Consider the following 144,179-nt stretch of genomic DNA (forward strand, 5'->3'; position numbering starts at 1 on the left):
AGGTGGGGGCCCGCAAGGATTCTAAAAATTAATACTGGTCACTCCAGGCTTGTATTAAACTCCCAAGGTCACAGCTTCTCTCTGACCTTGGATGGGTAGATACTGCCACCATCCAAGTGCAAAAAACCCCTTTTGAGAACCCTGAAAGGCACACTTAGGAATTCCTTCCTGTAGGGTACCCTCAAGCCCTTTCCCCATTCCCCACCCCCCCACCCCCCCTGGAAGAGCTGAGAAAGAAAAACAAAGGAAATCAGCTGTTGCCACCAGCTAATTAAACAACACATGCACAAACCTCTTAGGATACAAACAAACGAACAAAAAACAACAATCCTGTGCTTAAAAAAGGTAAATTTTATTAAAAACAAAAAGAAAGAACTAGAAACTAGAAACATCTAGAACTTAGGCTTTGCTAGATTTTAAAAACCCACTTACAAAAAATTAAACATCAAGAATAACCTTCTTAATGTCCAGCTTCATGGCTACAAGCAAAACCAAAGCATTTGGGGGTTAGCACAGATGAGTCCACAAGCCAATAAAAATAAAAGAAATAACCCTGTGACGGGTTGGATCATAGAAACCCCCTGGGGGCTGCCAACTGATGTGCCAAGACTACTTCTGCCCCAGCTTTCCCTGCCAGCTTGGGACTCCAGAGCCCTGCCTGGCTGTGCCAGACACGCTTGCTGGCCACAAACACAGACCCAGGTCTGAACCACGTCCCACGAACAGCAAACTTAATTTGAAAGCAGCTTAAGAAGTGTTCCTGTCTTTAACACTCAGATGCCCAACTCCCAATGGGGTCCAAACCCTAAATAAATCCGTTTTACCCTGTATACAGTTTATACAGGGTAAACTAATAAATTGTTCGCCCTCTATAACACTGATAGAGAGATATGCACAGTTGTTTGCCCCCCCAGGTATTAATACATACATTAAATAATAAGTAAAAAGTGATTTTATTAAATACAGAGAGTAGGATTTAAGTGGTTCCAAGTAGTAACAGACAGAACAAAATGAATTACCAAGTAAAATAAAACACGCAAGTCTAAAGCCTAATACAATAATAAAATCTCACCCTCAGAGATGTTTCAATAAGCTTCTTTCACAGACTGGACGCCTTCCTAGAATGGGCACAATCCTTTCCCCTGATACAGCCCTTGTTCCAGCTTAGGTGGTAGCTAGGGGATTTCTCATAACTGCATCCCCCTTTGTTCTGTTCCACCCACTTATATGGCTTTGGCACAAGGCGGGAATCTTTTTATCTCTCTGGGTCCCCCCCCTTCTAAATGGAAAAGCACCAGGTTTAAGATGGATTCCAGTACCAGGTGACATTGTCACATGTCCTGTGATACCCCAAGCCTTCATTCCTCCCAGCCTGACTCACAGGAAGGCCTGCCTGCAAACAGAGCCATCTACAGTCAATTGTCCTGGTTCATGGGAGCCATCAAGGTTCCAAACCACCATTAATGGACCACACTTTGCATAATTACAATAGGCACTCAGAGTTATATTTCATATTTCTAGTTTCAGATACAAGAGTGATACATTTATACAAATAGGATGAACACACCAAGTAGATTATAAGCTTTGTAATGATACCTTCCAAGAGACCTTTTGCATGAAGCATATTTTACTTACATTATATTCACACTCATAAGCATATTTTCATAAAATCATATAGAGTGCAACATCACAAACCCTAATTGTGTCTTCCTAGATATTCCCTGATTTACTTACATATTTGGGGTTTCAGATAAGTAGTCTCTAGGTATGATCTGATGGTTTTTCATACCTGGCATAAAGCTTTCTACAGCATAGTTTAGTCTTGTTCCTGCTCTGCATCTCCTCTCTCTGGAGAACAACAACGGACACACAAAGGGGAGTCTTGTTTCAATTTTAAAAAGTTCTAGCCGTCCCATTGGCTCTTTTGGCCAGGCACCCTCTCCCTTTTATCTAAGGGCTTTTTTTAACCCTTTACAGGTAAAGAAAGTATAGAACAGCTACCAAGAGGGATTTTATAGCTAACTGGCTGGATGGATGTCCATAAAAGGAAGCTAACCCCCCCCCCCTTCATATATCACACTCCCCCTTATAACTTTACCTCCCTTTTCTCTTTTCATTTGACACCACTTGCCAACCAGCCTGTCCACTCCTCCCATGTAAAAGTAACACACTCACTCTAAATATCAAGTTAAACATTAGAACATTACTCTAATTGCCCCAATCCCTTCCCCCATCTTCTCCTTCTCCTTCTCCCCCACCAATCCCTCAAGCCTCCAAAATGAACTGCAAGGGAGGAGGGGGAAATCCTTTCCCTTTTTACAATGTGGAGAATTATCTAGGACCCAGATGGATCCAGCCAACCTGCCTTCTCTTCCAGTATGGTGATCTCTAGGGGGATGTTGACAGTGACCCACCCCGTGTGAAGCTGGGGCACTCGTCCTTTTTGAAAAGTACCAATATCTGGGGGTGGGAGGAATACACTAAGCTTCATAAGCAAAGGGGACACACTGCTTTGTTTCTCATGCTCTCATTACTTTCCTCTCTCTCATCTTGGATGAACATCTCCTTTGAATCTTTTTCTAGACTTTACTGTTCCTGATTTTTGGTGATCTCTCTTTCTAAGTTTGACTAACTGCTAATCCTTATCTTGGCTTGCAGGTATGTCTGTCCTCCAGGGAGCCTGGACAGCCTTCCAGAAGGTTTACTCATTTGAGGGTCCTAATTCCTTCTCTTTTTTCTATCATATGCCTATCCCTTGTGGGGAGCTTAAAGGGTGTCATACTCCTGTATCACCTATGGGCTGGTCACAGAGCTTGCTTCTGCATCCCAGCTCTGTTCATCACAAGGTCCATTAAGGCCCTGCCCCGTATGGCCTAAGTTCATTTAAAATAAGGTATTTTTACACATAGCACCACCGAGTGGCTGAACAGTATAATATCGTTTAGCATTCCACTACAAAGGGGGAAAATCCATCTGTATTTTATTTTAATTACTTCTAACCAACTCCTAGCCAACCAGGCCAAAAACACTTTTCTGTGTTACAGAGCTCCAACTTAAATATAAGTTATTCTCTGACACAGTGTTTGGTCATTTTCTTGCTTGTGTCCTAAAATACAGACATACATATTAGAGCAGTTAGATAATCAGGCTTAAAAGATATTTTAAAAATCTGTAACATCTCTATATAGTTTCAAGGACTCTTTTTCATTAGCCTTGGTAGCTGGAAATTCTATTGTGGGTTAAAATCTACAAACTGTAAAATGTGGCAACTATTTAACCGTTAAAATCAAGACATCAGTTGCAGGATTCTAAAATTCTGTTCTCAGTGTTTACAATCATCCTCAATGGGATGGGATACCTGCTGTTGTACATTCCTACAGAGAATACTCCTGAGGGCATTCTGTGCCAAAAATATAAAAATTGTGCGCCAAAAAAAAAAAATTCTGCACACAATATTTTAAAACTCTCCAAAATTTTGCAAATTTTATTTGTCAAATAAATGTGGAGGCTCCAGCATGGCATTGGGGAGTGCAGGCCACTGCCTGCACAGGGGTGGGAGATCACTGTGCAGCTCCCACCCCTGGACACGGACTCAGCAGTGAGACTGTACCGAACCCTGATACAATGCAAGGATGGGGACTGCCCCAGAAACATCCCAGGACCCTGCTTCTCCATGCCAGATGCACCAGGTAGGCTCAGCAAGACAAGATCCAAGTGTGGAGGGGCTTAGTGTGGGGGAATCCAGGTGTGGGTTGAGAGGGTTCTTTGTGTAATCAGGGTGCAGGCAGCTCAGTGGGGGATCTGGGTGCAGAGGGGATCTGGATGTGTAGGGGCTTGTTGGGAGGGTGTTCTGGTGCAATGGTAATAGGACTCTGCAGGGGGGTTCAGGTGAAGGTGGTTGGGGCTCATCGGGGGGGTTGGGTGTGGAGGACTCAGTGAGGGGTCCAAATGCTGGGGGAGTGGGGATCAGTGGGGTGGGGATCGGGGGTGTGTGTGGCTTGTTGTGGTGGTCCAGGTGCAGGGGGAGTGGGGCTTATCAGGGGGGTTCTGTGTGCGGGGGGGTGAGGCTCGGCAGGTGGGTATGGATATGAAGGGGTCTTCATGCACAGAGGTTGGGCGGATGGGGGAGCAGCTCCCTGTATAGGGATCCTTCCCCCTACAGCTGAGGAGAAATGGGTGCAGGAAATGGGGGGGGGGAGAGGTAGAAGCAGTTTGCAGAGTTTCCTGCAGCCGGGGAAGAAATCTGGGGGTGGGTCTGACCTGCCTTGGATGCCATGCAGAGGAAGAGGAAGTCCCATCATCCCCAGCCCAGACTAGCAGCTGAGCCCAGCACAGGGTAGGAGCCACCAGTCGGGACTTCCCCAGTTCCGCCTCCTGCCCCATAGTGATTTACGTCTCTGTCAGCTGCCCTGGGCACCCAAAACGTACTGCTGGGGAGGGTCGCATGACTGCTCCTGTGACTTCCCTTTGTTTCCCCACCAGAAAGTAATTTTTCTGCAGGGAAACAAATAAATCTGCAGGGGAAATACATTCTGTGCATGCACAGTGGCGCAGAATTCCCCCAGGAGTAAGAAAATATACTTAGAAAAAATTCCATTTATAAAATATTACATACCATATTTTCAGATCAACCGTGCGCATCAAGAGGACTGACAACAGTGGGTTGTGTAGAGCAACAGCATTTTACTAGGTGTGTCAAGTGCAAAAGTAATAAGATGCCTAAGCACAGCCTGTTGTAGAGGATATCACAGCCATCCTGAGATCTCCAGGTGGTTAAAATAAACATGTTTTCATTGTCTGAAATTTTTTGAGCGTGTGTTACCTATCAGCTGTGTTCTCGAGGAACCAGGGCACAGTATTCAGCTTGTCTGACTCACAAAAGACCTCCCCCTCCCCCCCAGCCTCTGCTTGAACCAAAACTGATCAGAAGAAAGACTTACAAAAAGCAATGAAAAGGCAGTGGGAGACACACCTAGACCCCTGGGACAAGGGTGACAGGATTAAGGAAACTCCCCTAGCCTCATTTGCATCAGAGATGGGACAGGGAGGCATTTCCATTAACATACAGAATGGAGAACAGAGATTCCAAGGCAAGAACTGCATGGAACTCTGGGACCAGAAAAGCAGGGAAGCACTGCATGATGGGGGATCTCTGCTCCAGATGCTAATGAACCCATGCCTGCACACAGCCAGCTCAGTAGTTATCAGACCAATTCTAATAATAAATCTTTTATTGGTATCCAAAATAGTGAAACTCCCTAATTGAATAGTGAGCTCCCTCCAAGGAACATGGCCATAGCCAGGAATGATCAGTTCCTATTGTCTAGCATGAACAAAACAACTTTGGTATACTCAGTTTATCCACAAACAAATCTAGTGTTCTCCCTTGAACCATTGTTCTTTCCCTACAAAACCCCCTACCCATGCTCAAGTAAGTGTTCTGATGCTTGGATCCAAAATCTGCATCAGTTCCATTGGGACTTCATCTTCTCCTGACTGATCGTGCTGGGGGCTCTGCCTCTCTCCAGCATTCTGGACCCTCAGCTACCACCACCACCTGGGAACCCCGATTGATTCAAGCTTCACGGAGTAGTGAGAATCCATCTCTCTCTCTCTCTCTAGGTATAGCCTTCTGACCCTGACTTGTGTGATCAGTTATGGTTTTCTAAACCTGACTTTTATAATAAACTTTAAGTTAGATTTAATATTATAACTGTTTTGTTTGTTTGGCTCCTCTATGGTTAGTACCTGGCAATAAATAACTTCCATGGTTAAATTGGTTGCCTCTCTCTCTCTCCCTCTTCCCCTCCTCCCCCCGAGGGTGTTTTTTGACTCCCCCATTCACTCTGCAGCAACTCTCCTCGTACCTAAGCTAAAGATCCCTGCAGCACCCAAAAATCCTGTGGGGTTTGCTCATCACATGGGTTACTAACAGAACAATTGTAATGTGAAAGTGGGGATAGGGACATGCTGAACCTGGGACATACGAGGGTGACAGGTTGGAAGTGCTGTTTGACCCAGCCTGCTGAGTCCAGGGACATATAAGGGGCCAGCTTGGAAGTACTGATTAACCCGGTCCTCTCAGACGCACTCTGTTAATGTGTGTGTGTGTGTTCATCTGATTCTGGGGCTGGAAGAACCCAGCCCTGGGGAACCTGCAAGATAGCTCCATTGAGAGGGAACTTGTAGAAGGGAGAAGTAGAGCTTCATATGAGAGCACAAGCAGTACACTGATAGAATTAAAGACCCCCCCACACCGAAGAGTAACCCTAATAAATGAGCATACCCCAAAGTAACGGGCAAATCTGGTAATGTGTGTGTGTGTGTCTGATAGGGTTGCCAACTTTCTAATTGCACAAAATCAAACACCCTTGCCCCTCCTCCTACCCCACCTCTTCTTGGAGGTCCCTCCCCTTCCCACCCCTTCTGAGGCCCCACCCCCACTTCATAGAATCATAGAATCATAGAATATCAGAGTTGGAAGGGACCTCAAGAGATCATCTAGTCCAACCCCCTGCTCAAAGCAGGACCAATTCCCAGCTAAATCATCCCAGCCAGGGCTTTGTCAAGCCGGGCCTTAAAAACCTCCAAGGAAGGAGACTCCACCACCTCTCTAGGTAACGCATTCCAGTGTTTCACCACCCTCCTAGTGAAATAGTTTTTCCTGATATCCAACCTGGACCTCCCCCACTGCAACTTGAGACCATTACTCCTTGTTCTGTCATCTGCCACCACTGAGAACAGCCGAGCTCCATCCTCTTTGGAACCCCCCTTCAGGTAGTTGAAGGCTGCTATCAAATCCCCCCTCATTCTTCTCTTCTGGAGACTAAACAATCCCAGTTCCCTCAGCCTCTCCTCATAAGTCATGTGCTCCAGACCCCTAATCATTTTTGTTGCCCTCCGCTGGACTCTTTCCAATTTTTCCACATCCTTCTTGTAGTGTGGGGCCCAAAACTGGACACAGTATTCCAGATGAGGCCTCACCAATGTCGAATAAAGGGGAACGATCACGTCCCTCGATCTGCTGGCAATGCCCCTACTTATACAGCCCAAAATGCCGTTAGCCTTCTTGGCAACAAGAGCACACTGTTGACTCATATCCAGCTTCTTGTCCACTGTGACCCCTAGGTCCTTTTCTGCAGAACTGCTACCTAGCCATTCGGTCCCTAGTCTGTAGCAGTGCATGGGATTCTTCCGTCCTAAGTGCAGGTCTCTGCACTTGTCCTTGTTGAACCTCATCAGGTTTTTTTCGGCCCAATCCTCTAATTTGTGTAGGTCCCTCTGTATCCGATCCCTACCCTCTAGTGTATCTACCACACTTCCTAGTTTAGTGTCATCTGCAAACTTGCTGAGAGTGCAGTCCACACCATCCTCCAGATCATTAATAAAGATATTAAACAAAACCGGCCCTAGGACCGACCCTTGGGGCACTCCGCTTGAAACCGGCTGCCAACTAGACATGGAGCCATTGATCACTACCCGTTGAGCCCGACGATCTAGCCAGCTTTCTATCCACCTTACAGTCCAGTCATCCAGCCCATACTTCTTTAACTTGGCGGCAAGAATACTGCGGGAGACCGTATCAAAAGCTTTGCTAAAGTCAAGGAATAACACATCCACTGCTTTCCCCTCATCCACAGAGCCAGTTATCTCATCATAGAAGGCAATTAGGTTAGTCAGGCACGACTTCCCCTTCGTGAATCCATGCTGACTGTTCCTGATCACTTTCCTCTCCTCTAAATGTTTCATAATTGATTCCTTGAGGACCTGCTCCATGATTTTTCCAGGGACTGAGGTGAGGCTGACTGGCCTGTAGTTCCCTGGATCCTCCTTCTTCCCTTTTTTAAAGATGGGCACTACATTAGCCTTTTTCCAGTCATCGGGGACCTCCCCCGATCGCCATGAGTTTTCACTTACTCCAGTCCACTTCCCTCCGTTGCTCACTCTCCCTCATCTCACTCACTTTAACTGGGTGGGGCAGAGGCTTGGAGTGTGGGAGAGGGTGAAGGCTCCAGATGGGGGTGCAGGCTCTAGGATGGCGATGGGGATGAGGGGTTTGGGGAGCAGGAGGGGCTCCAGGTGGAGCTAAGGTGTTGGGAGTGTGGGAGCAGGCTCAGGGCTGGGGAAGGGGGCTGGAGTGCAGGAAGGGTATGGGGTGTGGGTCCCCAATGCAGAGCCTGCATCCCAAGCCAGAGTCCTCACTCCCCCCGCACCCCAACCCTCTGCCTCAGCCCAGAGCCCCCTCCCATACCCTGAACCCCTCATTTCTTGTCCCACTCCAGAACCTGCACCCCCAGCCCAGAGCCCTTAACCCCCTCCCACACCCCAACCCCCGCCTCAGTCCAGAGCTCCCTCAGCTCCACCCCTCAGCCAAAGCCCCCTCCTGCTCCCCAAATTCCTTATCCATGGCCCCACCCCAGAGCCCACACCCTTAGCTGGAGCCCTCACACCATCTTGCATCCCAATCCACTGCCTCAGTCCAGAGCCCCCTCCTGCACACTGAACCTCTCATTTATGTCCCCACCCTGGAGCCCTCACCCCCAGATGGAGCCCTCACCCACTCCCACACCGTAACCCCCTGAGCCAGCCTGGTGAAAATGAGCGAGTGAGTGAGGGTGGGGAGAGTGAACGACAGAGGGAGGGGGATGGAGTTAGTGGGGATGGGGCCTTGGGGAAGGGGCAGGGCTTCAGAGGAGGGGTGGGCAGAGGGCAGGGCAAGGGTGTTCTGTTTTGTGCAAGTAGAAAGTTGGCAACCCTAGTGTACATGCTCCCCCTATTTAATTCTACTGTAACTTGCTGAAGCAGATAAAAGGCTACAGATTGCAGTCTGCTTGTTAGTGGCTGTGTCTACAAAAGATACAATATCGCAAATGGCAAACATTTGATAATGGGTTATTAAACTGCCATCCCCTGGGCTTTGGATTTCTAAACAGCCTTTCAAGCAGAGCAGGAAGGGATTTGTCATTTAGACTTCTTAGAGGTCCGGGTTTGAAAGGATTTGAATTAACACTGGGAAAGAATCCAGCTTAAATTTCTTTCTAAGTAAATTTAACCCCCTCATAAAATGTTAGGAGACTAAATGGTGGGAAAACCTTCTGCTGTTTTGGGTTGCAAATCATACCACAGGGAAGACGGGGGAGGGTTTGTTTGTACTACAGAGTGGAGGGAAGCATCATGGTGAATAACAAGTGGTGATGGGAAGGGATGGTGAAAAATCTTGTCATTCTTCTCCCAGGGTGTAGCTACACTGCAGCTGTAATAACCAGGATAAGTGTAAGGATGCAGGGATGAGAACCTAGGCCTGCAGATCCTGGGACAGATTATAGTCCCACATCACCACCAGGAGCCCATGCAAAGCCACAGCCTGTACTCCTGGGAGAATTCTGCACTACTGCACACAGGCATAATTAATAAGCACCACAGATTTTAATGTGCAACCCCCCCCCCCCAAACTTCTGCTGAAATGTTGCAGTTCTCCCTTTTGCCCAACAGATGGTGCTATGGCACAAGAACAGCAGTAGCTCCAGGAGGAAAATAACATCTATAGTTCTGCCTTTTTCCCACAAGAGGGCACTGTGGCAATAGACCAAAGCTGCAGCACCTGTCAGGCCAGGTCAGGCGACAGGGGCTATGGGGAGACAGATAGCGTGAGGTACTGGGGGTGGGGGGAGTCAGACAGCATCTCATAAGGGCTAGTCCGGGAGGACAGACTGGGGCAGGGGCTGAATGGGAGTGGAGGCACAGAGCAACAGGTGGGAGAGAGGTGCCGGGCACATGGTGAGGGGGGATGGGGTGCAGAGCTATATATGGACAGGGTGGGGCTGGGTGGGGGCACAGAGACACATGGGCATGGGGGAGCGGGGAGAGAGCCACATAGGGGTAGGGGGTGCAGGGCCACATGGGGATGAGGGGAGTGGGTGTGTGAGTGGGGCTGGAGGGACACATGTGGACAGGTGGTGCAAGGACACATGGGGGTGCAGGAACACAATGGGACAGGGGAAGATGTGCCTGACTGAATGGGAGAGGCTAGGGGTCAGCCAGGGTCTGCATGGGGGAAGCTCCCTAACAGGCCTTTCCTATCCCCCTCCAAAGCCCTGTTCCATACTTTTCCCACCCATACCCAACAACCTTCCAAGTTCACACCCAGGCTCCTTCCCAGCAATTTACTTCCCTTTCCCTCAGCTCCTCCGTTACCCCGGACTCCCCCAAGCCTTTTCACTGCTTCTGAGGAGTGCGGGAAATACGGTTCTGTATTGTAGTTTAAATGAATTATTATTCAGAGTTCTGTATTAATATGCCTAGTAAGGAATCTATTGGTCAAAAAACATTTTCTGAATCTTTTTTGTTTTCTGTATTGTTACAGACATACTTACTGACAGGTATTTTGAAATAAATGACCAATATAATTGAAAATGGTGACATTATATTATGTTATTTTGACAAATAAAATATGCTGAATTTTGCAGAATTTTAAAATATTGTGTGCAGAATTTTATTTTATTTTATTTTGTTGCAGAATTTTTAATTTTTTGGCACAGAATTCACCCAGGAGTAAGCCAGGGAGCATGGTGGATTGTAGATCCAGAGTGACAGTACCCTGTGGCCCTTTCATTGGCCAGGAGCCCTATTTAACCCTGGAGGGTGCCCCAGGAAGCTGACTGGACAACCATGTAGACATTGGGCCTGCTTTGACTCCAGACCTCACCTTGTTGCCTCCTCTCCATCCTCTGATCTCAGCCTGACCCTGACCCTTACCTCCTGACTGCAGCCTGGGGCTATCTCTGGTCTCTGACCTTGGCCTGACTTCAATCCCGACTCTTATTTATTGAACCTGGCTCTGAAAATTCCTCTGACCACTGTCCCTGCCATGTGGGGATCCCAGTCCAGCTGTAACTGCTTGGTCACACTACCTGTGCCGTGGTCTCTTACATTATGTAAATATACATGTGCTACCTCTGATTGAGCTAACATACTAAAAATAGCAATGTGGCCATAGCCTGGCAGAGACTAACTGCCTGAGGATGTACCGAGGATTATGCTTTCTCTGCCCCAATGTGTATTTAATTATTCATACAAAGTGGACCAAGCTTCATCAGGAGAGACTCTCACATCAGAATACCCCATAGTTAGGGCTATGATTTTGTCATGGACAAAAAACATAGCCCTATGTAGTCCAGAGACCTCTGTGAGTTGAACCCTTGGTGCCTGGGAGTTGCAGGATCCCCCCGCCGCCTGTAGAGGCTGGGAACTGCGAGGTCCTTGGGAGCTCCCCAGGTGCCCCGCAGCTTGTAGCCACCGTGGGTGGCGGGGGAACCCCGGGAGCTCCGAGCCAGGGCCCCCTGGTGTGGTGTGGGGACCCTTCAGCTCCCCATTTTGTCATGCATATTTTTAGTAAAAGTCAGGGATAGGTCATAGGCTTCTGTGAATTTTTCTTTATTGCACGTGACCTGTCCATGACTTTTACTAAAAATATGAGTGCAAAATCTTACCCTTACCCATAGTTCAGAGGCTTGGGCACACCCCTGAGAGGTGGGAAGCCTAAGTTACAATCCCTTCCCCTTACCAGGCAGAGGGGGGAATTGAACTGGCATCCCCTTCACACAGTGTGAGTTCCCTAACCACTGGGCTAAAGGTTATAAGGGAGACCTCCTTCCCCTGCCCATTTTGTGCTGAGTTAGGCATACTCAGAGCACACCTACCAGGCTGGGCCCTGCAGGCAGCACATGTGACTAGACACAGAAACTTAGGTGCCAAGGGAACTTAAATCATGAGTTCAGCACCTACAGGGTTAGGCAGTAGCTGAATCGGGGGTTTGTGGATTGTGGTAGTGCCTAAAACTGGGCTTTAGGTGCCTGGTTCCTTTGTGGATCGAGGCCTTGGTTCTCCAGCTGTACCATAGGGAGAATAGCACTTCCCATCTTCACAAGGTTGTTAGGAGATGAAATTCAATAATTTAAGTGAGTTGCCCAAATACTGTAAGAATAGGGCCATATAAGTACTTAGAAAGAAACAATGAATAAACACAACCCCCTTTCCTCTTCACTCCATCCCAGAAGCTTGAGAGGGGAATACAAATTCAGAGCCATTGCAGTGGGTTAGCTATTTTATTTACATGTGCATTTAAAATGTCACTGTCCAGAAGGTAGGGTACATAGCTGAAGTAAAAGAGAGGAAAAATAAACAATGTTAATGAACACTTGGAGTGGGGGAAGTTTGGGTTACGATTGATTGTCATTATATTCATTATTACTGAACATTGATATTACAGTAGCACCGAGAGGCCTGAGACAGCATGGGGCCTCATTGCACAAAGTGCTGCACAAGCACACAGCAAATGACGAGAGGAAATTTCCCAAAGCATCTAAGAAGCCAGATTGTTGAAGGCATTTAGGCCCCTAAAGATGCAGATAGAAGCCTAATGGGAGTGTCAAAAGCACTTATCTGCATCTGAAGGCACCAAATACCTTGGAAAATGTGACCGGGATTTCCAGTGGATCTTTGGCTCCCAAAGCCAACATGACTTTTGAAAATGGGATTCAGGCTTCTAGATCACTAAGGGCTGGTCCACACTAACCTCCCAGTTCGAACTAAGATACGCAACTTCAGCTACGTGAATAATGTAGCTGAAGTCGAAGTACCTTAGTTCGAACTTAAAGGTACTTATCAAAGGTACACACACGGCAGGCAGGCTCCCCCGTCGACTCCGCCTACTCCTCTCGCGGAGCAGGAGTACCTGTGTTGACAGCGAGCACTTCCGGAATCAATCCGGGATCGATTTATCTCATCTAGACAAGACGCAATAAATCGATCCCAGAAGATCGATTGCTTACCGCCGAACCCAGAAGTAAGTATAGACGTACCCTTAGAGGCTTTGGAAACTTTTACCCTAAAGGACAAAACATACTTACCATTGGTGATGACATGATATTTACACCCCCACCTTCCTACACATTTAATTAGGTCCTGGGGAAACTTGGGAGAAGAGGTGGTTTCTGAGAGGTTCTCTCCTACAAAGTGGTCTGCAGATAGAAAATGGCTGAGAGTCACTGACTAAGAGGAGGTACATATTGTGCAGTTTATTTTAGTCAAAGGAGTATCAGGGCTGGAAAGAACACCTCGTTCTGCTAGTTCCAGTCATTCAGTCTTGTTTTGCTGCATATGACCACTGCCTTCTGTGCCTTGAATAAGGTCCTTATAAGTGGTGGGGCAGTATGTTTTGTACAGATTTTCCACTAATGTGTTACTTCCTGCGATCACAGGCTTGTGTTCCTTGTTCATGAAGTTCCACAGGTGCAAAGCATAGGAGTCGTTGAAGTCAAGGCTTGTATCCCAGACCTCATAGTACTGCCTCCATGCTGGGTAAGGGATAGGGTAGAAACGCTGAGGATGTAAGAAGGAAATGTTCTGACAGCTTTGATCCTCCACATTATGGAAATTGGTCAGGTTGCACAAGGCTCGCAGCCTTCTCGTCATTAAGATGGGTCCTTGGTTTCCCCAAATGCGTCCATTGTAGTTTTGAACAAAATCATTCATGCAATCCCAAATGAACCAGTGATGGTGAGGAAAGCCAAAAACCCCATTGCTGGAGAACTGGGAAGCCTGGGCCGCCAGGAAGTTTGCCACTGGAATAGGCCTGATGGAGATGACATCTGTGTCCATATAGATCCCACCGTATTTCCAGATGAGTGCAAGTCTGCTGGCGTCAGAGCTGATATGAACCCAGTGCTTTTCCTGGGCTGCATTTACCTGCATTGTTGGAAAGGGATCACAGAGATGCAATGGACTCCACTTTAAAATTTCTAAACACCTGATCCTATTAGCTATATATTCTATAAAACTCTCAGCAGTGTCTATCCTCACTTTAATCCCTTTAAAAATTAATGGCCATTTTTCTTTTCTACCTATGAAACTTTGCTGGAAAAAGGCAAGAGCAGATGTAGGCTTTGTTCAATGTGATTCTACAAGTGTTTCCAAGGTGCAGTAAACTCCAAAGAAACATGCAATATTTATGAAATAATGAGAATATGAATCATTAACCGTTATTTCCACAAAACAACCCTGCATCTCAATTTACACGCTCACTGTCTGATACAAAGCCCAGGGGAATCAATTGAAAGATTCTCATTGATTTCAGTGGGCTTTGGAACTGGCCCCTCCTGGCAATCTCTAAAGAGGATAAAAATTGAGAGAGAAGTTCAGGCCTTGGGTTAGGGTGACCAGACAGCAAGTGTGAAAAATCGGGACAGAGGGTGGGGGGTAATAGGAGCCTATATAAGAAAAAGCCCCAAATATCAGGACTGTCCCTATAAAATCGGGACATCTGGTCACCCTACCTTGGGTTATGCTGGTGCATGGAGAGCTGGAGTACCAGTATAGCAGCCAGCTCCCTGTTTATTCTCCAGACTCTCCACTTTCATTTAAAAATAAATAAAATAAAAAAGTCCTTAGCTGTAATGGTTGCCAGTAGACCCATGAACACATGAAACAAGTGCAGACTAATGCAGTGATGCCTGCTTGAGTTTTCAGACAGGACTCAAGGGACTCGGAACAAGAACTCAAAGGGGTGTGAACTCCCTGAACAACAGTTCTGAGAGGCGTGGGTGGAGCCTGGAAGAGCATCACTGTCTCCCACCCACCTCCAAAAAATTGACTTCTGAATGACCCTCTCACTTCTAAAGCTTGCCCCTAGACATTTTCATTGCTATCAGTCTGGCACTTTTAACAAGCACTGAAATCATTTTCCCAAATAGTAAATGCTCACCTTAAATTCATGTTGACTAAATTTTTTCAAATACAACTTCTTTATAAAAAATGGCCTTTTTAAAAAAGATGGTGATTAACCATTTTGATAAAATATGGTTATCAAAATTATTACTGACATTTTCCATTTGCCATAAATCCTGTCATCAGGAAATGGAAAATGTCCATAACAATTTCAATAAATATTTTGACTAATGCATGGTGAACTGTCATGAACCAGGGATCCATACTGAGTGAAACAAAATGACAAGAGCTTCAAAACTTCAATAAAATGTGCAAAAATGTTCTTTTCATTTTCCACAACCTCTACTTTAAATCTTGTTCAAAAACACTTTTCCCTTAATATTTCCTCTCACCTTATGATACCATGGGAGCAGAGGTGTCTCCTGGAATAAGGTGTCCATCTGTAAAGGAAAAATGAAGACATTCTTCATAGCAGATAAAAGTGAGAAGGCTGCGTAAGTGGAATTTGAATCCAGCCATGTGCTATTGTTCAGCCCTTTCATGAAGAAAACAACAGGTCTGTCATGGTAGATCCTGGCAGCAGATTCCACAGAACATGAAACCAGCGGAGGAGGCTCAAGGCGATCTGTGGTCTCCACAAAGATGATGCTTCTGCTCTGGCTCATAACATCTTCTTGCGTCAGGAATCGCTTAGCAATAGGCATGCAAGAGAAGACACAGCCAGACTGCAGGGAGAGTTCATACAAAATGGCAAAGACAAAGACAAAAAAAAAACAGAGCACTATTTGGATCTCCTTCAACATTCTTGCTTTTCCTTAAAAATAAACAAAGTCAATGTTAGTGCTTCATTGTTTATCCCTGGGAGAAAAATGTGACAGGATGATACAAAATTAATCAAGATAGTTAAGTCCAAAGCTGACTGTGAAGAGTTACAAAGGGATCTCACAGAACTGGGTGACTGGGCAACAAAATGGCAGATGAAATTCAATGTTGATAAATGTAAAGTAATACACACTGGAAAACATAATCCCAATTATACATACAAAATGATGGGGTCTAAATTAGCTGTTACCACTCAAGAAAGAGATCTTGGAGTCATTGTGCATAGTTCCATGAAAACATCCACTCAATATGCAGCAGCAGTCATAAAGGCTAACACAATGTTAGGAACCAATAAGAAAGGGATAGATAATAAAACAGAAAATATCATAATGATGCTATATAAATCTATGATATGCCCACACCTTAAATACAGCATGCAATTCTGTTTGCCCCATCTAAAAATGATATTTTAGAATTGGGAAAAGTACAGAGAAGGACAATAAAAGTGATTAGGGGTATGGAACAGCTATCAAATGAGAGATTAAAAAAACAGGGATTGTTCATTTTAGAAATGAGATTATTAAGGGAGGATATGATAGAGGTCTATAAAATTATGAACGATGTAGAGAAAGTGAATAAGGAAGAGTTATTTTCCCCTCACACAATACAAGAATCAAGGGTCACCCAATGAAATTAATAGGCAGCAGGTTTAAAACAAACAAAAGGAAGCACTTTTTCACACAACACACAGTCAACCTGTAGAACTCATTGCCAGAGGACATTGTGAAGGCCAAAAGTATAACTGGGTTCAAAAAAGAATTATATAAATTCATGCAGGATACGTCCCCCAATGACTATTAGCCAAGATTGTGAAGAACGTAACCCCATGCTCCGGGTGTATCTAAAACTCTGACTGCCAGAAGTTGGGAGTGGACTCAATAATTGCCCTATTTTGTTAATCCCCTTTGAAGAATCTGGCACCACAGACTGTCAGAAGACAGGCTACTGGGCTACATATGGCCATTCTTACATTCTTAAGCTACACCAAAACTCTACTGTGAGGTTCCTGGATACTCTGGCATGTTGGTGGAAATTCAGCCTCCCCTGGATTGTTTATTTGGATGTTAAATTTACTTTGCTCTACGTTGTTCCCACCTATTCAATTTTCAGTAAGCCACTGACTGCTGTAACAGCATCAGAGAAATTGTTCAGGGGAAGCTGGAGGGTTTGGCAGTGATTACACTGTAGCAAGAGATAGTTCTGGAGGAAAAAAAGGCAGGACTTGGTTGCAGCCTCAATGTGAAGGCAGAAGGAGAAGGAGTCAAATATATTTATATGTATGTGCATGCACACTGTGTTTATGTTGGTGCATGGATGCGTGTGTGTGATTTGGAATCTCAGGGTCACATACAAACTTTCCATTGATTTTTTTTCTTTCCTTTCTAAATCTTCATTCCCACTTAGCTAATAATTCATCCCAAGGGGCTGATGTTGGAGGAGCTCGACCCTCCAGTTCCGTTGTGAAAGACGGTGCCTAGCCTGCCAATGCCTAATTTGTTTGGGGGTTCAGGGAATGTGAGGGGGAGTGCGTACAGCTGACTCAGCGATCAACCAGCCTCAACTTTTCAAACAGACCATAGTGCACTGTAGACCGCTGCACCTCCAGCAGCCTGTACTTGTCACGTAAATACAATTTGCCAGTGAGACCTAGAGAACAATGAACCAAAGTGTGAAAAGGACATGAGAAATAATAAATAGAGGTAGGTATGTTGACCTATACAAATATACCAAATACAAACTCTCTCTGTGTGTGTCTCTCTCACACATTCCCCTTCTGTAATATTTCTAGTTCTTGTAAAATGCATAAATTAAAATCTGATGTCTCAATTCTTTCTGAGGACGCCAACAAAAGTGTGGTTGCAATAAATTTCAAAATACTCCAGAAGGCAAATTGTGGAAACAGAATAAGCCGACATGCCAACAGATATCAGTTCTGTGTGTGACGACGTGAAGAAAAAAAATGAATCTTTGTTGTCTTATTCCGAAGAATTGTTTTCCGTGGTTAGTGTTCCAAAGCCACTAGGCGGTGAGTTATGTATTCAATTCACATTTGACCTGGAGGCAACTGTTATCAAAATGTTCACTTCTCTTCTCAAGTTAAGAAGGCTGCAGAACCAAGCATTAAAAATACATGCCAGACATTAAATAGATTACCCTGTGAAGTGGTTTCTTTTTCTTGTGCATCAGACAAGATGCTGACTTGCAGGCCCTCCTTGACAAGATATTTCTTTTCTCTTGGTTGTTTCAATATTTCAAACACAATAGGGAAAAGGGGATGAGGCTGTGAGAAAGAGTAGCAAGAATGCCAACCTGTTACAGCCCTGGTGCAATAATTACCTCAACTCAGTCTGTGAAATACTTGTTAAAGAAAGGTACAATCTAATCGCCAGTAAATAATACCACTTTGTGTAGACAACTTCCACAAGTGGAGGGGCAAGTCAGTTGGCCCACTCATTACATCTAACATTTGCCATCTTACCAACATTTGTGACAATTATACTTCTGCAATGTCTTGGAAGTGTCATGGATCATGAGATGCTATGGGAAGCTCTCCCATTAACAGGCCAATGACAACCTTTCTCATCAGACAAAGGCAGTGTTTGAGGGGACCCTGGAACCTGAGTGAAAACATTTCACTCAGACTCTGGCTAGGTATTACAGAGGTGATGCTGGTAGGAAGAGGGAAGAAGTTTGAGGAACTGTGAGGAACTACAACCTCACTTTCTATTTGGAGCACTGATTCCTTATAGACAAAGGTTGCAAGGTCATCTTGGGGTTCTTTTGGTGACTTCACTGGTCCTAGTAAGAATGTTGTTTTCTGTCTTTGTCCAGCCAGCAGTTTACCCCCTTTTTTCTTAGATGCAAAATGAGCCATGGTGATGCACATCATCTTTACCTCCAGGCTAAACCAGTACACCAGGCCACCCCTGCACTGGCTGTGAAGGGACGGTATATAGCAGGGTTCGGCAACCTTTCAGAAGTGGTGTGCTGAGTCTTCATTTATTCACTCTAATTTAAGGTTCCGTGTGCCAGTAATACATTTTAACGTTTTTAGAAGGTCTCTTTCTATACGTCTATAATATATAACTAAACTATTGTTGTATGTAAAGTAAATAAGGTTTTTAAAATGTTTAAGAAGTTTCATTTAAAATTAAATTAAAATGCAGAGCCCCCCAGACCGGTGGCCAGGCCTTGGGCAGTGTGAGTGCCACTGAAAATCAGCTCGTGTGCCGCCTTTGGCACGCGTGCTATAGGTTGCCTATTCCTGGTATATAGTGTCTGTATTGTTTGCATTTCAGTGTTTGGGGCATTCTTAGGCCTGGTCTACACCGATTTTGTACTGGAATAACTCTGTCCGTCATGGGTGTAATTTTATACTAAACTAGTAATCCAGGTACAACGCTTAGTGTGGACGTAGTTATAAAGGTGCCTTGGTCACCTTCCTTTATGGATATTAACGCTACCAGTATAAGCCCCTTTATACCAATTTAGCTATATCCACACTGGGGTGGGGAGAAGGGGCACCGCTTTAACTCAGCTGGTATAGTTAGAAAATACCAGTTGATCCATCTCTTTTGCTTTTATTTTACCTTCTTCATCTGGCGCCACTCCCCTTTTCCTGGTTTACCTTTCCAATCACAGGCACCATCACTGAGTCTCCGTTCTTACATTGTCTTCAGAATGTGACTCCTCTTTTCCTTCTTCGTCCAGCCAACCCTTTAGGTCTGTTTCTCTCACACCCTGAAGTGTCCCCTCTACCTCCTCCCCTGCATTTGCTGCTTCTCCTTTCTTCCTGTTTTCTCCTCAGATTCTGACCCCAGCTGGGACAGGGCCCTCTCAGCAGCACTCTGGACACAGACATTGCTGCAGGCTGAAGAAGCTGCAAGCCCAGCAGGAGGTAATTATACACTTTCTGTCAGGGGATTGTGAGCACCTGGGTGGTGCTAATGGGGTAACTGGGAGGATACAAATGGAAGGAAGGGGAAGCTGAGAGGGGGATCCTGGCCTGAGAAGTGACGGTGGCATGGAAGCGTCCCCTTGCTGCAAGCCTGCATTATACTGTTACTTTATAAGAAGAGAATCACTACACACCTTGATGACAGATAACAACCCGGGCTGGGGAGTGTTTGTGGCCATGAGGCCACACAAATTGGCCAGGCAGCTGAGTACATGGGGTAATGGTGAAGACACCCTGTGACACCAGCTCAATAGCATAGTTGTCTTTTCTAACATATCCAGTCATTCCCTCTCTCTCTGTCCCACTCTCTGACTCACACTCCGCCATGCACACCCTCCACTCCCACATCAGGCTTGGAGAGTTGACCAGATGCCTACTAGCCACGGGACTCACCCTACTAACCAAAGAACGCTGTGGAAGGTGAAAGGGCCCCAACTGTCCTGAGTAATCTTCCTGGTGAGCAGCTGCTGAGGAAATGGGGAGGGTGCTGTGTAGTACTGGGGTGCTATCTCTAGAACCTGCTCTGAATCTCTGCTTTTCTTCATTGGGGCCAGGAAGCTCTGTGACTCTCTTCTCAAGGAATTGCCACTGAATTCTGCTTTGGGGCAGATTTTTTGCTACCTCTGTGGAAGAGACCAGGGACCTGGCCCATATGTCCTGAAGGCTCCCCGAGTTCCATGCAGATCTCAGGGATCTCTCAGTGGCAAGGGGCCATTGCGTTCCTGCATCTTTTTGGGATGCCATCTGTGACTCCACTCCAGGTCTTTGTCAGTGCTGCCAATGACTCCCCCAGTCAGCGCCTATCCCTAGAACCCTGCTGCGAAGGGGTTCCCCAACACAAGGGGATCAGCATGCAAGTTAATACAGCTGGATGTGGGGGGACATGCATCTCACAGCTCCATCCTTTCTGCCCCATTGCTGCCTCATCCCCAATCACAGATCCCCAGAGCCATGGCGAGCCCTCCATGGGTCCTGGGAAGGGAGGAATTGCTGTTGGGTGGGAGAGAACCATGCACATTGAGTCCCCTGTGCACATGGTTCATCTGAGCATGATATGCCACTAGTATATTTTGTTTTCATAACTGTTTTGATTGTATTTGCTTTAAAAAAAATTCAAACTCTCCACAGAATGTGACGGGATGGGGCGGTCGAATATATTCAGAATAATTCCCCAGAGATTCCCGACAAGCTTAGTTATAACATATAAGTCTAGAATGGAATGGGTAGGTCAACGCATAATGCCTTGGCTATCATATATATGCTCGTGGGGGTTCCCTCCCTTGTTTGACCATTTCAAAATATTGTTGGATATTTTTAAATCAGCTGAAACTTTTAATCTACACAATTTTTTTAGTTCAGATTTGGTTTGAGGTTTGAACTAAGGAGCAGTTACTGTAAATTCCTCTTTTATCTGAACTGATTTGCACACATCATAAATATAAATCCATATAATTTGCAAGAAAAGATAAATAATATCCATATCTAGCTATCTGTCATTGCCATACATTCCATCACCATGCATGCTCATCTATCTGTCCAGGGCTCATCACCATGGTATCTGAGCACCTCCTAGTAAAATAATTGGCTCTCTGAATCTCCTCTCCTTCCCTGACAACAAGAAACAGGCTTAGGCTTTTGTTTTGTTTTTATGAATGAATCTATGAAAACACAAGTTCTCTTACGGGACTGTCTGGATAAAGGGGTGGGTTTTACATTTGGCTCTGCATGCAGTAAGGCTGGTGTTTTTTCTTAATTCTTCTGACAGTGGATTCCCAGAGACACTGTTATTTGTAGTAGACATGGTACCATCTGAACTGCATAGGTCGGTTATCTCTTTTCTGAATTTGCTATAGTCAATTATCGATTAAATTACAGATTATATTAAAAGTAGAGTTAGAGCCCACACATGCACTTCAAAGCCAGCTGCATCTCAGATTTAAACCCAGGCTCACAGTAAATTTCTGTCTGATGGAAAACCTCTAGATTATATAATATTTAATATATAGCATAGTTATATATCTATGAAACTAAAACAAATCATGTGAATTATGTCAACTCTTATGATACAATTTCCATCTCATTTTCTGATTTTACTTTTGACATATTTATAAATAAATCAAAACTCACCTTCTTTGATCAGAAAAGCCAGACAGAGCTTGCAGTCTGCTGGAAACCAATGCTGAATTATTTTGAATTAGGATGCTTTCGAAAGCAGGCACTAGAATTAGCAGGAAGGTCAGAGAAGTCCATGACCTAGTGCCTAAGAATACAGACTACCTATGCAGTACATTCATGCCAGGTGGAACTTTCAGAGCAGTATCTTTTGCCTTGCTTTTGAGCCGTGCTGGCGTTTGCACTCTATTTGCATTGAGATAAGAGGAGGAAACACAAAGAGCTACATTTGCAACTGTGTAGGACTATGAGCACAAGAAAGGATGCTGCACAAAAACATGTGCATTTGCAGTGCAACGATGAGTACTTTCCAATGAAAAAATGCAGGCACTGCTACTTTGAAGGTGAACAGTTGCACTGCTAACAAAATGGAGGAGCATATGTGCACAGTGGAAAATTGCACCTGCGACTAGGACAGATGCTTTGCGCTGCTGGTTGAAGTGGGCACAAAATTATAGCTTATGTTCACCTATTTGGGGCACAGTTTTACCTGTGGGCACATGGAAATTAGGTGTGAATGTAATTTCTTCAGCACATTTAACTGTTCCTCCTTGGACCTGAAATGGGAATCAGGGATGTGTTGTCACTTGTGATTTGTACAATGTCCTGGAAGGAGAGCTGCTACTTTCTCTGGAGAGGAGAGGTACATTTGGGTGGTATGGTGTGCAATGCTATGAATTGCTTTCGAGGAAGGATTTGAACCAGGAGTCTCTGAGGGAGTGACAGTGTCTCCTGCATATTCAGCCACTACACCTGGTAGTCAACCACTACACAAATGCCTGGTTTCAAAGGTCTCTTATGAAGCTAGACCTCTTCAGAAGACGAGACACATGACATGCTCCTGGATTCTGGACCACTATGGCTATGTGGAGGTGTCTGGTGATGATAGAACAGAACTCCTTTGTGTTGCCATAGGCCACCTCATGCCCCAGAGGAGGCTGCCATTGGAGGGGTGTGAACTACAGCACCCAGGATTGGGGGCTTGGATTAAGCCAGGAAGCTTTCTCCTGACTCGCCTGTCACAGGATATTGCAATGATTAATCCCCATTACAAGGGCACTCAGACAGGCCACATCAACTTCCAATGGCTAACAAGTTCCCACATGCTCTCTGACCGAAGCCTGTAGTCTGCCAGCCCGGCCTACTGACCCATAACCCTTCAGATATAGCCTGGCTCCTGTGAGTGAGACTCACCTTGTAACTCCCACCAGGGGTTCTGGGTACCCTGTGCCCATGTGCACCTTTGTAAGAATCGCTTCTATATCCTACTGAGGAAGCTAACCCAGGGTATTTAAATGCTGACTGGGAGTTGGATCAGCTCCTGCCCTGTTCATGGAGACTGTGCCCCCTTCATTCCCTTTCTCCATCCTCTTTGAGGCTGAGTTTGGCCATAATGTGAGGTGGGAGTGTGCTGCTGGTTTGTCTCTGGCTGCTGAGTGTCAACTGGCTGGTGCAATGAGGCCATGCCCAGCAGCTGGTGTTGGCTGCTCTGTGGTTCAGGCATTACAGAAGCAATTTCTGGTGCAAATATTTGTACCAAGTGAATCTCACAGGCAGCTCTACAGTGAAGCTGTGCATAGCATCCCTACTGGGGCTCACCCATTCTTTTCTTCATTCCTTTCTGACCATTGGATTGGCCAGTTCCCAGCCCACTAGAAGAGGTTACACATTGCACACAGGTATTCAGATATACAGTAGCAACCAAGTAAAGCCAGAAATTACTACCATTGAAATACAAATGCATTCCGCTCGCCCCACTCCTCCATACCTATGTTGCACCCCACCTTGCAATGCCCCTGGAAACCCAACATTGTGGCCTAGCTCCTGTTGTGTTTGCTTTCTGAAACATGTGGTTCCTGTTTCAAATGGCTCATGGAGGATGTAGCATTGTTCATGCTGCCAGAACAGAACAGTGCAAACACTTGCCATGATATGTTATCTAGATATTGTGCTCTTAATGGATAAATAATGGCATGTGGATTACGCCAAGAGGATTTAATTTACACTGACTATAGCTTTGCTTACACTGCAAATGAGTATATACGTGCCCAGAAACACCTCAGCGCACCCCAGAGCGCAGTAAAAATGGCAACATGGGAATCTGCCTAAAAAACTGGTTTGGTCCTAGGTTGGCCAGACCTGAGGATTGGGCCCACAATTTCCAGTTCATTCTGCAACAAAATACAATGGTCTGAATGCAGCTCCTGAAACCAGTGGAGTTACACCAGAGAGGAACGTGGCTAATGTCTGTCTTTTCTCAATGAACATCAGTACTGTCTGCTGAGCTTACAGCATACATTTGTAGAATAATATGGGGGCATGTATAGGAACAGATGATATATCATATTAAACATTCTATTCTAGCTTTTATCTAGCACAGTGTTGGCCTAACATGACAGCTTCTTCCTACCCAGTGATTCACTAAACATCTGAATGTGTAGGTGACCCCCCAAGGCCCCAGGAGTTTGACATTTGAATTTCTTGTGCACTTCACTACTGCGGAATGGACAGTGTAAAATTAGAGCTCTGGGTGTTGCAGATCACAAACTATCTGAGGGCAATAGTCATTTCAAATGCCTGGAGGTTGTAGAGTGACAAGGCTTTGCTGTGAATACACTTGCACTAGTCAATAGCTTTTGCAAAGCCCGGGGATTACTTGGGTAACATGCCAGAACTGTGCAGCTTCATATAAGGCCAGAGGTAATAGTCCAGTAACTGCCACGGTGGTTGGTGATAGGCCTCTGTCACTGTGTGATTTGAGAAGCAGGTATAGAGGACAAAGAGAGTGACTAGGGTGGCAGCCAGAAGGATGGCCAGCAGCACACCAGTGAGCTGCCACAACAGAACCAGAATCCACTTGGGGCTCAGCCTGCAGGATAAAGAGACACAAACACAGGGCACGTTACACAAACACACTGACACACTGCATGTTACACAGACACACTACATATTACGCAAATACACTGACAGACTGCATGTGACACAAACAAATTTGTTGGCAGGAATGTTCATGAAAACTTTTAAACAATAGCAGGGTTATTTGCCTTAAGGATTTTACCCAACACCCACTGAAGTCTGCGGGAGACTGTCACTAATTTCAGTGGAGCTGGACTGGCCGCTAATTGAATTTTGAACTCCTCAATGTGGATATTTGCACCAGAAACCTGATTTTAGGGTTACGCTCATCCAGTCAGCAGCATATACTTCTGAATCATGAATAGATTTGAGATCATCAGAAGCTGCTTATGGGCAACTGGCAAAGAGACAAAAGCAAACTGTTGAAAGAATTATTCACTATGAACGTATCAGAGGGGTAGCCGTGTTAGTCTGAATCTGTAAAAAGCAACAGAGGGTCCTGTGGCACCTTTGAGACTAACAGAAGTACTGGGAGCATAAGCTTTCGTGGGTAAGAACCTCACTTCTTCAGATGCAAGTCACTATGAACGGTTTGCTCAGCCCTACCCTTCTGTTAAACTGCCTGCTCAGACTCAGTGAAGAGAAACCTGTATAAATGGACCTGGAAAAACTGTCCTCACAGCTCTTCCTACTGGAATGGTCCACATCCTCCTCCAGGCTCAGAATGGAAATAAGACAGCATCTACAATTACCGAGGGAAAATATCACTCTCCCAGTGATTTCAGTGGGACAGGATAAAACCCTCTAGCTGAGGTAACAGCGGTCTGCTCTCTGAGTCTCTGGATTTCGCAAGACATTCCCGTGCTCTCAACACCACATCTTATTGTAAGTCCATGTCTCTCAGGCTCATAGGCGGCACGTGAACTGCAGGCTGGGGGAGACTAGCTCCCAGCCCCACCGCTTCTGCCCAAGGCCCCGCCCCTTCTGCACATCCCCCCCACTGGAGCTCGAAGTCCCTCCACACTGCAGCCCTGGCCTCCGCCCCAGGCTAACCCCCCACCAGCTCCGGAGTGCCATGAGGGCAGGCAGCGCAGCCCCAGCCCGAGCCAGGGCCACCGGATAGGAGGACTGGAGTCACACTGCCTCATGCAGAGGAGGCAGGAAGCAGGAGGGGGACCTGGGGGTGAAGCGTGGGCGAGGCCATGCCTGGCTGTTGGGGAGGCACAGCCTTCCCTAGGCTATGGTACCCGCTCCCATGCTCAGGCTTGCAACTCAGCAACTCCTCCCCATCTCACTGCCTCGTTCTCCTCCCTCACTGCTTTCCCTTGTGTGTCTCACACTCTTCTCTTTCATTTCACTCTCATTCATCCTCTTTATCCCTGTTCATTTCACACGGATTGGTAAGGCTGATTATTACTGCTACCTTATGGTTAAAATTATACTTTCCCCTTTTAAAAAATGGTTTACATCCTAATTTTCCCTACGATTATTATTTTATTTAGTGTCTATATTATGAAGCACCTGGGGCCCTAGTCACGCACCAGGATCCCATTGTGCTAGGTTCTGTACAACCCAGAATGAAAAGACAGTCCTTGCCCCCAACGCACTTACAATGCAATCTCCCATAGTTTGAACTTAATGGACGATTTAAAGCTGCAATTTTCAAAGCTGTGGAAGGGATCTGGATGCACAAATTAAACTTAATAGGAATCCAGCATCTAAATTCCTTTAGATAGCCTCGAAAGTCTTAGGCCAAGCTATTCCCCTTTAATGGGCCCTATCCATTAAAAGCAAAGTTCTTTTGTATAGACTTGGGCCCAGATTTTCAAAGGTATTTAGGTGCCTAAAGATACCAATGGGTGTCTGATGGGATTTTCAAAAGTACCCAGGCACCAACTAGGCACCTACCTGCATCCTTACGTATCTAAATACCCTTCAAAAGCTGGCCCTTGCACCATTCTGTTCTTTCTTTAAATGTGCATATTCTTGTATGGTCATAAAAATATTTTAAAAATGCAGCTGTTTCATAAATGTAAACAGGGATCTTCACTAACCTACCACCAAAAATGTGCTTCATTTGGTTCTTTTCTTTTCCTCGTATTTTGTCTTCCTGCAGATAAAGAAAATTTTAAGAGACTTAAAACACTTTCAATTGCAAATAAGCAAGCAAGAGATGGTTTAAAGGGACTCTCAGGCTAACAATGATAGATTCTTTAAAATATTCTTAAAACCAAAAGGATTCTACTTACGTTTTCACAAGTGATGCCCTTTGATTACTTTTGTATGTTGCTCGAAAAAGAATAGATTTGTCTTTTTCACTTGTGTGCCTGGCCACTGGGCTCTGTGGTGCCCTTCAGGTAAACACTGTAAGTCATTGTGGACAGTTCTCTGAAAACATCCACTCAATGTGCACCAGAAGTAAAAAATCTAACAGAATGTTAGGCAACATCAGGAAAAAGCTAGATATTAAAACAGAAAATATCATAATGCCACTATCTGTCTACATCAATGGTACTCCCACACCTTGAATACCATGTGCAGTTCCGTATCAGTACCTATCAGAAATAAGATATATTAGAATTGGAAAAGGTACAGAAAAGGGCAACAAAAATTATAAGGGTATAGAACAGCTACCATATGCGGAGAGATTAACAAGACTCCGACTGTTCAGTTCAGAAAAGAGACAACTAAGGGGGGCTCTATAAAATCATGGCTGGTATGGAGAAAGTGAATAGAGATGTGCTATGTACCCCTTTGGGTAACACAAGAACTAGGGGTCACCCAATTATATTAATAGGCAGCAGGTTTAAAACAAACAAAATAATGTACTTCTTCACACAACACACAATTAACTTGTGGAACTCATTGCCAGGGGATGTTGTATAAGAGATACAAAAAAGAATTATGTAAGTTTATGGAGGTTAGGTCCACCAATGACTATTAGGCGAGATGGTCAAGGATCCCACTCCATGTTCTGGGTGTCCCTACGCCTCTGACTGCCAGATGCTGGGACTGGATGACAGAGACTGGATCATTCAAAATTGTCCTGTTCTGTTTATTCCCTCTGAAGCATCTGGCACTGGCCACTGCCAGACATAGCATATTGGGCTAGATGGGCCATTGGCAGGGCTGGCTCCAGGCACCAGCGAAGGAAGCAGGTGCTTGGGATGGCCAATAGAAAGGGGCAGCAGTCCGTCCGTTGTTGGGGCAGCATGTCCGGGTCTGCGGCGGTACTTCGGCGGCGGGTCCTTCACTCCGTCTTCCTCTTTGGCGGCATTTCGGCAGCCGCTCAATTGGGTTTTCCTTTTTTTTTTTTTCTTCGCCGCTTGGGGTGGCAAAAAAGCTGGAGCCGGGCCTGACCATTGGTTTGAGCCAGTATGGCCATTCTTAATGTTTTTATGTTTTATCCCTGAGTCTTTTTCATCACTATTATAGCAGCCCATAAAACCTAAGATAACGGCCACATTGTGCTAGGAGCTGTACACATATATAGTAAGACATAGTCTCTGCCCCAAAGAGCTTATAGTCTAACAGATAGGGAATGATGTTATGATACCCATTTTACAGATGGGGAACTGAAGCCCAGAGAGACTCAGTGATGCAATGTCACATGAGTCTGTAGCAAACTGATATGGCACCTCTCCATCCTAATCAGAAGAAGCCTAAGCACTTCTCTAGGCTCATCTGGTATTAAATAGGTGCACCTGCAGAGCCTGCTCCGCTTGGAGGAAGCAAGCTTAAAAGGGAGAAGTTGTAATAGGAAGGGGCAGCAACCAGGAGGAAAACTGCTGCACCCCAGGATTTCCTGACTCTTGCAACTGAGTCACCAGGAGGAAGACAGCTTGTAAACCTACGCCACCCATAAGGATTCACCAGACTAGTTACAAGCTGAGCACTGCTGATAGGGGTTGAAGATAAACTCTGAGTCAAAGTTTAGCCATATCTAACCACCATATACAAGCCACATCTCTGTACATTCTTTTAAAGGAAAACATAGAGACTGAACACTATCTTTAATTGGAAGAACCCCCTGCTTGTGACTCCAGACAGACTGAAGTGATGTTCCAAAGTGGGAAAGGACTTTGGGAGGGGAAGAGAGACTCTGAAAATGCCCACATGAGACCTGGTAAAGACTCAGCCTATCACAAAGAACAAGGAACTGAACCCAGAAGTTCCAAGTCCCAGTTCGGTGCCCTAAACACAAAGTCATCTTTCCATTTGACTGCACATACAGCTATTGACTCAGATACAGGTAAATAGCCTTATGATACAGTCTCCTGAGAGGTGGGTGTGCTGTGAAAGCCACTCACAGTGACAGGCATGGCTGAAAAGAACTGGTTGTAAGTCCCCATGAATGCCTTTGGAGTTGAGGATCACAGCTAGAGCTGGTTGGAATGTCTTTGTTGCAACTTTTTTGACCAATAATACCATTTTTGTCAAAATCAAAACATTCTGAAAAATGTGTCAATTTTGATGAACATTCCCATGGAAAAATATATTGCAAAATGAAGAATGAAAGTTAATGTCAGAAAATTTTCATTTCAGGGAATTCCAAAATTTAGTTTCATATTTTATTATTTTTACATTATTTCAAAACATGTCAGTAGAGGTGGTAGTGTGTAATATAGTGTCAATTTGTTTCATACAACACAAAAAGGAATACAAATAAAAAGAAGATAAAATATTTCAGTCAGTACTAAGTAGCAGCTTCCCTTAATGATTTATAAAATAAAAATAATATATTTCAACTACTAAATTATGTCATATTATGGCTTTCTGTAGTGGAAGTGAAATGTTATGAAAGATTGAAGAAAATATAAAAATCAAAATAATATTTTAGAATTCTGAAATGAAATGTTTCCAATAATGATTTTTTTTTGGAAATTCTGATTCACGGGGAATTTAGAAAATATATGTTTTCATTCCAATTTGGAATGAAAGCAAATTTTGAAATGTCAAAATTTCCTACAGATGTTAAATTTGGAATGTTGACCTGTTTGACAGCTGCCCCGAAAACAGGCATGTCTAGCTCCAGTATGGACATGGAAGGAGCATCCTGATATATAAACATGAATAAACCACATAAACATGAATTTGTCACCTCCATGGTATGTCCTCTAGGTTGCAGTGGGAATAAGTAGGGAATAATGTAATGTAAACTGTTTAAAAAGTATTTTAAGTGAGGTCTCCGCATGCACCTACAGCAGTGGTTTTCAATCTGTGGTCTGCAGACCTCTGGGGTCCGCAGACTATGTCTCAGATTTCCAAAGGGGTCCACACCTCCATTTGAAACTTTTTGGGGGTCAGCAAATCAAAAAAGGTTGAAAACCACTGACCTACAGTATACATTAGTAATGCAGTAACACAATAATGCATCCATTCCTAACGTAAAATCAAGAAACTAAAGAAAGGGTGGATTCAGTTACAGTTCCTCTTCTACAGGTTAAGATAAAAGTATTTACCAACTCAGCTTTGACTATTTCAAACATCAGGCTCTTTGGGTTGATGTTCAGGATGTTACAAGGTGTCCTTGGGAGAGTTCTGTAAAAATAAAAGGAACTTGATTTGTTTGAGGATTTCTATAATTATAATATTCACTTGTCCAATTTGTTCTCTATGAACATATGGATCTGAAGAGCATCATATTCTTCTAAAGATGATACATTTCAACCACTTTATGAGCACTGGAAAATGGAAGAAAGGACCATTAGAAGGGACCAGATGTTAAAAACTTTCTAGCAAGATGGGTACCAAGCTCACCATGCAATGGAGTGCCATAGCAAAGGCTGCAGATGGAATCTCTTTCTATGCTAGCGGTGGGCAAACTTTTTGGCCTGAGAGCCACATCTGGGTATGGAAATTGTATGGCAGGCCATGAACACTTATGAAATTGGGGGTTGGGGTGTGGGAGGGGGTGAGGGCTCTGGCTGGGGGAGCGGGCTCTGGGGTAGGGCCAGAAATGAGGAGTTCAGGATGTGGGAGGGGGCTCCGGGCTGGGGCAGAGGGCTAGAGTGTGTGGGGGGGAGGGGGAGGGCTCTGGCTGGGGGTGCAGACTCTGGAATGGAGCTGAGGATGAAGGGTTGAGAGTGCAGGAGGGTGATCCAGGCTGGGACTAAGGGATTCGGAGGTCAGGAGGGGAATCAGGCCTGGGGCGTGGGAGGGGATCAGGTGTGTAGGGTCTGGGCGGCACTTACCTCAACCAGCTCCTGGAAGCAGTGGCATGTCCCCTTCTCCACTCCTATGTGGAGGCGCGGCCAAGTGGCTCTGTGCACTGCCCTGTCTGCAGGTGTCGCCCCTGCAGCACCCATTGGCTGTGATTCCCTGCCAATGGGAGTTGCAGGGGCGGTGCATGGGGGAGGGGCAGTGTGCTGAGCTCCTTGGCTGCCCCTAAATGTAGGAGCCAGAGTGGGGACATGCTGCTGCTTCCAGGAGCCGCATGGAGCCATGGACAAGCCCTGGACCCTGCTTCCTGGCAGGTGCTCAAGAGACAGATCATAGAATCATAGAATCATAGAATCATAGATTATAGGACTGGAAGGGACCTCGAGAGGTCATCGAGTCCAGTCCCCTGCCCGCATGGCAGGACCAAATACTGTCTAGACCATCCCTGATAGACATTTATCTAACCTACTCTTAAATATCTCCAGAGACGGAGATTCCACAACCTCCCTAGGCAATTTATTCCAGTGTTTAACCACCCTGACAGTTAGGAACTTTTTCCTAATGTCCAACCTAGACCTCCCTTGCTGCAGTTTAAACCCATTGTTTCTGGTTCTATCCTTAGAGGCTAAGGTGAACAAGTTCTCTCCCTCCTCCTCATGACACCCTTTTAGATACCTGTAAACTGCTATCATGTCCCCTCTCAGTCTTCTCTTCTCCAAACTAAACAAACCCAGTTCTTTCAGCCTTCCTTCATAGGTCATGTTCTCAAGACCTTTAATCATTCTTGTTGCTCTTCTTTGGACCCTTTCCAATTTCTCCACATCTTTTTTAAAATGCGGTGCCCAGAACTGGACACAATACTCCAGCTGAGGCCTAACCAGAGCAGAGTAGAGCGGAAGAATGACTTCTCGTGTCTTGCTCACAACACACCTGTTAATGCATCCCAGAATCATGTTTGCTTTTTTTGCAACAGCATCACACTGTTGACTCATATTTAGCTTGTGGTCCACTATAACCCCTAGATCCCTTTCTGCCGTACTCCTTCCTAGACAGTCTTTTCCCATTCTGTATGTGTGAAATTGATTTTTCCTTCCTAAGTGGAGCACTTTGCATTTGTCTTTGTTAAACTTCATCCTGTTTAACTCAGACCATTTCTCCAATTTGTCCAGATCATTTTGAATTATGACCCTGTCCTCCAAAGTAGTTGCAATCCCTCCCAGTTTGGTATCATCCGCAAACTTAATAAGCGTACTTTCTATGCCAATATCTAAGTCGTTGATGAAGATATTGAACAGAGCCGGTCCCAAAACAGACCCCTGCGGAACCCCACTCGTTACGCCTTTCCAGCAGGATTGGGAACCATTAATAACAACTCTCTGAGTACGGTTATCCAGCCAGTTATGCACCCACCTTATAGTAGCCCCATCTAATTTGTATTTGCCTAGTTTATCGATAAGAATATCATGCGAGACCGTATCAAATGCCTTACTAAAGTCTAGGTATACCACATCGACCGCTTCACCCTTATCCACAAGGCTCGTTATTCTGTCAAAGAAAGCTATCAGATTGGTTTGACATGATTTGTTCTTCACAAATCCATGCTGGCTGTTCCCTATCACCTTACCACCTTCCAAGTGTTTGCAGATGATTTCCTTAATTACTTGCTCCATTATCTTCCCTGGCACAGAAGTTAAACTAACTGGTCTGTAGTTACCTGGGTTGTTTTTATTTCCCTTTTTATAGATGGGCACTATATTTGCCCTTTTCCAGTCTTCTGGAATCTCTCCCGTCTCCCATGACTTTCCAAAGATAATAGCTAGAGGCTCAGATACCTCCTCTATTAGCTCCTTGAGTAATCTAGGATGCATTTCATCAGGCCCGGGTGACTTGCAGGCATCTAACTTTTCTAAGTGATTTTTAACTTGTTCTTTTTTTATTTTATCCGCTAAACCTACCCCCTTCCCATTAGCATTCACTATGTTAGGCATTGCTTCAGACTTCTCGGTGAAGACCGAAACAAAGAAGTCATTAAGCATCTCTGCCATTTCCAAGTTTCCTGTTACTGTTTCTTCTTCAGATTAAAATGTCTGAAAGGCCAGATGCAGCCCCTGGGCTGTAGTTTGCCCATCTCTGTTCTATGCCCTTTTTCCCATCCCTTTCTTACATTCTAAGGAAACTCTTCCCTATCTGACTAGAAATTCATATGTTTGGTCTCAAGCTGTAGGTGAAATTATTCGCAAAGTTTGCAGAATACCATACCTGAAAAAGGCGTTATCCCTTTCATTTTGCGCACTCACACTCATGAGTGGCTTGTTTGTAGAATTTCAATGTTGCTATGGGATAATCAATCAGAAGGACTAGAGCCCTCTATATCCAAAGCCCACTACATCCATAGCCTACTGCAGACAATGGAAAGACTCTTGCTGAGTGTACAGTGTACAGTGTTCTTTTCCTTTCTCAAAACCAGAAGGAAGTCCTGATTGCAAATGAAGGATTTTCATTTTTAAGATGAATACGTAAATCCAAAGTGATGAGCTGAAGTCTCCAGTTCACAGGATGAAAAAGTTCCTGGGTGTGTCACCAGTCTAAAATTATAGACAATCTTTGCTTCTGTAGTCACTCCCACATGCATATGCCCCAGCTTACGGGCGTATACAAAGGTGAGTGACTCATCATCCTTTTTATACAATCCACGAAGGTTTTATTGTAGAATAAAGCAATCCATATAGTTTCACAAAGAGTCAGTCTACAAATTCCCATGAGTCTCTGGATTTTTTTGCATGTTTTGCCATTACTCATTGTTATAGTAGTTGGGACAGTCCTGTCAGCAAGAAGTCTTAAAGAAGCAACTGCATTCTCTTCTTGCATTGTTGTACTCAACACATCATCACCAACAGAGTCCACTGGTCCTGTGTCAGGTAAAGCCAAATCCTTTGTGGTCACAGCAGATTGAATCCTATCTAATACACTGCCATGACCACAGCTACTTCCATAGTTCATCATACAAGTGAGTTTACAGGTAAATTCTTCAGTGCCCCAAGAAGGCAGGTTAATCTGTTATCACAGGCTAGAGTTGTTGGCATTTTCTCCTAACTAAAGTTCTCTTTCTGTTTTGAGCTCATATAATTTCGGGGACATTTTAACCATGCAGGGCCAAGAGGAGTACCTGGTCCAGCACATTCTGGACTATTGCTGAGTCTGGGGAAGACTCTGATATCTGATTGACTGAGAGGGATACAGCCCAGAGGAACATTAGTGGAAACTTGTGGAATATGTCCAGGTCCCAGACCTCCCATATGCCTTCCACTGGGCCTATCCTGAGAAACCCAGCCTGAGGTCTTCTGGGCGGTGACCCCAAAAGGAGAGGGGTGCTGTCAGGGACCAGACCAGCTAGGACCAGCTGCTGGCCTGCTCCCTGATTAATTTTGCTACTAGGCCCAGCTGCACAGCCTTGGGACTGACGGAGTGGCCACAGTGCCTGGTCAGCTTCTGGTTTAGCAGCCCTGCCTACAAGCCTGGCCACCACAGCAGATCAGCGGCTGTTCAATGCACAGCATGCCAGCAGCTGTGCTTGCCCTTGTTCCAGTCTCTGCTCCCCTCTTTCTTCAGACTTCTAGCTTCAATCTCTGGCTCTGCCTCTGGCTTATGACTCTGGTTTACCTTCCAGCTCTGGCATTTGGCTTCTGGGCACCTCTGGTACTAACCCTCAGCTCATTTCCTAGACTCTGCCCACCCTGGGCCCAGCTCTAACTGGTAAGCCACACTCTCACTTCCACCACTAGACCTGACTGCCCATGACCCGGTCAGCTACAGCAACAGGGCTCTGGCTTGTATGTGGAAACTTGAAGTTCCCCACTGCAGAATCTCACTGGCCAAAATACAAGCAGAGAAGACCCTGCATTCGCTGCCTCTAGAATTGCTGAGAGCTTCATCCAAATCTGAACGACCTCAATCAAAAAAATAAAATGAGCTCACAGAAGTGAGTGCTCTTATCTGCTACAGAATGGAGTGAGGCTTTGCCAGCTTGAGCAGGTCACTGCCTGGGAAGTCATGGATGTTACAGAAGAAGCAAAGAGCCTCTCCTTTATGTCTAGCACAGCCATGGAAAAAGATTTCAAACACTCTTCATTATTGTAACTGATCAGTTTCAGCTCAGGAATTTAACCACATAGTGTTCTGTGTACAGTAATCCTTGTCTGAGCCTCTGAAAGCTATCTGGATTCATCAGCCTCTGAGGATGGGCCAGTAAAATGGGTCTCCTATCCCAATGGGAGACATGCACACAAACATCAAACTGCAGGAGGCAGCAGTCAAACAAATGTATCATCTTCCTCTTCTCACAGATGAGAGTATCCTCTCTGGATTATCAGACACTTCCAATATCACCCAGGAGTTCCTGCAGGGTTGTAGGGAATACATTGTGAGAAGCTAATCCAGAAAGTAAGAGTGAAGGTTCCTGTGTTCTGCTTAGCAGAGGAAATTCACCAATAAATAAGTAAATAAATAAACAACACACGATGCATCCGGAATGGAGAAAAATGTGGTACCTGCCATTTCTTCTAGGTGTTCATAACTGGTTGGCATATGATGACATATAATGCCTTATAATGCTGGCATCTGATTCCTTTGGATCCTAGCACAAGCATAGATATCTCACTGTTTTTCTCCTATCACTATGCAGGGTGGGATTTTCAAAAGCTCCCAGCCTTGATCTAACCTTGCTCCCATTGGAGTTTTGCCCCTGACTTCAGAGTATAGCCCAGGGGTGGCCAATCTGTGGCTCTGGAGCCACATGTGGCTCTTCAGAAGTTAATATGCGGCTCCTTGTATAGGCACCGACTCTGGGGCTGGAGCTACTGGTGAAAACTTTCCAATGTGCCGGGGGGTGCTCACTGCTCAACCCCTGGCTCTGACACAGGCTCTACCCCCACTCAACCCTTTCCCGCCCCCTCCCCTGAGCCTGCCGTGCCCACGATCCTCCCCCTGACCCCCAGAGCCTCCTGCATGCCACAAGACAGGTGATCGGGAGGTGTGGGGAGGGACGGGGAGGTGCTGATCGGCGAGGCTGCCGGTGGGTGGGAGGCTCTGGGAATGGCAGGGGGAGCTTATGGGGGGCTGCTGACATATTATGTGGCTCTTTGGCAATGTACATTGGTAAATTCTGGCTCCTTCTCAGGCTCAGGTTGGCCACCCCTGGTATAGCCAATGCTGAGTACCTTTGAAACTTGCATCCTGAGTGCATTTCTGTTGGGTACGGTGCCCATTCCCATGTGCTCATTTGACAGGTTTCTTAGCTCTGTCATTTTCATCCATATATATGCTGTTCTGATTGTAGTCTGCTCTCAGAGACATGCTTACTTTCCTGAAGACATTTATGACAGATTATACTTCTTTCTTTACAGTTATTTTATCTATTATGAATATCTCTCCTCTTGTAAACACCACCATGTGTTTTGCCACTAAAGCTGTGATCTTTTCTGTCAAGTGTCCTGGTATAAGAATGTGTTTCAGTCCTAACGGCTTGATTCCAGTTCTAAGAAAAGGTATTCTGTCCCTTAGGACAGTCACAAAGGCATATTTTCTTTCCATTCCTTATGCTTCAAACTGAGATTGGGTCTGTTGTGGCTATTGTACAGCACACTGGTGTTGTCTTTTTCACTAATTGAGGTTACTTTTGCTTTGATGCACCACAGCTATGAAGGGTGCTGATTTTAACACGTGTCCCCTTTATATGCAATTTGTGGGCCACTGGAGATATGTGTTTTTATCCCCACTGTTTAGATGGAGAACTGAGCCCCAAAGAGATTAAGTAAACTGCCCAACATTATATTGCAAATAAAGGGCAGTATTGGGAATAGAATAATAGAAATGTAGGGCTGGAAGGGGCTTTGAGAAATCATCAAGTCCAGACCCCTGCACTGTGACACGACCAAATAAATCTAGATGATCCCTCACAGGTATTTGTTCAACCTGTTCTTAAAAACCTGCAATGATGGGGATTCCATAACCTCCCTTGGAAGCCTATTTCAGAGCTTAACTACCCTTAGAGTTAGAAAGTTATTCGTAATGTCTAACCTAAATCTCCCTTTGCTGCAAATTAAGTCCTTTACTTCTTGTCCTACCTTCTGTGGCCATGGAGAACAGTTGATCATAGTCCTCTTTATAACAGTCCTTCACATATTTGAAGACTGCTATCAGGTCCCCCTTCAGTCTTTGTTTCTCAAGACTAAACATGCCCACATTGGTTTTTTTTAACCTTTCCTCTTAGTTCAAAGCTTTGATCTTTCTGTTGCTCTCCTCTTCATTCGCTCCAATTTGACCACATCTTTTCTAAAGCATGGTCCCCAGAATTGGACACATACTTCTCTATCACCCCCAGATCCCTTTTGGCAGTACTACCACCTAGCTAGTTACTCCCCATTTTGCAGATGTGCACTTGATTTTTCCTTTTTAAGTGAAGTACTTTATACTTATTTTCATTAAGTTTCATTTTGTTGAATTTAGACCTGTTTTCCGATTAATCAAGGCCCTTCTGACTTCTAATCCTGTCCTCCAAAGTATTTGCAACCCCTCCCAGCTTGGTGTCATCTGCACATTTTATAAGCATACTCTCCACTCCATTATCCAAGTCATTAATGAAAATATTGAATAGTACCAGAACTGACCCCTGTGGGACTCCACTAGATACGCCCTGCCAGTTTGACTACAAACCATTGATACCTACTCTTTGAATACAGTCTTTCAACAGTTGTGAACTCACCTGATAGTACATATAGACCTACTTTGCTTAAGAGAATGTCAAGTCTCCTCTCTCTCTCAGCTGCTCTGCTTTAACCCCTAGGCAATGATACCTCCTGCTGCTGTTTTGCCCTGTTATAAGGTTTTGGTGCCCTTCCTTGCACTGACTATTTCATTTGGCAGGTTTTTTTTTTCATGTCTTGCTGAGCAGTAACCTCACACAGAGCATCTCGGCTACCATCTTTACATCTGTAAGATTATCTGTCCAGACACTTGGCAGATCTATATAGTTTTCTCTGACTCTGAATTTCTAAGCAAATGCTCAGACTGCACCTTCACAGCCCACGACCAACCTATCTTTAGTTGGGGATTTTCTAAATTATTTTTTAAAAATTTTTACAGGGTATAAAGTCACACAAGACAATCAAAGAGACAGAGCAAATTAGGGGTTGCCTGCAATAGGAGGTTGAACTCAATGACCCAAGAGATCCCTTCCAGTCCTGTGTCCTAAGTTGCTATATCTTTCCTGTGTCTCCCTGTTATAGGAAAAAAAGATGGATAGAAAGACAAAGGTCTAGAAGAGAACAAGAGAGTGTCATGTATCTACCACAGAGACTTCAGCACAGAAGCAAAAGTGAGTGGAGGACAAAAGAAAATGAAAAGAACAGAGAGGAAGCGGTTAGAAGATTATAACGATCCAGCCAGTGTATTGCTTATCAGCCAGGCTTGTATGTTAAGTACAGTTTTTCAACGTTACACAAAGAAAGGGAATGATTAGTTTTCAGCTAAGAAATGTAAAGACCTCAGTCATGATATTTTTTAAGTTCTTGCTGTTGTTTATATGTGAGTTCTCTCACAGGCTGCCATTTCTGATAAATCTTGACAGCAGTCTTGGAAAATGAACCGGATTTCCGCCTTGGCAAGATAAGTCATTTGGCTATGAGTATAGCCAGACACAGCTAGGAAATACTGACTCAGTGTTTCTTGTGACGTCCTGCTGCAGTTGGAAGAGAAAGTATTGAATATTACTTCCCACATACACTCACAGCCTCTCTTTTTTATTTTAGTGGTTTCAGGGTCAAGTAGATACGTTTCTTGTAAGGCTGAATAACATGACATCCCTGGATGGTCTGGCAGCAGGGGGACTTGAACCTAAGAGCATGTCTACACTACAAAATTAGGTTGATTTTAGAGAAGTCAATCTTTAGAAAGAGATTTTATACAGTCAGTCGTGTATGTCCCCACTAAGCGCATTAGGTTGGCAAAGTGCGTCCTCAATACCGTGGCTAGCATCGACTCACAGAGTGGTGTACTGTGGGTAGCTATCCCACAGTCTCCACTGCCCATTGGAATTCTGGGTTAAGCTCCCAATGCCTGATGTGGCAAAAACATTGTCGCGGGTGGTTTTAGGTACATGTCGTCTGTCTCCTCTCCCCCCCCTTGAAAGCAACTGCAAACAATCATTTTCCTGTGTTATCTGTGCAGATGCCATAGCACGGCAAGCATGGAGCCCGCTCAGCTGCACACTGCTTTTGTGAGCACTGTAAACCTCTCGAGCATTATCCTGAAGTATGTGCAGTGCCCAGCTAGGAGCCACCAGCATGAGGAAGATTGTGAGGAGGACATGGACACAGACATTCTTGAAAGCATGGGATGTGGCAATTGGGATATCATGGCAGCATTGGGGCATGTTGATACAGTGGAATGCCAATTCTGGGCCCGGAAAACAAGCACAGACTGTTGGGACCACATAGTGTTGCAGGTATGGGATGATTCCCAGTGGCTGCGAAACTTTTGCATGCATAAGGCCATTTTCATGGAACTTTGTGAGTTGCTTTCCCCTGCCCTGAAGCGCAGGAATACCAAGATGAGACCTGCCCTGACAGTTGAGAAGCGAGTGGCAATAGACCTGACTGCTACCAGTCAGTTGGGAATCAATTTGGAGGCTGGTCGGAAAGTTGCAGGAAGGGACTTTCTTCCCAGACCAGAAAATTACCGTTGGGGACATTTAAATTCCAATAGTTACCCTTGGGGACCCAGCCTACCTCTTGGTCCCATGGCTCACGAAGCCATACACAGGCAGCTTGGACAGCAGTAAGGAGCAGTTCAACTATAGGCTGAGCAAGTGCAGAATGGTGGTAGAATGTGCCTTAGGACATTTAAAAGCTCGCTAGCGCAGTTTGCTGAGTAGGTTAGACCTCAGTGAAAGCAATATCCCCATTGTTATTGCTACTTGCTGTGTGCTCCATAATATCTGTGAGAGTAAGGGGGAGATGTTTATGGCGGGGTGGGAGGTTGAGGCAGATCGCCTGGCGACCAATTTTGAGCAGCCAGACACCAGGGCAATTAGAAGAGCACACCGAGGAACGCTGCACATCAGAGAGGCTTTGAAAAACAGTTTCATGACTGACCAGGCTACGGTGTGACAGTTGTGTGTGTTTGTCCTTGATGCAAACCCACCCCCTTTGGCGAATGTACTTCCCTGAAAGCCAATCCCCCTCCCACCTTCGACCGCAGCTGGCACAGGAAATAAAGTCCCTATTGTTCTGAATCCATTCATTCCTTTTTATTAAAAAAAAAAACGTGAGATCACTGACTAGTAAAAGGAAGCTGGGTGTACAAAGGGTTTGATAACAGTGTGGGGTGGGGGAGGAGGGAAGGACAAGGCCACATTTCTTATTGTAGCCACACTACAAATCAAAGCTGTTTGAATGACAGCCTTCTGTTGCTTGGGCCATCCCCTGGAGTTGAGTGGCTGGGTGCCCAGAGCCTCCCCCCATGCGTTCTTGGGCATCTGGGTGAGGAGGATATGGAACTTGGCGAGGAGGGCAGGCGGTTACACAATGGATGCAGTGGGGTCTGTACTCTAGTTGCTTTTCCTGCAGCTCCACCAAATGCCTCATCATGTCCGTTTGCTCCCGCATTAGCCTCAGCATCTCCTCCTGTGTGTTCCGATCATACTCACTTATGCTTTTCTGGCCTCTGCCACCGAATGCCTCCATGCATTCAGTTGTGCCCTATCAGTGCAGGAGGATTGCATGAGCTCTGAAAACATGTCATCGTGAGTTTTTTTTTTCACCTCCTAATCTGCGATAACCTCAGGGACAGAGTTGATGCGGGGAGCATAGAAGCATTTGCAGTTGCAGGGGGGGAAGAGGGAGAGTAGACTTTTAAGAAGATAAATTTCTGAGAACAGAAGGGAGACTCTTTCACAGTGAATCAAGCAATTTACAGCAGACAGCACATGTGTTTTAGGTACAAGGTTGCATTTTGCCTTTTATATTGGGCGCCTGCCAGTATGGTGACACATCACACATGGCTGGGCAACAGAATTCGGTTTGCAGGCAGCCATGGTAAGCCAAAGAGTATATGGGGTTGGCTTCTTCTGTGTTCATAACATGGGGGAATGGTTTCAAACTGCAGCGCCCTCCTTTCCCATTGCAACCAATGCCAGTTGTGTTTGCCATTTAAAAGGAGGGGCTGTGGTTTTGCGGTGGATGTGCAGCAAACCTTCCCCCCCCTCCCCATGTGGCTATTCTCTGGGATGATCCCTTTTAGCCAGGGCTGGCTCCAGGCACCAGCGGAGGAAGTACGTGCCTGGGGCGGCACATGCTAAGGGGTGGCATTCCATCCATTCTTGGGGCGGCACAATCCGGGTGGCTTTTTTTTTTTTGCTTCGGCAGTTTGCTTGGGCGGCAAAAATGGTAGAGCCGGCCCTGCTTTTAGCAAAGCACAAACAGCCAACCATGCCCAGGGTCTAATGTGTCAGGGATCAGCAAACAGAGGAGATTACTGTTCCCTTACAAAACTTCCCCTATTTCAACCAGGTGACCATGAATGATATCACTTTCCTGAGGCTGACACAGAAAGATAAAGACTGAATGTTGCATGAATGCAACCAAAACCCAGGACCATTTACTGCCATGCTTTGTGCTGCAGTGATTCCAGACCACTTGCTAAATGGCTTGGTGTGGGAAAGTGTCTTACCAAGGAGAACAAAATAAGGCAGCACTCCCCAGAAACCTTCTGCAAAGGCTTTCAGAGTACCTCCAGGAGAGCTTCATGGAGATGTCCTGGAGGATTCCCGCTCCATCCCCAGATACATTAACAGACTTTTCCATTAGCTGTACTGGCCATGAATGAATCCCAATTGCTCAGGGCAAATCAAACATTAAACACTATTGCTTTTAACCCCTGTAGTGTCGTTACAAATGTACACTTACCAGAGGTGCCTTCTCCACCTTCAGGGTACAGGAACAATAGGCCCTGGGAGGATATTGGCTCCAAGGTGAGAAAAAGGTCCTGGCGGCTGGGGAGAATGGATTCTCCACTTGCCTGCTGTGCATTCTCCTCCTCCTCTTCCTCATCCACAAAATCCTCATCTGTGTTGCATGAGGCTACCACCTTGCAGGAGTCCATGGAGAGTTTTGGGATACTGGTAGGGTCCCCCCCTAGAATGGCATTCAGTGGATCATAGAAGTGGTATGTATGGGGCTCGGACCCAGCACAACCATTTGCCTCCTTTGTCTTTTGGTAGGCTTACCTGAGCTCCTTAATTTTCATGCAGCATTGCTGTGCATCCCTGGTGTAGCCTCTGTCCACCATGCCCTGTGCGATTTTGGCAAATATATTAGCATTTCTTCTGCTGGATCAGAGTTCTGCAGGCACAGATTCTTCTCCCCATCCTGTGTCTCCTGTTCACTCCATGCTGGAGCTCGTATGCAATTCTGCATGGTCACCTGTGCTGCTGACCTTGCCATGCTGACCAAACAGGAAATGAAATTCAAAAGTTCCTGGTGCTTTTCCTGTGTACCTGGCCAGTGCATCGGAGTTGAAAGTGCTGTCCAGAGCGGTCACATTGGAACTCTGAGAGGCCAATACCATCAAATTGCACAGCGCTGCGTCTACACTACCCCAAATTAGTCACAGGAAGGTCAATTTTAGTGCTTCTCCCTTCATCGGGGAGGAGTACAGCAGTTGATTTTAAGAGTCCTTTATGTCAGTGGAACCGGGTTGGTTGTGTAGACGCATTCATTATAAAATCGAGCTAATGCGGCTAAATTCAACCTAACCTTGTAGTGTAGACCAGGCCTAAGATCTAAAAGCATGAGTCTTTATGGAACCCAGATTGCTTAGCTCAAAGACTGCCATGGACTCATAAACCTCTATACATGGTCTAACCACTAGAGGGGGAGAGTGAGCCACACGGTGTTCACATGGGTTGGAAAAGTAATGTCTGAACTCAGACTTTTTCTAATGAGACAGAATATTTGTACATATAGTGGGACTATTTAGGCCTTGTACGTTCCAAGGCACTAGTACAAATGGGTTAGTCATGACTGGTGGAGGGATTTGTCCATGCTGCAGGACATTTCTCTGCAGGTGTAATAAGCAGAGGTAACAAGCAGACCTTCTGTGACCCTGCCCAATTCAGCCATCAAAACAGAAAGCTAGGTGAATGGGGTTAATGAAGCTTAGGCCCCATGTGATTACAAGTGCCATCAAACTAAAAAGATAACAAGACATGTAAGGGGAAGAGGAGACAAAGGCATGCTACCATGGTACAGTCCTAGGCCTGCAAAAGTCACCATGGTGGGTAGCCTGGGGAGAAGAGAGAAAGAGCTCAGGAGAACCCAAGTACAAGTTGAGGAGGTTCTCCTAAGGTTATCAAAGAATTGGCTGAGTTGAGAAATTTGGCTGATGGAAATGAGCCTCACGTTCCTTTGACAACACCAGCCATTTATCGTAATGAACTGCAGGGCTACCTGTGCTGATATCTAAAAGTCTCTGGTTCCCCAAGTGATATGGTCTTTTTAATAGTGCAGTAGGGTTGTAGTCTCACCTGCCAGTGTGAGAGTCCAGGCAACAATCCTGGATAGGACACAACTGAATAGGAGTTTGACAGTCTTATCCTAGCTCCCATTAGAGCACATCACAAAACCATCCTGCAGTTAAGAAGTCCATCTGAGAGAGGCCCAGTATCCGTACAGGAAGCATAACTCAGATTACAACTCTGGTGAACTGAAAGAGCTATGGTAGGCGCTTGTACAAGAACTACCATGTTACGCTTGACTCAGATCAGTCTCTTAACCAGTCACTTTCTGGAGCCTTTGCAGTACTGAGTACTTATAATTTAAATTCCTTACACTGATTTACTCTCAACTTTTCATACAAAACTACTTTTCCCCATGTAATGCTCATCACTAAGGGCTGGTCTACACTGGGGGGGGGGGATCAATCTAAGATACGCAACTTCAGCTATGTGAATAGCGTAGCTGAAGTCGAAGTATCTTAGATCGATTTACCTTGGGTCCTCACAGCGCGGGATCGACGGCCGCGGCTCCCCCATCGACTCCGCTGCCACTGCTCGCTCCGGTGGAGTTCCAGAGTCGACAGGGAGCGCGTTCGGGATCGATATACAGCGTCTTAACAAGACGCGATATATTGATCCCTGATAAATCGATCGCTACCCACCGATACGGCGGGTAGTCTGGACGTACAGTAAGACATTGGCCATAAAAAGCTTTGGTTTGCACCCAGCAGACTTACCGAGCCTTCTCCTCAGCAACTGAGAGCTGGTCCTGAAGAGACTTCTCTTTATTCTGAAGAACCTTAGAAACAGCAAACCCATTAAATCACCCTTGCTTCGGTTTCTGTTTCATGTGTTTTATATCTCAACAGTTTGATTTTGTTCCATAAGATGCTGAGGGTATTTTCTCTACAGATCTGCTTCAAGAACAAGTTGGTTGCATTGGCTGCCAAAGCGAGGGTAAGCAAATGAATCAGACAAAAGACTAAATTCAGCGAACCCACATAGCTACAGTTTGGGTTTGACAACAAGTCACGGATGTTCAGTAAATGACAGTGTGGTACCCGGAACTCTGCAGAGAAAAGCGAAATCCCCAGAATGTTCTCTGGATCAGTTCAGAGCAATCCAGGGGCCAGGGTAGTTCCTTGTGAAACTAAAACAGCATCTCAGTGGCTTGCCCACCAACTCCGTGCCATGCTCAGCCCCTGCCTTCCAGCCCTGCCCATCCAAGAGCAGTGTTATTCCCCACCCCAGAGAGGGGACCCTGGAAGCGGGAAGGCTGGGCAGATCACTGGGGGGAATCATCCATTCCAGGTGCAGGAGCCAGCCCCACAGCAGCAGTGAAGAGTAGCAGCACTGGTTGCCCCACCGCCCACTCAGGTTTGGCCCCACGACCCTCCATTATGATTGGAGGGTGGCATGTCCAAAACTGAGTGAGTGGTGTTGTGACCTGGTCCCCGGGGATCACTCCAACACTCAGAGAGGCCCTGCTGCCCCTCCTTCCTGAGTGGTGCTGTGACCCCCAGCACCAGGTTGCAATGCCACCCCAGTTTTGGTCCCATGGCACCTACATCATGATGGGCCGGTGGGGCAAACCTGAGTGGGCATTGGGGTGGAGAGCGCTGCTTCTCCTTGCTGATGTGAATGGAAAGCACTGTATGTAAGGTGCATCACTGCGGGCACCACCGTTCTACACACTCAGGACTCGACTGTGCACATGACTGTGATGAGGTGCCTACCCCACACTCACCCTGCAGGGTTTTATGCAGGTCAGATAGGCCAATTAACCAATTAGGCAGATGATTAAGGAGGTTCACCTGGGCAGGAATAGATGAGGCCTACAAAGTCCAGGAGCTGAAAGCAGAAGCTGCTGGGAAAAGGCAGACACTCTCAGGAGAAAGGGAAGAGCGAGTGGGGACTGCAGGCTGTAGTCACTCCCTGGGAAGAGGGTGGAGGCTCTGGGAGCTAATAGACCCAGGAAGATAAGGGGAACCAGTAGTAGGAAGCAGCCCAGGGCTAGAGCAGCAAGGCCAGAAAAAGAGCTGAGGGCCGCTGGGCTGGAACCTAGAGAAGAGGGTGGGCCCAGGTTCCCCTATCAGCCACTTGGCAAGTGGCACTGAGGCAGTGAATGGGAAGACTGCCTAAGACTACTGAGGACCTAAATCCCCCCCAGAAGGAGGGAACATGGACAGTGACCCGGCTGGAGGGCCGAGCCATGAAGAGGATGCTGCGGTTCCTGAGGCTGCGAGAGGGACTGCAGGTGGACAGCAGAGACGGAGTGACACTATGAACTGTGGATGGGGGAGCATTGGCCTCGAGCTAATCCCCAGAGTACCAGGAGGATGCGCCAGTCTGGCAGTGAGTGATGCACCGTGTGACAATGGCCATGGTAAAGTTTATCGGTTCAGCCATTATGGTGCTATTCTGTCACTCCCACTCTTCCCTCCACACCTCCCAAAATCGCAACAGTTGTTTACAGTGGGAAAAGGTGTGTTGTTACTGTCCTAGAACTGCAGAAGCTTCTGAAGAGACCCTATCCCCACTTTCCAAAGTCCCTTTGGATGGACAGCAAGGCTCAAAAATTTCAGCCCAAAGACAAGTGTTGGGGAGAGCTATGATTATGTCTTTAATATGATTAAAGGCCCCATCTGACATGGCAGCCTAGTCATGCTAGGTACGGTTCAGACATGCAGCAAGAGACAACTCTTACCCCACTGAACTTAACAATATCAATAGACAGGAGGACAATAGACAAAGGAAGCACTGCACCCTCACCGTACAGACGGAGAACCAAGGGACACAGTGACAGAGCAAAAAAACAAACCCAGGTTTCTGGAGTGCTAATCCAGTGCCTTAATTACAAAATCCTTCTTCTGTGTTACAGGTTGAATTATGTAAGACATGCTACCTTTAGGCACTTTATCATGTGGAAGTTTTACCTGGATTACTGCCTCATATTCTTTTATGGATTCCTCCAATTCTCGGGTTTGGTGTTTTATCTAAAAAAAGACAAATTCAGGTATAATTTCATGTGACCCATAGGCTACATTACTCCAATGCCCTTTGTCTCAGGTTACCATTGAACAGTGCTACAGATAGCAAACTGCACCCAGTGTGACAGCAGGAATTCAAGTTCTTTACCCAGGAACGCTGGTGAGAACCAATTTTCCCTTTACGTTGCCTGTATGGCAGCATGTGCTCTTTAAGGTTACTATTGTGCAATGAGCTTTGTCTTCATGCAGTTCATTGCAGGATTGGGGCTCCAGGGTTTATTTTTACTACATAAGTGTCTGCTCCAAAGCCAACTGAATGGATATTGCACTGACTTCAATGGGCTTTGGAACAGGCCCTAAAGTTCTAAATTATGTAGACGAGAGGGTTGTGCCTAACCTTGTATATAAAGAAATATGGGTGAATTTATTGTTTGTGAAAGGTGCTAGTTTGATAGCCCTGAAGACTGTAGCCTTCTGTGTATTCACACACACAAAGGAATTCAAAATACTTGGCATTATTAAATGCTAATGATAAGTGCAATAATTGCTACTTACTCACTCATCGTTGCTTAGAATTACTTTTTTTGCAAAATGAATCAGTGATCTTTAATTACAGGTGAATAGTAAAGTAATGACTTGTTACTTGTGCTTACTAAGAATGACTGAAAAGCAGTAAATATTGCTTGGGAATTATTAAATCACTTCTCAGTAATGCAAATATCTATACAGAACGAAAAATTATTTAAGCCCATATTGTTCCCTCCACAACAGAGGGTGATTCAAACTGGGCAGAACTCCTCTAGTGGGAATTTCTACTCTCCCAACCTTCAAGGAAAAACCAACATGTCAACTAGCCAACAGCTGGTGCTGTAGGGACTCAAATGTGAAAAAAGTCTCTGTGCAAACTTTTGATTAAATGTTTTTATATTCACGTTTCTAATGCTTGGTTTCATTCCCATCTCTCCAGTTATGCTTTGCAGAGCACCCCAAACATTCCTCTGCTTCGTTGGTGTCACATCCTTCAGATACACGTGGACTATTATTATACCTTCTCCCCCAGTCCTTGTTGAGTCTAGCTATGTATATGTAAGCAGTCCATTCCCTCAAGCCCCAAAATAGTTGTACTTGCTAGTCTCTGAATTCCTTTCAGTTAATCAAAAGCTTTCTGGTTGTGCTGTGAGATATGCCCCCTCCATACCATTTAGAAAGGAGCCTTCCAGTTCTGTGAAGTGATGCCTTTGAGTTTGCAGCCCAAAGTTGCACTGGGTTTTTATGCTAGATGACAAACAATGCTGTTGATTATTTTCTCTAGGTCTCATTCAGCTTTACCCACTTTCCAAAAATATCCTTCATATTGCGTACGAGCTGTAGTAGCTTGTATTGAAGGCCCAGCTAAGACCCTGATCTACCTGCATATACACCATGGATCATATTCAGCTAGTGATATTGAGTTATCTATGCACTAACATGGCTTGCTAGCCTAAATAAATAATGCCTAGATAAATGAGTTTACTGTACCTTTCTGAAAATCTCATCTTCGACACCAAAAGCCAGTTTGCATTCCTGTAGCTTTTTCTAATAGGAGACAAACATGCCATAAATATGTTCTGATAATACAACTTCCTGGCCAACAGTCCCTCCCCTGACCCCCAAAAACATACACTTCCATACACCACTGTGGTTTCTTCTAGCCAAGGAAGGGAAGTCTTAAGCCCTCTCTTGAATCCGTGGCACTGGTATGAGTACAGTGTTGCTACCTGCATGCTAGCTGATCTAGACACAGCTTTAGGTATCTTTATACTTTTCCCACAATGTTCATATCCAGGCTGGTTCAGAAAAAAACTACCCAAAGCATCTCCAAAAGAATATTCACATGGCTGAGTCCTCTCTTCAGCCTTGGCATCAATTGCAATATTCTTGAGTAACAGAATAAGGGTAAAAAAAAAGTCTTAAATGATTATAGTGAGTGGTTTCACATGCTTCCTTGATTTACATCTAACAAAGACATATAGGGCCACATCCTGAACTTGTGCGGCATCAGAGCTCAGTTGAAATCAATGGAGCTATGACAATTTTTACAGCAATGGAGGAGTTGGGGCACAAGCTGAGATTTATAGAGGTCCTAGGGGAATGAGGTTCTCAATTCCCTCTGGATTTCAGGCGGAATTGGGCACCTAACTCACTTGATCTGACAAAAATGACATTTACAGGCATCAAGTGCCTGACCCCAAACCACACTGAGGTCAACAGAAAGATTCCTACTGATTTCGCTGGGTTGTGGGTCAGGCCCCCAATTGCTTTACATGAACTGGATCCTTTTGTGTTTCAAGCATTCCTCGTCACTGGTTGCAGCTCTACTCACCCCTAGTTTGTGGACATCAGCCCAAAGCTGCATGTGGCTGCGCTGGCTGGCTCTTCTCGACACGGTCAATGATGAGTTCTGAAATCAGATGGTGCCATTGTACTTCAATTGCTGTAGGGCCAAATATCTTGCATGCAAGGAAAGTCATTACTCTTCCAACAAATGTTGCTGTTATGGGCCTGATCCTCATCTAAGCATAACTCCATGGAAGTCACTGGTGTATAAGGGGTGTGAGATCACTTGATTCTCCTCCCACTTACACTGGTCTGAATCAGGAGTAATTTCACTGATTTCACCAGAGTGGTAACAGGTGCTGATAAGAAGCAAATCAGGTCCATTATCTCTGCTGGCGCCAGGCCAGGTGGGACCCTGGAGTAATTCAGACCATCCCACCATGGAATTTTTCTCCAATTTCTCAGTTATCAAAAGGGAAAGCGGAGATCCATAGATGCTTTGCTTGCAGTGTAAATGACCTGCACCTGACACTCAGACTGGTATGTAATTGTCAATATGCATGATCTACAATATGTGGTAATGCCCTGTGGTCTCCATTGCTATTTGTAGGTACTGTCTGTAGGTGAAGCCAAATTACTTCTACTGTTGTGATCTATTCCAGGGAGCTGAGGTGGAACGCAAAACACATGTCTCTGCAGATGCACATACTATGGACATAGGCTTGGGGGTAAAAATTTCAAAAGCACCTAAGTGACTTAGAAGCCAAAGTCTCTTTTTAAATGTCTCTTTTTATTTGAATTGACTTTCAAGTGCTTAAGTGGCTTTTAAAAATGGTACTTTTAAAAAAGTAGCTTTTGAAAATTTTCCCCTTTTAATTAAAAGGATGCAATAATTAATTGCAATAAACAGATGAATGTAAAAGACATGTAAATTTTTATTGGGCAAGAGAAAAACTGATGCCAGGTTTACACTAAAAAATTAAGTCAATCCAGCTCCATTGCTCAAGAGCGTGAAAAACCCACACCTGTAAGCGATGTAGTTCAGGCGACTTAGCCCCTTAACCTGACCCAGCTACCTCCGCTCAGGGAGGTGGATTAACTACAGTGATGGGAGAACCGTCCCACTGATGTAGCAAGTGTCTACACTGACGCACCACAGCCGTGCTGCTGCCATGTTTCTAGTGACAACATATCCTAAGAATGACTGTACTACCCAGTGGTTAGGGCACTCCCCTCAGACACAAGTCCCTGTCCCAATGAATAATTATTTCTAAAGAGCAGAACAACTTCAATTAAGAGAATTATTTTTTAAAAGTCTGTCCCGAATACCTCATGGCCCAGTGGTTTGGACACTCTCCTAAGACATGGGTTCAAACCCTGGCTTTACATCAGGCATGCATGTGTGAACCGGGGTCTCCCAAATCCTGGATGAGCGCACTAACCACTGGGCTAAAGGGGGGAAACAGTCTGAGTTTTTCATGGGAAAGGATTTAGGCACCTCACTGCAGCACAGGGCAGCACCTCACTGAGCTCTGATGCCGCACAAGTTCATGGCTGTGAACCCCACGCAGAGATAGGCGCCTCCCTTCAAACTGGGCTTAAGCATCTAAGTCCTCTGAAAAGGCGTGGTTTAGGCTCCAACCCTCCCCTTGGCACTTCATAATGGCTGTCTTAGGGGGCTCCCCACTCTGCGTGTGAGCCTTGGTGTATCCTATTCTCAGGTGCCTCGCTCCTCCCAGGCATTGGACAGAGAGCCTGGGCACCTAGCTCGGGGCTGTGGATTCCACCAGGTGACAGAGTGCCTAAAAATTAGGTGCTACAATGCTGAGTCTAAGTCCTTTAGTATCTAAACCCACAAGACAAAGAGTGGAAGAAAGGAGGGATTATTACCCCATTTTATAACTAGGGTCTTGAGGGCAAGAAAGATCAGGTGACTATTTCAAAGTCACATTGGGAGTCTATAAAAGAGCTAGAATTGACCCAGGTTGCCAGGTCTCTGCCTTAATCAAAAGACCATCCTTCCTCCTTTAGGAGGAGAGGATGGGTAACCAAAAACTATTAGCATGTTTGCTATCAAAGTCCATCCTAGTGAAGAGAGCAGGCATTGGTAATACTCAGGATATAGGCATGTCATAGTGAACAATAGCACACCCTGCTCTGGAGGACCATGTCCTCTAGGGCAGAGGCTGAAAGGTAGCAATAATTCCCAGCAGGCTTTACATATGCAAGATCTTGCAAAAGCTAAGCCAGATTCTGCAGGATTCATCAGACCAAGCTTCCCCTGAGGTCAAAATTCACTTTGATGTCAACACAGAAAGGAATGATTCAGGACAGCAGGATTTGATCTAATATGGTGCCCGATTCCCCCCTGCCTTGCACTTCGTGCCATCCTTGACACTTGTGCAATGTAGATGTAAAATGCATCTGTTCTGATCTGATGGTGTTTTAAACCCACTCAGAGGTGTCAATGACGGCCCAAGGTGTAAGGCATGATGGAATCAACCTTGGGGACTGAAAGGAGAGCAGCAAACTGGGTATTCCGAATTATGAAGGGCATCAGGAACACCGTTCTAATCCTCCTTTTTAATCAATCCCTGACTTCATCAAATAAAAGGACAGCAAGTGTCTAGTTCAGATTCCATTGACACCAGGGGAGAATATTCACAGCAGGGAAGGCCAGGTGGTTTGGTAGCTAGGGTGCTGGAATGGGAGTCAAGAAAACTAGGTTTGATTCCCACATAGGCTGCAGATGTGCTGTGTTACCTTGGGGAAGTCACAGAATCTCTGAGCATTAGTAAGCTGGTGTGGTGAAGGTGAAATCCATTAATGCTTGTGAGGGTCTCAGATACCATGGTGATGCAGGCCATATAAGTAGCTACACAGATCCCTAGCTTTATATTGGGATATCTCCATTGACTTCAGTGGAGTTACACTGTGCAAATCCAAAGTAAGAGAGACCGGACTCGGTCCTGAACACTGAAACACTGTGGCTGGATCTTAAAAAAGACTTAATAACTGTGTGATCAGCAGCCACATTTGTGGCTATACAAGCTAATAGAATAAAGCTAATCAGCCTGCACCCCTTGGAGAGTGTGTGTGTGTGTGGGTAGCTCCCTGTATCTGGGGAATGGAAGGCGGTATTGAATGAATAGTATAAGGCAGAGGGGGCTGCTAACCCATTTTATTTGCAAACACAGCTCAGCACATTGCTGTGCATGATTTCCTCCAAACCTCTTAGGTGCGTTACTGGATTGTGTTACATCTCATGGTTTTATACATACATGCTGACAAGTTGTTTATCTTTTGTGCTAGAGTGAAAAGGAAACAGTCCCAAGGGGCATATCCACTTTTTCTACATACCTCCTCCGAGAGCATGAGAAGCCTCAAATTTAAATCTTCATTGTCCTTTTCCTGTGGGAGGAACAAATATTCCTTGATTGAAATGCAAAGGGCTTGCCGCTGGCTCTGTGGACTGGATATGGTGGCTGTGCAAACTGACATTTCAAATATCAATGGCGATGGGGTACATAAACCCCACATTGGTTTACAGGAGCCTGAGCCCAATTAACCCACCTGCTTGCACCATGAGGGAGGGCCAGGCTGAAGGTGAAGCCTAGATGAGGAAAAGATGGGTGGCGCCATAAAAAGAGGAAGCCCAGAGCAGAAGGGGGTTGCAGGGAGAGAGGGAAGAACTCTGTAGTTCCTCTCTTGGCACTAGAAAGGGGAGAGGCTTGGGGGGCAAGGAGGATGCCCGGGCAGAGTTAGCTGATCCTTGGGATCCTCACCTGAGTAGAGAATTCTGGCAGGAGGCCAGGAGAGACACACAGCAGCCTCTGGGGTGCAGTAGGCTCTGGTGGTGAACCCTGATAAAAAGGCAGGATCTAGATTTCCAGGGAGGGAGCCCTGGGAGGTGTTCAGTGGAGGAAAAGAACAAGGGAAACTTATGAGGATGACAGGTCAAGCCCAAGGAGGGCAGAAGTTAGGTTAAGTTGTACTTTTGGGAGTATCCAGGGAGCAGCCCTGTGAGTTCTGGCCCTGAAAGAAAGCTGAACCTAGGACATCTCTGGGAGAGACCTGCTGATGGGCTAAGGTAGGAAGATGTCCAGGGAGGCTGCAGTAAGAAGTCTGTTAGAGCAGCTCATGGCTGCTGGTACCCTGGGCTAGATCCCAGTGTTGTGGGAAGGTCTGGGTTCCCCTACCTGCCAGAGGGGAAGGTGGGATGAGGCCCCTGATGTAAGAGGAGGTGGATGATTAAAAGCCTGAGAGAAAGGTGTAAGGGCTGCAGGGCTGAAGACCATTTGTAGGGACATTGGATTCTTATTTGTGGTTCTGTTACCCCAGGTGGAACTAAAGCATAACTTGGTCAGAGGGCTGAGTTGCAAGAAGAGGAGGGACCACCGCAGGACTGGAGCAGCTGTCTGCGGAGGGTGCTAGAGAAGAGCTGCTATGCTATGCCGTGCCACAAGGGGGCATGCTAGTGGTGAGTCAACCCTTCTATAGAGTGTGTTACTTTGTTAGTTGTACAATACAGGAGTTGCTTTGAGCTGCATCTGCCTAAGGTGGGGTTCCTTGCACCTTCCTCTGAAGCATCTGGTGCTAGACACTATTGGGCCTATTGTTACCCTGCTTGCCAATGTTGAACTAACCAGTTAGTTTGTTGCTTTCTGTTGGATTCCTCCGAGTTTCCAAACTAACACATATAGATACAACTTGTGGGATGGGACAAAAAAACATCATCACTCTGACATAAAAGTAAGGACGGGGATCACACCTCTCTGGTCTGGGACAGGAGAATCAGAAACTTTGTATAGAGATTTTAATAGCAAAGTACACACTTTCTGAGATAAATCCATTTTTTCTTCTCCTTTAGAAACACTGCATTTGAATTTTGCACTGAAATCCACCTGATTATTTTACTTGCTTTCATTCTCATTTTCCAGGACATCTCATACCCATATGTTCTAACAAAATTAATCTCAGAGACTTTATTTTTAAAACTACAGCAATAATAATAAATAATAATAATAATAATAATCTGTTTTATTATTGGGATATATTCTTCTGTTAGGTACCACTTATTATTGTTGCTGTTAATAATAGCATAGTGTCCTAAAAGAGTAATCTACACAATAATAAAACTGTAGTTGTTGTTAATCTTATTGAAATAAGAAATGTGGAATAATTCCATTATTAGGTACAATGTAACACTACCAGCTTCCTGAGGTAAAGTTCCTTTTGTGAGGCTGACACACGCTCCTCCTCCAGAGTTTTCTTGGCTGTTTGGATCTCTGCTTCTAAAAGCGTTTTCATGGTTTCTGCCTGTTTTATCCTGTATGCATCAGAGGGGAAAAAGAAACTCAAGACAATAAAATTATAATCCAAAGATTGCTAATGTAGCAGTTTATTACAGATTCTCAAAGGCTGAGCTAGATTGTGAAACCCTAGCTGACACTTATTTATTCATTTCAGTTTATCATTGATGCTTCTGACTCTTTCAGCATACTTTAAAGGTGGGGTTTTCAGAAGTACCCAGGTGATTTAGGAGTACTAGTGCCATTGACTTTCAGGCTCAAATGTAAGTCTATGAAGCAGCACTATGAAGCAGCAATTCCCAAATGGTGGGTCATGACCCCCAAAGGGGGTGGCACCATCAGCAGATGGGGTCGTGCATGGAGGACCCCATTTTGCTCCACACAGCATGACCTTGCATGTGTGCTGCATGAGAGGTCATGATGTATGGAGGATGCCATTTTGCCTACAAAATGGCATCCTTTCTGCTGTCTGGGGTCCCCGTAGGAAATAGTTCATTAAAATGGGGTTGAGCCAGCAAAAAGTTTGGGAACTCCTGCTATACAGCATTGGGCATATACAATGAACAAGAGGGAGAAAAAGGAACCAACCAATCATGGGCAGGGATGTCATATACTATGGTGAAAGACAGGCAGTTGCCCCCCAAAAAACTTTTCATGGGTCTATCTGCTCTATTATACCTTCCACTTTTTGCACTCTCCCTCTCACCCAGACTTTCACCGTAGTCATTAGGAAACAATAATTGTCTAGCTTTTCTTTTTTGTGAGGCTATTTGGGATGGAGAATGTTCTGTTTGCTGACACAGCTTTGCCCGCTCCTGGAATTTTGGTGAAATTCTGCCCGGAATAATGGACTGTCAAGATGATGTATTGCTCACCTAAATTGAAGTCATGAACATGTATGCACACGGAAGGAGAACAACTGTAATAGATGGCTTGGTGTGAACGTATCTCCCTCTAGCAACTGGTCTCTAACTGTACAATCTGTGACTATTGCACAGATAATGGATGGAGATGTTTGTGTGGTGCATGAAATGAAAGGAGGGTGGTGAAGCACTGGAATGGGTTACCTAGGGAGGTGGTGGAATCTCCATTCTTAGAGGTTTTTAAGGTCAGGCTTGACAAAGCCCTGGCTGGGATCATTTAGTTGGGGTTGGTCCTGCTTTGAGCAGGGGCTTGGACTAGATGACCTCCTGAGGTCTCTTCCAACCCTAATCTTCTATGATTCTATGAAAGAAAATGCCCTAGTTCTGAGGTATGCTATCTTGTGCATTCAAAGGCTTTCCACATCACAATCCAGGATCTGCCAACAGCCTTTGGTAACAAAATCCGTGTTGCATGGATAGCTGCAGTGGTCCAAGTGCTGAATTTGCAACAGGGCCCACAGAGTTATGGGGCCAACTAGATGGAGTGGCACTCCAGCACTTCACCTGGTGCACAGACTCACAATGCCACTCACTAAAATTTGGCTCCACCGCACCACTGTTGGGTGGCGGGGTAGCTGGGCCAAATTTGAGTGGTATTGAGACCAGGCACACAGGGGTTGCAATGCTGCTCAGGTTGGCCCACTCACCTCTCCATCATGACATGGGCAGCCAGGCCAAAACTGAGTGGCACTGCGGGCCCATGCACCAGGTCATAATGCCACTCATCACTCAAATTCAGACTGTGCTGGGCGAGTGCAAGGTGGGCACTGACAGCGAATGAAGCCTTTGGGAAGCCAGGATCGGTAGGAACCACCCCAGCCCAGCTAGGAGCGGAGCACTGAGCTGGATGGGGAGGGAAGGGGGCGGGTGCCAGTGAGTGGCCAGGAGAGGCCTGAGGGTGCTGGGTGAAGGGCTGTGAGTGAGTTGTTGGGGGTCTATGGGTGAGTAGGGAGTGTTGGGGGGCAATGGTGTGAAGAGTTCAATGCAGTGGGGAAAGTTGTGTGGGATGTGGGGGTGTGGGGTGAGTTGGGGGACCAGGGGGCTTTGGGGGGCTATGATGTTGGGGTTAAGCAAAATTTCTGATTTGGGAATTGGGAAGGGGGCCCCAATCTATTATTGCCCCAGGATCCTCTAGGGTCTTTTTATGTGCTGACACTGGGTGAAGATGCAGAATCACGTGAACCCAGGTCTCCTGTTCTGCTAGGGAGCCTGCAGCCAGGCTGCTCTGCCTGTAAGCCAGAGGGCAGGGGCTGAGGCCAGGGGACCCTAGGAATGTGAAGGGGGCAGTATCCTTAGAGCCACATCTGGTGTCCAGTGCTGACCCCGCTGGTTCAGGAAGGTGGCAATGGGATTGTTCTGCCTCCACAGTGGTGAATCAAGTCCTAATGTCATTTTGGCAACTTGTCAATAACCTGTAAATAACAAGGGTTAGGAAGAAACTTTCCCATTGCTGCCCATGGCAGGGGTTCTGCCTCCTTTCTCTGAAGCGCTTGGTACTGGCCACGAGAAGGAGCCCTGGTCCGATGCAGCGTGGTAAGTAAGTCACTGGCAGAGGCTCATCCATGGCACAGAACAATACTGATGGATGATGGCAGGGGCAGGGGAAACTGAAGCCCAACCACTGCATCATTTCATTTTCCCCTTCCCTGTGATTTCAAGTAATCACTTAGAGGCTTAACTCTGAAATCTGTGCCCTACCAGAGCTGATCTCCTGCATGCTACGCATGCAACCCCTGGGTGCTGTGGTGTGTTGCTCGGAATTGATGGGCTGATGGCCCGGAATTCTAGTTGTGCAGATCAGTGAAATATGTAGTTAGAGAAATGTGCGTTACCAAGAAATACTCTGCAAATGAATACAAGGACATGAAAGGCAGGGGGCAAAGATGGGCCAGTTGACCTAGACAGCTTCTACTTACTATCTTCCCAAATCTTTCCCCTTATCTTAGCTCATTAGGGAAAGTGCAGATCTGGTCTTGCTCAAGAGTGTTTGAGTTGTTGGCATCCTTGGACATGTCATCAATGGATGGGATGTTCATCTAAAACCCCAGGCTGTTTGCCTTTACCTGCTGAGCTTGGCTTCCATGCTGCTCATGGCTTTTTCTACATCTCCAATGCTAGTTTTGATATTGTTCCCTTCCTTACACAGACTTTGAAGTTGCTTTTTCAGCAGCTTGTTTATGTGTTGGGACTGGAAGACTGAGTCACCTGCTGCTGCTATCCAGATGTCCCTAGCACAGATACAAAAAAAATTCTCAGCGTCAGAAAACTCTACCCCATTCAGATACCATGCTGATGAGGGTAGAGTAAATGCCTAGACCAGAAATTTTCAAACTTCATTGCACCGCGACCCTCTTCTGACAAGAAAAATTACTACATGACCCCAGGAGGAGGGACCGAAGCCTGAGCCCATCCGAGCCCTGTCAAAGCCCAGGCCTCAACACCCCCGGTCGGGGGACCAAAGCCAAAGCCAAAGAGCTTCAGCCCTGGGTGTGGGGTTTGTAACCTGAGCCCCATCACCCAGCGCTGAAGCCCTCAGGCTTCGGCTTCAGCCCTGGGCGATGGGACTCGAACTTTGACCCTGGGTGGTGGGGTTCAGGCTTTGGCTTAGGCCCAGCAAGTATTATGCCAGCCCGGGTGACCCCATTTTGGGGCCCTGACCCACAGTTTGAGAACTGCTGGCCTAGAGATATAGGGAGATGCATTTGATTACATTCCAGGGGTGTGATTTTTCCAAAGCACCTAAGCAACATAGGCGCATAAGCCCCTTTGATATGTGCTCCTAAACCACATGGGTGCTTTTGAAAATCCCACTCTGGTACTTTAGAAGGAAATCAGTGTGACCTCTGAGATTCAGGGACCTGGGCACCAGATATGTGATGGTCTAACCAGCCCGCAAATGATCAGTGCAAATGACAATGTAGAATCTCTGTGTGTTCATGAAGCTGCCCTCAGTACCTGAGGGAACCCTGAGGGGAAAACCTGGGCAGCTGAAGGCACTCAGGGAGATGGGACTGGTGCTGAGATAGTGTTTGTGTGAATGAGTCATTGAGCGAGGGAGGTGTTAGTGGCTGATTTGCTCTCCTGGAGGTGCTGACCCCAGGAATCTCACCCCACCCCACTTTCAGAGTTCTGGGAAGAGACTAGAGTTAAGGGGTGAGAAATGAAACTCAGGGGAGCATGGGAAGGGGATGAGGGGAAAATACTGATAGCCTTGGGCGAGAGGGAGGGGAGGAAAAATGTTGGGGCCCTAAGATGAGGGATGGAAAGAGACTGGCCACCTGTGGGGGTGGGGTGAAAAGAAAGACTATGGGTTAAGGGAGAGAAATGTGGTGGCCAGAGAAGCAGAGTAAGAGGCGGGAGGAGGAGGAAGATACAGAACAAAGGATACAAAGACAGTGTGTAGAGAGGTGCCACGGCATGGGAGAGATGAGGGAGGAGGAGGAGGAGAGGAGAGTGACCACCAGCTGAAGAAAAACAGCTCATTGCCAGAGAGTCAGAGTCTCTTATTCGTTCAGGCTCCTAATTTTAAAGGCATTCATTTCTACTCTTCACACAGCACCAGTGGTGTGTTAGGGCCTCTAAAGACCTGTATGAAGAAACAGGGCAACAGCTGCTGGGAAACCCTTCCCCTGGCAGTGGGGCTGGCTGTGGAGACTCCATGATACCTACTGCAATAGCTGGGAAACCCCTAAAATGATGTAACAACAGCGTATTAGGCAACAGGAGGCTTCTTTTCCCCAACAGGTGGTTGCTAGGACACCCTAAGGTTCCCTACCAATCACATGGGACTTTATGGAGTGTCTGGGTTCCCAGCTGAGTGGAGCTGGCAGAGGGAGGAGTCGTCTCCCCGTTTGCCCTAGGAGGTACTTCCCTATGGAAGAGCAGGCACATCCTTCTCCCTACCTATTGAGGGGTGTGGTACCTGTGTGCTGGTGGAGAGTCACCATGATCACAGGGTGACCTCAGTAGACTGGTGCAGAAGACATCCGAAGTAAGGTGGAGGGATCTCAGAGTCTGCAGTGTAGGGGGGCTATCATTGGAGCTCCTGTGGAGACAGCAAGGGGGTAGGGGGGAGCTGTGATCATCCAGTCCAGGTTACTGGCCTTCATCTGAATCTTGGCTGAGGTTGGCACACACACACTAGAACCCAAACTCCCCCTGATTGTGGGGGGCTTCTGTGAATTTGTAGCTAATCTCAATAAATCCATCACTGAGGCACCATAGGCAAAGCATAGATTGTATTTTCCCACAGAATATCTTTTAAATAATACTGAGGTTCTATGGCTGTGTGGTCATGGGCAGTGAATGCACACTGTGCTAGATAACTGTAACTGTAGCCATTTATACCACTCCAATGGCCAAAGCAAGGCCGCACTGTTCTGTTAGTGTGTTTGACCCTGACTTGGAGCCAAGAGACGTGGAGTCTCTATAAGCGTTCAATCTTTGGTCTCCCTTTTGAGACTGCTGCCAGATTTGGAAAATTCACGTTAGTTACGGTTCTGTGGACAACTGTCCCTTGAGACCGAGTGTGAGAACTCCAAGGCCTCAGACAGCAACACATTTTATGCACTACCTCTCCAGGTGGAGTTTGAGCTGATGATCTTCATTTGAAAGGTGTTCTGAACCCCCAAACTATCCCATAATCCATACTTTTTGTAAAGGCTTGTGTCCGCTGAGTTGCTAGGAGAAGTAAGTGCAGTCTGAAATATGGCTGCTTAGGCACTTCAGAGACAATAGACAAGAAAATTTTAAAGTGCCACAGAAGATGCTGCATATGCTCAACAGAAATGTGGAATATGACTTCTTGGCTAGCTACCTGTGATTATGTTATATCCAAGATATAGATGGCTAGTTAACAATGTTCAGTTATAAATTTGACTGTGTGCATACTGAACTATGTCCAGATTGATACTTCGCTTCTCTACAGTTCAGATCTAATCTATTGTAGAAGGGGGATGCCACTAAAAATATGAATCAAAGGCTCTTAAACACTATGGAGACCATCAGTTAATGCAATGATAAGCATGGGATACAAACCTCTAAATAGAATAATATTTATATATCACAAGTGAAAAAAGGCAAGGTATTTAATTTAACTAATAGGATTGAGGTATGCAAATGAACAGATAACAGGGAGGAGAAGATATGAGAGATGTAGATCATTAGTGATTTACCTACACTATCCCAGTTTCATTGGGTGTGATGAAAAACTCCCACCCGTGGACAATGTGCAGCAGAGGAGATAAAGGACAGGGGTGAATGAGAGGATGGGGAAAACAGGGTTAGAAGGCAGGATAGAATCAACCATGAGCTCACTGTGACAGCCAGATTTGTACAACAGTACCAAAAGGGCTTGTTTGGAGGTTAACAAAGTTCAGCTTTAGCACAATAACCCAAAGGAGTGTCACATACCAGCAATAATCTCTTTCCTCACTGGCAGCTGGAGAGGCTCCAGAAATCTGCAGGCAACAATAATTTACTTTTAATATTTTTAAACTAGAAATAAACCTATGTCTGCAATGGCCTTGATAAAGTCTCATTCTCACATGGTGTATGTGAAATAAGGTAGCATGGACCAGGGGCTAGGCAATTAGCCTGGGGCTTTGGAAACTAGGGTCCTATTCTTGACTCTACCACTGTCCTGCTGTGACCTTAAGCAAATTACTCCATCACCTTGTGTCTCTGTTTTCTTGCCCTGTCTGGGTGGTTGGTTTAGACTTTAAGCCCTTCAGGATGGTCTCTGTGTATCTGGTGCCTATCACAACAGAGCTCTGAACTTGGTTGGGGCCTGTATTTGCTACTGGAATATAAATAATAGGAACAGTGCATGTACTTCCCAGACCTAAGCCAAATAAATCAGATGATGACCCTCTTTCCGTCCTGCTGTTCCCATCTGTACCTACATTTCACTCCTGCTATCCTCGTCTTCCTTTTATGTTTTTATGCACTTCTGGTCCCTATTGTATTTTCTTTCCTTCCTTTCTTGACCCCTAGCCACAGTTGATGTCTTCTTCCATATTCTTTCCCACATCTATCCAGTCATTCACCCATTCACTTCCTGTACAAGCACCACCTCCTGTGTAGGACTTTCTCCTTCGCCGACTCTCTGCCATGCCCACCTTGCCCTTACACTCCGTTGGCTGCCTTTCTCCTTTTTAACCTCCTGGAAGTGCCAGCACTTCTCCATCCCTCATTATTTCATCCTACTGTATGGATTCCACACGGGGCCAGCCATGCCTCTCCCTGAGCCTACTCTGCTATGACCTTCTGCTCCACTTCCTCTCATGCTTTCCCACCATGTGAGTTAGATGTTGCCAAGAACACTTTGCCCATACAGAATGCCTGTCCCAGTGATGCACATAGAAGCTGAACAAAGCATGTAGGATGCACAAGAGTCCAGGAGGAAATCTAGAGGGGAAGATATGCTGAGATGTATCCTACTGGATGAAAAATGACGAGATTCCACCATGTCACAATATTCATACCCACAGTCCATTTTGGACTTATTTTTTACTAACCTGGAAGCATTATGCAAGACATGGACAGGCTTACCATACTGCAGTGCCACAAGGAAGTCAGTAATTTCCAGTGTTACCTTGTTTTCAGTCATGTCATTATCTGCCAGCAATAATTCAGAAACAGGATTTGCCACATTTTCCCAGTGTCTCAGCTTAGTGTCTGAGTAATCGCAATAGCTAAAATGTGTCTGATACTTAATCATGTATGTCTCTGCTTGCTAACTGTGAGCCTGTGAGGTCACAGAGGGCTTGACAACTCTCCAGTGAACAGCCCTCTGGGCTGGCATATGAGAGTTTACAACAGGTCTGTTCCAAAGAGTAAGAATTATTTTCCTTATATTCGTAGTGCAGTAGTGTGAGGAGCACCAATCATGGATCAGGACCCCGTGGTCTTGGGTGCTATACACACATGAATTAATTAATAATAAAAAGATGGCCCCTGCTTTAAGAAGCTTATACTCCGGTGTAACCTACACCTACGCTGTGTGGTGCTCTGTCCCCTTTTAGTGATGGCTGGCCCACACAGAGATTGATGAGCCTACTGTTGTCTTGAGCAGCAGAGGTTCCTCTTTCAGCTCACCTGTAGACACATGCTTTTTATGACAGAGGGCCATTGGTGCCATCTGGCAAAGGGGGCACCGTTTTGTAACAGCAACTCCTAATGGGCCTGACAAACTCATTACACCTAGCACACTGCTTGCATAGTACTTATCCACAAAGAATATCAGGTGAGATCTTAAATGAAAGCTGGTGTCACACTGGTTATGAATACGGTCGTAGGACATGTGTACCACTATTATAGATGAGTTATGTATTTATACAAGAAATATGTTCCTAAAGTGTCTGTTAAGGCAGAGTTGACTATCAGGTTTCTGACAGATAAAGGATGTTTATTCACCTCTCCCTGTTCGTCCCCATCTAAAATAAGTATTTGTCAGGTTACACAATGGGAGTCATTTACATATGAAGTCAACAGGAGGAACAAGCAACCATCAGAGTTCTAGTGTCTCTGAGGACAGACAATGAACTTGGGGAATGTAAGTAGAATGGAAGGAGACAGGCCTGTATCCTGCATCTAGAAAGTAATTGGGCAATGTGATTACATTCATGAAAACAGGGTCTCAACCAGGTCTGGTTAAAATGCTGCAAAGAACATTTGGGATGAGATAAACGTACCATGTTAACCTTCTGTCTAAGTAAGTCCCTAGGAATTGTGTTAGGATTTTGTTTTATAGGTAACCTGTTCCTATTGTCCTGATTCACTCTTTCTTAAATATTGATCTTTGACAATAAACTTGATTATTTTTCATTATAACTTAATACCACAGCACTGAGATATGGGTAAGTGCTGATCCTCAGTTGGACCAAATAGGCTGGTGTGGACACTGACCGCTGGGGACAGAAGACCTGGGAATGCTGTGACGGTTCAGTGGCTAAGGAGCTGAATGGTACAGGGGAATGCTTTGAATTGGCTCAGGATCTGGGGTGCACCTATTGTTAACCTGAAAGGCAAAGTAAGAGCTGGTGTAGCCCAGAGGAGATTGTTTGGGTGGCTAACAGGCTGGAATATGTCAGGAAGCTGACAACCAGCTAAGTACCAGCAAGTCTCTCTCTTAGCAGAAGCAGGATGGTAAGAAGGTGACTCACAGTCCTGAGCATTCCCCCAATTTTGTTACTCTTTTATACCCAAAAGCCATGGGTTTGATCCCTGATACCAACATCCCCCAACAGGAGTGTTGCAACCCATTAACATATTACCAGAGACAACAGACAATATTGGGACAAGGGATCAGTGAAAATGAGTGTGTTTAGTACAGTAAATAGTAATCGTCACACACCACCTGCCTGGTGCATTGTAGGCAGTGTGGCAAGTGAATTGTAAGGAGGGATTTGAAGGAGCAGAATCTAGTGGCGTCATAGATTTTTATAAGGAGTATAGATGGCTCCCTGTGAATGCTCCAGGGGATCCAGACTGCCTCTAACGAGACAGGGAGAGGAAAGGATTGACAGTGTATGGGGATTCATGAGATTGCAGCCTACTCCCTAGTTCAGCTGCAAACTCCTGAGAGACACATCAGATCAGGGATTATATGCCTCATTCCCCCCATCCTTTTGGGCAGGTTCCAAAACTCCTCTAAGCAGTGGTGCTAGGTGGATAATGGTCCATGAGTGTTTTATGAAACAAAAAAGTCAAATTCACTCTGTGCATGTGTGGGTGTATTATTTAGTTTTTCATCAACCAATACTATCCAAGTGGCTGGAGATCAGGAGGCCTGGGTTCTAATTCTGGGTTGGCCATAAATGTGTGTGACCTTGTTCATGTACTGCTCTGTGCCTTGGTTTCTTTTCTCACCTTCTCCCTTGTCAATTTAGATTGTGAGTCTTCAGGCCAGGCACTCTCTCTCACTGTGTTTTGTGATAAACTCAGGACAGACAGCTGCAAGGGCAGAGTAGAAAACAGTCCCAGAAGGGTAAAAGGCCCTCCTTCCTATCAACTGAGGAGGGGTGACTACAGGTCAATCAGGTTCAGCTGAGAAGGGGTTACCAGAGATCAATTAGGATCAGCTGAGAGAGAGTTACCTGAGGTCAATTAGGATCAGCTGATTCCAACTAAGGGCTCCCTGAGACCTTTTTAAACCCTCCCCTGGGGGGGGGGGGGAAGTCAAGCTACTAGTAGGTGAGGAGCAGCAAGACAGTGAGCCAGGGCCGACAAAAAGAAGACGGCCTTTTCAACACCAGAGGGACTGTATCAGTACACTGTCCTCCCTTTTGGTTTACATGGGGCTCCCGCAACTTTCCAATGACTCATGGACAAACTGTTGCATCCACATGGCAAGTATGTGTCTGGCTATCTCAACAACATCATAGAATCATAGATTATAGGACTGGAAGGGACCTCGAGAGGTCATCGAGTCCAGTCCCCTGCCCGCATGGCAGGACCAAATACTGTCTAGACCATCCCTGATAGACATTTATCTAACCTACTCTTAAATATCTCCAGAGACGGAGATTCCACAACCTCCCTAGGCAATTTGTTCCAGTGTTTAACCACCCTGACAGTTAGGAACTTTTTCCTAATGTCCAACCTAGACCTCCCTTGCTGCAGTTTAAACCCATTGTTTCTGGTTCTATCCTTAGAGGCTAAGGTGAACAAGTTCTCTCCCTCCTCCTTATGACACCCTTTTAGATACCTGAAAACTGCTATCATGTCCCCTCTCAGTCTTCTCTTTTCCAAACTAAACAAACCCAATTCTTTCAGCCTTCCTTCATAGGTCATGTTCTCAAGACCTTTAATCATTCTTGTTGCTCTTCTTTGGACCCTTTCCAATTTCTCCACATCTTTTTTAAAATGCGGCGCCCAGAACTGGACACAATACTCCAGCTGAGGCCTAACCAGAGCAGAGTAGAGCGGAAGAATGACTTCTCGTGTCTTGCTCACAACACACCTTTTAATACATCCCAGAATCATGTTTGCTTTTTTTGCAACAGCATCACACTGTTGACTCATATTTAGCTTGTGGTCCACTATAACCCCTAGATCCCTTTCTGCCGTACTCCTTCCTAGACAGTCTTTTCCCATTCTGTATGTGTGAAATTGATTTTTCCTTCCTAAGTGGAGCACTTTGCATTTGTCTTTGTTAAACTTCATCCTGTTTAACTCAGACCATTTCTCCAATTTGTCCAGATCATTTTGAATTATGACCCTGTCCTCCAAAGTAGTTGCAATCCCTCCCAGTTTGGTATCATCCGCAAACTTAATAAGCGTACTTTCTATGCCAATATCTAAGTCGTTGATGAAGATATTGAACAGAGCCGGTCCCAAAACAGACCCCTGCGGAACCCCACTCGTTACGCCTTTCCAGCAGGATTGGGAACCATTAACAACAACTCTCTGACTACGGTTATCCAGCCAGTTATGCACCCACCTTATAGTAGCCCCATCTAATTTGTATTTGCCTAGTTTATCGATAAGAATATCATGCGAGACCGTATCAAATGCCTTACTAAAGTCTAGGTATACCACATCCACCGCTTCACCCTTATCCACAAGGCTCGTTATTCTATCAAAGAAAGCTATCAGATTGGTTTGACATGATTTGTTCTTCACAAATCCATGCTGGCTGTTCCCTATCACCTTACCACCTTCCAAGTGTTTGCAGATGATTTCCTTAATTACTTGCTCCATTATCTTCCCTGGCACAGAAGTTAAACTAACTGGTCTGTAGTTACCTGGGTTGTTTTTATTTCCCTTTTTATAGATGGGCACTATATTTGCCCTTTTCCAGTCTTCTGGAATCTCTCCCGTCTCCCATGACTTTCCAAAGATAATAGCTAGAGGCTCAGATACCTCCTCTATTAGCTCCTTGAGTATTCTAGGATGCATTTCATCAGGCCCGGGTGACTTGCAGGCATCTAACTTTTCTAAGTGATTTTTAACTTGTTCTTTTTTTATTTTATCCGCTAAACCTACCCCCTTCCCATTAGCATTCACCATGTTAGGCATTGCTTCAGACTTCTCGGTGAAGACCGAAACAAAGAAGTCATTAAGCATCTCTGCCATTTCCAAGTTTCCTGTTACTGTTTCTCCCTCTTCACTAAGCAGTGGGCCTACCCTGTCTTTGGTCTTCCTCTTGCTTCTAATGTATTGATAAAAAGTCTTCTTGTTTCCTTTTATTCCCGTAGCTAGTTTGAGCTCATTTTGTGCCTTTGCCTTTCTAATCTTGCCCCTGCATTCCTGTGTTGTTTGCCTATATTCATCCTTTGTAATCTGTCCTAGTTTCCATTTTTTATGACTCCTTTTTATTTTTTAGATCGTGCAAGATCTCGTGGTTAAGCCAAGGTGGTCTTTTGCCACATTTTCTATCTTTCCTAACCAGCGGAATAGCTTGCTTTTGGGCCCTTAATAGTGTCCCTTTGAAAAACTGCCAACTCTCCTCAGTTGTTTTTCCCCTCAGTCTTGATTCCCATGGGACCTTACCTATCAGCTCTCTGAGCTTCCCAAAATCTGCCTTCCTGAAATCCATTGTCTCTATTTTGCTGTTCTCCCTTCTACCCTTCCTTAGAATTGCAAACTCTATGATTTCATGATCACTTTCACCCAGGCTGCCTTCTACTTTCACATTCTCAACGAGTTCCTCCCTATTTGTTAAAATCAAGTCTAGAACAGCTTCCCCCCTAGTAGCTTTTTCAACCTTCTGAAATAAAAAGTTGTCTCCAATGCAGTCCAAGAATTTGTTGGATAGTCTGTGCCCCGCTGTGTTATTTTCCCAACATATATCCGGATAGTTGAAGTCCCCCATCACCACCAAATCTTGGGCTTTGGATGATTTTGTTAGTTGCTTGAAAAAAGCCTCATCCACCTCTTCCACCTGGTTAGGTGGCCTGTAGTAGACTCCTAGCATGACATCTCCCTTGTTTTTTGCCCCTTTAAGCCTAACCCAGAGACTCTCAACACTTCCGTCTCCTATGTCCATCTCTACCTCAGTCCAAGTGTGTACATTTTTAATATATAAGGCAACACCTCCTCCCTTTTTCCCCTGTCTATCCTTCCTGAGCAAGCTGTACCCATCCACACCAACATTCCAATCATGTGTATTATCCCACCAAGTTTCAGTGATGCCAACAATGTCATAGTTGTATTTATTTATTAGCACTTCCAGTTCTTCCTGCTTATTCCCCATACTTCTCGCATTTGTATATAGGCATCTAAGATACTGGTTTGATCTTTCCTCCCAGTTTTGTCCTGACTCTCCTTTCTCTCTGCCAGTATAGCCCACACTCCCTCTTGTTTCCGACCCATCTCCCCGGTCTCCATGTTCCCCACTTACCTGTGGGCTTTGCTCACCTGTCCCCGTCGAACCTAGTTTAAAGCTCTCCTCACTAGGTTAGCCAGTCTGTGTCCGAATAGGGTCTTTCCTCTCCTCGAAAGGTGAACGCCATCTCTGCCTAGCAGTCCTTCCTCAAATAGCATCCCGTGGTCTAGGAAGCCAAAGCCCTCCTGGCGACACCATCTTCGCAGCCAGGCATTCACCTCCATGATGCATCTGTCTCTGCCCGGGCCCCTACCTTTGACAGGAAGAATTGAAGAGAATACCACCTGCGCTCCAAACTCCTTCACCCGTACTCCCAGAGCCCTGTAGTCACTCTTGATCCGCTCAGTGTCACACCGCGCAGTATCATTTGTGCCCACATGGATGAGTAGCATGGGGTAGTAGTCAGAGGGCTGGATAATCCTCGACAGTGCCTCCGTAACGTCTCGGATACGGGCCCCCGGCAGGCAGCATACCTCCCTGTGGTGACGACACAGGAAAGGAAACAGAACGCTAGGTTTGTTGGTAGCTAGAGAGCTTTAAAAGCTTCTTGCAAAAAGCCTTTTAGGAAAACTTTTTTGGGGTTTTTATTTCTCTCCTTACTTTGTTTACAACACTTCTTAGTGGTTACATTCTTGCGCATAGAAAAGCCAGGCAGTATACATGCACATAAGATAACGAACCCATCTCTTGAGCGCGTGAACACCAGCTGCGAGGGTACAATCAAATCAGCCAAATAAGTTTCCCAAACACAAACGCTGGATTGAAGGTCACTCCTGCCTCGTAGCCATGGGAGCAGTTTGCCGCGCCTGTGGGCTAGCGATTCGGGAGCTATGCATCCCTACACCTCCTGAGATGAAATGTCAGGGCGACAGATGGGCGCCTCCGTCCCCCTCAGCAGAGAGTCTCCGACCACCACTACCCTACGTTTCCTATTCGCAGTGGTGGCAGCAGACTCTCCAGCTTTAGGGGTACGAGGCTTCTCCTCCTTTACTGTAGGGAGTGATTCCTTCTTTCCTGTATCGAGAAGAGCATAACGGTTACCTATAACCACGGCAGGAGGGTTCGGAGCAAGGGTGGAGCACTGCCTGCTGCCAGAAGTAACCAGCTGCCAGTGTCCACCCTGAGCCATCTCCTCCTCCACCAGTGGTGTATCAGCAGTCCTGTGTACTGGGACAGCTACCTCAGCTGTCTCCACATGGACACTGTCGAGGAATTGCTCGTGGATACGGATGCTCCTCAACCTAGCCACCTCCTCCTGTAGCTCTCCCACCTGCTGCCTGAGAGATTCCACCAGCAGGCACCTCTCACATTGGATGGTCCCCCCAGCCTGGATATCAGTAAGTGGAAATTGCAAGTTACAGTCTTTGCAAAACCATACCAGGATCTGGGTAGAGGCATCCATGCTTAGGCACTCTGTCTGGCTACAGGCACAGGTGGAGGAGACAGTAGCAGTGCTGGCACAGGTGTTGCAGGTCTTCCTAACCATTGTAAGCCTCCCTCTGTCAAACTCCCGTCTGCAGCCCCCTGTCAGCTGAAAGGGTTGTTTAAGCAAAAGTTATGAATGTAGTTGCTTTATAGGTATTAAGGGGAATCAAGAGAAAACAGATGGAACTGGCAAGGGACCCTCGCCCCCTTCCTGCTCCCCTTCCAAACTCCCTTGTGAAACTCCCTGTTAGCAGCCCCTGGTCGCTTGTGCGCTGCTTTATAAAGCCCTGGCCTGTATGAATGCCCTGCCCACTGATGAAGGCTCAGCCACTTACCAGAGGCTTCTAGCTTTCAAACCTTCCAACTGCCAGCCACAGCACACGGTCCTTCAAACAACCAAAACAAACAAACAGACTGACAAACACAAGCTCAGCACACAGCAAGTAACCCTCAAACACAAACAAACACACACTACAGACAGTCACTTACCCCAAAAAATCATTATACATAGCCCAGACTGGAAGACGCACTTGGAGAAGGTGGAAGCAGTCCTGGACACCCTGAGGAAGGCGGGGCTGACTGCAAATCCCTCCAAATGCGCGATTGGGCTAGCAGAAGCCAAATACCTCAGGTATATAGTGGGGAGGGGTATGGTGAAGCCCCAACTGAACAAGTTAGAGGCAATACAGAATTGGACCCGGCCAGTCTGGAAGAAACAGGTCAGAGCATTCCTGGGACTAGTTGGATACTATAGGCAGTTCATCACCCACTTTGCTACCAGGGCATACCCGTTAACAGACCTAACAAAAGCCCGTGGCCCAGACATAGTAAGATGGATCAGCGCAGCCGAGGAGACTTTTGCACATCTGCAGACCGCCCTCTGCACTGACCCAGTGCTGGTAGCAGAGATGATGGTCAAAAGTTTCCACTAAGTTTAAGTGCCCAATTAACAATACCTAGGACCAGATTTTTTAAGAGTACTTTGTATTTATATGTTCAAAGCACAACTCCCATGGGCTTCAGCTACTGCTGTTAGTGCTCAGCTCTTCTGCAAATCAGATCATTGGGTCTCAAGTCAGGCACCCAGAAAATGAGGGGGAAAAGTTTGATGTAAGTGACCTGCCTAGCATCCCACAGGAAATCTGTGGCAGAGGCAGGGATAGAATCCAGTTCTCCAGAGCAGCATTCAACTGCCTGAACCATGAGACCCTCCTTTCTCTTCCTGCAAACCCCTGCCTCGTTCACTACTCGCCTTCTATCTTTTGCAATAAACGAAGTAGAGTTCCTACAGTACAGACAACAATCTAATTCACTACACAACCCTGATTCATTGCCTGAGCACATCCATTCAGTGCCCTGAATGAGGCAGCATCTCTGGAAAAAAGTGAAGGGGCCATGTAATTAAAGACTGTATCGTACTGCATACGCACAAGAAGGCAAAACTAAGATTGCACAGGCAACCTTGTTTAGCATGTCCTTTCTTTGTGTGATTGATTTTGCAAGCTTAATTTTCCTTTAATATCTCTTTTTTTCCCCCATGTGGGTAATGTCCTAGGACTTTTAAAAAGCTAACTGAAAAAACAGAACTTCTATCATGTGGAACTGTATTGGCCCCCACGTGGGTCATTAGCAGGGTTTGGAATCACCACAAAGACCTTTGCTAACAAAGTAACCAACCGCAATAGTAGGTTGTTGTCATCTGTATGAGCCAGAACTGGAGGGAGATGAGGCACACACATTTTGCCATGGTTTTCACAGGTATCTGTTATCAGGAAAGAGGTGAGACTCAGGAATCCTGGGTTCCATTCCAGTTTCTGAGGAGACTGTGCTGTAGTGGTGTGACGGAGTATACAGGCCCCGCACTGGAGATGAAGGGGTTAAAGCAGCACTCTTGGCAGTGGAAGCCACACCCCCTCACCCCTGCTGGGCGTGCTCCAACTGCTGCTGTAGTATAAAAGGGATGGGAAGCCCAGCTCAATCAGGGCTGACTGCTGAGGAGGAAGGACATATCTTGCAGGCTGCAGCTGAGGAGCAGCCAGAATCCCAGACTGCAAGAGCTGGAGGTGCCAAGCCCCAGACTGACACCTAAGTGTTGGGGACACTTCAGGGAGGTTGCAGTCGCTGGAAGCAGCATAGCCTGCGGATATCAGAGACACCAAAGACCCCAGACCATGATGACAGGAATCTCAGTAGAAAGTAGCCCGGGGGGGACTATCCATTGTCCCCATGGGAGTTGGCCTGTTTTGGTTGGACTCCACCCCCACCACTGACACAGTGGCAAACCCACTCACCACTATCAGGGCCCTGGGCTGGGATGCAGTGCAGGGAGGTGGGCCTGCGTCCCCCTACACTCTGCCATCCTACCTCTGGGCTGGTAGTTCCCCCTGCTGAGAACAAGATGCATGTCCCCCAAAGATAGGACAGAAGACTGTTTGCTGTCTGTCCCACCAGAGAGCTGATCTCCTAGATGCATTATTACTCTGCCTGAACCGCAAACCAGGGACCCCACCCTAGACTGTTTGGGTGGTGGCCCACCAAACCCCTATTGGCTCCGGTCTCATGTTGTGCAGCTGTGTGGCTAAGGGCAGCCTAGTGACATGAGCGTGGGGCTCGAGTGCCCTTCCTTTCACCCCAAAGGGTGTCGGGGTATACAGGCCCTGCAACAAATGGTCATAGACCCTGCTGTCTCTTATCCACCTCACTGTCCCAGCCTGTCTTTGTCTCAGTTCACCACCTAGTTCCTCATCCATGTCCCAGTCCTGTTCTCAGTTCTATGTCCCTGGCTCCCCATTTACCATCCCTCCAAGCTCAGCTCCTCACCCTGCTGCATTCCAGTCAAGCTGTTTCTCTTCCTCCTCACTGCCTGGGCCCCATTGGTAGGAGCACTGAGAGCACAGGAGAGACCATCCCCTGCTCTCTGGGCATGTAACCAGCCCGATAGCAGCCGTTTGCTACCCAAACAGAGCAATTTGGTGACAGAATCTTTGGTGAATTTAGCTGCCAAACTCTTGCAAGCCTTTACTGCCATGAGCAAACTGAGATTTTCAAAGGGCCATAGATTGGGCAGTTTTACAGATGGAGCAAAAGGCACATTTCTGACATCCAGCTGACCCCTCCTCTTCCTCCTCTTCCAAATTTGAAGTGTCTGCTCCAAAATGTGAAGGCACTATTGCTTCTCAACACAAATGGTTGTGAGCATGTGTATTGTGGGCAAAGCAACATATTGTCCCTTAATCTCATCTCGAGAAATGGCTGACTTGTTTCTATTGAAATTTTCCAGAACTATTCAGCCTGATGTGTGCACACAGCATAGAAAATTTCAGCCCAAACAGTTGTATTCTGGCAAAGTTATAGCAACTGAAAACAGGGATTTATAACAGAAAGTGTCAGGAAACTTGCACTGTAGGCAGTGCCACCAGCACCGCCTGTCACAATAATAATAACAGCACCAGCTATAGTAGCAGACCCCCACTGTACTGCCCGTCACGGCAATCACGTCTCCGCTTCACCAGCTCCATGGGTAAGTAATCAGGCAAGCATCACAACACTCAGCTTACCCAGGGCTAAATAGAGAGCCACTTTTTTAAAGCCATATGAGCACCTTACTGTTTTTGCAAGGGTGTTTTTTGCGGGCATGATGTCTGCAAATGTATGTTGGCCACTAATCTGAAAATGCTAACCTCATTTAACTGGTAAATAAAACCTGGATTGGGTCCCAGCTCTCAGGGCAACAGCTGAGCACATGAATTCACCATGACTCCTCTGGTGAAATGAGATCTGTTCTCTTCACAGTGACAGCAGCTTTTCATTTGATCCCCACACACTGTGGGGAAATCTACCCAAATGTGTCATTACCTCATTTTTAAATCCGTGTTCAGAGTTAGCCAGTCTGCATTAGCTGTCCTGAAACTCTACTCCACCTCCTCACGCTGAGCTTCTGGTTTCAAAAGTAGCTCATGTTCCCTGTCTTCAGTCATTGATGGTTGCTGGGGTGAAGTCAGTCAGATTTCAAGCCAATTTAGGGCATTAAGAGTTAAGGCCCAGGGCAGGCCAGACCTCTTTGTGGGGGATTATACCCCCTTGGAGAAGGGCCAGACAACCTAGAAGGGACCATTAGCTCATCTAGTTTGGCCTCGTGTATATCACAGACCATGAAATTTCACCCAGGGACCCCTGTACTGAGCCTAATAATATTTGTCTGGCTAAAGCATCTTCCAGAAAGGCCTCCAGTCTGGATCAGAAGACACCAAGAGATGGAGAGAATGGTCACTTACCCTCCTGTGACTCAGGCTCTTTGAGATGTTGTAATCAGTGTGGATTCCATCGCAGGGCCACATCTGCCCCAGGCAGAGGAACTCGAAACCCCCTTGGGCAACATGTCCATTACCCTCCCGCAGTTCCCTCACAGATCAAAGCCTGTGGCTGCTGAGGACTCCAAAAAGCATGAACAGATGGTGGCTCATAGGAGCCACACAAACTGCAACATCTCAAAGAGCCACAGTTACGGAAGGGTAAATAACCGTTCTCTCCGCTGTGAGCATGTATGAATATGGATCCCATTGTAGGGGACTAGCAAGCAGTGTCCTCACAGGATGGTGGGAATGAGGAACGTCAGCTGAATCAGTCAAATAGAGACTGGAGTACTGCGCTCCCAAATGTTACATCTGATCTAGCAGTTAAGCACGGTGTATTTTAAGAACCTGCTGGACTAGAACCTAGGAAGTTCTAGGCCAAAGATGCATCTGCATCACCATTGGAAGCTTAGTCTAGGGCTCTGCAGGAAGACACTACAGGACGTATCGCCTAGCAGGCTATGAGTGGCAGCCCCCTACAGTCCACTGATTGGCTCATGCTGGTATATAAATCAGGATGCTAGCATAGGGAGCTGTCTGAGCAATGATTTGTAGACTGTCTTCTTGCTTCTGCTCTTCACATTGCTTTGGTGTGGACCATAGACTCTGGCTTCTGACTCTGGTTTGTCTCGAGTCCACTGCTTGCCTGCTGTCTGTAACCTGATGCCTGACCCTGACTCCCTGGTATCCTGACATGGCTAGACCCTGATCCTGCTACTCATCTCTTGACCACAACTCTGTAATTGGTGCACTCAGGCTGCCCACAGCCTGGCCCTGACAGTGTATAATGTTTGACAAGCGTTAAGTGGGTTACTACATGTAGCTGCCTTGCAGATTTCTGATGTTGGTACGTTTCAGAAGCAGGGTGAGACTGTCGCTTGAGCTCTGCTGGAGTGAGTCAGATGTTAATATGTCAAGATATGTTGTGTTATTCATTTTGGTAGCCTTTGTGATGAAATAGTCTGACCTTTAGAATGGCCAATTATAGCCACAAATCTGAAAGATTTAGTCCTGTTAATTCTCTATTGAAGAGCTCTGGATACATCCAGAGAAAAGCTTGAAAACACAATCTGAGTACACTTTAAAGGCTCAAAAACCCAAAGGCAAACAAAGAACACCCAAAACATAGTAATTTTTTTAAACCTCATGATTTTTAAGCCTATCCCTTGATATTTTTTGTAGTCTGACTAATGATTTTTTAATGTTTGGAGTGGGTAATCCTGAACGCAATTCATGCAAACATGCAATTCATTATATATTGCTCACAATGTAGCATTGCTCAGTGGAGGGATTCATTTGTATCACTGGGTGGCACTATTGCTCTATGAATGAAAAGTTCTAGCTCAGTATACATATGCCTCTTATATTACGACATATATATGAAATTCTGGTTAGGTTCAGTCCAGTACTTGTTCCAAGAGAGAAACTCCCGTGTTCAATCTGTGTTCCAGAGCCAAGTGTAGAAGAAAACATTTTGAAGTTGGCTTGTTTATGCGTTGGACAATCAGCTCCTGTTTTAATTTAAAGGGAAAATTTGGAGGTGACACAGCAAATGACAAATGATTCTTAACATATGTGTTGAAGCCTGAGACTTAACTGGCTTCACTGGTATGCTCCCTGAGGAGCTAGGAGATCAAATAACAGTTCCCATTTTAAAAAATCCAGCTGAAATAAATTGTTCAGGATAAGTTTGTGTGAGAGAGAGTGTTTTGTGCATATAAAGAAATGAATGTATAGGCCTGCCAAATATATTTAGCTTATATTGCACCAAAATGTCAGATCTGTGTGACTGAAAGGGGCCCTTGATGCTAATAAGTGCTAACACATTTTTTAAGCATTGAGGAAAAGCAGAAAATGTATTTGAGCCAAGCATTAAGACCCTGACTATAAGCATGTGAATAGCCATATTAACTTCAGTGAAAGTATTCCTGTGCTTAAAGCTAGGCAGGTGTTTGCTGAGTCAAGGACTAAAATGAGTTTCAGACCTCACCTTGATACTTGAATCAGCTAGACTTTCCTCTTGATTCTCCCTCTGCCCTTGCATCCCTTCCTTCCTTAATGGAAAATTAAGAGAAATTAAGGATTTTTCTTTAGGGGCTGGTAAAGAATTAATGGAATATGAATGTTAGAGTAGTGGGGATTTTACTGGGCTTAAAATGTTTCAGATCAATATTTTATTAGTGATAAAGGAACTTTAAAAAGCATCCGAAGAAGTGGGCTGTAGTCCACGAAAGCTTATGCTCTAATAAATTTGTTAGTCTCTAAGGTGCCACAAGTACTCCTGTTCTTCTTTTTAAAAAGCTCAGAAGTTAAGGGTGGGGATGAGCTTTTGGCTGAGATTTTCAAACCCAATGCACAATGTAGAGTTGAGTGTCCTTATGTGGTGTGAGCCAGATTCCCCCTGGTGCTCTGGGCTGCTTTGCACTGCTCTGGTGATGCAAAGCACCCCTAAACCTATCCTAATTGGCCGGTTAACCCATGTTTAAAGCAACCAGATGTTCCTGCAGGAGCAGGACTTTTGTATGTTTTTTAAAAAGTATTTTAATGTAACCCCTCTACCATGTGATGATGGCAGCAATGAAGGCTGGGTTTGATTTGATATCTAGGAGTTCTTCTTAACAATACACAACAGAATTGGTTTAACCCCCATTCGCTAATTTGGGAAAACCTAACACCACCTCTGGGCATGTCCCAGAGGTAATATTTCCCCAGGCACAAACACTGAGGCTGTGTACAACAAAGGAGAACTTTTATTAAATGGGAAAGGGAATCTTGTATTAGTTTGGGAAAACATGATTCAAAAGCATGTAACTGCAGCAGTTCCCAAACTGTGGGTCGGGACCCCAAAGTGGGTCATTACCCCATTTTAATGGGGTTTCCAGGGTCAGCATTAGACTTGCTGGGATCCAGGGCTGAATCTGAAGCCCGAGCTCCACCTCCACCCAGGGCAATGGGGCACGGGCTGCAACCCCCTCTCCTGCCACCCGGGATGATGGGGCTTGGGCTGTGGCTCCCCTAACCCCCCTCCCAGGGTGGCGGGGCTTGCACTCTGACCCCACCCCCAGGGGTCATGTAGTAAATTTATTGGCAGAAGGGGGGTTGTGATGCAATGCAGTTTGAGAACCCCTGACGTAAGCAAACACCAACCCCACAGTATATTGGGCAGTGTCCTTTGCCTCCATTCCCTACCTTGCCATGAGAAAATCTGACAAATGAATGGCCCTTTAATATTCATTTATCCTCTCCGTCCACGGCACCCCCTCACAATAGTTTCTCCATGGTCAGCAAAGTCCCAGAGTTCAGAGGTTTGTCCATATAGGTTCACCTCCCCCTGCCCTCTGCCACTGTTATCAGTGTTGCTTCCACTATGCTGCATCCTGAGGTGCGACCATTTAGCCCAGCTCTTAGTGATGTGACTGAGTAGTGTGGAACGTCTCTGCCACTGCCTCTTCATTGTCTTCCACTGCAACACTGCTCCCAAACCAGGTTGTTAGAGAACTTATTCCTTCATTCTCCCACTCCCCTGGTCTTTCTCGCATGAACAGAGAGCAACAATACCCGAAGTCCGAAGGTGCAAACAATTTGATGTTTATTGGGGTGAACTTCCAGCAAGCTTAAATCCAAGTTCCTTTTTTCTTATTTTCAAATCCCAACTTACTTCCTATTTGCCCCTAATTTATATAGTAATATTCTCAGCTATACCTTAACCAATCATTTTACTGAAATTTACCTACCCAATTCTAACATATTGTAACATGATTAGCTAACCAATTATATCCCACCACCTTAATTAGTTTACACCCAGCAAAATTAATTATACAGCAGACAGAAACAATTAGAGAACCAGACAGATTAACAATAGAAAAGTGGGGGCCATAAAGATAAAACATACAGAAATGAGGGTTTCACAACCACAACTATTGAGAAGTGATTTCCTGTCAGACAGGATGCTATCAAACTAAGTTTTCTTTAACCATCTTTATCTGGTGGTGATGGGCACTATCAGGACAGGACTGTATTCCTAACAGCCCAATACCACCTTATTTCAATGTGACTAGTTTGGAATGTGAGGATGTGACCATACACTTCCAGGGCTGGTGCAAAGATATTTTGCGCCCTAGGCAAAACTTCCACCTGGCGCCCCCCCGGGGCTCCTGCAGTGGATGCATGCGGGCGGCAGCCCCCGTGCGCCTCCCGACTCCCCCCTGCACGCTTGGGCTCTGCGGCTCCCGGGAGCGTGAGCCGCCACTGCCGCGCGCTGCCCCTCCCAGAGTAGGCTCAGGGCCCTGCGTCCCAGTAGCTCACATGCCTGGGAGCCACAGAGCCTGAGCACGGCAAAGGGGAAGCCAGGGAGCACACAGGGGCCGCCAACCACATGCAACTGCTACAGCCTGCAGGAGCCCCCCGGGGGGGGGGCGTGCCGGGCTGCAGCCTGGGCAGAAGGTGCGGCTGCTCCCCCCCTGCGGTGCCATCGCCTTTGCAGGGCTGCTGCCCCCCTGTGCCGCGCCAGCTCCTCCATGGCTGAGGCTCGCCACCCCCGCAAGCCGATGCTCTGGGTCTCCGGGGCCTCCGGAAGGCAGCTCCTCCCTTACAAGCCACGGCACCACTTTTTTAGGGTTACTATATTTCAACAATCAAAAAAAAGAGGATGGGGGGGAAAAGCCCCACCCATATCCATTCCCTCCCACTTCCCAGCCCCCTCAGAATGCCCAACCCCCCCCTGCTCCTTGTCCCCTGGCTGCCCCCTCCTGAAACCCCCCCACCTTATCTGACCCCCTAGGACACTACCCCCTACCTGTCCCCTGGCTGACCCAACCCTTATCCACACCCCCGCCCCCAGACAGATCCCCGGGACTCCCACGCTCCATCCAACCACTCCCCACCCCCTGAAAGACCCCCCCAGAACTGCCGACCCATCCAACCCTCCCCCTGCTCCCTGTCCCCTGACTGCTCAGATCCCTTTCCACACCCCCACCCCCTGACAGCCCCCCCTGAACTCCCAACCCATCCAACCCTCCCTCCACCACCCACAGACCTCCCAATCCATCCAACCCTCCCCCAGCTCCCTGTCCCCTGACTGCTCAGATCCCTTTCCAAACCCCCGCCCCCTGACAGCCCCCCCCCCCAGGACTCCCCTTACCACCATGCCGCTCCAGCCGCTGGCTCCACGTGCAGCCAAAATAAACAGGCTGCGGAGCCCACAGCCCCTCCCCCAGCGTGCTGGCGACACGACGCTGAGGCAAGGGGAGGGGGGAGTGGGGGAAGGACTCTGCCTGCTGGAGGCCATTGGGAGCTGCTGAATCAGGCCCAGGCACCCAATCAGCCACGCCACATTCTGTGTGAGGGGAGGGAGGAAAAATCTCAGACGCTCCCAACCCCTGGGCATCCTAGGCGACTGCCTAGTTCCCCTAAGTGGTTGCACCGGCCCTGTATGCTTCCCAGCTTATGGCTGCCTCTGCTGCTTAGCCAAAGGCCTTAGCCTAAGAACCAGGCCTCAGACTATCCTAGTAAGAGAAGGCGCATACGCAGGCGGACTGTGATTTTGCTTCTTTGTTTTATACCTCTATAACTAGCTAAATGATAAACATATACCTAAATTCTTAAAGTATAGGCCTTTACAGACAGGCCTGAATATCTATATCCTATTACTCCACCCACTTTTTTTTTTCTTTGGGGATCCTCCTGCCCAGGTAACCCTGGAAAAGCATAGGACATATGGCGACACATTTCCTGATAGGGCCAGGCATCAAGGAGGAAGGTGTCAATATTCCATCTGTGCCACTGCCTCTTATGTAGTACTGTGCCCCGCACCTTCTCCCATATGGGCATACTACACCTCTTCTAATTAGTGTTCCAGACTTCCCATTATAGTGGGCCCGAGAAGGTTGGGTCCAGGTTGTCTAGTACACTGGGAGGGGGAGGGGGAGGGCTTACTACATTACTTATAGGTTATAATTAGTGGCTGTTCTTTAGGGGGTTGTGCCCCCCTTGATCATTTCCATATGCAATGTAACGCAAATACAGTTAACAATACACCAGCTACTATGATAATCCACAGCAACACCGAGAGTTCTGATCACTTCAGTATGGTCTAACATCCTGGCCACCACCAAAAACACCGCTTCTCCTCCTTTGATAGGGTTACATTTTGTCAGCACCATCCTGTAGTGTGTATTGTAAGTGTGTCCAATTGTTGGCTCTTGCAGCAAGTTGCTCTTGTAATCTTTGTGTACTCTTGTCCATATTGTGTGTCCATTGAATATCCACAGTGAAATTTGATATTGACCAAACCAATTCAACTACTTGGTACGGCATGGGGTAGTAGGTGCTGGTTCGATTGTTTACAATGATTAAGTCCACTGATACATTGGTGCACCATAGTCCAGGTTTCAGTGTATAGAAGTTCATAATTTGGTCATATACCGGAAGGATTTTGCCTCCTAGTGCTACAGTAACTCCTGGCTTAACATTGTAGTTATGTTCCTGAAAAATACGACTTTAAGCGAAATGATGTTAAGCGAATCCAATTTCCCCATAAGAATTCATGTAAATGCGGGGGGGGGGGAGGGGGGGTGTAAGTGCCAGGGAAATTTTTTTCACCAGACAAAAAACTATATTATATATATATATATATACACACACAGTATACATTTTAAACAAACAATTTAGTACTGTACACAGGAATGATGATTATGAAGCTTGGTTGAGGTGGTGAAGTTAGAGGGTGGAAGAAGGTGGGATATTTCCCAGGGAATGCCTTACTGCTAAATGATGAACTAGCATTCGGCTGAGCCCTCAAGGGTTAACACATTGTTAATGTAGCCTCGCACTCTACAAGGCAACATGAATGGAGGGAGGGGAGACAGCATGGCAGACAGAGACAGAGCCACACACCGTGTGTGTGTGGAAGAGAGAAAGATGTACATTGCCCCTTAGAGTATGTTGACACCACTTCTAAGTACATTGCCTTTTTAAGTGGATCAGGAAGTTGAGACAGCATCTGCGGACAGCAAGCTCTCTCCCTCCTGAGCCCTGTTGTGTCCCCACCCTGCTCTATATGAAGAAGGGATAAGCGGGAGGCAGGAATAGGGGGGGAGAGGGACACACTGACATTAGCCCCTCACTTCCCCCCTCCCCTGCACAGCAAGCAGGAGGCTCTTGGGAGCAGCTTCAAGGGAGAGGGCAGGAGCAGCACATGGCAGTGGGGGGAGGGACAGCTGAACTGCTGTCAATTGGTAGCCTGCTGGGCAGCTGCTGCACAGGGAACTTAGGGGAGCAGGGAGCTGAGAGCGGGGCTGCCTGTCCACCCTGGTTCCAAGCCCCCACCAGCTAGCTGCAACTGGTTGCTCTTCCTGCAAGCAGTGGACAAAGCAGGCGGCTGCCAAACAATGTTATAAGGGAGCATTGCGCAACTTTAAATGAGCATGTTCTCTAATTGATCAGCAACGAAACAACATTAACCGGGACAACTTTAAGTGAGGAGTTACTGTATATTGCAGGATTGCATACATTCCCAACAGAACACACTGTACCCTATACATTACCCCTAAATGCCCCCCCTTTGCAATAGGATCCTTCTCCTCCATAGTCATAGGAGAGGGGCACATCCATATGTGTGAAGACAATCCAATTTACCACATTCCACACACCCCGCCCACACACACACCTATTTCCTAGTGGCTCTCAATGCGCTTACCCTTCCCTAGTTACTCCCATAAGGTTCAAGGGGACCACCTTATTTGCATTTCCTTCCCATGGTATCATAGTAACAATTACACAAGACAAATGAATGGCCCTTTATCCTCTCCTTCCACTGCACCCCCTCACAATGTTTTTTCTTTGGTCAGCAAAGTCCCAGAATTCAGAGGTTTGTCCACATAGGTTCACCTCCTCCCACGCCCTCCCACCTCTCCTGCTGCCACTGTTATCGGGGTTGTTTCCTGAGGTGTGACCATTTTGCCCAGCTCTTAGTGATGTGACTGAGTAGTGCGGAACCTCTCTGCTACTGCCTCTTCATTGTCTTCCACTGCAACACTGCCCCCAAACCAGGTCTAAGTCTCAGCTCCCAGTGCTGCTCATCAGTCTCTTCAGCTCTACTAGTCACTGAACAAAAACAAGGTCTTTTAATTGAGTCTAATCAGCTCTGTCTTTAAACAATGGAGAGAAGAGGATCAAATGTTGTCTTGGGACTCTTTACATCACAGACACATCATCAAGTCAGGTCAGGTTGGGTTGGGTCAGAATCTCCCTCTCCCTCTTCTTCTTCTCCTGGTCCCCGCCCTGCCCCTTCATGGCGATTTGGCATCCCTACCCCCTGCTTAGAAAGTGAGGCTCAATTCAGAGTGATCCCCTCAATCAGGGCATGCTAAGTGCAGTTCTGCTGTTGTTTACTCGTACTATAAGGATAACACCGTTTTATTGCCCCTGCGTTCAAATGTGGAAGTGATTTGTAACCCAAAACCAGCCAAAACTGATCATGTTGCAAAGCAGCTCTGTCTGCTGAGCACCTCAGCAGAGTAGGTGTGTCCATGGAAATACAGTCTGCTCCTGAACTCTTTCCCCCCAGTTTAGCACTAGATGTCAGGGGAGAGCTCATTTAGATCCTGCTCACATTAATTATAGCTCAGTTAAAGCAGTTAACAGAGCCATCTTAGGGCCCCATGAAGAATTTTAATAAGATACTTTTGTACCTGCGATGCAATTGAGACTCTGCCAGAAGTAGAGCTGATTGAGAATTTTTCAGTAAAATGTTGTTTTTTTTGTCAGGAAATGCTGATTAGTTGAAGTCGAAAGCGTTCATGAGAGACAATCGGTTTTGCCAAATTTCCCATATCGAATATTAAGTTTTGAAATTGTTGCAGATTCACATTTTGACATTTTCTAAATTGAGGTTGGTATTTCCACAAAGAATGTGACCAATGTAACAAGCAAGGCTCGGCTGTCGCAGCAATGCTGTTTGTGCAAATCCTCTCAGGGTTGTGATTGTACTTCTAGCCAGCTGTGTTTTTAATGCCCGTGTGAGCATTCAGCATGACAGAAGGGAGTAAGGAATATGCGATTGCCTCTATACTAGTGTTAACACATCAAGTGCAATTATTTCTCCCCTCACTTTCATAGACTCCCAATAATTACTGGAGGTTTATAAATCACTGGATTGTAATTGGGGGAGAGGCTTGAGTGGGAGGTTAGTTGTGTGTGGGGTTTTTTTTCTGTTTTTCCCCCCCAAATTCTTAAATTCTGCACCAGGTCCTTAGCTGTTGTAAATTGATGTGGCACCATTGACTTTAATGCAGCTATGCCAATTTATACCAGCTGAGAGTCTGTCATAGCGCTCCTGGTACTTCCCCCTGTGCAGTATTTCTGGGATCAGGCCCAAAGTTTGGCTACTTGGTTTTTCTTGAGCTGTAAAAAAACCTCTAGGGAAACAATGGTGCAGAAGGCTCTAGCTTGCAATATGCAAAATCCATCAGACCCACCCAGAAAGTGAATGGATATGAAAAATGCCATGGATCCTGAAGGTGGTAGCATTTCCATTGCTCACAAAGAGCAAATATGCAGTTAGTAGCAGAGAGGAATCAGAAATGAAGAGTGGTGACACAAAACTGTGTGAAAAGGAGAGACATGCGGCTGTGTTAGAGCATCATACTAAGGAGAGTAATGCTATATGTGGGAGTGGGAGTGTAGATGGGGTTAAGATGAATGGTACAGGCCAAACGAGAAGTGTTCTCTCCACACCTGTGCCCCAAGCGCACCTACACATGAGGGGACTGATTGCTACAGCAGCAGTTCCTGGATGCAAGCAGAGCATCCAGTTAGTGCTGTATGGCACAATAGGGTATGGCCAGGTCAGCTTGGGAATATGTCCCAGGCCCCATGCCTCCTGTACACTGACAATGGGGAGAGCATGGGGAACCCACTGGTTATTGTATGCTGCGTGTCCCCTTTGGTGCCCGCTCTGTAGAGCGAGCGAGTCTGTTACAGCTCTCCTCCTGAGAGCCTGTCTCTTTAGCTCAACCTGCAGAGACTTACGTGTTTAACTTCAGAGGTCCTGGTTCAATCCTTGGTGTCAGCCAAGATGGGGTGTGTCATGTGACTTCCTCACTCTAGCAGCTCTTCTCCCCCATCATGTTTGATTAAACTGTATTTTCAAGGTCTGGATCTCAGAGCTGAATGACAGGTTCAGGGTTTATAGTGAATCATAAAATGACTGAGTCAACAATGTGATGAAGTTGCAAGAAAGGCTAATATCATTCTAGGGTGTATTAAGAGGGTGCCATATGTAAGACACCGGAGGGAATAGCCCTGCTCTACTCAGCACTGGTTAGGCCTTGGCTAGTGTACTGTCTCCAGTTTTCAGTGCTGGACTTTAGGAAAGATGTGGATAATTTGGAGAGAATCCAGAAGAGAGCAACACAAATGATAAAAGATTTAGACCTGTCCTCTGAGGAAAGGTTAAAAATAACTAGCCACGTTTAGTCTTGAGAAAAGAAGACTGAGGGGCAACCTGGTAACAGTTTTCAAATATGTTAAGGTCTGTTATAAGGAGGTCAGTGATCAATGGTTCTCCATATTCACTGAATTTAGGCCAAGAAGTAATAGGCTTCATCTGCAGCAAGGGAGATTCAGGTTAGAAATGAGGAAAAACTTCCTAGCTAAAAGGGTGCTCTAGAATAGGCTTCCAAGGGAGGTTGTGGAATGCCCATCATTGGAGGCGTTTAAGAACAGTTTAGACAAACATCTGTCAGGGAGAGTCTAGTCTTACTTGGTCCTGCCACAGCACTGGAGGCTGGACTGTGTGACCGCTTCAGATCCCTTCCAGCCTGACATTTCTGTGATTCCATGATTGTACATATGTGCAGCCCCTTCTATTGAGAGTTTCATGCATGTACAATTACAGCCATGTGTGTTTTTGTAGGATCAAACCCTTAAATTGTAAATTCTTTGGGGCAGGGACCATGTTTTCTAAAGCACCTAGCTCACTTAGAGCACTGTGTGAGCGATAAATCACAAACAACCATAAAGAAACCCTAGCCCAGTGGTTCCCAATATCTTCCATACCAGGATTCCATGTTACACAGAATAAAGTTTCAGGACTCCCCTCTCATCTAGTCATAAAGAGAAGGAAGGAAGTCTTGACCCCTCGGTTGAGAACCCCTGTGCTAGTACACTTATATTGAGCTGGAAAGGAGCTTAAATTAATTAAAGCCACGGTTCTTTAGAGTTGTCTTGTTAACAGGATCAAGGGACAGAGGAAATGAGTGACTCAGACTCAGAGGGACGTGGGCTACTGTCAAGTTCTAGTAGTGCATGAGGAAATATTGTAGAGTATTGACTAACTTGCAACTGAGCACCACTGCCATGAGTGGCTGATAGTTTTCCCTCCCAACCCTCTGACCTTCATGATCCATTCAAAACAGCAATGTTAATAAAGGGAGCCGTATGTCCCATCCCCTGATCCAGTTCTTCAGTGTCAAGAGACTCAAATAAGTATAAGTGAAGGGTTCTTCTTTTGGGGCTGGTAAAGAGCGGTTGGAGAGGGAACATTACAGGACCAGGGATTGTGGCACATTTAAAAGATCTCAGATCAATATTATATTAGTGCCAGGGGAACATTGAAACACAGGAGTGAGTGCGTGATGAGCTTTGGAAGAGCTCAGATTTTCAAAGCTGTCTGTGATTTGCATGCCTAGCTCCTATTCAAATGAATGGAAATTGGGCATCTGAATACCACAGGCAGATTAGAACATAGTCTAAATAATTATCCAACAATTTGGGATTTGGTAGATTCTAGGGGCCAAAAGCAAAAGCCCAACAACTCAGAGTGGTGGTCCAGAAGCGCAGAGATGCTCTACAGGCGGCTCAAACCTCCTGTACAACTTCTGCATCCATACAGATCCCTAGGGATCCCTGAGCTTTGGGGATGTGTCCCATGGTCTATTCCATAGGGGAACCCCAGTTTGCCTTTGCCTATGGATTTTCTTGCCACATCTGTGACGCACTGACATTCAGTGCCCTCGGATTGCATGGACAATGTGCAGAATTATTGTTCACCTGGTTTCCACGCTGCCGCTGGATGTAGCCATGGCTGTGAGAAATGCCCTCTTTGCTTACAGTTGGTAAAAAGACTGCGCCCCACCCTGCTGGATTCAGATTTCATCATGGGTGACCTTGATAATTCTGTATACTAAGGTCTGAAACCACTGACCTTTGAAAAAACTTAGCTAGGAAGATTAGGGCTAATGAACTTCTTTAAATTTGCTAGGCCTGGCCTGCTACATTGCAAGAATGAAATAACAATTCACTGCAACATACACATATTGCTTACTGGCCAGGGTTACTTTAGCTTTTTCGGTCCCATGAGAAAAGCTGGGTTTCCCTGAAAACAGCCTTCACTCTGGCCACTTCACAAACAAATTTGTCCAGCCGGCTGACTGCCCCCTTCCTAACCAAAGGTGATTTGCCAGCTACCCAGCTAGCGCTTACAAAAGGATCCCATTGTGTCTGAGTCCCCATTTCAGGGCATGCCAAAATGGGTATTTCCTCAGAAACCTCTGTTCCAAACACTCTCCTGTTAATTCCATTCTCTATTCACTTGTTATTGCCATTAATACTTAACACATCTATCTTTCACTGGTGTGATATCCCAAGGGCTTTTTGTGCATCTTGTAGGACAGTATTTCTCTGTCAAGAGAGCGAGCCAGCAAATGTCCTTATATTCTCATTTTAGCCTAGAAATCCCCTGATAAAAAACTGCTTTGTTACTTTCAATCAATACTATCCATTAAGATCCATGTCTAACAGCTTTGAGTCCAAGTGAATAAATGAATGAGTGGCCTTCTGCTCTCTTAATCCTTTGGAAATGGTAAATGCACTGCTAAAAAGGGTTATTTGAGATCTCCGCTCTGTCTAGCTTAGGCACAGGGGTGGCTCATGCACATCGTGTATAAAAACAAAATTGCATGTAATTTTCATCAAGAGAGACAGAGAGCAAAGAGAAACATACCCTCCTTTGGAGAGATTAATAGCTGTGGGCCAGACCCAGAACTGGTGTAAGTCAGCTCCATTCATGTCCATGGAGTTGCACTGATTTCCACAGCTGAGGATCTGGCCCACTGATTACGCCTCATCTCCATTGAACAGGTTTCACACAGTATCATGTCTTGTTCTGCAGGTAATCTGAGGTGTAAAAGCCCAGGGCTAGCTCCTTTGCTGGTGGAAATCAGCATAGCTCAATGGACTCCAATGGAGATGGTCAATGGTGCAAGGCTGATTTACAGCTGCTGAGATTCCGAGTCCCAGTGCAGAAATGCAGCCCTCTCCAGATCACTAGCACAGCAGGAAACCAAAGAATAATTGTACTCTACAGCCCCACCAGATGTCCTATGGGGAGCGCCTGGCGTGACCTGTATTACACACACAGATATCCAGGCAATGTGGAACATGGGAGCAAAGTGATGCTATGCAAAATAAAGGGATGTGGTAGTACCAGAGCTCTCCCTCCCCTCTTTCGCTTCCTTTTTTTCACCCCCAGTCACAACATTTTACATCTTTTTGCAACCAAGAGCAGCACCGTGTGGATATGTCATAGCCGTGTGCACAACAAATTCAAGCACTGGGTCGAGGCAGTGGATGGTCCATAGCACATGATTCATTCTAATTCATGTTTGGTAAGCAGTGACTGTGTTCTCAGAGCTATGTCATATATAAATGAAGACATGATCCAGAGCAGTATAAAGCAGCTAGGGCAGGGCCTCATGACTGAATGTTTTATGTTCTGAGAAAGTAATTCAGTTGAAATCTTGGCCATAATATGGAATGACACAGAAATACAGCTTATTAACACGGTACATGAGACAGATTCACTCAGACGAAGCATATTCCCCACTCTTAGAAAGTCTCCTGGATTTGGAGCTGGTCAGAAACTTGATTTTCTGTTTTGCAGAAAATTCTGAAATTTGATAGGTGAGAAAATCATTCAGAATAGGAACAAAAAGCTGAAATTTTTGAGTATTCCAAAAATGTTGATTTGAGACCATCAAAATCTTTAGCTTCAATAATGTCAGATCATTTCATTTAGAAAGTGTTGAAATGTTTCATTTACATAAAGTAAAAATGTCTTGTTTGGATGGTGAGATATTTCATTATATTATATATATTATGTAACTAATAAAAGTCTAATATAACCCCCAAAATGAATTAAGCTAAACATTTTGACATTATCAAAAAGAAAAGAAAAAGTCAAAAGTTTGGGCTTTTTCCCTTGAAAATTTTATTGAAATCAATTCATTCCTGCAAAACAATTTGATTTCAACAAAATTTCATTTTTCAACAACAATCTGTTTTTTCAAAAAAAATTTCAGCTAGCTCTGCCTGCTGTTATTAGAGTCATCTGTCTGAGATAGGGTACTAATAAGTAAACTAATATCCAAATCCTAATGAAGAAAGAGGGCCAGAGAATTAAATTCGGCACTAAGTCTCAAATGCTTGATCTGGAACTTTTCTCCAGTTTTGACCGTTGTCCTGTATTAAATAAACAGCAGCATTAGCACGATGATTCTAAAACATGATGACTCTTGCATATCCCTCTACATTTATCCACAGACCCTTTCAGTGCATCTTATAAGGCTGAGGTTCAAACATTTAGAAACAAAAGATCTGACTTCGTTGCGCTGCTTCATTCCAACTGCTTGTGGGGAAGGAAGCAACCTCACTGGTGTCCCTGCTTTGCAGTAAAAGCCCCTGCTCCTTGGCCATGTGAGAGCTGGTTTTGGGGAATGTGAGTAGTACTCATCACACAGCATTTGTTTCAGGAGACAGAGTGTCACAACGCTGCTCAAACACAAGAGCTTTGAATGCTGAAGCAAGGCACAGTCTGTCAGAGCTGTGAAACTGTGGTAGTACCTAGGAGTCCTAGTCACAGGCCAGAACCCTACTGTGCTAGGTGCTGTACAAACACAGAACAAAAAGACAGTACCTGCCCAAAGCAGTTTAACAGAGAACTCAAGAGAAGTCTCTAGCAATGGTGCTGACACAGGAAATGAAGCCAGTCCAGATTATGTCCAAATTACAGAAAGCATTTAACAGTAAACAAGATTTTTTCCCCATTCCCTAGATGGGCAATATTCCATAACCCAGGAATGGGTCCAATACTCACCTAATTCCTGAATTATTATTAGATGTCATTATTGCTTATTATTTATTTACATCACACTGAGAAGACAGAAGTACTTAGCTCTGTAGAATGGGGGGAAATATGCATAAAAATTAATGGGCACATATTATTGTGGTGCTTCAGTGCTGCTATAGTTAAGGATGCATCAAGACATCTGTTTAAAGGTTGATCTTCCTAAATCCACTAAAATTGACATGCTTAGTTGGATTTTTTTGAAATTTGGTGTACCTCAGGAGAGTGAAGGATAGTGTTAGTGACCCAAACCTGGAGTCATTTGAGCCAGGGGTTCCAGAGATGTAAACCCCCTCAAGATAGCCATTAAAATAAGGTTCTAGGTGGTTTTTGGTTGTTGTTATGCCCAGAGCTAAAGATTAAACTATTATTATGAGTTAAAATGGTCTCAATCTGTTTAGCGAAGGTAGTGCATGACACCCACTAAATCTTTGGGGGACCCCATTTGAGAATGGTATTTAAGAAAATGTACGTTTTTACACTGTGTATGCAGCAATACAGAAAAACAACATTCCCACCATTTTATATGCTTTAAAGCTTGACACTTGTAAGTGCTCTAAAATCCGAATGGTTAATCGGATTGCTTTGAAGTTTGGTTGGCCTTGTGGGGACATAGCACAGCACCAGTGTTCTAAATTTGGGGTCATTTGATGAAGGGGTCTCTGAGTTACAGCTCTCCCAAAGAAATGAGTTTCCTTCTGCTGCCTGGCACTGTTAAACGAGAGGTACTAATGATTGGATGAATCACAGACCTCTTGATTGCTGTGAACTCACCCTTCAGTGAGTTGTCTAAGGATAAATTAATCACAACCCCTCACCTGAGAAACACAAAAGGAGTTTTGAACAGAGTGGCTGGAGGTTACATCTATTTGTGAGTTACGGATGTAATCAAAGTATTTGGGGTGGGGGTGGGGAATTAACCACGTGAATGCTTCCTGGGAGGTGAGGGGTAATGGGGATGGGTGATTGGGGGGGGAGGGAAGCTGCAGGATCAGGTGAATGAGGCATGGCACTCCCACAGCTCTGACAGTGCACCCCAACCCCCTGTCCTCCCCAGCTGTACCAGAGCACCCCAATTTTCCCACACTCCACAGCTCTGACAGTGCACCCCCCATCCTCCAAAGTCTTTGGGGAAAAACTAGACATATGAATGCTTCCTGGAAGGGGATGGATAATTAGGGGGTTGAGGAGTGGGGGAATGGAGGGAGGGGTTGGGGCTGCAGTGAGGGGAGGGACTTACGGGGCAAGGGATATATGGGTTTGGGTCTAGGGTTGCCAACTTTCTAATCGCACAAAACGAACACTCTTGCCCTGCCTTGAGGCCCTGCCCTGCCTCCAAGGCCCCACCCCCATTCACTCCATCTCCCCTCCCTCTGTCGCGTGCTCTCCCAGACCCTCACTTGCTCATTTTCTCGTCCACTATAATCCCTGGATCCTTTTCTGCAGAACTGCCACTTAGCTAGTCAGTCCCCAGCCTGTAGCGGTGCATGGGATTCTTCCGTCCTAAGTTCAGGATTCTGCACTTGTCCTTGTTGAACCTCATCAAATTTCTTTTGGCCCCATCCTCCAATTTGTCTAGGTCACTCTGGACCCTATCCCTACCCTCCAGCATATCTACCTCTTCCCCCAGCTTAGTGACATCCACAAACTTGCTGAGGGTGCAATCCATCCCATCATCCAGATCATTAATGAAGATGTTGAACAAAACCGCCCCCAGGACCGACCCCTGGGGCACTCCATGTGAGCTGGGTTTAGCGGGGAAGCGAGGCATTGCCCTTTTGGGAAGGTCTGAAGCCCCCCTCCCTGGCGCCCATATCTCTGGGGAAGACCTGCCCTTTTGCATGGGGAGCTGAAAGCTGACATACTTAATGCAAAACACCGGCTCTAGGGCACTCAGGAAAGGGTATGGGAACACCCAGTGAGATGGATGGAGCAGTTCACCCATCTCAGAGCTGTTGTTTCTGGCTGTATTCATCTCTTTGGTGTGTTCTCATTCAGCTGTGACCAACACATTGGGATGAATGGGCCAGGCATCTTTCAGAGCTTCCTGTGCTGCAGAGGATGTGGAGCCCTTTCCCTCCATCCTCCCTCTATCCTTCCTGTTTAAAGGACCATGCTCCTGTGTGCTCTAAAATCTGCATGTTTGCATGGATTTGCTTGCAAATAGCTATGCCTCGTGAGAGTATAGAGTAAGCTTAGAGACCCCTATCTAGGATCATTTGAGAAAGGAGTTCCGGAGATACAAGTCCTGAGAGGGGAAAAAAGCTGTTTTTCAAAAAGTTTCTAGGTGGGCTTTTGTGTGTGTGTGTGTGTGTGTAGAGCTGTGCATGGTGAGTAGCTTTATGCACATGAGGACCTTCGTCCCCAAAGTTCTCTCACTGAACTCTCAAATTTACTCATCTAGATTATGTGTTTGCAGGATCAGCGCTTTAGTTGGGAGTCAAGTATTCTCAGCATCTCTCCACAAGCATTCAGCACATGGCAGGGTCAGGTCCCAGGTATTTAAGACTATGCACACGATTACTTTACCCTTGCTAACTTCAAGTCTTACACAAACTTACACAAAGTTTAAGACAGCATCATAAAAGATCATGAGAGGCACACAATCATGAAGCAGCAGGGCTTAGAGAATCGAGCTTAGACTCAGAAAATATGGGTTCTATTTCTGGTTCTTCCTCCAACCTGACATATGTTACCTTTGGCAACGGACACAGGGCCATTTAAATCCCACTAGGTACCTATGTGCATCTTTAGACACCTAAACACCTTTACAGACCTGGCCTTTAATCTCTCATTGACTCTGTTTCCCCTTCCCCCATTTTCTATTTAGATTGTAAACTCTCTGGGGCAGGAACCATGCAAGTGCACAGCAATTGGTTTCAGTTGGGGTCTGTGATGGGCTACATACCCCATCTTGGTTCAAAAAGGGTTAATGTGGGCCTGAAAGGCCAATTAACCCACCTAGCTGCACCGGAGGGTGGGCCAGCTCCAGTTGAAGATGAATCTCAGCTGGGTGGCTGCTACGAAGGCAGAAAGTCTGGAGCAGAAAGAAGCTGCAGAAAGATACTCTGTACTAGTACTTCTTCTCTTGGTAGTAGAGAATGAAGGGCCCTGTGAGGAATGGGAAGGCTCCTGCGGGGTGGGGAGGGATGATACCTGCAGGACACAGGATTTATTGAAGCAAACTCCTGTGACTGATCCTGACACAGGGGCAGGAACCAGGTCTAATCTGGGGAGGAGCCCTGTTGATGTTTGATGCAAAGAGGCTGGGGAGAGGCCTGAAGGAAGACTAGTGGTAGGAAGAAGTCCAGGAAGGCAGCAGCTATGCATCTGATGGAGCAGATCTTGGCTGCTTGTCCTAGGGTCCCTGGACTGGAACTGGGTGTAGCAGGAGGGCCTGGGTTCCGGTACCAGCCACTGGGAAGGCAGCATCAACTCCCTGAGAGGGGATAAGAACAGTTGAAAGTCCTGAGAGAAGGGGGTGTAAGTCTAATGCCAACAGACCCCGGTCATCGGCAGGGAGGAACGAACCAGGGACCTCAGGAGCTTAGTGCATGAGCCTCTACCGCATAAGCTAAAAGGCAACTGGCTGTTAGCTAAGGCTGTAAAACAGACTCATTTTAGCTCTCTGTCTCAGTGGTCCTGGTGCTACTAGATGGGACAGAACACTACACCCAATAGGTGTGTGGGTTACATAAGGACCACAGGGCCCCCCCAGAGTTAAGGGACAAAGATCAGGTGTAAGGATTGGGACTATTATTTATATGGACTGTTTGTTACCCAAGAAGGGGTGGGACTAAAACATGACTCGGCTGGAGGGCCAAGCCTGAGAAGAAGCAGTCCACCACACAGCCAGAGTGACTGTCGCCAGGGCCACAAGAGGAAGAGCGCCTGCTATGGCACATCCAGCCAAGCGGGGCATGCCAGCGGGGAATCCACCCTTCTACAGGGCCTCAATTAATAATGTGTTGTTCAGTCCGATCTTTAAAGTCCAGTACACAAAAACATATACTCTTCCAAGGAATAAATCTATAGTGTTTATTTAACAGCACTTCGTTGTTTCACTAAACATTTTAGTTAGATACCATACACTGAAAATATAACAGCAGAGTAAGCTTCTTGAATAGATCTATTTTCTTTCTGATGCACTGGAAGCTGATTTCTCTAACTTGGTAAGTGGCTTGAATAGCTGAAAGGGCTCTGCCGCATTTTCTGAGCATTGAAGGTGAAAGAGAGAGGTACTCTTGTTTATTGGCACTCAAATACCTTTTTAAGCTTGCGGCCGCTGCTGTATTTCTGTCCAACACACAGTAATATGAAGTGGCTATACCTTCCTATTTGTCATCCTGGAGAACTTTCAACTGCTTTAACAATAACTGACTGTTCTACCTGAATGCGATCTGTGTTTGGTATTGATTCGAAACTGTGCAGTTAAGCACTAGCCTGATCAATACTTTATTATTCCTGCAGTAAATTCCTCCTTTGTGAATCTTACCCACATGGTATATATTAAAAAGTTTACCAGAACTTCATGCCATATTGATAAGGGTCAAATCAGGAGGCATCAATGGGGAAAAAAAAGATCCTGCACTGCTTTCCATCGCTACTAGCAATGTACTGTGCCAGTGGCATGCAGATGTGGAGTGTTGTAGTCCAATGGTGCTTAGATCACTTAGCTTGCTTCTTGTGCTGCTGTCTGCTATGGTCCCTGTTTGTTTGGGGTTATTAACTAAACAAATGTGGGTGTGGAACTTGGAAGTACTAAAACCATCTGGATCTTTTAAAACCTAATTAGAATTAGACATGAAATTCTGACAAGAGACCTGTGTGTGCATTAGAAGTAGGAAACAGGCTGAGAGTATGGATTTGTAACCTCCTAGTTCAGTTACATGTTGTTCCTGTAGTGGGATTCCCCTGGCTGGAATCTCACCTCCTTGTGGAGTCCCAGTAAAGTTCTCTCTCACTTAGTCCGGAGGTCTCTTAGCTCAAGTTGATCTCAGCTGGAGCAATATGATGTGAGGAGGAGAGAGAGGCAGCTCTTACACAGCGAGGGCCCAAGTCATTTGCAGGAGGGCTTTATAGGTCACAACCAGCGTTCTGTATTGGTCTAGGAAACAGACCAAAGAGCACATGTGCAATGTACTTGCTGTGAGAACTACACGGAGAGCTGCATTCTGTATTAGCCAGTTTCCAGGCAGTCATCAGGTGTGTAGCCCCTCTGAGAGCACATTGCAGTAATCCACTCTGGAGGCTACTGAGGGCTGCCTAACAGTAGTCAGCTTTGTACCTCGGTGCACACAGAAGAATGCCTGTGCACTAAGACCTAGCTCTGTAAGATTAGCAATACCCATGTACTGTACGTAACAATGAAACTGGAGTGTTTTGTTTTCTGTGCACTCATCTTTGTTTCTAAGCATCCCCTTTGTATACACCATGCAGCAGCCGTTTTGTTCTCAACATTCAGTGCAGGGTAGAGAAGGAACTTTGTGTGCTCTCTCGGGGGAACTTTGCTTTGGTGCTTTCTTGTTTTGTTGTTATTTAATACTTGTATTGCAGTAGCGTCTAGAGGCCAGACAGGCCAGGGCCTCACTGTGCTAGGCGTTGTACAAATATATAGTAAACTGCTGTCTCTGCCCAAAACAGTCTTAAGAGAGGAGACAAAACAGATGGGTGAGACAAACCAGCAGGTTGGGATGAGCGTTGGGGGACATGGGGTAATAAAAATATGAATATGCAATTCCTAATCAGCCGGGAGCTGTGAGCACACTTCACTGCCTATTCTCTTAATCTAGAATATCAACCATTCTGGCTACAAGTATCTGTTTGCTGTTCGAGTGCATGAAACAACCCCTCCTCCCCAGTCACATCTGGGCGAGTGAACCTTGGACCTTCCATACTAAATTCACAGGCTGTTGCCAGTTGAGCTAAAGGGGTCATGTTGTTAGCAGTAGTAGGCTCTTATCCTCCAGGCAAACAAGCCACAGAGGTGTGTGGTGGGAGGGGGGATGGGTCTGAGAATGACACAACACACACAGCTAAGCATCTGAGGTCTACATGCATCAAATCTTTTACAGGGCACTGTTGTGTAATGACTCTCTTCCCCCTTCCCATCATGGGGCTTTGCTTTCAACCTAGTCCCATGAAGAGTCACCCATTGGAAACTACAACTCCCAGAATCTTGGCCATAAAGGGGCCCCAAGTGTGCCGGGCAAGGCCTGCCTTTAAATGCCTGACACCCTGTTACACCACTACTTTGGCACTTACCCCAAAATACATAATGAGTGCAGTTTTGAGGGTGATGCTTCTCTATTAAAGGTTCCTTTCTGGCTCTACCTGATGGTTGTCCAGGTAGGAGTTAAGAATACCAAAGTACTTTTAAAACAAATGATTAGGGGGAAAATTTCAGAAACTGTTTTAATGAGTACACCTAATGCCCAAAGCTGGATGTGAGCTATTGACGAACTTATACAATAAGTACAATATACAATTTCTGAACCACCAGCATGTACCTTATTATAATAAATCACTTTGAGATTCCTGGAAGGCATTACAGAGCATAAACCCCGTTCTCTGTGGTCTGTATTCTTGAATGCACAAATCAGCGTTTTGTGTGTGGATCGAGGGGGAGGGATCCACTAGCTTGTGCGATTTCCCAAGCCACATGCAACTGCACCAGAAAATGAAACTTTTGTCAGTGTCTTTTCTCCAGGTGCTTTCCCATTCCCTGATGTAATCTGAACATTTTACTATTTGTGTCTTACTGAATAAAAGAGTGAAAATGTGATTTTTTTTAAAAATTGAAGGGTTTTTTTCCCCATTGGAGTGGTAAAAGCGTATCAAATTATGGTCTGACAAGGTACCCTTTTGAAAGTGAAGCATCAGAGTACATCAGATCTGTATCTTATCGCTGTATGAAATTGCATGTCTGCACAGTAGCGTTAGAAGAGGTTTCAGTTGGACATAAATTCATAGCATTGCAGGGTCTAAATAGAAAGCTTATTGAAGCCTAAATTGCAAGTGAACTATGTATGAACCAATTTCAATACTAATGAGCTGTTAGCCACATAGCTGCAGAACATTAGTAATATACTGCCGTTCATAGTGTGGGGCACTGTTCTCCCCCACAATGCCCGCTCCTAAATTTCATTAACCTTCAATAGGAGAGATGCACATGGATGAAATGGAGAATCTGCCACCTTTTCTCACCAAGGCTAGATGCCTTTTCAGAAAAAAATACTAGAATCAGAGAGTAGCTGAATAACTGTCATAACGCAGCACAGAATCATCATCAACCTCTTTCCCCTGCCATTAATTTCCTGCCAGCCCTCTTCCTGCCACATCTGTCTGCTCTCCCATCTTCCTTCCCCCTTGTTCCTCTTAAAGAAAGCAGCAGATATAGGACCGCTCCCTGCCCACCCCCCCTTTCCCACAGGGCTGGATGGAACAAGAGCTGAGCTGGTATCTCACCGTTCTAACAAACTTCTGAAAAAAACCTGGTTTTGCTAGAGCCTACCGTGTCATCAGGAGTGTTGCTCCAATCCCAACCCAGTAAGTCCTGTTTTCAAGATTGGACCCAGACTTGTGGACCAAACACATATGCCAGGTATTGCCAGCTCCTAGCATTCAGAAATCGAGAGTCAGGGCCTCCAAAATCATGTGACTGGCTTAAAAATCATGATTGATTTGTTTAAAAAAAGAATAACCTGTGGGTTCTCTTTATTTGCTTTCTGGTTTCTGAGTCTTTAGGAGTCATGATTTCATATTTTTCTGCAACTATGAGGGCTAGAAACTGATTTTTATTTTTAAATGAAAGCTGAGATTCTCAGGTAATCACCTGACTGTGGTAGCTGGGTCTTTAAGAAAAACATCAAATATTGTGAGACTTGTGCTAAAGGCATGAGTTGGCAACATGGTCATTCAGTCAATTATTTGATCAGAAACTAAAGTTAAGGTTGGCAAGTGGCAACAAGGTAGGTACTAGGACTGTTATGGGGGAGGGGTGGAAAATTCTGTAGAATTCTTCAAGTTTTTGACTGCAAATTGGAAAACCAAAATTTTGTAAAGCCAAAGTCTTTGATTTTTCAGCTGAAATCTTTTGGGTTTTGGCTGATTTATGGTAACACTACACATGTATGTGGAATTACATTTGAGGCTGATAAATGAGTCTTTAATATGTACCTGCATCATTTTTATGTTTCTTTTTCAACAGGATTTGCATATGAAGTTACTGTTGACAGAATACTGTGTGTATTGGATCAGAGTTCAGGTTGCTGGGTTGTGATGAAATATGCATTTCCTTGTATTTGCTAAGATCATCTGGAGGTGTGTTCTGGGGGTAGACTAAGCATTAATTTTAGCCTGAACTATTCATGTACATGCTTCTCAGGGCTTGGGCTTTGTAAATGATGGGACAGGTAACTATATACATTGCTGCTAGTTTGCAAACTTGACAGTTTTTTAAATATTAGTAAATTGCCCTGTCTTGTTTTGATTTCTTTTCCTCTTTTTTTTCATGTCAAACCCTGGAAGGAGTAGATCAAATTTGTTCTGCAACTGAATTCTAATGATGGACCATGGGCCAGGATTTCTAATGTAGGACTCTTCCCTTCATTCCACAGCAGAGTTCCCACTGATCTCAGTGTGTGAGGCTTGGCTTTTACATGGCACCTGAATGTATAGGTAATATTATTTAGTATGTGTCTATTGCCACATTCAGTTTCACCCAGTAGGAAAACCTGCTCCCTTTCAGACCACCACTCCTCCTGCCCTTTGGTTCTCTTCCTTCTCCACATTCCTTCCACCATTTTTCTTCTCCTTCATCTCTCTGCATTTCCTTTTCTGCAGCAATTCCCAGCCTATCCCTCCCCCACAACCATGGAATTCACTTCTAAAATAGTAGTGATCTAGTTCTTGGTAACATTTAAAAGACCCATTCAGCTTCGGTGTTAACACCTCAATAGGATTGATGGGGGCAGGGGATCCTTTCAGGTTCATTGTTTCAGGCTCTCTGCAAACTCAGACGGACAACAGTGCATCAGTTACAGTCAGTTCATATATGGATGGTTTTCTTCACAACCACTAGGGCTACAAGTTTTCTTTTTTTCAAAAATGAGAGTTTAGGTTCTTCAAATTTTGCATATACTGTGTGGGCTGCATAACTATTGTTTGAGCTAAATCCAGTTCCTGGGAAAAATGTATAGCTAAATAATTTATTGTATAAAGTGTTTAAGTAGGTCATAGATTATTAAATTAAAGGAGTGTAAATTGCTTGTTACATTCATAATGGCTTGTGCAGAGACCTGCCTTGTTTAATGCACATCTGACAGGACACACACACTCATTACGGCTCTGATCCAGCAAAGCATTGGGCATGTGCTCCACTTTGAGCATAGGCGTAATCCCGCTGAACTCAATGAAACTGCTCAAGTGTTCTGCTGGATCCAGAGCTGGAGATACATTCATTCCCTGTCCGGCCTACCTCTGCTTCAGAGGTGGGTAAATGTGCTCACAAATCATAGCAAATTAAGTGACACAACCAAGAATGAATGAAAATGCCCACACCACAGTATCACCAAACCAAGTTGGTGGACCTCCCTGTGCCTTACTTATCCCACCTGAAAAATATAGCTAATGAGAATGCTTTGCACTTAAATTGTATTTTCCTCATCTGTAGATAAGACACTTTACAAATGAGTGTTATTGCCTTATTGCACAACTAGAGTCAGTGCACCGGGTAAGATTTTCAAAAAAATAGGAGCCTGAAGGTAGGCTCCTAAATCCATATTTAAGGATGCTACATAAGTGGCATGGCTTTTCAAACCATTAGTATTTCCCATTGCCTGAGGAAGCACCTAGCTCTTTCATGGCTGATAGGAGGGGAAAGGTCTGAAGATTCATCATAGCTGATGGCAGAGGAGCATCAGCATCAGGAGAGGAGAGGGAGCCAGTATTACCCCTGACCGCAATGGAATTGTACCCAGGTGCAATCACATAGGTAGAGGCCTAAGTGCACTGAATTGCACTTGCCATTTCTTTGGTGCAAAATTATGCTCACAGCTCCATACAAGGGCAGCCTTGAGGTACATTTGGACATGAGTAATGCAGAGCCACGTTAAACACATTGAAAAGTGGATAAATACCAGGCAGGTAAAAATATCCTAGCAAGGCTCAGACCTTTGCTGTCAAACAGGAAATGGGATATTCATTAACCCTAAATCCTTCCAGTTAGGAACAGCATCCCATGAGGCACTGCAGGGTTGGCCATGGATACATGACTAAGTACAAAACGTTGAGAATCGATGAGGTCAACAAAACAGTTTCAGGCTGGAAAGATAAGCAGGAAAACCAATAGGAACATACCCTGGCTGAAGCTGACTCAAAGCTAATTATTACCATAACCATTCTAAGGAAAGTCATGTTTTCCCGGGGCTGGTTTTCCTATCGCTTCCTCAGAATGTTATCAGAGAGTGGATAGAGTCCTGCATAACTCAGAGAGAGAAAGAGGATTTCTGCTTTGAATTTTATAACCACTTCTGGCCATCACCTGACCAAGAAATGGCACTCAAAATCAGTAGGCACGGTTTCTTATCCACATTCTGAGCAAAGAATAAGAGAGACACCTGAAAAGCAGCTTGATTTTTGTTTGGAATGTTAAGGTTAATGATGAGCTGCCTGGCAGCTCGAATCACTGATTATACCCCTCTTGCCTTTCTGGTCTGTCAGCTCTAGTGTGTCAACCATCTGTGTGACCTTAAGTGCCGTCAGCTTTTGGATGTCAAACACACAGACCTTGTAAGGATGATTACAGGGACACTTAAGATTTAATATCTTCACGAATGAGTGAGAGAAACAGCTTAAAATAAGTGTCTGATAGTCATCAGAAATAAAGACAAAGATAATTCTGCAATATATAAACCTGTTGTGACTGGATCTAAAAAACTGAAGATTTGGCCTCCTTAGATTAGGATGTTTTGTATTGTCTGTCTATAAATACAAATTTCCTAAACACATTCAGTGAATCTAATCCTATCTGATGAATAATTCATATTATTTCAGATTGATAAGACAAGGACAGTGACCTAAAATTAAGGTTGGAAAACATAGGTGAGACCATCAGGAAACAATTCTTGGTAGTTGGAACAATGGAATATGAAACTAGACTCAGAAAATACTCAAAAATGTGTGTGGGGGGTGGGAGGGTAGGGGGGGGCAGGTTGTTTAGTCATCCATTTTTGGCTTGAGGTTTAAAGTTATGTTCCTAAAGCCAAATTTTGGCACCTAGGCCTTGATCCTAATATCTGTGAACTCAATAGACTGCCATAGACTACAGTGGGCTTAGGCTTCTCAGTCAGGAGTCTGAGCCAGACTTTCAAATGCACTAAACACCCAGAAGTTCCTGTTGAAGTAAGTGACCACTGCTGAGTTCTTAGCAGTCTAGAAAATTAGGCTGTTAATGCAGCTGATGGAAGGCGGCCAGTGGAACTCTGGGTGACCCAGTTGGCCATTTCTGGCTCTGTCTACAGTATAAACTGGTGAATAATCTGTTAACTAAATGAAGCCTTTGGTCATGACCCCAAATTCCAATCATTCCTCTCAGCAGCTCTCAACCCACAGCCTGTGGGCTGCATGTGGCCCAATTAGTGCCCAGCTGTATGCTAAAGGCTGCCAAGCCATGTGGCAGGGTCCAGGCCATTCGCCTGGCCTGGTGCGGGCCGCCCGCCCAGCCCCCCAGGGCTCTGCTCCTGGCCCCACTCTGTGGAGGGGTCTCTGGGTAGGAAGCGCTGGGAATAGGGGTCTAGGAGGAGTTGGAAGGGGGTATGCTGTGGTTCTCAACCTGTGGCCCAGGTGACACATTGTGGGTCGCATATGCAGCCCACAATGATAAATAGGTTGAGAACCACTGAAATTCTGCCAGGAACATGGAACTCTGAAAGGTTCCCTTTCCCCTTATATTGTGGGCAAATTTCTTGTGTAAGCTTGTGCAACTTCACTGAAGTCAATGGAGTGTTGCCAATTTACAACAAGAAAGAATTTGGCCCTGCTATGCTTTTAATGCACCATTCTGTAGGTAGAATGAAGGTGTGTGTGTGGGGGGGGAGGGGACACATCAGTTAAGCTGAAAAAAATATTTTTCTATATTTCCAGAAGTATTTTAGCTTAAAAAAAATTGACTTTTTTTTAAACCAAGCCCTGTGTACCAGAGCCTAAAATACACCATTGCTGTCTGTCTGAAGAGGCCTTTGGAAGTGAATGGAGCACTGATCACAATTAGCACAGAGCAATTTAAAATTATTTGAAGGGCTCTTACAATGTGAAGTGTTCCAATAATTTGTAATTACTTAATGTTTCACCTGCTCCGAATCCCATTTACTTCCCAAATCAACCTCTTGAAGGGAGTTGAAGTGGCACATTTCAAAGAGATCAGGGGAACCTGGAGTAGTTGCTAATTCTGGAAGCACTTCTGGAGCTTCTGCATATCAAATAGTTTCTATGGATGCAATCCCCCAATGGTCACTTGGGGATTATCTTCCAGTAGCAGACAGGAAAGGCAGAGACAATGTATGGTGAATAAAAATGTGACACTCAATACACAGTCTCCATGGAATCAACAGCAATTACAACAAGCATGCAATTAGGGCCACCTGGGAAAGTCCAAGGTTCTGATCAAAGCCAAAGGGGTTAACACTAGCTGAGCCCATGAAGCCAAATGAAAGGGACCTCTTAAGAAAGAGTGAGGGCAAGAAGTGATATATAAAGCCTATCAGCAACCTAAGACAATTCTTAATGGCTCACTGTATCCATTCCCATAGCCTTGCAATCCCTTCATTGCCAGGTGTGATATTCTCCTCTGGTGGAGGGAGGGATAGCTCACTGGTTTGAGCATTGGCCTGCTAAACCCAGGCTTGTGAGCTCAATCCTTGAGGGGGCCACTTAGGGAGCTGAGGCAAAATCAGTACTTGGTCCTACTAGTAAAGGCAGGGGGCTGGACTCAATGACCTTCCAGTTCTATGAGATAGGTATATCTCCATATTATATTATATTATATGGACTGGTTATCTGCTGGGCCTCTCCACTCCTTGACTCTGGGAGCCAGCCTTACCCTGCTCTGCTGTGATAACCCCCACTCCTGGGCTGTTCACACACAGCCTCTGGCATGTAAGCTGCTCCCAGCTACTTGCAATCGAATGACACTAGCCAATATCTCCGGTCCCAGACACAACCCTAGGAACCTCCGTCTTGCAGTGTCACGTTATGCCCGCTGGACACAGCAAGCTTATATGAGTTCATCACTTTAACAAAGAAATTGATATGTGCTGGGCTTGTTATCCCAAGAGGAGTCTCTGACATGCTTCAAACCAAGCACAATGGTAGAACAAACAAACAAATGTATTAACTACAAAGATCAATTTTAAGTGATTATAAGTCAAAGCATAACAAGTCAGATTTGGTCAAATGAAATAAAAGCAAAACACATTCTAAGCTGATCTTAACATTTTCAATGCCCATACAAACTTAGATGCTTCTCACCACAGGCTGGCTGGCTGCCCTTTAGCCAGGCTCTCCTCTTTGATCAGTGCTTCAGTCGGTTGGTGGCAGTGTAGGTGGGAGAGGAAGACCATGGCAAACGTCTCTCCCTTTTATCATGTCTTTTCTTCCCTCTTGGCTTTGCCCTCCCCCTTCAGAGTCAGGTGAGCATTACCTCATCGCAATTCCAAATTGACCAAAGGAAGGGGGGTGACTCATTCAAGAGGCCAACAGATCCTTTTGTTGCTGCCTAAGCCAGTGTCCTTTGTTCTTGTGAGGCTGGGCTGGATTTGTCACATACATGCCCTGATGAGATGTGAACTGCCTCTGTACTCTGGGAGAGTTTTTTCCTGGGCTTATTTTAAGCCATGAAGAAACATTTTCAGCCTCATAACTATATACATGAAATTATAACCTATAACATCACTATAACAACAATGCTCAGTGCATCATGAGCTTCCGAAGACACCCGACATGACAAACTTTGCATTGGCTACCACACTATCATTTTACAAGGATGAACATGGGGGTGCTGGGTGTTCCCCCGAGGTACAGAGCATCACAGCAGGTCAGCAAGCATGGTTTATGGGAGATGCATGCTAGTTATTTGGATCAGAATAGCATTGAGAGGCCCCAACTAAGATCAGGCTTTGTGAGAGACCCTCAAAGCTTTCTTTCCTGTTTGAAATATCACTTTGCCACTTCCTGCTCATATCAGTACCTGCCAGCAAAGGAGGAATGGAGACCTCATGTTTGTGCCCCAATCCGTTTATGGTCCTATTTTAGGTGGGACTCAATGAGGGGGAAACAAACCATAGGAGGGTCATTTGATGAGGTTACAAAGTTTAGGCCAAGTAGTGGCTCAATCTGGGCCTGTGAACATCTTGAAATATTGATGTGATTAATGAAGTCATGATAGACTTTTTTTAAAAATACATTTCACCCTTAAAAATGAAGATAACCTTCATAGAGCATAACATAAGCGTTTCTAGCCCTGCCCAAAAAGGCGCCGGGGGCTTATTAGTGGATGGTCTCAGCTGTCATAGAGTTTAAGGCAGAAGGAAGCACAAGATAAGCTAGTCTGACCTCCTGAATATCACTGGACACCATCCCCACCCAGCACCTGCACACTAAACCCAATAACTGACACGAGACCAAAGTTTTATAAACTAGCGATTATCTTTGAAAAGTCATGGAAGATGGGGGAGAGTCCAGAGGACTGGAAAAGGGCAAATATAGTGCCAATCTATAAAAAGGGAAATAAGGACAACCTGGGGAATTGCAGACCAGTCAGCTTAACTTCAGTACCCGGAAAGTAATGGAGCAAATAATCAAGCAACCAATTTGCAAACACCTAAAAGATAATAAGGTGATAAGTAACAGTCAGCATAGATTTGTCAAGAACAAATCATGTCAAACCAACCTAATAACTTTCTTTGACAGGGTATCAAGCCTTGTGAATAGGGGGGGAAGCAGTAGATGTGGTATATCTTGACTTTAGTAAGGATCTTGATACTGTCTCGCATGATCTTCTCATAAACAAACTAGGGAAATACAACTTAGATGGAGCTACTGTAAGATGGGTGGCATAACTGGTTGGAAAACTATTCCCAGAGAGTAGTTGTCAGTGCTTCACAGTCAAGCTATAAGGGCATATCCACTGGGATCCCATAGGGGTCAGCTCTGGGTCTGGTTCTGTTCAATATCTTCATCTATGATTTAGATAATGACATAGAATACACTTATAAAGTTTGTGGATGATACCAAGCTGGGAGGGTTGCAAGTGCTTTCGAGGGTAGGATTAAAATTCAAAATGATCTGGACAAAATGGAGAAATGGTCTGAAGTAAACAGGAAGAAATTCAATAAGGACAAATGCAAAGTACTCCCCTTAGGAAGGAACAATCAGTTGCACACATACAAAATGGGAAATGATTGCCTAGGAAGGAGTACTGCTGAAAGGGATCTGGGGGGTCATAACGGATCACAAGCTAAATATGAGTCAAGAGTGTAACACTGTTGAAAAAAAAAAAAAAAGCAAACATCATTCTGGGATGTATTAGCAGGAGTGTTGTAAGCAAGACACGAGAAGTAATTCTTCCGCTCTACTCCGCGCTGATTAGGCCACAACTGGAGTATTGTGTCCAGTTCTGGGCACCACATTTCAGAAAAGATGTGGACAAACTGGAGAAAGTCCAGAGAAGAGTAACAAAAATGGTTAAAAGTCACTCTAGATAACATGACCTATGAGGAAAGATTTAAAAAATTCGGTTTGTTTAGTCTGGAGAAGAGAAGACTGAGAGGGGATATAATAGTTTTCAAGTACATAAAAGATTGTTACAAGTAGGAGAGAGAAAAATTGTTCTCCTTAACCTCTGAGGTTAGGACAAGTCTCAATGGGCTTAAATTGCAGTAAGGGAGGTTTAGGTTGGGCATTAGGAAAAACTTCCTAACTGTCAGGGTGGTTAAGCACTGGAATAAATTGCCTAGGGAGGTTGTGGAATCTCCAATGATGGAGATTTTTAAGAACAGGTTGGACAAACACCTCTCAGGGATGGTCTAGATAATACTTAGTCTTGCCACAAGTGCAGGGGACTGGAGTAGATAACCTCTCTCTAGGTCCCTTCCAGTCCTACGATTCTAGGATTCTATTACAGCCCAAACGAGACTAGACTAGTATGTTCTATAGGCAAAAAATAGAAGAGACTGAGGTGCAGCAGTGCTTGGGGCCCCCGCAATGGCAGGGAAATGATTAAGTGAGAGAGACCCAGTTAATGCTGGCAAGTGACCAGCACCCACATGCTGTAGAGGAAGGTGAAAAGCCCCCAAGATCAGTCTGACTTGGGGGAAAATTCCATCCCAGCCCCACATGTGGTCTTCACTCAGACCCTGAGCATGTGAGCAAGAACCAGCCAGCAAAGCACCTGATAGAGAGAATGCTTGTTATCACCTCAGAGCCCTGGCCCAGTCTGTCCCGTGTCCCATCTCCAGCCATGGCCATTCCTGCTTCAGAGGAAGGTGATTGAAAAACAAAGACACTGTAGTAGGAAGACAGCCTGAGACATAAGCCTTTGTAATGGAGGCTTGGTATGAGGCAGGACCTGCTTATAGAATTTGGCAAGAACAAGGTTAATATTGCAAAAATACATATTTCTAAGTAGTGCTAGTTACAGAATACTTACACAAACACATTTTGATATTAAGGATGGTACAAAAACATTTCCCAAGGATAACACTCACCGTCCATAAAAAATAAGGTCAAAATAACAGTCCATAATAAAAATGTTTTAATCAAACCAACATGTACAAGGTGGTGGGTGATAACTAGCCACATTGGGAGCAGTACTAACTTGTTTGTATGGAGTATAAATATGTATCTTAGGGTACATCTACACTACAGGGGGGAGTCGATTTAAGATACGCAAATTCAGCTACGTGAATAGCGTAGCTGAATTCGGCGTATCGCAGCCGACTTGCCGCCGTCCTCACAACGGGGTAAAATCGACTTCTGCGGCTTTCTGTCGGCGGCGCTTACTACCACCTCCGCTGGTGGAGTAAGAGCGCCAATTGGGGGATCGATTGTCGCGTCCCGATCCCCGAGAGGTCGATTTCTACCCACCGATTCAGGCGGGTAGTATAGACCTAGCCTTAGAGGAAGTATCTTTGTCTAGCCTAGAGAGGAACAGAATGTCCCGCCGTTTACTGTGCTGGTCCAGTGTTATGGGCATACATGTATTAGTGGTCCGGTAGAGTCTGTGGGATACTAATACCATGCTTCGTCAACAATAAACCTGATTGGGTGCCTTTGTTCCTTAACAGATCTTGTGGTCATTGGGCAGTTAGCTTTCATGGCAGACCTTGAGCGATCTGCGCAGGGCTGAGGCGGCACACAGAGGGAACACACACATGCAGCCAAACATCTGTCAACACACACAAAACCCCAAATCCTCCCAGAATATATATTTTTAAAGGGAGGGGCAAATCTAGGTGCTCCATCCTGCTGCTACTGCAGATAATGGAAAATTTCCAAGAAACACCAAGAAGTCAAAGACCACTGACAATGTCTAGATGTGAAGACTCTGATGGGAGAATATAATTATTAAACTCTATTCCCCATGATACTAGCCAATCCTTAATGTCCATATTCATGTGTGCAATCAGTGTAGTGTCATATGTTACTAGCAAAGGAAAATGAGACACTAGCTTTATGTACTAGTTATGGTACATACTGTAGCAAATGCATCTCTGCAGAGATACTTTGCAAGTAAGAGAAACCAAAGGTTACACAGTCCTTTTATTTAGAAATGGTTAGAGCAAGAATGAAAGTTTAGCGCTAGGGCATCGTACTGCAGGACATTACACAGTCATTTGGGGGACATGCATGTAGTAATGACTCTTGATTTACATGGGTGGAGAAAGCAAGTCAATCTTCAGCTTCCGGGGGGGGGGGGGGGAGGGGGGGGGCGGGGAAGAGAAGAAAAGGAAGAGGGGAGCTAAGTTGGAGACCTTGGCCATCATGAGTGGAACTAGTCCCAATTTTTGAGGCAAAAAAGATTTCTCATCCAAAAAAATTGCATGCCTTCAAAAACAATTTTGAGTGTGTGAAGGAAAAGAAATCACCAACAATGTTGGACCTTTTACATGACAAATGTGCCTTTATCTTGATAATTATAAAGTCAAAAATGGTTAGACCATTTTCACTTACCAAAAGTGATGTTTTCAAATAAAAATATGTATCAATAAAGTGTGCTGTAGAGGAGCGGACTCACCCCTGCAGCACCTCCTGCTGATCGTCTCAGGGAATTAGCTCTTACAGCCTTGGAGCGCCCTCTGCAGGCCAGTGATCCACCTGTCCTCTGCCCCCCCCCCCCCCCCATGTCCCTCCCTGGACCCTAATGCCCTTTTACCTGGGCTGCTGCCCGCTGGCAGTAACCCCACAGTCTTAGGGTCTCCCCTCCCTGGGGAACCCCCACCCACTATCCCTACCTCAGCTCAGAATAAGGCCACTGCCAGTCACCAACTAGCCCCTGCTCCCTGGGGCAGGCTGCAGTATAGGCCACTCATCACAAGCAACATTGGGTTTGGACCTGGTGCCTTAGCCTGCCCCCGGGCTACCCTCTGCAACCCCCAATACTCCTTAGCCTTCTACTAGGCCACAGCCTGTCCCAAGCCCTGCTCCACTCAGGTACTCTGTCTCCCTGCAGCCAGGCCCTTCTCCCTCTGAAGGCAGAGAGAGACTGTTTAGCCACTGCCTCCCAGCCTTTTTATACAGGCCAGCTGTGGCCTGATTGGGGCGTGGCACAGCTGCGGCCGCTTCCCCAATCAGCCCAGCTTTTAGAATTATAAAATGGTTTGTGAACTGGGTTTTGTTTTCAACCAGGTCTAGTCATGACAACTGCTATTCTTCTGTGGGATCTGACCCGTGGAATATGGGAGTCCATTGATCTGTTCCCTGTCCTCCTAGAAAGGATTTCCACACTGCAATAGCCAAGTATAAAGGGCTTGGCTAGAGCTAATTCCTGGAGGGCATAAGCATATAATGCTGAAAAGTACTAATAGCTGGCATGTTAGGGACAACTGATGTCTAAGCACCCAAGGTGAATGTCCCCACAGAAAGAGTGAAAGATGCCATACGCTAACTGCTCCTTGAGATCAGTGGACAACTGGAAGAGATCAGGGACTGAATTAAAATTAAAACATTCTAATGAGGAAATGCACTGAGGATAATAAGGAATATGCGTTCTCTGGCCTGTGATATGCAGGTCAGGCTAAATGATCATAATGGTCCCTTTCAACCATGAATCTATGATTACTACTGCTCAGATACACCGTGTTGACTCCCTTCCTCCCCCTTCCCCCACCCCCGTGTCCCCAAATTAGGAGATTCTTTTTTAGAACCTCTTCAAAGATACAGGTAAAAAAATTCTGCTACTCATGAAATTGAGGCAGACTGCAGAAAGATCAGACAAATCACAAACCTTTTATGTGAAGGGCATAAAGACAAAATCAGGTTGCTGGCTCCAAATGCTGCATCACAGTAGGCAGAGAGTGAAAGAAAAGGAGACACTATATGTACTGTACATGCCTCACTGTAAGCATGTATATGCAAGGGGGGCGGGGGCTGAGATCTCTGATTTCAGTTCTGTCCTGGTTTCCAGTTGTGAAGTTTACTGGAGCCCAGCAAACCCTTCTCATGCTTTGTCTTTAGTCTTCCTAGGAAGCAAAGTTGAAAGTCTGCATCATTTCACTTACTCCTAAAATAAAATAGTTAAAAACAGTTGTACTGATTTTAAAACATCTTCAGCCACTGCCTTTGTAAATTTCACCTTATTAACGCCTTCGTCCACATTTCTTATTTAGGAAGCAGAGATGCACTATCTCCTCCATTGCAGCAAATGCACCAGCTACGTGTAGGAAATGGTGCTCTCCTCTATTGCAGCAAATGCACCCAGCTACGTGTAGGAAATGGTGCTCTCTTCCCTTGCAGCCATATGTTCCCTTGGAAATGACTACTGAGGCATGCAGTGGGAAGAGGCGATAAATACCCCTTTTAAACATTTTATGGGAAATTTTAGTATTATGAAGTGTTACCATGCCTTTGTTCCAAATAAGGAAAATCCTGCCCTTCAGCCCCCACTAACCCATTCTAAATAAAGCTTCTTGGACCAGAAAACTGGTCTGATTAATGAAACAGTCAAAGTAGGAACAGCAAAGGTTTTGCTAAGAATTAAACTGGGGGGAGGCAGTTAAATGATTATCAAAAGGAACAAAAAATGCAGCTTTGATGTGACTGTTATAATCTCTTGTTTGTGACTGGGAGCTTTCTGGCTGGCCAACATTTTGGAAGCTCTTCCACTCTGCTTCTGGTGGTGACGGTATGGGGTTGGGAGCTCAGGAGACATGAAGTCAGGTACCTCTCTTTAATTTGGCTTCTGTCCTTCCCACTGTCTCACAATTATTCTGCAGCAGGTCACATCTGCCCTCCTCCAAGCTAAACCACAGAGGCGCTGCTCTAGCCTGAGTCTTCCTGATCTATCTACAGCCTTTGAAGCTGCTAGTCAGTTTGCAATGGTGCAGTTTGCCACCTGCCAATAATTGCACCCATAATCTGTTCTTGCACTTGCCAAGTGGGCAGTTTAGCAGCTAATTTTATGAGTTGAAAAACTGTGCCCTCCAAATCAGGAGCCTCATATCAGAATCAGACCCTAAAATGGACTCTTTCATGCAATCTTCACTGCTAGTGCCTGTATTACTGCCGCAATGTCCCCCTGACTTCCCACTGTCACACAACTACTTGGAACCCAGTGCAGGGGAGGCAGGACTGGGAATGGGGCCCATACTGGACTGGATTACTGCCCTGCCTCCACTCGCCATCCAAACTGGACCAAGCCAAACACATTCAATCAATTCTCTATTCATCTTTGGGAGTGGAGTTTTCTTATAATACAAAACACATGTACAGGGCTCGATTCTGATCTTAGGATAGACCTGAGGAAGGTGCATAAACTACTCCACCCTGGGAGTAGCCATCAGAGGCAGTATGGCTCAGAGCCATTCCTGAGGCAGTACTCCATCCCTTGCACCAGAGGGCACTACACCTGCAGTAAAGTACAACTTCCTGACACTCTACAACACCTTAGCGGCACTGAGCGGCAAGTAGGAGGAGTTTGTAGCTCAAGTTCTACCCATTTCCTGTCCATCCATCCAGAGCAGCTGGCCAGGGATGAGGATTAAGTAGGAACTAGAGAAGGTGGGGAAAATGGGGGGAGGGGGATAAGGGAATCAAACATGTGTTTGGATCCCCCCCATTTTTATTTTTCAAACTTTCAAAATGTGAAACTCTTTTAAATTCAGAATGTTTTGTCCTTCGCTTTAGACTGTCAAACAGGCCAATATAGCTTATGAAAACATTTCTCTTTTTAAAGACAAATATCTTTTCAAATTTCAGCAAGACTTTCAACTGGAGCACAATCCCCGCTTCCTCTGACACACCTGGACCCCAGGTTCAGGTAGCCAGCAGAGGCGCCGAAGAGGAAACCTTATTTCCCCCCTCACTCCTTTATGTGGACACATGGTGATCAAGTTACAAGTTAGTTCATGGAACAATTAATCTCTGGGCAAATGCAAGGCACGTCAAACCTGGGCCTGAGAGGTGAAAGCTTTGGAAAGCTACCAGCAGCTGAAAGTTCCTGCTTGGGATGGCAATGTTAAGCAGCTTTTAATGGTAGTTGTCATCAGCATGTCCGCTATATTACTGAGCAAGGGGTTATCTCCTGCATGGACAATGAGCACAAACATGAGCTACTCAGAGGCCTAGGATTTGTGCTGGCTTGAATTTCAGACAGAGTTCTGTCCTATGCTGAGTTTCACAAAGAGCTAGAAAATAATCCTGATTAAGGCCTGGTCCACACTAACCCCCCACTTTGAACTAAGGTACGCAAATTCAGCTACGTTAATAACGCAGCTGAATTCGAAGTACCTTAGTTCGAACTTACCGCGGGTCCAGACGCGACAGGGAGGCTCCCCCGTCGATGCTGCGTACTCCTCTCGCTGAGCTGGAGTACCGGCGTCGATGGCGAGCACTTCCGGGATCGATCCCAGAAAATCGATTGCTTACCGCCGGACCCGGAGGTAAGTGTAGACCTACCCTAAGAATAGTGTAAGAAAGAAGGGAGGGTGGATGGTTTCAGGCTTAGTTCATTGAACTGATCTTTTGGAACATTTCCAGTTGTGGTAATATGGAGACAGTACAATTACCTCAGCAGGGTCTAGAGGCCTTCACTAAATTCTGTTTAAAAATGGGAAGACTGAGCCACTTGTGTTCATGCCAAAACACCCACACCTAGGATGCTAATATGATGAAATTAAAATATGAGATTGGTTTCCAGTTTGGTTTCTTGATTTGCTTTGGTTGATGACAATCTTCAAACCACACTATTCTCAGCAGCTCAAATCTGCCAGGCAGCAGACTGGCTTAACAAACATGAAATTAACCAGTGGTTAGGCAAATTTGATCCTGCACAAATAAATATAAATTGCAGCACACACACACGAATTACCTCGTTTCATTTCCAAATCAAACATGAAAGATTTAATGAATGTGACAAGAGAGGGCAAATATTTACACTGATGAGCTCAAGTCGGCAAATAAACCAGACATTTAACAAATTAGCCAAACATTAGGCACAATCTCTAATTGAAATGAAAGACTTTACTCAGGGTCCAGGACTCCAACATTGCTCAGTTCATTTCAAGCAACGCCTGCAAACTATGTTCTTTGCTAAAGAGCATCAGATAGAAGGGTGTTTAATTAAGTCTGTACAAATATCCACAGTATAAACAATCCCAGATTGGGATGAAAGAGGAAATGAGTTCTCATTGGACATGCAGTCACATTAGATTAATTCTTGCCTCTTTTGCAAGTTAAAACTGACTGACTGTTTCATTGTTGTGCCTCAGAAGTTGTGGATTTCACCAGTAGCCTTACATCCTCCAGCATATAGAATCCAGCTTGCTGATCAGACTTTCATCACAATAAGTACTTTGAAGCATTTCCCAGTAATAACCCCCACAAAGCTTAGGCCTGCTCTTTCTGTAGATTCCGCAGGATCAGCCTATTAGACTGAGGAAACAGGGAAAGCAGTCTCTAAAGTCTCATCCAGCTCAAAAAGCTTGCTCCAGGATTGGCGACAGCTGCCAAGAGAACCAATCTGTTTGTGCTGTCAGCAAACAGGTACAAGAACTGCTTTTGAGCTGTCAGTGTCCCCAGGAAATGCTCCAATTATAAAAGAAAGCCTTCAAAAGGATTCCAGCTGTCTGTGAAATAAAACATACCCTCCCTCCTTCCACCAAAATGAAAACGACACTCCGGGAATTTGAGAAGCAAACACCATTAGACGACACTCCTCCACCACACAAGCTGGGATACAATCTCATTCCAAACCATGGGTAAAACACAAACTTAAAGCAAAACCCCAGTTTGTAAGCAACTAAACCTTTGCTTATCTCCTAGTAGTTCGGAACTAAGGGCCTAATCCTGCAAACCCTTACTACTGAGAGTAGGTAGTGCTCACTGCTGTGAGTAGTCCATGGCACTGATTGTGTAGTAAGCATTACACTCAGTAATAAATATTTGTAACCCTACAATCCCTCTCCCCGTACAGTTGCTCTCAGGTGGCAGCAGTTTTCCCTCTCCCCCAAAATAAATAAATTAATTAATGGAGATATCCCATCTCCTAAAACTGGAAGGGACCTTGAAAGGTCATCAAGTCCAGCCCCCTGCTTTCACTAGCAGGACCAAGTACTGATTTTGCCCCAGACTCCTAAGTGGCCCCCTCAAGGATGGAGCTCACAAGCCTGGGTTTAGCAGGCCAATGCTCAAACCACTGAGCTATCCCTCCCCACTCTGATGCTTCACTTCACCCCACATCACCCAGAGTGTATCAGACTTTTCCTTTTTCCCACAGACTCTCAGCATCTTCAGGCAGCACCAATCTCTTGTCTGCCCCAAACACCAGTGTCCCCTCTTCCCCTTCAGTCTCCACGGCTTCCATGCTGCAGCAGCTTTCCCTGCTCTCCACAGAATCCCTCCCAGCAGCCTTGGAATGAAAACTATTGATCAGAGGGCATTACAAGCACATTAAATAGATGGGTTTTTAGGAGAGAATTAAAGGAAGTGTAGAATGAGAAAAGCATGAAAAATGAATATGATTCCCTCAGCTAATCACAGCAATAATGCATGTGTACTGACAAGGCTTTCTTCAAGTAAAGAACAACCCCCATTTATCCAATTTATCCTGTTATCTGGAAAGCAGATATCACAGTAAACAACGACTTGCAGGCTAGTCCACAGCAATAAATCAGCATTTGTCTGCACAGTAAATAGAATGACAGGCCTCAATGTAACAGCTTTGTACCTAAAATAGAAATTGCTCAATGATGAAGTGTAAGAGGCTTTGCCAGAACTTATTCCTGGATGGCACTGAATTACAGCTAGGGAGCTTTTCCACCTCCTCAGGGCTGCCCCACTCCTAGGTAAAATAACACTTTTGCTTTGTTTTAATATCAGGGCTTAATTTAATTGAGAATCCTGTTGCTTGTAGGAAACGGCAGTGTCATAGAATCATAGACTATCAGGAAGAGACCTCAGGACATCATCTAGTACAACCCCCTGCTCAAAGCAGGAACAACCCAACTAAATCATCCCAGCCAGGGCTTTATCAAGCTGGGCCTTAAAAACCTAAAATGATGCAGATTCCACCACCTCCCTAGGTAACCCATTCCAGTGCTTCACCAACATCCTAGTGAAATAGTTTTTCCTAATATCCAACCTAAACCTCCCCCACTGCAACTTGAGACCATTACTCCTTGTTCTGTCATCTGCCACCACTGAGAACAGCCTAGCTCAATCCTCTTTGGAACCCCCCTTCAGGTAGTGGAAGGGTGCTGTCAAATCCCCTCCCCCTTCTCTTCTGCAGACTAAATAACCCCAGTTCCCTCAGCCTCTCCTTGTAAGTCATGTGTTCCAGCCCCCTAATCATTTTCGTTGCCCTCTGCTGGACAATTTGTCCACATCCTTTCTGTAGTGGGGAGCCCAAAACTGGACACAATACTCCAGATGTGGCCTCACCAATGCTGAAGAGAGGGGAATAATCACTTCCCTCAATCAGCTGGCAATGCTCCTACTAATGCAGCCCAATATGCCGTTAGCCTTCTTGGCATCGAGGGCACACTGTTGACTCATATCCAGCTTCTCATCCACTGTAATCCCAGGTCCTTTTCTGCAGAACAGCCACTTAGCCATTCGGTTCCCAGCCTATAGCAGTGCATGGGATTCTTCCAACCTAAGTGCAGGACTGATCTTGCCCTGGTTGAACTTCATCAGATTTATTTTGGCCCAGTCCTCCAATTTGTCTAGGTCACTCTGGATCCTATCCCTACTCTCCAGCATATCTACCTCTCTCCCCAGCTTAGTGTCATCCTCCCAGTTTAGTGTCATACAATCATTTTTCATTGTTCCTTTCGTAATTAGCTCCCTCCTCATTCTTCTCTCTAGGCTAAATAATCATAGATGTGGCAGTGTCTCCACATAGTGTGGTGGTGGTGAATATTTTTTCAAAAGGCTAAAGGTCGTAGAAATGTCTTGAAAATTTGACATTGTTGTGAAAAATACTGACAATTTTTCATGAAGGATTTTCAGCATTTTTCAAGCAGCTCTAAGCCCTAATTGAGGAACCAGAGGGGTAGCCGTGTTAGTCTGAATCTGTAAAAAGCAACAGAGGGTCCTGTGGCACCTTTGAGACTAACAGAAGTATTGGGAGCATAAGCTTTCGTGGGTAAGAACCTCACTTCTTACATCTGAAGAAGTGAGGTTCTTACCCACGAAAGCTTATGCTCCTAATACTTCTGTTAGTCTCAAAGGTGCCACAGGACCCTCTGTTGCTAATTGAGGAAAACACTTAAGAACATGATTTAAGTGCTCTCCTCAGTCAGGACCCTAATAAAAACACAGTATCTGCCTTGAAGATTTCAGTAACGCACACCTGTAGAATGTGGGTCTTTGTCTTCTTCTAGTGGCTAGTCCACATAATGGGATAAGAGTCTATTACAGCTGTCTGATAATGGAGTTACTCCTTTAGCTCAAAAAGATCTGCTTTACATAACATAGGTTCCAAATTAAAACTCTGATGTTGGCCCATATTTACAGTCTGTATATTATACAATATGAGATGTGAGGTTCATAAGCAGGAGATGAGGAAGGGGGTGAGCTAGGATAGGTTACAATAATCAGACCACATTTACTCAGCAACACAAGAATCATCTGGATGCATCAGTTTCCAATTAATCAAATATATCCTCCCCTTTGGCTCTCATTTTTAGGCAGTATTTGAATGTGAGTGAATCAGTTCACATGTTGTGGACTGGTAAATGTGGTTAACAATTAACTTCCCTTATCCTGTCTGATCTGCCAGTATCCAGATGCGGTAACTGATATATTGAAGCACTGGGCACCAGTCAATTTATTCAGTTTATTTATTAAATGCTGGCACCTGGTATTGCTCTTGCTTGATTGCCGTGTTCAAGTCTCCTGGATGTAGGCACATTCAGAGTATTCCCGTGTGTAGTTTGTCTGCTACCACTGGGGAGCCTGCTCACTTTGTAGCATCATTTACCTTTCACCGTTGCCCCTAACATTTCTACTCTCAAAATCTTTTTAGCCAATCAGTCTTACAGTGCAATGGGGGTTTGGCATGGAGTGTGTACTGTGAGATCCACAGGGATAGCTGTTTTACCCTTGTGTTTCCCATGAAACTGCCATAGTCCATACAGCTGTGTAATTTTACATTAGGTCATTGGGCTTATGGCACTGGAGCCTGGATATTTCCCCCTCTGTTATTAAGTTCCATGTATGTTCGAGTACCAAGCTCTGGTGGTGCTTCTATGTGCAGAATTGTAAGCATTTGGCATCATCATTGTCCTGACATGTATGCAGCACATGTGCCTTGCACTTTTCATGGTTCACCTTCTAACCAAGCAATTTCCCAGTGGTGGGTGGGAGACCTATTGGTAGACTTTGGTGAGGACAGAAGATGGATTAGATCCAGGAGTGGGTTGCAGGAGAGGAAGTTAATAGAACCGTTGTAGACAACCTGTCCAATAATCCTGGAGGCGAAGGGGAGGAGGGAAATAGGAATTCTGCCCTAAAGTCACTATTTTTCATATTCTTCAGTTAGTTCCATCTGAGATAGTATTTGTTACATGGTGTAGGGCTAATCCCACACCAGCAGGAAAGATGGCCTTGTGGTTAAGGTACTGACCTGGAATTCAGGAGAGCTGATCTTAATTCCCAGTTTTAACACAGACTTCCTGACTTTGACCAAGTCAATTGTGTCTCAGCTTCCCACTCATAAAGTGTGGATAATAATAGTTCTCTTTTCCCACTCATTCTAAGTCTTGTCTATTTCAATCGAAGGCTCTTAGGGCAAGGCAGTAACTTTCCCAATGTGTACCTGCAGCACCCAGCACAATATGGACCTGCTTGTGCTCCTCTAGGTGCTACTATAGTTAGTAATTACATCCAAAAACCAAGTTAAAAGAACCTTATTATTATAGACTATCAGTGTTGGAAGGGACCTCAGGAGGTCATCTAGTCCAACCCCCTGCTCAAAGCAGGACCAATCCCCAGACCCCTAAATGGCCCCCTCAAGGATTGAGCTCACAACCCTGGGTTTAACAAGCTAATGCTCAAACCACTGAGCTATCCCTCCCCTTAAAGATAGGAAATGCCAGAATTAAGGCTGCCTGTGCAACCTTAATTTGGCCCCCATATGCATATTCATTATGCTACAGTCATTAATTACATGATTACATAAAGCTTGTCTACCTGGGGACAGCCAGGAAAATTAATCCACATTAATTAAAGGTATGATTTGAAGTGGATTAATTAAACCACATTAAACCCCTGAGTGAACACCTTCATTCAGAATGAAAGTGGTTTAATTTTGCTTTAGTTTAATTCATAACTAAACTGAATTAAGCCCACTTTAATTCTGAATGAAGGTATTCATTTAAGGGTTTAATGCAGATTAACCAATACACTTCAAATCCACACCGTTATTTAACTCGGATTAACTTTCTTGACAAGCCCCTAGTTTTTTCCATGGCCTTCCCCCTCATTCAGGGATGAGTAGATAGTCATTTCTTTTTTACTCTTCTCATTCAATGTGTGGTCCCAGGCCTTATTTACCAAACATCACCCAAACCCTACTCTGAATATAAAATTATTTATTTATTTCAGTGTGTTTCCCTGGTCCTCTCACCATAGTACCGGAGTGCTTCACATACATATTGAATTATGTTCACAATCTGTCTGTGAAAAGAGGTGGTATTATTACTGCATTGTACAGATGGGGAACTGAGGCAGAGTTACTAAGGCCAAAATTGTCAGCAGTGTCCACTGATTAAAAGTGCCCAATTTGAAACACCTCAGGCCTCACATTTCAGAGTACTTTGTTTTTTTTTATTGTACTTCATATGTCCAAAGCATAGCTCCTGTAGATTTGAATTACATTGTGAGTACTCTGCAAATCAGACTCAAGGGGTGTCTCATTGGGCTCACACAAAATGAGGGACACACAATTGGAGAGCACCTGTGAAGAGGTTGGTCTAAGCAACCTACTTAGCATCACACAGGAACTCTGTGGCAGAGGCAGGGATAGAATCCAATTCCCCAGGTCAGCATTTAATTGCATTAACCATAAGACCATCCTTTCTCTTCCTGCAAATCCCTGCCTCATTCACTACTTGCCTTCCAACTTTCAGGTGGCCGAGTCCCTCTGGGTGCACCTCAGGATACTCCTGGTGGGCGCTACCAGACTCAGACCTCCTGGACTACGATCAGAGGGACTGGGTGATTGCCCAAGTGTCTCCTGTTGTGTGCTCCAGGACACTTTCCTTGAGTGGGTGCTGTAGGAAGGTGCTCCCTGCCCACCCCATGCCCTCTGGAACTCCTCATCAGGCCCCGGCCCTGAGAGCTTCCCCAGCTATCCCTGAGATGCCACCTGAGCCAGCCGCACAGCATCTCCTCTGTACCACACCCTGAGAAAATCTGCATGTGATATGCTTCACACCATCTACTTCCTCACCTTGGTGTCCCGCCCCGACAGCAAGTGGCAGGACCTGTTGCCACCTAAGGAGGTCAAGGAAACTTGGTGAGACAGTCTGTATTCCATAAGAAGGACCATACTGCGTCAGACCAATGGTACATCCACAGCCCACTATCCTGTCTTCTGACAGTGGCCAGTGTCAGGTGCTTCAGAGGGAATGAACAGAACAGGGCAATTATCAACTGTAGGGATGCATAGCTCCCGAATCGCTAGCCCACAGGCGCGGCAAACTGCTCCCATGGCTACGAGGCAGGAGTGACCTTCAATCCAGCGTTTGTGTTTGGGAAACTTATTTGGCTGATTTGATTGTACCCTCGCAGCTGGTGTTCACGCGCTCAAGAGATGGGTTCGTTATCTTATGTGCATGTATACTGCCTGGCTTTTCTATGCGCAAGAATGTAACCACTAAGAAGAGTTGTAAACAAAGTAAGGAGGGAAATAAAAACCCCAGGAAAGTTTTCCTGGGAGGCTTTTTGCAGGAGGCTTGTAAAGCTCTCTGGCTACCAACAAACCTGGCGTTCTGTTTCCTTTCCTGTGTCGTCACCACAATCAACTGTTCCATCCCCTGTTGTCCAGTCCAAGCATCAGGCATCCTAGGGACACCGAGAGCCTGGGGTGGCATCGCTGACTATCTTGGCTAATAGCCATTGGTGGACCTATCCTCTATGAATTTATCTAATTCTTTTTTGAACCCACTTATACTTCTGGCCTTCACAACATCTCCTGGCAACGAGTTCCACAGGGTGACTGACTGTGCATTGTGTGAAGAAGTACTTCCTCATGTTTGTTTTAAACCTGTTATCTATTAATTTCATCGGGAGACCCCTGTGTTCTTGTGTTATGTGAAGATGTAAATAACACTTTCTTATTCACTTTCTCTGCACATTCATGATTTTATAGACCTCTGTCATATCCTTCATTAGTTGTCTCTTGTCCAAGTTGAATAGTCCCACTCTTGTTAATCTCTCCTCATATGGAAATTGTTCCATACTCTTCATAATTTTTGTTGTCCTTCTCTGTACCTTTCCCATTTCTAATGTATCTTTTTTTGTGGTGGGGAGACCAGAACTGGATACAGTATTCCAGATGTGGGTGTACCATTTATTTATATAATGGCATTATGATATTGACTGTCTTATCTATCCCTTTCCTAATGGTTCCAACATTCTGTTAGCTTTTGTGACTGACACTTCACACTGGAGGGTGTTTTTGGAGATCTATACACAATGACTCCAAGATCTCTTTCTTAAAGTGGTAACAGCTGATTCTGACCCAATCATTTTGTCTATCTATCTATCTATATATTAGGGATTATGTTTTCCAGTGTACATTACTTTGTATTTATCAACATTGAATTTCACCTGCCATTTTGTTGCCCAGTTGCCCAGTTTGGAGAGACCCCTTTGTAACTCTTCACAGTCTGTTTTGGACTTAAATATATTCAGTAATAGTATCATCTGCAAACTTTGCCACCTCATTGTTTGCTCCTTTTTCCCGATCATTTATGAATATGTTGAACAGTACTGGTCCCAGTACAGACTCCTGGGGGACATCACTATTTATCTCTCTCCATTATGAAAACTGACCATTTATTCCTACCCTTTGTTTCCTATCTTTTAACCAGTTACTGATCCATAAGAGGGCCTTTCCTCTTACCCCATGACAGTTTACTTTGTTTAAGAGCCTTTGGTGAGGGACCTTGTCAAAGACTTTCTGAAAATCTAAGTACACTATCTCCACTGGATCACCCTTGTCCACATGCTTGTTGACCCCCTCAAAGAATTCTAATAAATTGGTGAGGCATGGTTTCTGTTTACAAAAAACATGTTGACTCTTCCCCAACAAATCGTGTTAATTTATGTGTCTGATAATTCTGTTCTTTACTATAGTTTCAACCAATTTGCCTGGTGCTGAAATTAGGTTTATTGGCCTGTAATTGCCTGGATCGCTTCTAGAGTCTTCTTTAAAAATTGGCATCACATTAGTCTCCAGTCATCTGGTACTGAAGCTGATTAAGTGATAGGTTACATACAACAGTTAGTAGTTTTGGAATTTCACATTTGAGTTCCTTCAGAACTCATGGGCGAATACCATCTGGTCCTGGTGACTTATGACTGTTTAATTTATCAGTTTGTTCCAAAACCTCCTCTACTGCCATCTTAGTCTGGAACAGTTCTTCAGGTATGTCACCTAAAAAGAATGATTCAGATGTGGCAATCTCTGTCACTTCCTATGCAGTGAAGACCAATGCAAAGAATTCATTTAGCTTCTCCGCAATGGCCTTGTCTTCCTTGAGTGTTCCTTTAGCACCTCGATCATCCAGTGGTCCACTGATTATTTGGCAGGCTTCATGCTTCCGATATACTTAACAATTTTTTTTTTTTGCTGTTAGTTTCTGGGTCTTTTGCTGGTTGCTCTTAGCTCTTTTTTGGCCTGACTAATTATACTCTTACACTCTGGCTCCCATGGCCCGCAAGGGGTATTAGTTGGTGGCTCCTTCAAGGAGCCATCAGTACAGGTGTGTACCTGGCATTGTTCACAAACTCCCCTGACACCTGTCCCTTTCGTGGAGGGATAGAAATCCTGGCTCACATCTGTCTAGGGTGAGTCAGGTTGCAACTCCTCTTCCAGCTCCTCCAGATCATCTTGCAGAGGTTCGGGCTGCAATTACACCTACGCCTCCGGATCTATTCACACCTCATCTGTGGCCCCACAAAATCATGGCACCTTCTCATCAGCCGGCTCCTGATGCTGGCTGAGATGGCCATCTATCACTCCAGGAGGAGGAGGCTGGATGAGAGGGGCATTGCTCTGTGGCTGTGGGTCCTACTTCTGATCCTTTGTTCAGTCACGTCTTCATACAGGGATTTTCTGGGCAGTGTTCACTGACTCCCTAAAGACATTTGAGGAGCAATGGGCACTGTCTAGGGTTCTCTGTTCAGTGTCCCCTTCTGGCTCCTTGATTTTTCAACCTTTTATTTCACTCCCATTCCTGTTTTCTCCTTTGTTGTCCCTCATGATCAATTGGCACTTAGACTTAGTGGTTCTTCCCCTTAGGCAGGGCCTTTAGTTTTGGGCCAGCCTAGACCAACCTGTTTCCAGTACTTCAAACAGTACTCACCTTCCAACTTCTGCAGCAAATGAAGTGAGGTCCTACAGATAGTCTAATTTACTACACAAACCTGCTCCATCCTCAGAGCAGGTCCCTCCTTTTCACTGAATGAGGTGAGCATCCTGTTGGGGGGAAAAACAGTATGTAATCCTGTAATTAAAGGCTGATCAATATGCATATGCACAAGAGGGCTGAACTCAGGTGACACAGGCAACTTAATTATGGCATTTCCTAACTTTTGAATGCTTGACTTTGCAACATTAACATTATTTTAATATTGGTGGGGTTTTTTTAAGTAATACTGGGGAACCAAGAAAGGCTAGGGGCATGAGGCTGAAGGGTCTATAACCACTAGATAACATTACCCTGAGCTGCTGGAATTGAACCCAGGAGTTGTCAATCTCCACATTCCTCTGCTACTACCAATTAACTCTGAAACCTACCAGCAACGTGTGTATCTCTTCATCCCTCTAGTGACTGTTCCACAGAGTAGATAACAGCCTACTACGTCTACCAATTACTTCATTAGTCCCTCTGCTCCCACTTTGGCTTGTTCCCCATCCCCCTTGTTCCTGTCTAGCACCCCTCAAATAAAATCCTGCCTCCCTCCTCCACTTCTATCCACTTCCCCATCCCTGCTCCTGCCCCCTATTCTTCTGTGGCTATACTCCTGCAGAGGTCTGTCCTGGTTCCAGTACTACTCATTGTTTTAATTAATGACTTGTATGCTTATAAAATTTGCAGAAGACACCAAGCTTGAGAGGGGTTGCAAACACTTTGGAAGACAGGGTTAGAATTCAAAACAACCTTGAAAAATTGAAGATTTGATCTGAAATCAATAAGATGAAATTTAATAAAGCTAAGTGCAAAGTAATTTAGAAAGGAAAAATCAAATTCACAACTACAAAATGAGGAATAACTGACAAGGTGGTAGTACTGCTGAAAAAGATCTGGGGGTTATAGTAGATCACACATTGAATATAAGTCAACAATGTAATGTAGTTTCAAAAAAGAGTAATATTATTCTGGGATATATTAATAGGCCTGTTCTGTGTAAGTCACAGGAGGTAATTGTCCTGCTATACTCTGCACTGGTGAGGCCTCAGCTGGAGTACTATGTACAATTCTGAGTGCCACACTTTAGGAAAGATGTGGACAAATTGGAGAGAGTCCAGAGGAGAGCAATAAAAATAAGAGGTTTTGAAAACATGACCTATGAGGAAAGCTTGAAAAAATTGGGCTTGCTTGGTATAGCTAAGAGAAGGCTGAGTGGGGACATAAGTCTGTAAATATGTAAAAGATTGTTATAAAGGGGATGGTCATCAATTGTTCTCAATGTGCACAGAGGATAGGACAAGAAGCAATCAGCTTAGTTTGCAGCAAGTGAGAGTCAGGTTGGCTATTAGGAGGAATATAGTAACTATAAGGGTAGTTAAGCTCTGGAATAGGTTATGAAGGGAGGTTATGGAATCCCCATCATTGGAGTTTTTTAAGAGCAGGTTAGACAAACAGCTGACAGTTTTGAGAACATGACCTGCTTCAGGAGTTGATTGTCTTGCATTCAAAGGACATGCCCAGATCAATGAAGTTGGTGGTGGATGACTGTAGCTTCAATGCTGGAGGTTTTGGCTTGGTACAGAACAGTGATGTTGGTGGGTTGGTCATCCCACTTGATTCGGATGATCTTGCAGAAGCACCATAGATTGTAGAGTTCAAGAGCCTTGAGATGTCTACTGTACATGACCCAGGTTTTAACACCATACAGGAAAGCAGGGTTAACATAACGATGGTCCTGTACACAATAAGCTTGATGTCACAAGCTTCAAAGACACATTTTCTCAAGCATCCAAAAGCTGCACTAGCAGTGTTGAATCTCATGAGTGTTGCATGCTGGTTCTTGGCAAGTTTAAGGCAGAGGGTCATGAGTCGTTCATTGATGCAAACTGGTAGTTCCGAGAGTTAGTTGTTTGATTTTATTTTTGATGGTGAAACCAACACCATGGATTTGTTGTTCATCATTGCCTGCTGCTGCCCATAGACAGGTGTTACCACCATCTTGTTTCTTGAACTGTCCTTTTCCTGCACATCAGGTCTCACTCAGTGCAGCAATGTGGATGTCATGTCTCCTGAGTTCTCTGGACACAATCACTGTTCTTCGCTATGGCTGGTTACTGTTTGGCTTGAACATCAGGGTTCGAACTTTCCAGGTTCTAAATTTCACTGTTGGGTTTCGACCACAGTAAGATTATCCAGTCAGGGGGAGGCGAGGCGGACTATGTTTAGGGCACCTTTTCTAGCCTCCTCTCCATGAGGGCTGCTCAGTCACGGTTGCAGCTGCCGAGTTGCACTCCTGCCTCTGTCCAAATGCAAAATGACCATCTAATAGCTGCCGCTTGCATGCCGGTCTATGATTAGGAGCTTCTGGTCATCACTGCCCTGCTCCTGTCACCATTCACCAATCACCACAGGACTTGGACATGAATATGGAAGATGTCTGTATGTGATTTCTTTTAAGGTGACGACACCGTTGCACACCAATGTCCGCATGGTCGTTGACAGGATGAGGATCTGAATCAAGTGGCAAGGGAACAAAGACGACTGGAGATTGACACCCTATTGCATCCTTCATCCGCCTTCTGCCCCAGTGGCATGGTGGAGCAGCTTGAGTGCTTCCGTCATCCTGAGAGCCAGGCTGGCAGGAGTCTTGCATTCCTAGTAGGGTCACTCAAAGCGGCAAGGTCAAAGGTGAATTTCCAATGGCAGCACAGGCAGATGAAGAGATTTCTCTTAACAGCTACTAATACTACTAATAAAAATGAATAATAATCATGTGTCTCATGGGTATAGTTCAGTATATGAGAAATGAAATATTCTCTCTCTATGGAAATACACTTTTTTATAATTTGTTATGGAGATAAATTCAGAAACAAAGAACTCTGGATTTATTATTTATATTATGGTAGCACCCAGACATTGTTTGGCACTTTTGCAGACAGTGAGGAAGACACAGCCCCTGGCCTGAATAGACTTCTAAATAAATTAGAATAGGCTTGTTTGTGATTACTAAGTGTTACTGAAGAAACTGGAGGTGGGAGTGGGGGGTGGGCTTGCAATTGAATTATATATCAGTTTATTAACCAGCAGAAAAGATGGGCAAGTCTGCATGCTCTAGATAACATTTTAATAATTTACAAACTCAAATTCCACACAGGGAATGACTTTCATGAACAGTAAGAGAAATTCTAAGACACAAATACAGAAGGACACAAGGAGAAAATATGCACTAATTCTCAGTACTCAGGCAATTTGGCTGTATCTGTGAGGATTAGACTCAGTTATGGGCCAAATGATTCTCTATCCACTGTCAGTACTTGCATGGCCCCTGTTGCACCTCACAACCTTTAATGTTGTTTGATCTTATAACATCCCTGTGCTATTCCCATTGTACAGATGGAGAACTGAGGCCATGGATTAAATGACTTGCCCAAGGTCATACAGGAAGTCTGTAGGAGAGCAGGGAATTCAATCCTGGTCTTTCAACTGCCAAGCTAGCACTCTAATTATAGCCCACCCTGCCTGCCTGCTGGAAGCAGGCTGAAATCCACCGTAGTTATAGGGGTTTTAACTGGGATAAACTAGGCCTCTAGCCCTTAGGGGCTGACCCAAAACCTTGTTGAGGTCACTGGAAAGATTCCCATTGACTTGTATGACCCTTATTTTTTACAAAGGATGATGAGGGCTGCTAATTTAGAGATGATTTATCAAATGTGCTAAGAGAATGGGATAAAAGGTGTCAGACACAGTACTTGGGTTGGAGGCCAGCTCAGTCCCTCCCCATGGGTGTACTCTGGGGAATCCAGGGAAAAGGTGCCACAGAAACAGCTGAGTCCCTAATCTGCACAATAAGGGGAAGATCCATGTGTAAAGGGTCTCCTTCCCATGGAGCTATGATCCACCTCCCTCACACTGTGTGGAGTAGCTGTCATGGTTGTGTAGGAATGCGGGGGCGGCTACAGAGACAAAAGATCATCCTCCATTTTGGAATGTGGGGCTCTGGACTGAAGAGATCAGACTGTGGCTGCAGCTTACAGGAGGCTGCCATTGCTGTGATACATAATGTTTAACTACAAATAGTGTAGCTGGGAAATACAAAGTCTAATAAGAACAAGGTGCCCGCCATGGCCATACATTAATGACGCTAATGGACAACAGCTGCAATAAATCCTGCCACCCCCAAAATAGCCTGTTGTTGGTTTATTGTGGTTCGTAACTCTCCCCTACAACACCCATTGCCATGTTAAACACCACCAACATGAAGCATTCACTTTCTGGTGCTATCAGTCATTCTTCCTGTGACATGTTTAAAGAATCTAGGTGGTTGTCCATTACTTGTGATCCTATAAAGATGGCAACCCATGTGAGTCATTGTATAAAACTGGTGTGGGGGGAGGGGAGGAATTCACACTGCCCTTTTTATGTCTTCAGTTCAGCTTCCACCATGCGCTAACTGGCAGGCATTCCCCAAGTGTGGTATGAGGGATGGTATATGAGCCTAAGGCTCCATCTTAATAACAATTTTTTTTTTTTTTTTTTTTTTACAGAAGGTGACATGTGAATCTGGGAGCTGATGCTAGTGAATGCATCGAATTCCCAGATAGTCTTGAGATGCTTTTTGGTTGATGTCAGGAATTTAAATCCCTATTTTACAAGTGAAATACTGGATGGTGTGACAGACCCAGACCAGTGGGGTACAGGAGTCTGGTAGAGGGCAAATATACTGGTCACTGGATGAGTAGTTTTCTGTTCTCTGAGTGACCAGACCTATTGGGATCCAGGAAGTGGGCGGCAAAGCCCGCCCACTGCTAAAGGATCCCCCCCAGCCTAAGGGGGGGTCCACAGGACCTGGAGACCAAAAAATTACGGGGGACAACTAATAAAAGAACAGGGACAGGAGTGAGGTCAAAGGGTCAAACGAAGCGAACCAGATGGGGACACCGAGCAGAGAACCCCGGACAGCTCCTCAAAGGCGTCAAGGGAGCCAGTGGACACCGCCCAGAGGAACTCTGCCCGGATACGTGAAAGAACGGAGGACCTGAAATACGCCCCACAGTCACAGGAAACTCCATTGGCCAACCTCCTCACTCTGGTTTTATAGATGGCCAGTTTCGCTAGGGCCAGAAGGAGGTTGACCAGGAGGTCCCGCGACTTTGTGGGGTGACGGATAGGGAGTGCATAAATAAAAAGGTGAGGAGAAAAGTGCAACCAAAATCTTAACAAAACATCCATGAGGAGCCGGAATAGGGGTTGCAGCCTGGCGCACTCCAGGTAAACATGCGCCAGGGTCTCCCTCACGCCGCAAAAGGGGCAGGTATCTGGGATGGGGTAAACCGCGCCAAGTACACGCCCGTGCTCACGGCTCTGTGAAGGAGCCGCCAACTGATGTTCCCGGTGGGCTTCGGGATCAGAGCAGAATAAAGGCTGGCCCACCGGGGCTCCTCTCCCTCCAGAGGTGGCAGAAGGTCCCGCCACTTCGTATCGGGGCAAGACGCGAGGGTGAGGACATGAAGAACATGGAGCACGAGCGTGTATAGAAGTTTCCTTGGCACGGTCCGGAACAGAACCGGCTGCAGATGGTGCAGCCGGCTCATGGCGAATGGACGGGGCCGGTTGGGTCCACGGGGCAGGGGCCCGATGAAAAAGTCTGGAGGGCTTGGAGTGTAGGGTGGGTGGGGCATGCCCTCTCACAGGACTTGGTTGAGATAGTCCCGAGCAGCGGGCGGCAAAGCGGCCCTCACCTCCTGAAGTACGCGCCAGGGAGTAAGAGGTCTGGAGAGCCCCATGCACTGAGCGAGCATCAGGGGATCCAGCCAGTCTCCCCGGTCGTAGTCCAGGAGGTCTCCGACTTTGGTGACTTCTACCAGGACCAACCTCTGGCGCACCATGGGGGACTCCGCCACCTGCACACGAAGCTGGGGGTTGTGTAGCAGGGGCCCCGCGAGGAGATCTGCCCCCATGGTGGCCGCCACGGACCTGGTCACTGAAAACAGTTTCCAGGTCCGGAGGAGGTCCTGGTAGAAGACCGGCAGCTTGGAGAGACCTCTCAGATCGAGACAAAAGAGCTGCCGGTCATATCGGAGCCCTCGGAAGCGGCGCAGGAAGGCGTGCGCCAATACGCTCCATGCCGGACTACCTGCACCATAAAGGAGCCTCTGCAGGGCCTGGAGGCGGAAGACGTGGATCTGAGCCTGCAGACACTTCAGGCCCTGCCCTCCCTCCTCCAGGGGTAGATGGAGAACCCCCGCAGAGACCCAGTGCAGTCCTGACCAAAAGAACTCCAGAATCAACGTCCGGAGGGTGGTCAGGAAGCCCGGGGCCGGGACCAGGGTGTTGAGCCGGTACGAGAGCATGGACAGGACTAGTTGATTGAGCACCAGTGCTCTCCCTCGAAGGGAGAGACACTGGAGTAGTCCTGTCCATTTCCGGAGCCGCTCCGACACTCTGCCCTCTAAACCTAGCCAGTTCTCCGGCGGAGACGGATGCGTGGCAGAAAGGTAAACGCCGAGATAGAGCAGCGGACCCGCGCTCCACCGGATGGCCTGAAGCGCGGGTGGGAGGGAGCTCGCCTGCCACCGGTCCCCTACCACCAGGCCAGAGCTCTTGACCCAGTTAACCCGGGCGGAGGAGGCTGCCGAATAGATGGTCTGGCAAGCCTCCACCCGCACCAGGTCCCCCGGGTCCTGGACCACGAGGAGCACGTCGTCGGCGTACGCCGACAGGACCAGCCGCAGCTCCGGCTCCCGCAGCACCAACCCTGCCAACCTCCTACGGAGGAGACAGAGGAAGGGCTCAATCGCCAGAGCATACAGCTGTCCCGAGAGGGGGCACCCTTGACGTACTCCTCGCCCGAAGCTGACCGGTTCGGTCAGGGTCCAGTTGAGCCTGACCAAACACTCTGCGGAGGCGTACAGCACCTGGAGAAAACCCACAAACTGGGGCCCGAAGCCAAACGCTCGCAGAGTGCCCAGGAGATACCCGTGGTCCACCCTGTCGAACGCCTTCTCCTGATCCAGGGACAGGAGGGCGAACGACAGACCATCCCTACACCCGAGTTCCAAGAGGTCCCGGACCAGATACAAGTTGTCGAAGATGGTGCGGCCCGGGATGGTGTAGGTCTGGTCTGGGTGGATCACGTCCACCAACACGGACCCTAGCCGCAGCGAGATGGCCTTTGCTATGATTTTATAGTCCGTGCTGAGGAGCGAGATGGGATGCCAATTCCGTAAATCGCGGAGGTCCCCCTTCTTCGGCAATAAGGTCAGCACGGCTCGCCTGCACGAAAGAGGGAGGACCCCGCCCTGCAAGGACTCGGCCCAGACGGTGACAAGGTCCGGGCCGAGGACGTCCCAAAACACGCGGTAGAACTCCACGGTCAGCCCGTCCATGCCCGGAGATTTATTGGTGGGCATGCGGCGGAGGGCTTCCGAGAACTCGGCCAGAGTGAGAGGCAGCTCCAGCCGGTCTCGGTCGCCCGCGCTGACCGTCGGGAGTTCATCCCAGAGCATTCTGCAAGCGTTAGGATCGGTCGGATCCGGGGAGAAAAGGCCTGCGTAGAAGGCCCTGGCCCTCCTGCACATTTCCGCCGGATCTGTGAGGGGGGTGCCGTCCTCTGCTAGAAGGCAGGTGACATGCTTTTTAGCCCCCCTCTTTTTCTCCAAGGCGTAGAAGAAGCGGGAACCGCGATCCATCTCCCGAAGGAGGCAGATGCGGGATCGAACAAAGGCACCTTGGGCCCGATGGTCCTCGAGGGTCCGCAGCTCTTCCCGCTTCTCCCGGCACGCTCCGCAGAGGGATGGATCACCGGGGCTGGCAGCCAGACGCCTCTCCAGCTCTAAGACCTCCCGTTCCAACTGCCCTATCGCCGCATCCCTCCGTCGGCTGGCGCCCCGGGTGTAGTCACGGCAGAAGAGCCGGGCGCGCACCTTCCACAGGTCCCACCACCGTCGCGCCGAGGGAAAGGCACGCCGCTGCCCTCGCCAGGCTAGCCAGAACTCCCGGAAGGATGCCACGAAGCCCACATCCTCCAACAAGCTATTATTAAAGTGCCAATAGGCCGGCCCCGGCCTCGCTGCGCAGAGAGAGGCTGTCACGGTGGCTAGATGGTGATCTGAAAAAGGGGCCGGCCGGACGCTGGAGGAGTGGGCCCGGGAAAGATGGAAGCGTGACATATAGATGCAGTCCAACCGGGAGTGGTATGACCAATGGACCTCCACCCGGACAAAAGTGAATGTCGAATGTCACCAGGGAGTGATGTTCGACGATCTCCCGGAGGACGTCCGCGGCGGCCTGGTGCTGCTCGGTCCCCGAGCGGTCCCGTTCCTCAAGGGTGGCGTTAAAGTCCCCGCCCAGGACCAGGCACTCGTGAGGATCCAAGGTGCCGAGGAAGGTGGACGCCTGCTGATAAAAACACAACCTCTCCGGGCCCAATGTCGGGGCGTAAATGTTGACGAGATTAACTACAAGCCCCTCCATGCGGACCCGGAGGTGCAGCAGGCGGCCCGGCACAGCCTCGGTGACCCCCAGCACCTCGGGCCGTAGGTCGGGGGAGAACAGGGTCGCCACTCCAGCCGTACGAACTGTGAGGTGGCTAAAATAGACCCTGTCCCCCCACTCCAGCCGCCAGCTAGCTTCAGCGGCCAGATCCGTATGGGTCTCCTGCAGGAAAATCACAGAGTACCCCCCCTCCCGAAGGAAGGAGAGCACCTGGCTCCTGCGGAGACCCATCCTACAGCCCCGGGTGTTTAATGTTGCGAAGATGATCGGTGCCATGAGGAGGTCTGGGGGGGATCCTCACTAGCAGAGACACCCACGGCCTCTGTCGGGCCGCGCAACAATCCGTGACCTACCCCATAAGCGATTAAGGAGTCACGGAAGAGGCGGACCCGTTGGTAGGCTGCGGCGGCCTGCCTCCCGGTCCTCTTACCCTCCCCCATGAGGGCCCTCACGGCCCGGAGGATATGATGGAAATCCCCCCATCGCTGGAGTGCAAGCTGTACCTTGTTGCGGGAGCCACGGATGTCCTCAAGGAAGTCCCGTAGCTCCTCTCTCAGCGTATGGGGGGGGTGGGGTTATCGATCTATGGCTATCCCCCAGCGGGGCCCCTGTCACAGCCCCGTGGCCCACCGAGACGGGCAAGCAGGGGGCAGACCCTCGACGTGGCGTCCAATGGGCTGGCGCCACATGGCCTGCCTCAGACCCTGGCTCAATGGGGGGCAGCGGAGGGAAAATAGCAGCCCCTGGTGGGTCGGGACAGGGAAAAACAAAGGCCGCTCCTTGGGGGTCATCCTCTGGGATATGGAAGGAGACAACCCCAGGGGCGGCAATAGCATCATGGGAAGTGGAGGGGACAGGGACGGGGTCGGTGACAGGGGCAGGGTCGGAGTCAGGAATAGGGACAGGGGAAGGGGCGATAGTGGGATCGGGTGGCTCAGCAGCCAGGCCACTGGGTGGGGGTGTTGGCACCCCACAAAGGGGCTCAGGGATTTGCAGGGAGGGAGGTGGGCCCTCGGCAATGCCAGACTAGTGCTCCAAGGCAGATGGTAAGGCCACGGCATCCGTAGGTGGAGAATCAACGATGGGGCCCCCACCCGGAAAGGAGGTCGGCTGTCCCTCAGCCATGAGGGAGTCCCCTGGCGACTCGGGTCCCGGTTGCGTGGCACTGGCCGTCGCCTCAAGAGGTTCAGCGGCCGCTAGCGGGGTGCCATCTGCAGCTGGGATGGTGGAAGAGTCCAGGGGCTCCTCGGAGGCGGGAGTACAAGCAGTGGGTAAGGGGACGGAATACGGGGAAAGGGGGGCCGAGGCGAGGTCGCTCAGATCGAGGCCCGCTGGCAGAGGGTCGTCCTCCCCCTGGGTAACCGGGGTCAGACCCAGGGCCTCAATCTCCTCATAAATGGAAGGGAGATCACCTTCCACCACCCCAGGGCTCTCCCCGCCTGCACCCGAAGCGACGCTCGCCTTGGTGCGTGCAGGGGCTTCAGATTGTAAGGGGGCGAGAGGGGCTCCATCAGGGGTTTCCATAGGAAGGGACACCAAAGGAGGGGTAGTGATTTCCTCCGATGCTGCCACGTCTTCCCTAGCCGGCAATGGTGGACAAAACCCACCCGGGGGCAAAGCGGAAGGCTCAGCATTGGTTCCCCCCTTCCTGGTCTTCCGGGGGGCTACCACATCAGATGGAAGGAGCGGAGCTCGAGCCTCCCGCTTGCCCCGCTTCCCCTGTACTAAGGACCAGCTCTCCATGGCATCATCTGGGGGCTGGCTAACAGGAGTTGGGTGAGGGAGCAAGAGCAAAGGCTTAGGGACTCGGGGAGGTAATGGTGGGGCAGCATGTAGGAGGGAGGATTCTCTCTGGGGCATGTCCTCTTCTATGCCCGGGGATATCCCTACCTCACCCTCCTCCACAGGCCCCGCCAGATCGCAGGCGGCAGAGGCGGGGCCCTCTTGCTCGTCTAGGCGCACTGGGGGAGATACCCCTTGGGCCCGAGCGGGTGCATTGGTGGGCCGGAAAGGAGGAGGGGCGGCTTCGGGCGCCGGGCAGCTAGGGGCGCCGGCGATGACGGGGCCAGCGCCCTGCCGGGGCTCGGGGGTCCCTGATGTCCCTCCGTGCCGGGCCAAAGGGCAGTCCCTCCGGACGTGTCCTATTGCCCGGCAGAGGTAGCACCGGGCCTCCCCCGTTGAATAATGTACCCGGTAGCGGGCCCCCTGGTAGGGGACCAAGAAGGACCCCTCGAGCGCCTCACCGTCACGTGCCGCCGGCGGCAGTTGTAACTGTACCTTCCGGTGGAACGAGAGGATGTGATGGAGGGCGGGGTCTTTGCAGCCCAATGGGAGAGGGCTGACCACAGAGATCGGCCTCCCCAGGGTAGAGAGGACGGGTAACAGGGCGGCATTTGGAAGGAAGGGAGGGACAGAAGTCAGGACCAGTCGGGTGCCCAGGTCTTCTAGCGGCTCCAGGGGGACGTACACACCCCCCACCGCCAGGCCCTTCTCCACTGCCTCCTGGGCGGCGGCCTCCGATGCTAGGAAGAAGACGACCTTTCCGTACATCTTGGAGGCCGCCACAATGGCCGTGGGCCCCACCACCCTCGCCAACGCCCGCACGTAGGTCTCCACATGGGGCGAGGCGGGTACCAGGAGGCAACGGACGCCATGCTTCCTGGTCAACGTGGGGAAGGGGCCCCGGCCGCTATAGATGGTAGCAGAGGTGGTGGATGGGGGAGATGACGTAGCGGCAGGCGGGGGGGTTGCCGCCACCTGGGCGCATGCCCTGGGAGCTGGGGGTGGGACACCCATAGAGCTGGTGGAGGGAACAGCAGGGAGGGACGCCGCGGCCTGTTGCGGGGCCGCGGCAGTGGGGGCACCCCCTGCCATGGAGGGCCTGGCTTTTTTAGCGGGGCCTTTACCCTTCTTCGTGCCCTGGCCCTTCCTGCCAGCTGGGGGGACTCCCCCAGAGTCAGAGGGGGCGAGGGACGTGGCAGCAGCGGAGGTCACCTCGTTACCCACCGCTGCCGGCACTCCAGCAGGGGTGGTAGTAGGTGGCTCAGCAGCAGCGGTTGAGGTAGAGGCTAGGGGGGAAGATGGTGGGGCGGGTGGAGGGGGGGTAGCAGGGTTTGCCCGAGGGGTCTCACTCTCCTCGTCCCCTGCCATAATGAGGACGGGGGGAGAGCAAATACTGGAGGGGGGTTAGGGAAAGGGGAAGCAGGTCGACCACTCCTCCCCGCTAGGCTGTAGGCAGGGGAGGAGGGCGCCAAAAAGGGGGGGGTGGATGGGGGGCTATCAAGGGCTAGGGGTCAGTCACCGACTCAGGGAAGGTTTCCGGCTCCTCTTGTTGCACCAAGGAAGGGAGGAGATAAAAGCATGGGGGGGGGGGGTGCAGTGAAATAGAATCAAACTAAAATGGGGAGGGGCACAAGCGCATAGGAGCGGATATGGGCGCACGAGGGGAGGGGCTAATCAGGGTAAGGGGACCGCAGGGGGAAGGGAGCAACCAGATGGGAAATGGGACAGAGAAACCACGGGGCTAGCTTCGGAGGCTGGGGTGGGTCAAACAAAGGCTGCAGAGGGAAAGGGTGGGGCAGACAAACAAAGTGGAGCTAGTGAGGGGCTGGGGCAAGGGGAAGGGGCAAAAGGCAGCAAGGGGCAAATGGGTAGGCAGCAGGGGCAAAGCTGGGGGCTTGTTGCAGGGGGGGGAAGGGTCAGTCCAAAAGGGGGGGGCACATGCACCCACGTGCGCTTGCAACAAAAAAAGAAAGTCCTTGCAAGCTGGCTGCTGCGTCAGGCCCAATGGTGGCAACAGGGTGTAGCAAGCCTTGGGGTGCAGCTGAAATCCCAGAGGCAGGAGCTCAAGGTAGATGATAAGTAGCCAGTGGGGGTGGTGGAGGGGGCAACGATGGTGGTGGTGGGGGGAGGGACACGGATGGACCATGGGGCAGGCGCCAAGCCACACCCCCTGTGTCCCCACAAACACAGTCTAGACCCCCACCACAAAAGCACAGTTCAAAAGTTACTCAGCCTGTGAGAACCCCCTCCATGGTGGTATGTTCTTACGCGCTCTCCTACTGGCAAATGGTCCTCTTCTCCTTCTCCTCCTCTTTGGGGCTTCAGCAGCTCCCAGCAGCAAACACAGCAGCTTTAGGCTGCAGTCTGGTGGCCAGCAGGAAGGATCCCCCTCAGGTGGTGGTGTCCTCAGCAGCAGGAGCAATGGCTGGCTTCCTCCCTCCCCTCCTCTGGGGAGTGGGCCAGCAGGACCCCCCCCAAGGGGCTGTAACTGGAGCAGCAAGAACCAAGGGTGTGTGTGTGGGGGTCTAGCAGCCAGCCAGCCAGCTGGTAGCAGAGATGTCAGGGGGAGGGGGGTTAGCCCCGCCAGGGGAGTAGCTGGAGCAGCAGCAACAGACAGCAGTTGTAGGGAGAATCCAGGGCTTAGTAGTAGGAGGAGCAGCTCTCTACCTACCTCCCTCCAGGCCAGTGGGGTACAGGAGTCTGGTCGAAGGCAAACACCCTGGCCACTGGCTGAACAGTTGTCTGTTCCCTGAGTGACCAGAACAGGGGCTGCACTAGAGTAATCAGGAACCTGCTAGAACCAGTTAAGGCAGGCAGGCTAATTAGGACACCTGCAGCCAATTAAGAAGAAGCTTCTAGAATCAATTAAGGCAGGCTAATCAGGGCACCTGGGTTTTAAAAAGGAGCTCACTTCAGTTTATGGGGGGAGTGTGAGGAGCTGGGAGCAAGAGGCGCAAGGAGCTGAGAGTGAGAGGGTGTGCTGCTGGAGAACTGAGGAGCACAAGCATTATCAGACACCAGGAGGAAGATCCTGTGGTGAGAATAAGGAAAGTGTTTGGAGGAGGCCATGGGGAAGTAGCCCAGGGAGTTGTAGCTGTCATGTAGCAGTTACAGAAGGCACTATAGACAGCTGCATTCCATTGGGCCCTGGGCTGGAACCTGGAATAGAGGGTGGGCCCGGGTTCCCCCCAAACCTCCCAATTGACCTGGACTGTGGGTTCTTCCAGAGGGGAAGGTCTCTGGGCTGTTCCCCAACCCACATGGTGAATCTCTGAGGCAGGAAAATCCACCATTAAGCGCAGGACCCACCAAGATAGAGGAGAAACTTTGTCACGGTTTCATAGAAGGCGGAGGGAGGGGACAGGTATGAAATAAAAGCGAAGAAGGCATTAACTGTCTGTTTGCTCCACCCATTTCCTTCTCCTTCTCCCTCTCTCACAGTCTCCACATCTTCCCCTCTGATCTTCTTCTCCCCTGCCCTGTCCCCTTCCCTCTAGCTGATCCCCTTTGAACTAACCACCCTGACCCCAAAACGATTGTGGAACTAACATGCAGCTTGCTGCCATCCCATTGTTTGCTCTGCTTCTGCATTCTACCTCTTCCCCAACCCTGTGTCTAACTTGTTTGTTTAGGCCAATAGTTCTCAACCAGGGGTCCAGGGCCCCCTGAGGGGCTGCGAGCAGGTTTCAGGGTGGCTGCCAAGCAGGGCCAGCATTAGACTCACTGGAGCCCAGGGAAGAAAGTTGAAGTCGCACCTCATGGGGCTGAAGCCCAGGTCCCTGAGCCCTGCCACTCGGTCTGAAGTCGAAGCCTGAGCAACTTAGCTTCATGGGGGCCCCTGTGGTGTGGGGCCCTGGGTAACTGTCCTGCTTTGCTACCCTCTAACGCGAGCCCTGGCTTTTATATGCAGAAAACAGTTGTTGTGACACAGGTGGGCCGTGGAGTTTTTATAGCATGTTGCTGGGGGTGGGGAGGAAGTTTGGAAGAAAAAGGTTGAGAACCCCCTGGTTTAGGCTATATCTACGCTTAACTTCAGTGTGTACAGTACAGGCACTACATAGTAGTTACACACTGCAGTGAAAGGCTCTGGCAGAGGGTAGGCAGTGGGGAAAGGCTCTGGCAGCAGGGAGGCAGCAGGATACTACTAAAACATCATTGTAGATATGGGAGGCACTCCTTGGGTGCGTAGAGCCATGTATTGTATATACCCTGGGGGTTCAGGCATGTAGGGCGTTCTCCTTGCCTACCACATGCCTCACCATCTACACTGCTATTTGTCCCTGTGCTAGCTGGGCGTGTAGTGTCTGTGCACCACTGCAAGTGTAGACATCCTTTAGACTGTAAGCTTTTCGGGGGGCAGGGACTGGCTATTACTCTATGTTGGTGCAGTGCCTAAGACAATGGGGCCTCATTCTTTATTACAGTAGTGCCTACGGACCAATAAACGTGCTTAATAATAATCAATACGTCTCAGATTGAAGAGGCAAGTGATGATAGCACCTTGCTGGGGCCAGCCTGAGGAGGAGAAATATAACTAAAATAAATATGAGCTGACTGGCTAGGTAAGAGAGTGGGACATTGACCTGATAACAGTTTTCTTATCACCTGCTGGAAAGTCTGATGTGATTTCTCATCCTCATTGACTTTCAGATGCCTTTCGTGATAGATCATCATCAGACAGAATCTTCTGTCAGCTCTCAATAGTTACGGGTTTCTAGGGCAGGATGCCAAGCTTACAGCTTCCTGAATGGCAGCTGGTTGTGAAAACTTTGGGAAAATGTCAATCAGCTCTAATTCATAGGCACAGATCTTCAGTAGGGGGATTATATAATTTGCTGAAACACTGAAACCCCCGTCCCTCCAAAAAGGCAAAGAAAATTGAGACAAAAAAATTGGTCAATTATTCTTCAAGTAGCTCTATCGCTAGTCAAACTCTCAGATTGCCAAAAAATCAAGACAGTTTGTCCAAATATCTTCTTGAATTTTGTACTCTCTATTCTACCAGCTCTAGCATGAGCCTCTTGGCGCAGTGTATGTGTCATACCTGCATTGATGGCTAAATGGCTGTGGAGCACCCATCCCACATGGCTACAGTGTGACAATGCCCCCTGCCCCTCACTGATCAATTGTTCCCTCCTCTCCATCTACTCCTGAGCCATTTCTACCTGTAAAGCTGCTGTCCAGTCCCAGTGGGCTACAGGCACCTTTCCCTCAATCCTCTCAATCCAATCACCCTTGGAGGGGGAGTTGCAAGGCACTGACATTTAGAATCCTGTTAGGTTGGCACAAAGGAGCCATGGGGCAGATGTAAGCCCCCTTCTGGGGACTACTTCCAGGGCAAAAGGCATCTGCCTATACTCTGGGAAGACGATGAGAGAACAAAGAACATGTAACAAGTGTATAGGCAGGATGCTTAGCGCACTGCTGGAAGGTGCTCCGATACTAGGGTGATAAGCATGGTATGAAAATTTATATAGAAGACAATAGGCACAGGGCTGGCTTTGCCGAGTCTGCTTCACTTCTTCAGCAGCACTGCATGCAAGGGATATACTGGATGCATTGGGGGTAGAGATGGATAAGAGGAGGGGGGTTGGGGGCATTGGCGGTTGTCCAGGGTGAACCTGCAAACTGGGAATGGCTCCCCCCAGTAGCTTTCCCATGACTTGCTCACTGATTTCACCTGTTGCCAGGGGTTTTCTAACAGTACATTCTTCAACAACCAATTCCTCTTGCCCTGCATTTTCCAGGCCCCCAGTTCCTATCACACAGAGCAGTGTTCTGCTGGCCTCTTTTCCTTACAGCTCAGTTCTGGTGGACAAAAACACCATTTATTTTTTTTTTAATTGTCTTTATTTATTAATTCAGCCCCCATCCCAAATGATGATAGTAGCTAAGGTCTTTTCCCACCCAACCTAGGGGCTGCTTGCTGAGCTCAATGTGTGTTACACTCCCCCACTCCACACATACACATCCTCATGCTGGCTGAGGAATGCTAGTTCAGACACTGCAGAGTTGGCTGGTGTCACCCTCACCCCAGGGACAGAATCATGGTCTTCAGGGATGGAGCTGCAATTGAGCTCATGGGATTGTGGGCAGCAGGTCTTACTAAGCAATGCCAAGGAAGCAAATTGTTCTTTTCTGGATGCCTAGAGGGCAGGAATACAGTGTCCAGTTCTGGTGTCCACAATTCAATAAAGATATTGATAAATTGGAGGGTCAGAGAAGAGCCACAAGAATGATTAAAGATTTAGAAAACCTGCCTTAGAGTGATAGATTCAAGGAGTTCAATCTATTTAGCTTAGCAAAGACGAGTTTAAAGGGTGACTTGATCAGTCTGTAAATACCTATGTGGGGAACAAATATTTATTAATGGGCTCTTCCATCTATCAGAGAAGGTATAATACAAGTCAAGGGGTTGGAGCTGAAGCTAGACAAATTTAGACTGGAAATAATGTGTAAATTTTTAACAGTGAGAGTAACCAATCATTGAAAGAACTTACCAAGAGTCATGGTGGATTGTCCATCACTGTCCATTTAAAAATCGATTGGCTGCTTTTCTAAAAGCGCTACTCTAGGAATTATTTTGGGGGAGTTCTATAGCCTGTGCTATCCAGGAGGTCAGACTAGGTGATTGTGATGGTCCCTTCTGGCCTTGGAATCTCTGAAGGAAATGGAGAAGGTCTCCAATACCCCAACAATATCTCCCAGTGCTCTGGAGCCTATGCTCCAGGGTCTCCTCCAGACCCTATGTTTTGTGGGTGACATTCTGTCAACAGGTAGAGACACTGGTCCTGAATGACTGGTCTGTACAAGCTCTACTCAGGCTATGTCTATGCTTAAACCACTACAGCACTTCAGTGTAGAAACAACCTACATCGATGGGGGGGGGCAGCTCTTGGAAGAATTTTCCATTGACCTACCACTGTCTGTGCCAGGGGTTAGGCCATTATAGTTATGTTGCTCAGGGGCATGGGTTTTTTACAGCTATGCCGATGTAAGTTCCTAGTGGAGACCAGCTCAGTATAGGACCTGGGGCTTTATACCCCCTTTGCACCTCCTGTGTTCTGGGGCTGCTTCATCACCCAGAGCAGGTCAGGGGAGTCTCAGTGCCATCTTCAAAAGCCTTGGTCACCACATACCAGCAGCAACTCCCTATAAGTGAGAGGATGGAATCCAGTGGTGGAACTTGGACAGGGCCCAGAGGGAGGGGCCAAAAGGCAGGCTTGGGGGTCACGGAGGAGAGCTGAGAAGGAGGGAAAGGAGACTGGAGAATGCGGGACTGGAGGGAGAGGGAGGGCTTTGGGAGAGATCTGTATGTCTGGGGGGCAGGAGAGGGAGGCAGGGTATGTGCCTGTGAGAGCCTAAAGACGAGGGTGGTGGGAGTTGTGTATTTTTGGGACTGGGCAAGACTGAGGGGGGTAGGCGGGTAAGAGAGAGAGGGAAAGGTGTGGGTGGTGGAGGGGGGGCAGAGACAGTCTGGAAAGTGGAGTCTTTTTGAACAGGCCCAGCGTAGAAGGAGATTAATCGTTGTGGGTCAGTGGTCATGTGAGACTCACCTGAGGGATGTGGGAGTTTCCTCCCGTCCTGCTTCAGGCTGCACCTGCTGCTTATACCTGCCCGAAGTCCCCTCAATCTCCCTTCCTTGCCACCAATCCCAGACATAGGGCTCTGGCCACCGAGATGGCTCCATGCATCACTGTGCTATTGGCACTTCTCCAGGACTGGCTCGGCTGGCAATATTGCACCCATTTTAGTCTTATGCCAGTGGTGAGATTGGCCTCTCTTGGGGAATATTTGGTGTTATCCCCACAGGCCACTAGGTGACAGTGTTGCTCCATTAGAACAAGTTGCAATTAGCCTGGCTGACATTGCTTTTTTCTGCTTGTCAGCTAGGTGACCCTTAAAGATAGAATTTAGGGGAAGTGCCAAGCCAAGTCTGCTTCTAAGCATCCAAATGGAGGGAGAGAGAGAGAGAGATGAGGAGATATGCCATGGGGCTTAGGAATCAGGGAGAAACATATGGAAAAGAGGGATATGGGTTTGTTCCCCTTGCCCCTCGAAAGGAAAACTTCCTAGCACACAATTAGTTAATGACCTTTGAATTGGTACAGGAGACTTTTCAGGTGACATTCTATGGCCTGATTCACCAGTATGCAGTACAGCCAATCCTTAATGGTTACAAGGCATGAGACAGGCCCCCCAGATCATGGTTGATAGATATTGGGTTCTTTTTATTTGCCTTTTGGTTTCTGAATTTTAGGGGGTGCCTGTGTTGCATTTTCAAGCTCTTTCCTGCATCCATGAGAACTAGAAACTCTTTTTTTTTTTATTGATTGAAAGTTGAGATGCTCATGTAATTGCACGAGTCCAGGAGCTGGGGAGTTAAGTAAAACCTACAAGATTTGTGATAATATTGTGCGAGTTGGCACCACAGTGTGTTACTCCAGTTAAATATGCCATTGAAATCCATGGGCCACGTACACTGGTAAAATCCGGCTGCCTGTGATGCAAAGTGATTTTAAATCCAGCTTAACTAAATGATTTAAACCCAGGTTTAAGCCTGCTTTGCATTGCTGGATTGGCACAAAATAGCCAGAGCATATTGGTTTACCAAGGTTACTAGTTACATCAGCTGTAACTGGAGCTACACTTTGGCGATGTTGGTATATAGAGTTTATTATTGCAAAGATAGACAGCTCGGTCCAGATTTTCAGAAGAGCTCAGCATGCTGAGTTGAGATGATGGAAAGCTGCCAATTTTTTTTTAAGTTATTTTCTTCAATATTCCCCCCCCCCCCCACCACCCACAAATCAGTTTAAAACCCATCCCTCTCACCTTGTCTTGTTTTTGGAAAACATTTTTAGTTAACAAAAAATCATTTTTTGGTAAATCCCAAATCTGGAAAATTTACTGAAAACCAAAACATTTTTCCTGAAAATATGGAAATTTTTGATCAAATTTAATATTTTCTGCAATAAAGAACAACAAAACAAAATAACTTGTCTCTCTCCCCTCCCCCCCCCCCAAAAAAAACCCCAACCTTTTTCACATTTAAAAAAGTTTCAATGATAAAATTTCAACCATCTCTACCATCGGGTACATGTTAGGATAAGAGCCTTTTACAGATGCAGTCCTAAACCCCAATTTGTCTCCTTCTGAGTGAAAGTTCTAACATGATATTTTTATTTGTTATAAATGCAAAGAAATTAATATGTTCCATTGGCTCCATTACAAACAGAGAAAATGAAGTATCAGTAACTTAAATATTTAGAATGCTATTTTTTTTCTTTTGGAATCCTGTTCTATGATGTAGGAAAATGTGAAATGTAGGACTCTCCAGAGTGGATGAGACCCGAGGTCCATCTAGCCTAGTACCACCTCTCAGACAGTGGCCAGTACCAGACGCTTCAGAGGAAGGAATACCATGCAAGAGGCAGATGTGGGACAATCTATCCCCCACATTAAGTTTCATCATGGTCTCTAATAGTTAGAGATTGGCTTAGATCCTAAAGCAGGAGGTTTAACATCCCTACTAAATTTTTTTAAAGTATTAACTATTATAACTCTGTAAATTCTGGTTAAATATCCAACCCCTTTTAGAATCTCGCTTTGTTCTTAGCCTCAATTACTGCCCATTGCAATGAGTTACACAGGCTAATTACACATTGCATGAAAACATACTTCATTTAGGGCTCTCAATTCATCGCAGTTAACTCATGCGATTAACTCAAAAAATTAATTGTGATTAATCAAATTAATCGCGATTAATCACACTTATTTATAACAATAGAATTCCAATTGAAAAGTATTAAATATTTTTGGATGTTTTTCTACATCAGTCCTACTTCTTATTCTGTCAATCGCTAAGACAAACAAGTTTGTTTACATGGACGGGAGATATTGCTGCCTGCTTCTTATTTACAATGTCACCGGAAAGTGAAAACAGGCATTCGCATGGCTCTTTTGTAGTCAATGTTGCAAGGTATTTATGTGCCAGATATGCTAAACATTCATATGCCCCTTCATGCTTCTGCCACCATTCCAGAGGATATGCTTCCATGCTGATGATGCTCATTAAAAAAATAATGCATCAATTAAATTTGTGACTGTACTCCTTGGGGGAGAATTGTATGTCTCCTGCTCTGTTTTACCCACATTCTGCTATATATTTCATGTTATAGTAGTCTCAGATGATGACCCAGCACATGTTCATTTTAAGAACACTTTCACAGCAGATTTGACAAAACCCAAAGAAGGTACCGATGTGAGATTTCTAAAAATAGCTACAGCATTCAACCCAAGGTTTAAGGATCTGAAGTGCAGTCCAAAATCTGAAAGGGATGAGATGTGGAGCATGCTTTTAGAAGTCTTAAAAGAGCAACATTCTGATGCATAAACTACAGAACCTGAACCACCAAAAAGAAAATCAACCTTCTGCTGGTGGCATCTGACTCAGATGAAAATGAACATGCGTTAGTCTGCACTGCTTTGGATTGTTATCAAGCACAACCCATCATCATGATGGATGCCTGTCCTCTGGAATGGTGGTTGAAGCATGAAGGGACATATGAATCTTTATCGCATCTGGCATGTAAATATCTTGCAATGCCAACTACAACAGTGCCATGCAAACGCCTGTTCTCACTTTCAGGTGAAATTATAAACAAGAAGCAGGCACCATTATCTCCTGCAAATTGTAACCGACCTTGTTTGTCTGAGTGATTGGCTGACCAAGAAGTAGGACTGAGTGGTCTTGTAGGCGCTAAAATTTTACATTGTTTTATTTTTGAATGCAGGTTTTTTTGGTACATAATTCTACATTTGTAAGTTCAATTTTCATGATAACGAGATTGAACTACAGTACTTGTATGAGGTGACTTGAAAAATACAATAGTTTTGTTTTTTATAGTGCAAATATTTGTAATAAAATAAATATAAAGTGAGCACTGTGCACTTTGTATTCTGTGTTGTAATTGAAATCAATATATTTGAAAAGGTAGTAAACATCCAAAAATATTTAAAATAAATGGTATTCTATTGTTGTTTAACAGCACAATTAATCACGATTAATTTTTTTAATTGCTTGACAGCCCTAATTTCCTTGTATTGGTTTTCAATTTGCCACCTTTATAGAAAGTGTGGGGGGAAGGAGGGGTGGGAAGGAAACCTGTGGCTTTGAAGTCTTATCCATCTATCCTGCTTTATTACTGAAAAACTCAACAATTAAAGTCAGTATTGAGTTACATCAGTACTTAGCATATCTATCATGACTATTTCATAGTTTTCATTACAGAAGTTGCCCCACAGCATATCCGTGAACAATATAATATAAAGGAACACTGATAGAAACATGCTATTAGATTCATTAGTGCTAAGCAAAAGGAAAGTACATAAGGTTACTGCTTGATAATATTCAGTATGAAATCTGTTTCATAAGCTGGATGGCTTACAGTGAATGAGGCAGGGGCTTACTGAACAGGGAGCATACAAATAAATATTGAACAGCTACTTCATTTATTGATCCCTGTGAATAAAGCAAGTGAACCAAAAAATTCCATGTTATCATTCAATTATAGACTTTATTATGAGTGTTACAGTAGTGCCTATTGGAGGATCAGAACTCTATTGTACTAGGCACAATGTAATACAGAGATTCCCTGCCCCAAATTGCTCCCAATCTAGTTGTGACGTGTGCATGCAAAGGGGCAGAGTTAAGGTTGTGAGGGCATTTCCTGACTTTGGAGTACCTCACTTTGTGTTTTGATGCGAGGATTTTTAAAATGGCATTTTATATAAAGGTGGGGCTGTTCCTCAGGTCACCTCCCAGAGAAGGGGGACCCAGCGGTCTCTGTTGGGCAGAATTGCTGATATACAAAAATGTTTTTCAGGGACAGTTCTCTATATAAACACTGTTATGGAAGGAGGAGCAGAAATGAGAATGGGGCACTGGACAGCTCTGTGTGCATTCAGGTGAATGTCAGCATTAATGCAGTGGTGCTTTACAAACATTAATTAAATTCCCACAGCACCCCTGTGAGGCATGACTGTCATCATTTTACAGATGTGGAAATTGAGGCAGGAAGGTGAAGACTAAACTAAACCCGCATTGAGAGTCAGTATCAGATCCAGCACTAGAAAGTAGGTGTCACTTGCTCTCAGTCATGTGATAATCCACTCCAGTCTGCCTCTCACACACAGAATCGTCCAACCTTCTTATTGTTTGCAGTGTTGTTGTAGCTGTGTTGGTCCCAGGATATTAGAGACACAAGGTGGGTGAGGTACTATCTTTTATTGGACCAACTTCTGTTGGAGAAAGAGCCACACTTTCAAGGTTACACGGAGATCTTCAGGTCTTGCAGCTTGGAAGCGTGTCTCTTTCACCATCAGAAACTGGTCCAATAAAACATATTACCTCACCCACCTTTTCTCTCCAATAACCTTAGTACTATCCAGAGTCCACATGCGCTGCTCAGTGGAGGGTCCAGCATAGCAGCAGAGAGCCAGCTGTGAGGGAGATCAGTGGCAGAATGGGTAACTGGCCTTCTTCCCCCAGTTGCACAGTGATCTGGGAACCTGTCTGCTAACTGAGGGAGTCATAGGCATGAGTTTTGTAGATGTCTGTGCATCACTGTAGACAGCTCAGTGGAGACCTGTTTAATGTTCAGCTGCAATCAAAAAGCCAGAATGATGTTAGGATGTGTAAGGAATGGGATGGAGAATAATATGGAAGCTACTATAAACATCATTATATAAATAAATGGTGCAGCCTCATTTGGTATACTGTGCACAGTACTGGTCATCCCGTCTCTAAAAGGCTATTGCAGAACTGGAGGGGTCCAGAGAAGGATGAGGAAAGTGATCCACGGTCTGGAAAAACTCTCCTGTGGAAACATATTGATCAGAGACAAAGGAGAAGAATAAGAGGGGGCATGGTGAAATTCTATAGAATTACAAATAAAAAACCTGTGAAAAGATTCATAGATTCATAGATTATAGGACTGGAAGGGACCTCGAGAGGTCATCGAGTCCAGTCCCCTGCCCGCATGGCAGGACCAAATACTGTCTAGACCATCCCTGATAGACATTTATCTAACCTACTCTTAAATATCTCCAGAGACGGAGATTCCACAACCTCCCTAGGAATTTGTTCCAGTGTTTAACCACCCTGACAGTTAGGAACTTTTTCCTAATGTCCAACCTAGACCTCCCTTGCTGCAGTTTAAACCCATTGTTTCTGGTTCTATCCTTAGAGGCTAAGGTGAACAAGTTCTCTCCCTCCTCCTTATGACACCCTTTTAGATACCTGAAAACTGCTATCATGTCCCCTCTCAGTCTTCTCTTTTCCAAACTAAACAAACCCAATTCTTTCAGCCTTCCTTCATAGGTCATGTTCTCAAGACCTTTAATCAT

General features: G+C 46.2%; 2 protein-coding genes across 6 annotated transcripts; both read right to left on the reverse strand.

The window, feature by feature from the left end:
* Nucleotides 1-12,090: 12,090 nt before the first annotated feature.
* On the reverse strand, nucleotides 12,091-15,663 carry LOC101952258 (alpha-1,4-N-acetylglucosaminyltransferase). The gene is made up of 2 exons (XM_005303655.4): nucleotides 15,117-15,663; nucleotides 12,091-13,746 (listed from the first exon to the last, which is right to left on the reverse strand). The coding sequence occupies exons 1-2, from the start codon at nucleotides 15,525-15,527 to the stop codon at nucleotides 13,135-13,137; spliced, it is 1,023 nt and encodes a 340-aa protein (XP_005303712.1). The 5' UTR covers nucleotides 15,528-15,663; the 3' UTR covers nucleotides 12,091-13,134.
* A 5,881-nt stretch (nucleotides 15,664-21,544) lies between these two features.
* Nucleotides 21,545-101,862, reverse strand: LOC135973347 (uncharacterized). Of its 5 annotated transcripts, XM_065556225.1 has the most exons (13): nucleotides 78,094-78,169; nucleotides 60,258-60,304; nucleotides 58,768-58,890; nucleotides 56,909-57,073; nucleotides 53,822-53,939; nucleotides 51,971-52,021; nucleotides 48,657-48,734; nucleotides 47,813-47,869; nucleotides 46,241-46,300; nucleotides 44,042-44,103; nucleotides 30,055-30,133; nucleotides 26,651-26,702; nucleotides 21,545-24,605 (listed from the first exon to the last, which is right to left on the reverse strand). In XM_065556225.1, exons 1-13 carry the CDS (start codon nucleotides 78,097-78,099, stop codon nucleotides 24,601-24,603), a joined length of 903 nt encoding a protein of 300 aa, XP_065412297.1. In that variant the 5' UTR covers nucleotides 78,100-78,169; the 3' UTR covers nucleotides 21,545-24,600. The 5 variants fall into 5 exon arrangements, with proteins under 5 accessions (XP_065412297.1, XP_065412296.1, XP_065412300.1 ...); XM_065556224.1 differs by lacking the exons at nucleotides 60,258-60,304; nucleotides 78,094-78,169 and adding an exon at nucleotides 101,665-101,862; XM_065556228.1 differs by lacking the exon at nucleotides 56,909-57,073 and having other exon boundaries at nucleotides 78,094-78,137.
* Between the last annotated feature and the right edge of the window lie 42,317 nt (nucleotides 101,863-144,179).

Source organism: Chrysemys picta, chromosome 9 (genome assembly GCF_011386835.1).
Source record: "Chrysemys picta bellii isolate R12L10 chromosome 9, ASM1138683v2, whole genome shotgun sequence".
NCBI lineage: Eukaryota > Metazoa > Chordata > Testudines > Emydidae > Chrysemys > Chrysemys picta.

Bases quoted from the DNA above. Each gene is read 5' to 3' on its own strand.
- LOC101952258 (XM_005303655.4), bottom strand. From the start codon at position 15,527: ATGTTGAAGGAGATCCAAATAGTGCTCTGTTTTTTTTTTGTCTTTGTC. The intron at 13,747-15,116 runs GTGAGAGGAAAT...CCAACAATGCAG, and splicing joins TGCTCCCATGGTATCATAAG to GTAAATGCAGCCCAGGAAAA.
- LOC135973347 (XM_065556224.1), bottom strand. From the start codon at position 101,756: ATGGTCTTCCTCTCCCACCTACACTGCCACCAACCGACTGAAGCACTG. The intron at 53,940-56,908 runs GTAAAGGCAAAC...TGATGCATACAG, and splicing joins ATGGAAGCCAAGCTCAGCAG to GATAAAACAGGCAGAAACCA. The intron at 26,703-30,054 runs GTAAATACTTTT...CTTTATCTGCAG, and splicing joins AAATAGTCAAAGCTGAGTTG to GAAGACAAAATACGAGGAAA.